This window comes from Erinaceus europaeus, chromosome 13, assembly GCF_950295315.1.
Source record: "Erinaceus europaeus chromosome 13, mEriEur2.1, whole genome shotgun sequence".
NCBI classification, from domain to species: domain Eukaryota; kingdom Metazoa; phylum Chordata; class Mammalia; order Eulipotyphla; family Erinaceidae; genus Erinaceus; species Erinaceus europaeus.
In genome coordinates, this window is record NC_080174.1 from 91,038,875 (window position 1) to 91,183,053 (window position 144,179).

General features: G+C 42.1%; 3 protein-coding genes and 1 pseudogene across 6 annotated transcripts in view; 1 reads left to right on the forward strand and 3 right to left on the reverse strand.

Annotated features, from left to right (window-relative positions):
• LOC107523550 (zinc finger protein 709-like) overlaps nucleotides 1-40,429 on the forward strand; it is a 596,771-nt gene extending 556,342 nt beyond the window's left edge. For 2 of the 4 annotated variants that reach the window (XM_060206430.1, XM_060206431.1), the window contains exons 2-3: nucleotides 34,464-34,521; nucleotides 36,018-40,429. In XM_060206430.1, the coding sequence (XP_060062413.1) occupies nucleotides 34,464-34,521; nucleotides 36,018-37,182 (1,223 nt within the window). In that variant the 3' untranslated portion in view covers nucleotides 37,183-40,429. Of the gene's footprint in view, nucleotides 1-4,107; nucleotides 4,167-24,688; nucleotides 24,821-33,136; nucleotides 33,264-34,463; nucleotides 34,522-36,017 lie in introns of all 4 variants that reach the window. The other 2 variants (XM_060206428.1, XM_060206429.1) reach the window with 2 other exon arrangements.
• Nucleotides 40,430-63,399: 22,970 nt separating this feature from the next.
• CFAP107 (cilia and flagella associated protein 107) lies at nucleotides 63,400-80,812 on the reverse strand. Its single transcript, XM_007538560.3, has 4 exons — nucleotides 80,492-80,812; nucleotides 69,670-69,783; nucleotides 65,572-65,749; nucleotides 63,400-63,814 (listed from the first exon to the last, which is right to left on the reverse strand). The coding sequence occupies exons 1-4, from the start codon at nucleotides 80,603-80,605 to the stop codon at nucleotides 63,633-63,635; spliced, it is 588 nt and encodes a 195-aa protein (XP_007538622.1). The 5' UTR covers nucleotides 80,606-80,812; the 3' UTR covers nucleotides 63,400-63,632.
• A 10,299-nt stretch (nucleotides 80,813-91,111) lies between these two features.
• On the reverse strand, nucleotides 91,112-112,372 carry AADACL3 (arylacetamide deacetylase like 3). Its single transcript, XM_007538562.2, has 4 exons — nucleotides 112,131-112,372; nucleotides 108,599-108,815; nucleotides 94,911-94,974; nucleotides 91,112-92,125 (listed from the first exon to the last, which is right to left on the reverse strand). The coding sequence occupies exons 1-4, from the start codon at nucleotides 112,302-112,304 to the stop codon at nucleotides 91,351-91,353; spliced, it is 1,230 nt and encodes a 409-aa protein (XP_007538624.2). The 5' UTR covers nucleotides 112,305-112,372; the 3' UTR covers nucleotides 91,112-91,350.
• A 31,051-nt stretch (nucleotides 112,373-143,423) lies between these two features.
• The window catches only part of LOC132542385 (PEST proteolytic signal-containing nuclear protein-like), a 9,703-nt pseudogene continuing 8,947 nt past the window's right edge, over nucleotides 143,424-144,179 (reverse strand).

Consider the following 144,179-nt stretch of genomic DNA (forward strand, 5'->3'; position numbering starts at 1 on the left):
GCTCTCACTATTTGCAGATGATATGATAGTATACATAGAATAACATAAAAAAATCCAGCAGAAAACTACTGGAAGTTATTAGGCAATATAGTAAGGTGTCAGGTTACAAAAACAATGTAAAAAAACCAGTGGCATTTCTTTATGCAAACAGTAAATCTGAAGAAGACATCCAGAAAGCACTCCCATTTACTGTTTCAGCAAAATCAATAAAATACCTAGGAATAAAGTTGACCAAAGAAGTGAAAAACTTGTATACTGAAAACTATGAGTCACTACGCAAGGAAATAGAAACTGATACCAAGAAATGAAAAGACATCCCATGCTCATGGATTGGAAGCATAAATCAAAATGAATATTCTCCCCAGAGCCATATATAAATTTAATGCAATACCCATCAAAGTTCCACTAAGCTTCTTTAAGAGAATAGAACAAACACTACAATCATTTATCTGGAACCTGAAAACACCTAGAATTGCCAAAACCATCTTGAGGAAAAGAAACAGAAATGGAGGCATCACACTCCCAGATCTCAAACTATATTATAAAGCCATCATCATCAAAACGGCATAGTACTGGAACAAAAATAGGCACACAGACCAGTGGAACAGAATTGAAAGCCTGAAAATAAATCCCCACACTTATGGAAATCTAATCTTTGATAAGGGGGCCCAAAGCATTAAATGGAAGAAGGAGGCTCTCTTCAATAAATGGTGCTGGGAAAACTGGGTTGAAACATGCAGAAGAATGAAATTGAACCACCTTATCTTGCCGGAAACAATAATCAACTCCAAATGCATCAAAGACCTGGATGTTAGACCAGAAATAATCAAATACTTAGAGGAAAACTTTGGTAAAACACTTTCCCACCTACACCTCAAGGACATCTTTGATGAAATAAACACAATTGCAAGAAAGACTAAAGCAGAAACAAACCAATGGGACTACATCAAATTGAAAAGCTTCTGTACAGCCAAAGAAACTATTAAACAGGGAAGCTGGGTGGTAGTGCAGTGGGTTAAGCACACATAGCGCAAAGTGCAAGGACCTGTGGAAGGATCCTGGTTCAAGCCCCCGGCTCCCCACCTGCAGGGGAGTTGCTTCACAGGTGGTGAAGCAGGTCTGCAGGTGTCTGTCTGTCTTTCTCTCCCCCTCTCTGTTCCCCTCCTCTCTCCATTTTTCTCTGTTCTATCCAACAATGATAATATCAACTACAACAATAAAAACAAGGGCAACAAAAGGGAATAAAGAAAGAAAGAAAGAAAGAAAGAAAGAAACTATTAAACAAAGAGACCCCTCACAATATGGGAGATCTTCACATGCCATACATCAGACAAGAAACTAATCACCAAATTATATATAACAAGCTCAGCAAACTTAGCACCAAAAAATCAAATGACCCCATCCAAAACTGAGCAGAGGATATGAACAAAACATTCACCTCAGAGGAGATCCAAAAGGCTAACAAACATGAAAAACTGCTCTAGGTAACTTTTTGTCAGAGAAATGCAAATTAAGACAACACTGAGATACCACCTCACTCCTGTAAGAATGGCATACATGAAAAAGGACAGCAGCAACAAATGCTGGAGAGGTTGTGGGGACAGAGGAACCCTTTTGTATTGCTGGTGGGAATGTAAATTGGTCCAGCCTCTGTGGAGAGCAGTCTAGAAAACTCTCACAATGCTAGACATGGACCTTCTATATGACCTAGTAATTCCTCTCCTGGGGTCATAACCCAAGGACTCCATAACCCCCAACCAAAAAGAGGTGTGCACTCCTATGTTCATAGCAGCACAATTCATAATAGCTAAAACCTGGAAGCAACCCAGGTGCTCAACAACAGATGAGTGGCTGAGAAAGCTGTGGTATATATACACAATGGAATACTATACAACTATCAAGAACAATGAACCCACCTTCTCTGACCCATCTTGGACAGAGCTAGAAGGAATTATGTTAAGTGAGCTAAGTCAGAAAGATAAAGATGAGTATGGAATGATCCCACTTATCAACAGAAGCTGAGAAAGAAGATCTGAAAGGGAAACAAAAAGCAGGATCTGACTAGATTGAAAGTAGGGCACCGAAGTAAAAACCCTGTGGTAAGGGGTAGACATGCGGCTTCCTGGGCTGGTGGCGGTGGGTGGGTGGGATGGGACACAGTCTTTTGGTGGTGGGAATGGTGTTTATGTACACTCCTAGTAAAGTGTAGTCATATAAATCACTAGTTAATTAATATGAGAGGGGGAAAATTAATTGTATGTCTCGAAGTTTTTAAAACACAGACTGAGTCTTTTTAATATATAGGCTGTGTGTTTGATATGCGGACTCTCTCAAAAACCTAGACCAAGTAGATCAGAAGCAACCATAGCACAGCTATATACAAGATACTGGGTACTGTACAGCAAACCCTAACAAAAGGACTTTTCAAAGTTAACCCAATTACCAAGTAATGTGATGATAACATTAACTATCCATTGTCTTTTTGAACCCTAAGACAGCAGGAACCTCAAATCTCCACTATAGAGCCCCTACTTCCCCCAGTCCTGGAACCCTTGGATAGGGCCCACTTTCCCGCATGCCTCTCCCAATCCATATCAAATAATATTGCATCTGCTGATCGCAACCTAATCAACGCAACATGCTTCAGCTCAGACTGTGTCCAGAGACTTCACATGTGGAATGACAACCCTTCAGCTTCATTACTTGGGTGAGACCTTTCCTTTCATAGTATTCTCTAATTCCATCCCAGGTGGTTCACTTTCTAATAAAGTCCCAAAACCTAGATATACACCAGGTTCTGTGAGAGAGAGCCTATGTTCACATGTATCCATAAACTACTGCAAAATATATACCTGAAAGCAGTACACTAGAGTTTGCAGTGAGTACCCCAACACTTCCTCTCCACTATTCCAACCTTTGGGTCCATGATTGCTCAACAATTTGTTTGGTTTTGTATGTTAACTCTCTTTTCAGCCACCAGGTTCCAGATGCTAACATGTGTTACAGAGCAAAAATCAAATCTCCATTTACTGCAAGGAAGCAAAAGATGTTTATTTACGAATTGCAATCCAGGCCGAGTGGTGACTGATGTTAGTCTACCAAGCTCGACCATGAACAAGGCTCAAACCACACAAGTTATAGGATTCTAGAGTACATCTTGAGTGGGGAATATGCAAAACCAGAATTCTATCACACACTCAATAGCATTTTACAGAAAACGTAGGATCTAATCATTTCAGACATTGTAATGCTCTAAGCAGCCTATAAGAATTGTCTAATTTCAAGCCTTTATGCAAAATAGGGTTACCACACTTTCTCGTTGTCAGCCAAGACCACCGGACTATCAGCTCCCTCGACCTTGAGCAATGGTTGGGTTTCAAGGACTTGGTTAGGCTAGCTATTCTCTTTAAGACAAACAACAGGTGGCTTACATCTTGGTGTGTGGGTTTTGTCTAGCCCCCCTTTTTACAGGAATTTTCCACTGCAGGCAGAAAAGCAACTATACTTACAACTCATGCTTAAAATTTTACTTAAAGCAATTCTAAAGTTACTGCTTCTAACAACATGATGCCGGCCAGGCTTCCCTGGACTGAAGACCCCACCAATGCATCCTGGAGCTCCGCTTCCCCAGAGACCCACCCTACTAGGGAAAGAGAGAGGCAGACTGGGAGTATGGACCGACCAGTCAACGCCCATGTTCAGCGGGGAAGCAATTACAGAAGCCAGACCTTTCACCTTCTGCAACCCACAGTGACCCTGGGTCCATGCTCCCAGAGGGATAGAGAATGGGAAAGCTATCAGGGGAGGGGGTGGGACATGGAGATTGGGTGGTGGGAACTGTGTGGAGTTCTACCCTATGGTTTTGTTAATTTATCCTTTCTTAAAAAAAAAAAAAAAAAAAAAAAACACAAGAAGCCGACCCTGAACCACCAGGCTAGAGAGGCAGCACTGGGCTCCAGGGCAGAGGCATCTGTTTCCGGACCGTCAGCTGAGGCCAGCCGCACGGGCTGCTGGGAATTGTAGTTTGCACGGCTCTTCTCCGTCTTCTTCTTCCGGTCAGGCCAAGCGGCGCCAGCGGGGTCCTGCACACGCGCAGCTGGGCGGCAGGTTTGTGTTGCTGTAGCTGGGAGTCTGGCTCTGCAGAGCCGGTTGCATGGCGGCGTCAGGTCAGTCGCATCCGCGGGTGTCGGGTGGCGGCGGGAGCCAGGCGAGGCCTTGGCGTGACCGGCTTTAAAGACCTGGGGCTCTGCGTGTGTCGGGGAGGTGCGCCAGCCTCGCCTCCGGTCATTCTGCGCCGCCTTCCTGCTGGTCTGGGTCCCGCTTCCCCTCACCCCGCTTTGGGGCCCGCGGAGCTGCGGGGAGGTGCGGGGCCCGCGGGGGCGCGGCGTGAGCCGCTGGGGCGGGCGCAGGGTATTTGGGGTAGGCTCTGGCAGGGTTCTGGCGGGCGGGCTGACCGGCGGGTCTGCGCAGGCGCGGGGTTGCGGTTCCCGAGTGCGTGCGCGGAGCCTGCGGGGCAGTGCAGCTGCAGGAAGCGTGTCTGCAGCTGCTGCCCGCTGCCCTGCCCGGGGCCTGGCGGGACTGGCCTGCTGGAGCTGGTCCCGCTGCAGAGTCTTGTGCAGCGACTCTGCGGCTGCCTCACGTGCTGCCATGCCTGTTAGACCCAGATTTTCAAATCCCGTTCCCGCAGAGAGGAGGCTAGAATCACATGTAAAAGCAAAGATCCTTTATTGAAACAGGCTTAAACCTGGACCACATGCACTTCCCAGTAGTGGCATTTGAGCCCTGAAGAGACGCAGATTATTATTATTATTATTATTTTTACAAGAGGGGAGGGGACTGGGGAGACAGCATAATGGCTATGTAAAAAAACTTTCATGCCTGAGGCACCAAAGGTCCCAGGTTCAATCCCCAGCACCACCATCAACCAGTGCTGAGCAGGGATCTAGTCTCTCTCTTTTTTTTTTTTTTTTGCCCACTTTTATTTTTATTTTTATTTTTTTTAATTTTTTTTTTATTTAAGAAAGGATTAATTAACAAAACCATAGGGTAGGAGGGGTACAACTCCACACAATTCCCACCGCCCAATCTCCATATCCCACCCCCTCCCCCCGATAGCTTTCCCATTCTCTATCCCTCTGGGAGCATGGACCCAGGGTCATTGTGGGTTGCAGAAGGTAGAAGGTCTGGCTTCTGTAATTGCTTCCCCGCTGAACATGGGCGTTGACTGGTCGGTCCATACTCCCAGTCGACGCAGATTATTTTTAAACACATCAGGAGGGGGAACTTGGGGGGACCACAGTCCCTAGCAGTTTTTGTCAGTTCTGCAGATTTTGGGTTTCGGGCTATCATGACCTCCGTTTACAGAACTGCTCATAAAACTGCTGATAGGTAGAAACTTTGAGACTGGTTTTTCAAGAGTAAAGTGCAGCTGTACTGCAGCAGTTGGATTATGAGGTATTTCTTGGCTGCCTTAGACAATATGGAGTAACAGTGGCCCTCACATCCCCCCTTTCTTTTGGGAGTCAATAGGCCCAATCATGGGTCTGTTTCTGTTTCTTGGTCTATGACTGGTTCTGCATAAGTTTTCTCAAACATAAGGTTTCTCAAAATAATGCAGGTGCATAAGTAAAGTACAGTTTCTCAAGATGTGAGCAAGATACAGTTGAGGCAAAAATTCATGTCACTTTTTCAGGTTTTTGTAATCATCTACCTGCTCGGACCTTCTGTATGAATAGCTAAATCTAACAGCTTTTTTTTTTTTTTTAACCCATCTTAACCCACCTAAAGAAATCCTGCTGCACAGCATGGGGAGTCCTCTCTGGCCAACTGCCACACATATGGAAATTCACCAACCCCCAGCCAAGGAATTTTCACTTACTCTTACCCACATAATCACTTACTCTTACCCACACAAGTTTACTTACTTTTGCCCACACATCTTATTTACACTAAACCTCATTTATCAGAGCCTATTTCTAATTTTACTTCAGTTTCTTTTTTACTTTCACAACTTTTCTGTAACATTCTTTTAGTTTTATCTATACACTCTCAAGTCAAATTATCTCTCTTAAAATTTAGTACAAGGAGGAAAGGGAATAACAGAAAATTTACCCTAAGCATCATTAAATCTTTTATATCTCATCATCAATTTTAAAATCTAAAAATCTTTTTGTTACTATTTACATTAGAGGGAGTTGATGAAGTCTTTTGCTGGATCAGCTGTTGTATCTGTAAGGTGAGCTGCTTTGTGACACGGGTGGAGGTCTCCTCAGGTCCTTTGACTGCAACTGCAAGAATTCTAAATGGGAGAATCTGCTTCTGTGGAAAAACAAGCATACCCTTGCCCCAGTGTTAGTAGAACATCTGCTCTCATGACAGGCATCAGAGGCAGTGGTCTGCCAAAAGCAATTTCAAAGGGAGACAGTTTGTTTACAAATGGCCAGCAGCACACTCTCAGAAGGGCCAGGGGCAGGAACGATACCCATCCCCCACCAGTTTCAAGGGTTAATTTAGTTAAAGTCTCTTTCAGGGTCTAATTTACCTCTCTACCTGCCCAGAGCTATGGGGCCCATTAACACAATGAAATTTCTAATTTGTTCCCATTTCTTGGGCCACTAACTGAGACATGGTAGCAGTGAATGCCAGCTCATTACTAGAAACAGTGGTGAGGGGGAACTCTCCACCTGGGCACTATTTTATCTAAAATTTTCTTGCTCACCATCCATTCCCCCTCAGACTTTATTGGATAAACTAATGTCTTTTCACCTTTTCTTAGTCCCTAGTCCTAATCTCCCGCCCATCTTATCTTTCTCCTTACTGTATCCAGGGTCCTTTGGAAGCAGGGGTCTGGTAGAATCAATGCCAAGGCTGGTCCTGCTTGCTGTGTAGTTGTGCAAGTGGCTTCATCTGCCCTCCAGTTTCTTTTCTGATGTCCAGGACAATGGATCATGCACGGCTTCTTTCAGGGTCCATGCAGCCTCCAGTAGGTTCAGTATCTGGTCCTTGTTCTGGATCTCCTTCCCAGTGGAGGTCAGGAATCCTCTTTCCCCGCATGTTCCATGCACATGCCATGTAGTGAAGGCATACCTCTTGGCAGTCATGCTTTTGTGGGGGAGCCTCAGGATCTGTCTCCGACATCATGGTGGCAGGGTTCAGGCTGGTGGCGGCACTGAACTTCACTCGTGGCTGGTCTAGGAACAGAGCTTGGTAGTGAATTAGGTGGGCATTTGACTTGCCCCAGTGTTAGCTTGTCTGCTTTCTTTGCTTTCTTTACCAGTAGTGCCACAGGTTGTCCTTAGGCATTTTGGCCATCCAGCAGCCACTGGGCCCAATATTTGACAAATAGGCAACAGGTCTGTGTCATGGCCCAGGTTTTTGGGTCACACTCCCCAGCTTATTCCTTTAAGTTCATCCACAAGCAGTCTAAAAGGCTTGTTGATAAAAACAGTCTTTCTTCTAGTGTCCTTTCTCTTTGCAGTAAAGTCACTGATCTTTCTCTATCCTTAGCCTAATCTTTCTGACTTTTCTCTTCCCTCTGGGCACTGCCCCAGCTTTTTTTCTTTCTTCTCAAGGTTAACTTTCTTCTAATATCTGGGGAGGATTTGAGCAACAAAAGGCCAAATTCAGTGCCATTCTATTCACCTTAGAGAGATTTGTGGGGCATTTTACTGACCCTTGGAGATCCCATAGGAGAAACTGGCAGTACTATTGAAGAGATGTCACAGCTGCAGTTATTCATTTATGACCAGCAAGACATACACAAAACCAAATTAGAAGTTACTAAAATTGATAATCCAATGACTAGAATTGGCTCATATATCTTTCTGTAATTTTAGAAGGCCTTTTTAACAAACAGGTGTAATAGTAGTATATAAAGTCAATATCCAATATGCTGGCATGACAAAATGATTACCATTTCTTTAGCATGATTTTAAAATAGTTTAAGCACAATATTTATTACAACTTAGTTTGCTGTTAGGATATTTACTCATTAGAAAGCTATCACACCCTTGGAGTGGCTATGAGTAAGGGTGGGTATAAAACTCTTGATAGATTTTACACTCTAAAACTCTGATATGACAACTTAAAAGGCTAAAATAAACCTCACAGCTAATGTTCAAAACAATCTTTTGCTTTTATATCACCGTAAAATAACAATTTTAGACTAAATAATTTTGTTAAATCAGGATTTGCTAAACATCCAATCTTTTAGCAGACCAGAAAAACCATGTACCAACTTAATTTCTCAAGAATAAATTACTGACAGTGTCTTAAAACAAACCAGATAATTTTTTAAAAGCAGAAAGATATAAAGAGGAAAACCAGAGCAAAAGCCTCAGGCAAGAAAATCGTTAATATAACCATTATGTTATTTTTCACTCACCCAGGCCAGTTCTACTTTTTTTGTTGAGAAGGTATTTGAAAACTTTTACATATCAGTAACTTTTCTGCCATTTGTCACCTGTGTGAAGTTAGAGACACAAGTTAGAGACACATCTTCGGTGTGTGATACCTAACTTGAGAAGCTCTGTTTGAATTTTTAAAGAAGATAAATTTAAAGGTTATCTTTTTAACCTCCTGTAGCAATTCCTGTAAGCCAGGATCTCCAAAACAAATTTAGTTTAACTAAATTTTACTTTAAGCTTTAAAAAAAACTCCAGTTACTTAGAGAGTTAACACACATTAGTGACAGTGCTTCTCAGGACATCTCCAGTGCCAGACAAATGCCAAATTTTCTGTGGACCAATTTCCACAAAACAGTTCACAGGGCATTTTGGGGGCCCTCCAAAATGTCCCAGACTTTTTCAGCTAAATACATAGATAATTTGCATTTCAACTTGGAGATGAAGAATTGTCACATTAAATATTTAGACTTTTACTTCAATTTTTCACTTACCTTAGCAAATTAATTTTACCTTTATATTAACACATAAGAACTGTGTTGGAAACTCCTTTTTTTTTTAAACTTTGTCTGATAAGAATGCAGCTTCAAAGCTACTTACACTTGTAAACGTAAAATTAATGTTTCTCAGGCCATAAAACCAAACTTAAAACACACATATAAACATGTAGTCTGTAGCACACAGGAGGAGAAAACTTTTATTACCAAGACATATAGTATCTCTTAGATGTCTGGAGCTGATTGCTTAGGGGAAAAGAACAGCTTTAAACCAGTACAGGCACACAACTTAGCAACATATCTGGTCGAACACAAATTCAGATCTGCACTGTCTTAGCTGAGCCATCTTCACTCACACAGTTTTTCAAGACAAAACATCTCACATTCATACACCAGGATTTCTTCCTCTGGTCTATGGCTTCCAGGACAGCCTTAACTAGCCCTAGGAAAAAAAAAAAAAGGAAGGAAAAAAAAAAGGAAGAAAAAAAAAAAGAGGAAGAAACAAATTCCTTCTGCTTCTCTTTACGAGAAGCCTAAGAGGACCAAGGACTGAAATAAAAGGAATTTATTTTTAATTTTGAGAGTGAAAATAAGGCTATTACTCAGACTTAACATAGAGACGACCTAAAAGACAAGACAAACCTCAGCTGAGTGATTTCAGGCCGGTACCAAGTCTGGCCCAGTCGCTCTGAGATGACCAAGCTTGAAATTCACCCTCCTTTAAAAGGGAAAGGTGTGTGTGGGGGTGATGCATGTAACACTTAAACTCAAATTATGTAACACTTAAACTCAAATTATTTAAATTCTTTGAAATAATCTAAGACCATGGTTAGTGGGATTGATGGTTTTTATCCCATGATCCTGGATTCCTGCAGGATAAAAAGTGAAACAAAAAGAGGCACACAAATAACAAACAAACTTAAAACCAAATGGCCTCGCTTCTTCCAGAGACCATCCAGATGGAACAACAGTGGCACACCATCACTAGATGGGGAGCGACCCACTGTCCCAATCCAAATTGATGAGGGGGACCCAGTCCCCTACAACAGGATCTGGGACATCTCCCAGCAATCCTGGCCCAGAGGTGTCACCCAGCATCCACCTTAACACGCGGGCCATTCATCTACAAAGTTAGTAATAGACAAGGACAAGACAATACAGCACAAAATTTACCTTGTTGGTCATGCTTCTAATTCTGCTTCTAAAACCCCTTCTGTTTCACTGGTTTAATCCCCCCTGCTTAACACTGTATTCTATTTACATAGCCACAGTTAACGAAGCACTGGCCTGCAGGCAGGGCATTGGTTTAATCCCCACTGGTTCACGATGTCTTTTTGCTCCGCCCCCTCTTGTAGTACACTCTGATTTGCACCAGTCACTTTTCGCTCCACCCTCTCTATGTCACATCCTGTTTCCACCCTACTTGACAAGTACATATATAAGGACAGGATTGTGATTGTAGTATAGTTTAGACGGATTAGATTGTGCTGCATTTCACATGAATAAAGAGATACTGTGTACAATTTAGCCATGAGTCTGTGGTCATCTGTCTCCTGCCTGCAAAGCTAGCCCGGCATTACCTCATAGTTATTGGACCGGTCTGTAGGCTCAGAAATTCAGGCGTTCTCTCTTCCAGGAGGAGGGATCCCGGGGGAGCCCCCAAATGTTATGCCCAGATTTTTAAATCCCGTTCCTGCAGAGAGGAGGCCAGAATCACATGTAAAAGCAAAGAGCCTTTATTGAAACAAACTTAAGCCTGGACCACATGCTCTTCCCAATAGTGGCATGTGAGCCCTGAAGAGACGCAGACAGATTATTTTTATCCACATCAGGAGGGGAAATTTGGGGGGGTGGGGAACTTAGGGGGTTACTGAAAGTACAGACCTGTTTGTCAGGGAATTTTTACCACAGTCCCTAGCAGTTTTTGTCAGTTCTGCAGATTTTGGGTTTCGGGGCTATCATGACCTCCGTTTACAGAACTACTCCTGATAGGTAGAATGTTGAGACTGGTTTTTCAAGGGTAAAGTGCAGCTGTACTGCAGCAGTTGGATTATGAGGTATTTCTTGGCTGCCTTAGACAATATGGAGTAACAGTGGCCCTCACCATGCTGCTGGTCTGGGCCAGGCCTTGGCATCAGAGAGGTTTGTTCATCTTCTTCTAAGCCTCTGGAATTGTGCTCGCAGAAATAAAATGATTAGTAGCTGATTCGACTTCCCCAAATGTTATATTTGTGGATAGAGATAGAAACGCAAAGGGAGTGTCCAGGAGGTGGCGCAGTGATGGGGCTTTGGACTCTCAAGCATGAGGTCCTGAGTTGGATCCCTGGCAGCACATGTGCCAGAGTGATGTCTGGTTCTTTCTCCTCCTCCTCCTGTCTTTCTCATTAATAAATAGGATTTTTTTTTTTTTTTTGCCTCCAGGGTTATCCATGCGGCTCAGTACCTTCACTATGAATCCACTGCTCCTGGAGGCCATTTTTTTCCCCACTTTGTTGCCCCTGCTGTCATTATTATTATTGTTGTCATTAATGTTGTTGTTGGATAGGATAGAGAGAAATGGAGAGAGGAGGAGAAGACAGAGAAGGGGGAGAAAGACAGACACTTGCAGACCTGCCTTACCGCCTATGAAGTGACTCCCCTGCTGGTGGGGAGTTGGGGGCTCAAACCGGGATCCTCATGCCGGTCCTTGTGCTTTGCGCCACCTGCGCTTAAGCCGCTGCACCCAATAAATAAAATATTAAAAACAAAAATCAAAGGGAAGGACGATCTACCCGGGGTGGGGGGAGAGCAGGAGAGAGACACTGCCGCCTTGTCTTTCCGCCTGTGAAGCTTCCTCTGCAGAAGGGGATACGGATAAAGAAGGACTGAGACCCAAGGCCCCAGCACTGTTCCATGTCACCTCTGTTTGGCGCGCCACTACCCGGCCTCACCAATAAAGGATAATATAGCTGTCAGTCCCTGCATGAGTCTAAAGTTTGCTAGTGCTCACAGGAAGGAACTAAAAAAAAAATTGCTTGAATGAATTTTAACTATTTTTTTAAGTATCTTTATTGGGGTACTATTGGTTTACAGTCGACAGTAAAATACAATAGTTTGTACATATGTAACATGCTCAGTTTTCCACATAGCAGTCCGACCCCCACTAAGTCCTCCTCTGCCTCATGTTCCAGGACCAGAGCCCTGCCCTCCACACCAAAGTCTTTTCCTTTGCTGCAAGACACCAATGAATTTTAACTATCGATTCAGCCCACTTCGTGCAAATACTTACCATCTCAACATGTCATTAATTTGAAACCATCGGCCGATTTTATAGCTTTAGACATTGAAAACAATACCTGGCATAATTGTCAAAGTCTGGCATTTGGTTGACACTTCAGGCAGAAGCATTTGAGCTGATGAGGTTCTGAGAACTCGGCAGCCACTGCAGTTAGTGACTGTTGTGTCAGACACACAGAGGTGCGAGCACACTGCTGGCGGCTTCATGTCACAGAGATGTGGTCATTGCCATGACCCATATCGCAGACTGCCGCATTCTTAGAAAAGTCAGCTGTGTGCTCTGTCCTCTCAACTTGCTCTCTAGTCCTTTCATAGCTTTGGACACTTTGAACTGTCTCTGGACAGTTTCTTCTGACTAATTTTTCCAGTATTACCCCCCACCAGCTATGATCATATTCCCTGACACTGTTCATACGAACATGGCCCTTTTCTGTGCTACTTTCTTTCTTTTTTTCTTTCTTCTTTCTTTTTTATTACTAGAGCACTGCTCATCCTTGGCTTATGGTAGTGTAGGGATTGAACCTGGGACTTCAGAACCTCAGGCATGAGAGTCTCTTTGCATAACCACTGTGCTATCTACCCCCACCCTTCTGTGCAACTTTCTATCAATTTTTACAAACTGCTTTGAAAACAGGCAGAAAGAATTAGAAATATTTCTAAGACATTTTACTCTTATGTAATACTAGTACTAAATGTGGGAGGTCTTCACAGCTTTAGAAATTGTTGTGAGCATAGATGGGAAAATGCCCTACTATTAATTAATTACTTAAATAGGGTAAAGAATTCTGCTGCAGTACTCATTTATTGACTCTAGATGGCGCTCTAACAACATGTTACACTCTAACATCACCCTCTTACATTAAAATAGGTTATTGAAATGCAGTTTAAAATTCTTAATATCCTGACGTCAAATTCTTATACAATTATGTATCCCAAATACCTCCTCAGTATAAGACAGGTAGGTGCACAGGTAAGGTCACAACAAATAATGTCCTCGAGTTGATGAAGCTGGTCCAGGCAGAGTTCTGGTCAAGATGGGTCCTGGGTCTGGTCCGGATGGGTCCTGGGTCTGGTCCAGATCTGTTCTGGTTCTGGTCCAATCTGGTCCGGTTCTGGTCCAAGTAGCTGGTTCCTTCCTGGGTCTGGGCCAGTAATCTGCAGATACCTCCATGACCTTCGCTGTGTTGATTGCCATGGGATATGCTGGATGGGACTTCTGAACTTACAGACTATCAGGCACTTCAAAAGTTGCCATCCATGTCCAAAAGTCTGGGGCTTTTGTCCCTGAGCTAGGCTGGGGTGGGGCTTAGGTCATTTCCAGCCAATGAGAATTGGGGTTTTCCTGACATGTAGGTCTAACTTTATCAGGCGATACAGATGTAGGCCTACCCTGCACAGGACTTTATCTTATGCTGGTGTAAGGGACATTTCAGAGAACTCAGGGGCCACATTGAGCTTGCCCTGCACAAGACTTTATCTTATGCCGGCCTGCAGGGGCATTTCAAAGAACTAAGGAGGCCGCATAAAGATTGCTCTGCACTGGACTTTATCTTACAATGGTGCAGGGCCATTTCAGGGTGTTTATCCTACATGGGACTTATCTATGCAGGCCTGCAGGATTTGGGGGCCAAGGTTCTAAATTTTATCTTTCACTTTACTTTGTCACTTAAAACTCAAGAGTATTTTAGCACTTTACTTTTAACAATGTTTCATCACTCAAGCATTTTAACATTTCAAACTCAAGATAATATTCTCACACTTGAATATTCACTTTAACTGTAACAAACACTCTAAACTGAAACAACTTATCCTAATATTTCCAGCCTATTTAAACATTACACACTCCAAGGAATACTTTCACACTTAATATTCTCACACTTCTTATATATGTCTTAAGTACACACTTATTATTTCATGGATGTTGGGTAGTATGCCAGCTCCCCCTGGCTTCTGCTTAACCAAGCACCGGTATGCCAATATAGGGATTGGTTTGATCCCATTCAAAGCGGTCTACTTACATAAATCACTTTTACATTTACATAAAGCACCACACTCCCTCCAGGGCATTGGTGGTTTAGTGGTAGAATTCTCACCTGCTCTGCCCCCTCTCCTTGTCACACCCTGATCTTCCACCAGTCACTTTTCGCTCCACCCTCTGCATGTCACATCCTGTTTCCACCCTACTTGGAGAGTATAAAAACAGCTGCTCTTCTGATTAAAGACACTTGGAAATTGTTTTCTGGCTCCGAGGGTTCCAGAGTGTATCTCCTGTGAAGTTAGTGCGGCACGAGTTCCTGATCCCTCTCCCACGCAGCAGCCTAGATCGGCTCCAGTTGAGTTCTCTCCAACCCAGAGAGCACTAGCTCGGGAAGAAGCACCCTCAGGCTATCCCGGCACATATTATTATTATATGTACACATAATAATAATATGTACATATTATTATTTCAAGTACATATTGTTTCAAGTACATTTTATTGTTTCCAGTACATATAATTGTTTCAAATACATATTATTGTTTCAAGTACACACTTTTTAGTATTATTCTAGGTTCACAGTCCTTATACATTAATATTATTCTAGTATAAATTTGGGCATAAGTCACAACACTAGGTTCACACTCCTTATACATTAATATTATTCTAGTCTAAGTTTGGGCATAAGTCACAACACTAGGTTTACACTCCTTATACATTAATATTATTCTGTTCTAAGTTTGGGCATAAGTCACAGCACTAGGTTCACACTCCTTATACATTAATATTATTCTATTCTAAGTTTGGGCATAAGTTATAACATATTTGTTCAGGAATCCGAGGTCTCAGCCCTTGTGTTGAAGGGGTCGTGTTTTCTTCATATGGTATATGTAAGGGACACTTAACTGAATGCTTGAATATTTTTGTTTGTGACATTCCATCCCCTTGTTTCCAAGGGCCTAGAAAGCCCGAAAGGTCCAAGGGTCTAGGGGGAGCATGAGAGAAAACTGGGCCGTCCCATATACCAGCTCGCTGTGCCTGCGCTTGCCTGAGGTGCAATGTTTTACATTCCCTCCAATAACTCTGAACTATGTATTGGTGAATACATTCCTCGATAAGAGGCTTTAAGATCATACGAGCTGTGTGTGATTCTAAGGTTGTGGACTGATAGGCCTTGTCTGGTGGGGGGTGTCTAGAGTTCCAGTCTCCTTCCAGGAATGTGAATGTGCCCTCTGGTTGCCTAATTAACATGTATAAAATAAGAAATACTGTGTATATGATCCTTTACCTGTGTAACAGGCTCACAATCCTGCTGCCCAGGTTGCTGTCTGTACTAGAGGGTCCCTGTGTACACATTTCTTAGGATTTAATGGGTCATGCCCTATCAGATGGTGTGCTAGAGTGACCAACTGGTCTTCATCTTCTGGCCCTGGCTTTGAGTAAGTTTTCCAAAACATAATATTGTATTTATATGTACAAAATTGGCAACGAATTTCATTAGGAAAAATGTTTCTACAGAGTCTAGATTGGACATTGGATATTCATATATGAAACAAAACAGTAAGCCTTCAAAATGCGTTTTGTAACAATTATAGAAAAACCAAAATTGATTACTCCATGTTCCCAGATCACACTTCCACCCGGAGTCCCACAGATTTTCTTTCCTGCCATATCTTTGAGACCTGATAGACATGGCCCCAGCAACAGTGGCACACTGGAATGCAAACTCTGACTGTCAGTGAAGAATAACAATTACACAGGTGATCCAAAACATCTCTTTCACCCAATATCACCAATCACAAATATGTATACACAGAAAATCAAGTTGCACAGCTCAGGCCAGAATATCCCCAAATGAGCATCTCTTAATAGCTTACTAGTGGATCTGTGTATAAAGGTGTTGGGTTGTAAAACTCCCACAGTTTCATGTGCATCATGGATCTTTGCCTTGAGCAGCTGTTCCTGTTTCTCTTTCCTTGTGGCAATACCCCATATTTCATTAGCAGTTTTAATAAAATGGTTGTAATTTTCCCATTCTAATTTAAAGTCAGATGGTTTGGTGGTATCAAAATAATGCTCTTCATAGTGTAGAGTGGTGATCAGGGTGGCATTAACGTGACTGCATCTGCACAATTTCCCAGCAGTTATGCGCTGTAGCTTCTGAATAATTGGTTGCTATATAACACCCCTTTGTCAAATTATAAATCATGCTTACTTCTTCCAAGGAGGTTTTATTTAAATAAGTGCACACTAGTTGAGTGGGCACATCTGTACGTATTAAAAAGGTGCAATCACCCAATTCCTTAAGCATTTTTGGCACTAGTGCCTTTGCTAAATTTGTGGTTGCCAATTTTACCTTGGGGAGGCCTTTATGTGTAAATAAGTTTGGTCTTCATTGCAGGTACTCCTCCACAGGTATATACATTGATGTGTTAGTAGTATTCAGATCTGTGCACAAGAAATGGTCCACAGGTATAACCCATTCATTACTCCAGGGTTGAGGAACAACCTGGGTGTGATCGGCTACATAAGTATTATCCAAGAATATTTACAGCAAACTTAGTCTACATATTCCATCTTCACACGAAGATTCACCCTCGGGATTCAGTCTAGTTTGAAATTCTCTAGTCCTTCTCCCAATTCCAGTGGTGAATAAAGTATTTAGTTGTCTTTCTAGCTCCTGGAGTGTAGAAGTGTACATCTGACACATCACTAGATTGTGATTCTCCCCTATCAATGACAGTGTCCTATTGTATTCTTGTTGGTAAGTCTCCTCCACTGCCTTCATCTCAGTCTGCATGGTATTGATAATTATATGCTTAGAATCCAATGCTGTAGATAATGCATGGATGCCTCTGACTGAGTCCTTATTCAGTCTCTCCAAATTAGCTATGTCTGCTCTAAGGGGCTGCATTAGGGTGGCTGCAATACCACCTCCCAATATGCCTCCAACTATTGTTCCAGCCATAAATGCTCCTGCTGCTAGGAACAGTAAAGGTTTCCTTCCCATCCGTTGCGGGGAGGAGTATTGTAAGCTACTCCTAGGAATATTTTTGCCATACTTCCCAGGAGGAGTAAAGGCTGTAAGAGGAAAGGAAATCTGTATTGTCCTGACACGTGGTGTTAGTATCATAGTTACAGGTAATTTCAGGTTGGGTACTGCCATGGGGGCTCTGGTTAAATCTAGGTTTCCTTTTGGTGGAATTAACCATCCTCTAGGGTAATGAGCAGTCTTGAAATAGATCTATTCCGTAGTATTTCCTTTCTTATGTGTAAGAGTTCCTCTATCCACTATGTATGCTCTATGGGTTAAGTTACAAGTCTGGAAATTCATTGGTGTATAGTACACTACATCCCATGGTTGAGTGAATAAATTGGTCATATCCTGTTTGGGTTTCTGTGCTGTCCAATCAGACATATGCCATATTTGAGGTCCAAACTCTGCCTCTTTAAGAGGTATTACATGTGATATGTGGTGTCCAAAGTCCGTCTTAATGGGAGGTAGTATATTGTTGGATAGTATGCCAGCTCCCCCTGGCTTCTGCTTAACCATATGCCTATATAGGGATAGATTTAATCCCATTCAAAGCTTTGGTCTATTTACATAAATCACTTTTACATTTACATAAAGCACTCCCTCCAGGGCATTGGTGATTCAGTGATAGGATTCTCGCCTGCTCTGCCCCCTCCTTGTCACACTCTGATTTTCACCAGTCACTTTTCTCTCCACCCTCTCTATATCACATCCTGTTTCCACCCTACTTGGAGAGTATAAAAACAGCTGCTCTTCTGACTAAAGACACTTGGAAATTGCTTTCCGGCTCCGAGAGTTCCAGAGTGTATCTCCTGCGAAGTTAGTGCGGCACGAGTTCCTGATCCCTCTCCCACGCAGCAGCCTAGATCGGCTCCAGTTGAGTTCTCTCCAACCCAGAGAGCACTAGCTCGGGAAGAAGCACCCTCAGGCTATCCCGGCAGTATATAATAAAAATAATATGGTAGTCCTGTATGTTGTATCTCATGGACTCCTTTCATGATAAGGTTCCATGATTTCCACCACTATAGTGGCTTATTATCTGCCTCCTTAATGTGCTACCTAGGTCTGACTGAGCTATGGTCCAGATCACATCCTGCTAGTGTGAATTTAGAAATGGGTAACACCAGTTTCTGATACTGTCTACTTTTATATCCTGTGAAATTAAATGCTTGCCTTATATGGATGGAGTTATCTGGGAGAGTGAGATGTCTTCCCTAAATTCTATGGTGCCTTCTGTGGCATTAATATCCCACAGTATTGGGATTTCTGAGCTGTCAGCATTAATTCCAAAATCACAACCCTCAATCATAGTATAGGAGGGTATACACCTTCTGGTAAAGGTATGGGTGTTACGAATCTGAAGACAATCTATAAAGGAAAATATCAAATTGTATGCTGTACTTTTGCTATCTTGAACAGGTCCTACCAGAAATTCCTTATATTTATGAATTGATTGTGTCGGCATCCAGGCAACATTACATTAATATAATATATTGGATGTTCAAAACTAATGGGATAGGTTTAGCTATCATAGGCCAGAGGTGTCAGATAGATAGTATAGGTATAGTGTGCTGGAGGTGTTATGTCGGTGTGCTAACTTGTTAGTTTTCTTAAAGTTACTTAATAGAGATCCTGTGGTGATATTCATATCTGTTGTTGTTGCCAGGTGTCGGGCTGCACCGCAGAGAAGAAAGAAAGAGGAGGTCTGGAGTAAGTGGGATACACGAATCTTTATTATAGGATGGGGGGGTGGCTCAGGCCACATGGAGTCAGCCGACAATGGCCGTCCCCACTACGTCACCATGCAGAGAGAGAGAGAGCGTGACCCGAAGGAGTCCAGAGAGAGAGAGAGAGAGGGAGCCGAGAGCCCAGAGAGAGCGAGGGGGGGTGAGGGAGCTTTTATTGGGCGACAACCAGGGGTGACGTGTGGGGGCAGGATTGGTTGAAGGGGGCACTGCTAGGATAACGCGGGGCGTGGTAAAACCTGGGGGCGGAGACTGCATCAGAATAATTCCTCAACATCACATATCTCCAGTTTGATTATAATAATTAATTGCCTTTCCCTTACGGTTATGCGGCCAGTAATTTAAGAGCCATAAGGGTTTCTCTCTCTTGCCTTTATGGTACCCTGGTACAACATAACAAGTGTGGGTAGCTCCCTGTGGTGAACAATACAACTTAGCTTTCTTTTTTTTATATAATTTTTAAAAAATATTTATTTATTCCCTTTTGTTGCCCTTGTTGTTTTATTGTTGTAGTTATTATTATTGTTTTCATTGTTGTTGGATAGGACAGAGAGAAATGGAGAGAGGAGGGGAAGACAGAGAGGAGGAGAGAAAGATAGACACCTGCAGACCTGCTTCACTGCCTGTGAAGCGACTCCCCTGCAGGTGGGGAGCTAGGGTTCGAACCGGGATCCTTATGCCTGTCCTTGTGCTTTGCGCCACCTGCGCTTAACCCGCTGCGCTACAACCCGACTCCCACAACTTACTTTTCTTAGGGGCATTGGATTGCCATGGTTGTGGCCCAGTATCTGTTAAGACTAATGGCATCTGATAAGGATGTACACCTAGAGTCATGATTTTCATCTGCTGTTCTCATGAGGGCCAGTTCTCCAGGGAAGTATTCACAGAAGGCGATACCTCATCATTATAATACCCTAAGTGTCCAGAAAATGGTAGGTTGGGAAATTCCACTACACACAGCCGTAGAGTACTACCACTTGAATTCCTTAAGAACTCACCCTCATTCTGTATGTTGTCCTTTAAAGTCTTGAGGCATATATTTCCCGATGGAATTGGTAGGGCTGGAACTCCTTTTTCCACCAGTTTAGGCTTTACATATTCCCTTTATTACATGCAGTCCAACTCATTGGATTGCATGGATCTACAGATTCAGTGGTGGTGACTGATTCACTAAATTCATAATCCTTCCCTTGCATTGCTTCTGGAGACTCATTATAAGTTATCCTGTTGTCATCATCCCAACTATTTTTAACAACCATGGAGAGGAATGCTCTTCATAGCATCATGTTCATAGACATATCACCATCAAAAGGATGTAAAGTAAAAACTGTTTGAAACACATCCCCTGTTAGTAGCTTAAATGCCATCTGATGTATGTAGCTAGGTGGCCTCTAGTGTGTGGAGTATATTACCAAGGTATCTGTCTTATTGGTCCAAACTTCTGAGAAATAACATTTCAATGGCTTTTTCTCAAACCTTTTAGTATTAACTGAGTCATTGGTTACCAGCATATATATCTTATTAGGATGATATGGGGCTACCCTAGCTCTGTACTGATCACATCCTGAATTCCAGGCATATGTAAGACTGTGAATATTTCTGACAAAATGATGTTAGAAACAACATTACTTTATAGGGTCTCATCAGTCCAGTAGAGAGGGAGATTCCTCTCAGGGTCCACTTCCTTTGGTGTCCATGCCTTCAGTAGCTCTGTAGTTGGCAGTTCTGGTATAGTAGGTTTGCGTTTTGCAGGAGTGCTGGTTGTACCGGAGACAGTACTGATAGTAGTGCCATCTGCCTGAGTGCTAGTGATGACTGCCAAGAATGTGAGGTAACTAACAATGCACAGAGTGTCATATTTGGGGTGTGTAACACTAAGTGTAGTAAGCTCAGGCATTGTGAGGGGTAGGGTGTCCGTGGGGGGTTTAATGTATCTCAGTAGCTCACTAGAGATAACTTTTCGTTTTCCCAACAGAAAGAGGACAGTCAATAATCCCTACATGAGTCCTTTCAGGCATTGTCTTTGCTCCTCGCAAAAGTGTGCCTCAGTCCAGCTGATGGTGTAATTAGCTAGCAGGACTCATAGTCTCCTGTTCCCTGTGATAACGCTTTGGTTGCAGCTATAAATACTCTGGCAAATAGTTGCTGTCTCATGCACAATAGGGCCTCCTAGGTAAATAACACACAGAATAACAACTAACACTAGGATATACCTTGTGCACATCCTTTTATGCTATTTGGTCCAGTTTGGCTAACCTTGAGTCACCCTTGTCCTTAGTAATCCAAGCGGTGTTCCATTGACCTTCTGTCACAATCTCAGCCTTTCCCAGTGATTACAGCCTGTCCATGTAGAGGCAAGTATCTGGTCTAATTAGTTGTTGGTTTGGGAGGTTCACATATTCTGCCTCTCAAATAGGGGAGTCCCTATAGAGTCTAGACCTGTTGTTTAACTCAGAAGATGCCTTTACTATTGCTTCTTGAAGATTTGTATATTCACTGTTCTTTAATTAAGCTTTAATGAGCCCATTCCATCTCTCTACATAACCTGCTGCTATTGGGTTGTAAGCCATATGGAATTCCCATATGATACCTAAGTTCTGTGCCCACTGTTAGATCATGTTTCCAGTAAAGTGGGTTCCTTGAAATCAAGGAGCTAACTGTATGACAATTGGAATACTATATGCTGATATCCAATTCCATAAAGTAAAAGTAGCCAGATTTTGGGAGGGGCTATTGCCACTTCTTGCTAATCCTACACCTGTTCATACATCCACTATTGTACAAGCATATCTGTCCCTGTACTGTTTTAGGGGTCCTATAAAATCTATTTGTAGGGTATGGCTAAAATGTAATTTTATTGCAGTATATCCTGGGTATCTATGAGAAAATCTACTTTGTTCATTTGGACAATTCTTACAGGACCTGACAGCTTCCTTTACTGTGTGCCAAGTGACTTTGGCATTCCTTGCTTTAAACCACTTGTGTGTTCCATGATTCTCAGGATGCCCTAAAAACTCATGCACTTCTAAGATTTCCTCTAGTGTGATGGGTCTAATCTGGGAGTCCCTTTTTAACTTTAATTTTGTTCCTGTGTTTTCTATCACTCTCCATCCCCTGTCTATTTTTCCTATAATGCTGCTAATTTATCAACCTCATTATTATATTTAGTCTGTAAAGATTCATCTTTCTTATGAGCATCTACGTGGTATACCTGAATCTTGATCTGTCTCCCAATCTGGTGTAGCTCCTTCCATGCTTCCTTACTCCAAATAGCCTTTCCATTGATTTTCCAATCTGTATGTTCCCATTTTCCTGACCATAAGGCTATCTCATTCACTACACACCATGAGTCAGAGAACAAATGTAAATCCTTTCTCTCCTTTAAGGACTGTCTGGCAGCTAAAAGAGCTTCTATAACTTCTGCATGCTGTGCAGAGTAGGAGGTGCCTTGATCACTCATGATCATATTATCGGATGGCCGCAACGCCTCGGCTTTCCATCTTACCACATTATTTTGGGTGGTAGAGGAACCATCTGTGAACCAGGCATTAGCCAGAGAGGGGGGGAGTATTGCCCTAGTCCCCATCGTCCAATTGGTACCTGTTTCCGGGGAGGGGAGGGGAGGTGTCGGGGGAGGAATACACCCGTCCCCCAGAGCTTGTTGTAACACCTGCTCCGACACCATGGGTACCATCCCCTTTTCTACCAGAGATACCCCACGAAGAAACTCTGAGAGATACCATTTCCATTGAAGTACCTTTCCTTCCATGAGTAGGCCAGCCCATGCCTCTGCTGGTGCCTTTAGCCAATCTAATATGGGCACGGTAGTTAGAAGTACTACTGGATTATTCCTCAAAATACAGTGGCACATTCTCAAAGCTTCATACACTGTGCATACATATTTTTTAAACAAGGAAAATTTATTCTCTGACCATGGGAATTTTTTACAATAAAATCCTACAGGAGTTAGCCTGCTCTGTTCCCTAACAAATATGTTCCAGTTTCCCCCGCTGGGTTTATAGAGTACATCAATGACTACTGTTTGACCTTCCTTAATATAAGTGAGCTCCTTATGTTCTATAATCCACTTCGTAACTATACCAAAGGCCTCTTCTTGTGGTTTTCCCCATTCAGAATCTTCAGCTTTCTTAGTTATGTCATATAAAGGTTTAAGCACCATTTGTAAGTATGGTATATGGTTTCTCCAATACATGAATGTACCTACTATTGGCTTGAGATTTATTCAGTGCTGTTGGTAGGGCCTTAATTATGTCTTTTGCAGCCTCGGGAATTTTAGGTTCCATGGTTGACCAATGTACTCCTAAGAACTTTACACTTTTGGTAGTCGAGCGGTAGTGCAGTGGGTTAAGCACACATGAAGCTCAAGGACTGATGTAAGTATCTGGGTTCAAGCTCCGGGCTCCCCACCTACAGGGGAGTTGCTTCACAAGCAGTGAAACAGGTCTGTAGGAGTCTATCTTTCTCTCCTCCTCTGTCTTCCCCTCCTCTCTACATTTCTCTCTGTCCTATCCAACAACAATGACAACAGCAATAATAACTACAATGATAAAGAACAACAAGGGCAACAAAAGGGGAAATAAGAGAGAGAGAAAGAAAGAAAGAAAGAAAGAAGAACTTTACACTTTCAGCAGGGCCTGACCTTATCCTGATTAATAGTCCATCCCTGTTGTCTCAGTTGTTTAACAGAGACAACCAGAGCCTGTGTCACAGTGTCATTCTTATCCTTATCTTGTCCTTATTCTTATTCTTATCTTGTCCTTATTCAGTGTCCTTATAATTAAAAGATCATCTACATAAGAAAAACTTTCACATCCTTTTGGTAGGTGTAATGTCTCTAAGCTCCATCTGAGGGTATTATGTGCAATGATAGAATATTTCTGTACCCTTGTGGGACTCAAGTAAACTGACACTGCTTTCCCTGCCATGACAAGGTTGTAATCTCTCTAGATTCTGGTGCTAAAGGTATGGCAAAGTACATGTCAGTTAAGTCTATGGTGGCTAGCCATTTAGGTGAAGCATTCCTAATTCTTAGAAATATATCTACTACATAAGGTAAATGTCCTGGCCTCTTTCCTGTTCTTTTATGAACTCTCCTATAGTCTCCTCTCATCCTCCATTTACCATTGGGCTTCTGAACTGGCCATATTGAGCTGTTATAGTTAAAGCTCTGAGTAGGTTCTGTAATTCCTTCCTTTAACATTATCTGAATTGTTTCACTAATCTCTTCCATTCCTCCCTTAATTGGGTACTGATTGGTGAAGCTAGGTCTGTGGGTGGTCACTTAGTATTAGGTATATTTACAGTGGTTAGGCCACATGGACTTGCTTTAGCAGTTCTCTTCATACATAAAAACTTAGGGAATATCTTACATATTTCTCTTATACCTAAAATATTTTCTAGTGTACTTCAACATGCAAATCTAACTCTAAATTACTTATCATAACTGTTAACTACTAAATATACTATGGGTGCTTTAATCTCTCCTTAGGCTGCTCTCAGCTTTGTGCCATGGGCACTTAACATGCTGCACTACTGCCCGACTCACGTTTTATTTGATTTTTGTGGATGCTTTTGCTGAAGAAAATTAAAGGGTTAGATAGAGATGTCAGTAGAGTTTGTGGGCTTTGTCATGGTCCTAATAGGCAGGATCATACATTAAATGTTTCCATAACCTCTTCTGTTCACATTGCACAGCTAGGGTATTGTACCTTTTATTCACTACAGTATCTTCCATCTAGGGGCCCATACTGTCCAGTGAAGCGACTATGCTGCTAGATTTAAACAGAGTTTGAAGCTATTGCTGTGATTGACCTTCCATTTTCTGGCCTGAAAGACATTTAGGGAAAGAGGAAGAGATGGCAGTTTCTTGGGTAAGTGACTTGCCCCACATCAGAATCTTTCTTATTTCTCTTGAATAATTTGTCCTTTAATTTATACATGTTTAATTTACTGTTTCTCTTTTGCCCATCATATTTCTGTACCTCTGTCTTTTTCTCTCTCTTTCTGCAAGGGTACTGCTCATCCCTGGCTCATCCCTGGCTTATATCCCTGGCTTATGGTCAGTGAATAGAACCTAGAACCTGAGAGCCTCAGGCAGAAACTTTATGTTATTGTCCCCTCTCTTGTATTTCTCTTTCCACTTACTCTGTTTTTCATCATTTAATTTTTTTAAAGTCTCTTTTGATTTTTTTAAATATTTATTTTCCCTTTTGTTGCCTTTGTTGTTTTTAATTGTTGTTGTTGTTGTCATCATTGTTAGATAGGACAGAGAGAAATGGAGAGAGGAGAGGAAGACAGAGGGGGAGAGAAAGACACCTGCAGACCTGCTTCACAGCCTGTGAAGCGACTCCCCTATAGGTAGGAACCCTTTAGCAGGTACTTGTGCTCAGTGCCACGTGCGCTTAACCGCTGCGCTACCACCTGACTCCCTATTATTTAATTATTATTTATATAATGGAAAGACAAAACCATAGGATAAGAGGGGTACAACTCCACACACTTCCCCAGAGCTCCACGTTCCATCTCTTACCCTTATAGCTCTCTTTTTCTTTATCCCTCTGGGACTGTCGACCCAGTGTCATTTATGGGGTCCAGAAGGTGGAAAGTCTGGCATCTGTAATTGCTTCCCCACTGAACATGGGCATTGACAGGTCAGTCCATACTCCCAACCTGCCTCTATCTTTCCCTAGTGGGGCAGAGCTTTGGGGAAGCAGGATTAGTTTATTTTACATTTTTTAAATTCATTTTATTATGATTTTTTAACTTGATTTTTTAATTTTTTAGTTGTCTTTATTTATTTATTTGGATAGAGATAGCTGGAAATCGAGAGGCATAGGTGGGATAGAGAGAAAGAGACACAGGCAGACACCTGCAGCACAGCTTCACCACTCGTGAAGCTTTCCCCCTGCAGATGGGGACCAGGGACTTGAACCTGGGTCCTTGAACACTGTAACATGTGCGCTCAGCCAGGTGCGCCACAACCCGGCACCTTTAAATTTGTTTTAATGAAGGAGTGAGAGGAAGAGAGACTGACCAGAGTACTGCTCAACTCTGGCTTATTGTGATGCTGGGGAATGAAAGCCTCAAGTATGGAAGTATTGTGCATGATCACTATGCTCTCTGCCCAGCCACTTACTCGTAAAACTCTTACTTTTCAATTAGTATTGTTACTGGAACTCTGTGTCAACATTCTTGAATGTCATGTTATATGTAGATACAGATATAAATAGATACAAGAAATGGGGGCAGGGGTGAAGCGCATACAATTGTGAGACTTCCCTCTACAGCTGTTGGAGAGATGGGTCTTGAACCCATCTGGGATCTCTCAGGTGAGCGTTTGTGCTCTCTACTTGATAGGACCCCAGAGAGACCCTGCAAAATAATTTTTGAATACCGATACATAACTAGTGATGTAAATGCAACTCTGTCATACACAGATATTGAGTTTCAAGTCCTGACAACACAGATAGACATGAAAGGGAGGGGAAACTTCATGAGTCTTCCACTGGTGTCTTTCCTCTTTTCTCTCTAATCTTCTATCTAGAGAAAATAAATAAAATCATTTCACCAGGAATAGTGGAATCATACACAAATGAGGTCCATTAGAATACATACTTCCTTATATCCAGAGTCTTCATTTTCTCTCTTTTTTAAAGTAGATTTTGAAAATATTTGTTTATTTATTTAATAAAGGATTGAGACAGAGAGAAATGCATGGGGCAGGGGAAATAGGAAGGGAGAGAGATAGAAACCTGCAGCCCTGCTTCACATTTCATGAAGCTTTCCTCCTGTAGGTGGGGACAGGGGTCTTGAACTGGGTCTTTGCACACTAAAAGGGGACACTTAACCAAGTGTGCCACCACTTGACCCCCTAGCTTTCTTTTTTATCTCTATGCAGAATTCTATATGGGATGAATAATTATGTTGATTAGCGGTGTAGAACTGTTGAAAATATTTTAATTTAAAATTAATTACATTAATCCAATATTCCTACTGAGAAAGATATCTGTCCTGGGATATTCGAGACCTAACACAATTCTGCTTAGTTTCTATGTGTCCTTTCCATAACCTTTGTCTCAGGTATTATAAAAATCAGTAAATGAACAAAAGGGTAATAAACCAGAATTACTCATTTAAAAAAAATAAAATTTATTGTTATCATATACTTGTATCTGACATTCAGGGATGGTGAATGATTTTTTTTTTTTTTCTTTTTCCTCCTTCAGGGTTATTGCTGGGCTCGGTGCCTGCACCATGAATCCACCGCTCCCGGAGGCCATTTTTTCCCCCTTTTGTTGCCCTTGCTGTAGCTTCCTTGTGGTTATTATTATTGCCCTTGTTGATGCAATTCATTGTTGGATAGGACAGAGAGAAATCGAGAGAGGAGGGGAAGACAGAGAAGGGGAGAGAAAGATAGACACCTGCAGACAAGCTTCACCGCCTGTGAAGCGACTCCCCTGCAGGTGGGGAGCCGGGGGCTTGAACCGGGATCCGAACGCCGGTCCCTGCGCTTTGCGCCACATGCGCTTAACCCACTGTGCCACCGCCCGACCCCCGTGAATGATTTTTTAAAAATATTTATTCCCCTTTGTTGCCATTGTTGCTGTTGTTATTGATATTGTCATTGTTGAATAGGACAGAGAGAAATGGAGAGAGGAGGGGAAGACAGAGAGGGGGAGAGAAAGGCAGACACCTTCAGACCGGCTTCACTGCCTGTGAAGTGACTCTCCTGCAGGTGGGGAACTGGGGGCTCAAACCCGGATCCTTATGCCAGCCAGTCCTTGCACTTTGTGCCACCTGTGCTTAACCGCTAAGCTACTGCCTTACTCCCTGATCGATTTTTAATTGTCCTGTAACTAAACACTTCTTGCTTAAAGAGACTATAAATTTCTTTCTGCACATTTACTGTGGTTATTTATGTTACCCTACTGAGTTGTGTGAGAACATATATTGCTGATTAGCCCTTTGATGTATACCATGTAAATATGTTTTCTTATTTTTTTTACTGCATCTCTTTGTCTTGGTGATAGGTCTTGTCATTATACCAAATATTTTCAGTTTGTTGTAGTGTCAGTGGTTCACTTGTCCATTTATTTATTTATCTTTGATGTTGATCTCAGGTCTCTGAAGACATTTCTAAATCAAGTATTAGGTACTGTACTGAGGATGACTTCTATAGATTTTTTGGATACTAGTCTAACATCCAGGTGCTTATGTATTTTGAGTTTAACCATGGTGTCATGTGATGGTGTTTGGTTTTTATATGCATGCGGTGACTGACTCATTTTCTGCAACATCGTTTTTTACAGAGACTTCACCTATTTACTTTCAGCCTCATTTTCTTGCTTTAAACATGTTCTTAGGGATTTTGATGGAGACTGCATAGCATGTATATGCCACTTTTAAAATGGTCATTTAGTTTAGAAAATCATTAGTAATTCACCAGTAATCAACATTTTTGTTTGCCTTATGTCTTTATTTTCATAGCAATTTATAGTTTTTGAAGATTATGTATGGGAGTCAGGCAGTAGCACTGTGGGTTAAGTGCATGTAGTGCAAAACAGTTTTCTTTTGCCCTCTTATTTTTTTCTGCCACCATGATATTTCTTGAGCTCAGTCAGAGCATGAATCCAATACTCAAGGAAGCCATTTTTTCTTTCCATTTTATTTGATAGGGTAGCAAGAAATGGAGAGTGGAACAGAGGTCAAGAAAGAGCCATGTGCAGGCCTGTTCACTGCTTATGAAGTATCCCCCACTCAGGAGGGAAGAAAGCCTCGAACCTCCATTTGTGTCTGTACTATCCAATAATGACAAGATCGATAACAACAGCAACAATAAAAACAACAAGGGCAACAAAAGGGAAAATAAATATAATAACAATTTGTTTTTTAAAAATTATATTTTACTTCCTATTATAGAGGGAAATTGAGAGGGATGTAGATTACTGGATAACAGTTGTTTTCTCTGCCACCAGGGTTATTTCTTGAGCTCAGTGTCAGACCTTTTGCTCAAGAAATGTATTTTTTCTTTCCATTATATTTGACAGGACAGAAAGAAATGGAGAGTGGAACAGGGGTAGAGAGAGAGATACACCTCCAGGCCTGTATCACTGCTCATGAAGTGTCCCTCTCTCAGGTGGGAAGCAGTTCTCAATCCTAGGTCCTGGGTCATGGTAATATGTACACTTAACTAGGTGCAACAGTGCCCTGCACCTGATAATTCTTATTTATTTTATTTATTCCCTTTTGTTGCCCTTGTTGTTTTTTAATTGTTGTAGTTATTATTGTTGTTGTCGTTGCTGGATAGGACAGAGAGAAATGGAGAGAGGAGGGGAAGACAGAGAGGAGGAGAGAAAGATAGACACCTGCAGACCTGCTTCACCGCCTGTGAAGCGACTCCCCTGCAGGTGGGGAGCCGGGGTTCGAACCGGGATCCTTATACCAGTCCTTGTGCTTTGCGCCACCTGCGCTTAACCCGCTGTGCTACAGCCCGACTCCCTTGTTTAACATTCTTGGCGGTTTTTTACTTTTTTTTTTTTTTTTTTGAAAAATGACACTACAGAGAACCATAATGTGGTATGATCACTCTAAATAGTATACTTGCCATGCTTCCATAATGACACTACTTTTATAAAGAGCCATGCATGGCTAGAAATGTTTCATTTCCAACAAATTTATCATAATCATCATGTGTTCTTTTTTATCCCGTTTTTTTTAATCACTGTGGATTCATTATAAATTCATTACACCCATGGTCCCGGAGGTGGCACAGTGATAAAACTTTGGATTCTTAAGCATAAGGCCCCGAATTCAATCCCCAGCAGCACATGTGCCAGAGTGATGTCTGGTTCTTTCTCTCTCCTATCTTTTTCATAAATAAAATATTTAAAAAAATTTTCATTACACCCAGTGGCCATTTTTTTTCTTATTTATATTTTGTGTTTTATATAGGTGAAGAGAATTTAATAATGAAATTGAAGTAGAGCTATCTCTATCTCTCTGTGTGTGTCAGTTGAAATTATTATTTATGTGTGATAAATGAAATTAATGTTTATTTTCTTTTAATGAGGAACTGAAGGTACTAAGAAGACACACCAGACTTTGAGCTCTACGTCCCCAGGGTCTATAGGTTCAATTCCAGTTACTTTCTACTTCACTCTCCCTATCAAATTGTTTTTTATGTATATAAACTTTACATTATAAATAAGGAAGACAGTATCCACAACTGCTCAGCACTTGTGAAGAGTGCCTCACTGTTGGTATGCTTCTAATTCTGCTTCTAAAACCCCTTCTGTTTCATTGCTTTAATCCCCCTGCTTAACACTTCAAAGCAGCTTCGCAAGCTATTCCTCGTGGGAGACGTGCTAACTATACGCCTTGTCTTGATGCTGAATGCAAGCAACTACTAAAGCAGTATGATGAGTCGGGCGACCCAGATGTGGCCGACCATCTCATTGCCTCCCTGGATGCAGCACGCCAAGCCCGCTGGCAACAACTCACGGAAAGTCTGAACTTCACCCACTCAAGTAGGAAGGCCTGGAAGCTTCTTCACAGACTGGGTGCCGGTAGCCAACCCCCTCCCGTCTCCCATCCTCCCGTATCTCCAAACTCAGTGGCCAGTCACCTAACTCAAGTTGGACGTGCTAAGATCGACCCAGTCTGGAAAAGAGAAATTCCCCATGAGTGGTCATCCCACTTCCGGTCATCTCGTCCATCTCCAAAACTCTCTCCCTTTACACTGTCTGAACTGGAAGACGCTTTGAAGAGGGTTAAACTGGGAACGGCTGCTGGCTATGATAACGTCACCCCAGAACTCATTCTTAACTTGGGCCCCACGGCAAAGAAGTGGCTCACTACATTCCTGTCCCACATCTTGGAATCCGAATCTATGCCCAAAATTTGGCGTCGTGCGAAGATAATAGCAGTTTTGAAACCAAAGAAAGACCCAACACTGGCCGCCAGCTATAGACCAATTTCTCTCCTCTCCGTGTGTTACAAACTCCTTGAGAGGCTGCTTCTGTCACGAATTTCTCCTCTTACAGAGAAATTCCTATCACCCGCCCAAGCTGGTTTCCGCCCAGGAAGATCTACCTGCGAACAAGTCCTGGCCCTCTCAACTTACATTGAAAATAGATTCCAGAAGAATTTAAAGACGGGTGCTGTCTTTGTTGATCTCACAGCAGCCTATGATATGGTCTGGCACCGTGGTCTCCTAGTCAAGATCTCAAGATGCCTGCCTCCATGGGTGGCCAACACTATATCATTTCTTCTCCAAAACAGAAGATTCCGGGTGCATCTGGGGGACAAGTCTAGCAGATGGAGACTTGTCTCAAGTGGCCTCCCCCAGGGCTCTGTTCTGGCTCCTACGCTATTTAATATTTACATCAATGACCTTCCAGAAACTTCTTCAAGGAAGTTCATCTACGCCGATGACATCTGCTGTGCAACTCAGGCATCCAAGTTTGACATCCTTGAGGAAACACTCACGAAAGACATGTCTCTGATATCAGATTACTGTAAAAAATGGTGACTAATCCCTAGCACTGCAAAAACGGTATCATCTGTTTTCCATCTACACCATGCCTCGGCCTCACGTGAGCTTAATGTGCAGCTTGACGATATGAGAATCTGGCATGAAGCCCAGCCAGTCTATCTTGGCGTTACTCTCGATCGCACCCTGTCATTTCACGATCATCTCATAAAAACTGCAGCAAAGGTGGGTGTAAGGAGTAACATCATTGCAAGACTGGCCAGCTCCTCATGGGGCGCGAGCGCTTCCACACTACGATCATCATCTCTGGCATTATGCTATTCCACTGCAGAATACTGTGCCCCAGTATGGTTCTGTAGCCCCCATGTCCACTTGGTCGATTCAAAATTATACTCCTCCATGAGGTTAATTTCTGGACCCATCCGTTCCACCCTGGTTCCATGGCTGCCAGTTCTTAGCAACATCACCCCACCAGATATTCGTCGGGATGCGGCATCATCTAAGTTCATTTCCCACATCTACGCTCGACCGGACCTGCCAATATGCTCGGTTATCTTCGCCCACCCTGTCCAACGCTTGACGTCTCGTCATCCAATCTGGTCCCCTACGCCTACACTGAACTTCTCTGTTCCAGTCTCTTGGAAACAGAGTTGGCAGTCAGCTGAGGTAAAGAACAAACACCTCATCACAGACCCCTGCAAGCGTCAACCCAGCTTTGACCTAGCACGTTATGATTGGGCCCTCCTCAATCGCTATCGAACAGGCCATAGCCGGTGTGCCGCTATGTTCCATCGCTGGGGAGCCAGAGATGACCCGAACTGCCCCTGCGGCTACAGACAGACTATGACCCACATAGTCAACAACTGCCACCTCTCTAGATTCAAAGGAGGTCTCGAAACTTTACATCAGGCTCAACCTGACGCTGTTGACTGGCTACGGAAGAAGGGCAAACGCTAGAAGAAGAACACTGTATTCTGTTTACATAACCACTGTTACCTAAGCACTGCCCTGTAGGGCATTGGTTTAATCCCCACTGTTTCACAATGTCTTTTTTTCTCTGCCCCCTCTCCTAGTACACCCTGATTTCCACCAGACTTTTTTCGTTCCACCCTCTCTACGTCACATCCTGTTTCCACCCTACTTGACAAGTATATATATAAGGACAGAATTGTGATTAGAGAGGGTGGAGCAAAAAAGATATAATGAACCAGTGGGGATTAAACCAGTGCCCTGCAGGCAGGGTAATTCCTAGGTAACTGGTTATGTAAATAGAATACAGTGTTGGGGGGTTGTGAAACAGAAGGGGTTTTAGAAGCAGAATTAGAAGCATACCAACACCTCACCTCTGTGCATGTGAGAACTAGGATATTGAATCTAGGTCCATTATATGGCAATGTAAGCACCCTATGAATTATATTCCCACACAGTTTTTAATTATTTACTAATTACAAAACTATAGAGGGGGAAAAGTGAGAATAGGGTTATCTTTCTGTACTCAGGGTCTCGTGAAAGAGAGTCCAGTTTTCTAATCAATGTACCAACTTCTAGAGCATGATTAAGAGGTATTTGATTTTCAAGTCATCAAAGACATGTTTGCAGATGAGACAATCATTCACAGGCTTCCTAAATTAGAAACTGAATGGCTAATCTGCTGTCACTTGCATTTTCTCACATGATCACATTGCACATATTTTAGGGCTCAGTGACCTATGAAGATGTAACTGTGATATTCACTCAAGAGGAGTGGGCACTATTAAATCCTTCAGAGAAGAAACTCTACAGAGATGTGATGTATGAAAACTTGAGGAACTTTCTTTCAATAGGTAATATAATTGCCTTAATTTTTTTTTAATTTCTTTATTGGGGAATTAATGTTGTACATTCAACAGTAAATACAATAGTTTGTACATGTATAACATTCCCCAGTTTCCCATATAACGATACAACCTCCACTAGGTCCTCTGTCATCCTTCATGGACCTGTATTCTCCCCACCCACCCACCACAGTGTCTTTTACTTTGGTGTGATACGCCAATTCCAGTTCAGGTTTTACTTGTGTTTTCGTTCCTGATCTTGTTCTTCAACTTCTGCCTGAGAGTGAGATCATCCCATATTCATCCTTCTGTTTCTGACTTATTTCATTTAACATGAATTTTTCAAGGTCCATCCAAGATCGGCTGAAAACGGTGAACCATTTTTTACAGCTGAGTAGTATTCCATTGTGTATATAGACCACAACTTGCTCAGCCACTCATCTGTTGTTGGACACCTCGGTTGCTTCCAGGTTTTGGCTATTACAAATTGTGCTGCCAAGAACATATGTGTACACAGATCTTTTTGGATAGATGTGTTGGGTTCCTTAGGATATATCCCCAGGAGAGGAATTGCAGGGTCATAAGGGTAGGTCCATTTCTAGCCTTCTGAGAGTTGTCCAGACTGTGTTTCTCAGCCTTTTGGATCTCTTCTGTGGTGAATATTCAGTCCAAGTCCTCCCCCCATTTTTGGATGGGGTTGTTGTCTTGTTGTTGAGTTTGGCAAGCTCTTTATATATGTTGGTTATTAAACTCTTGTCTGATGTATGGTATGTAAAGATCTCCCATTCTGTGAGGGGTCTCTTGATTTGGGTAGTGGTTTCTTTTGCTGTGCAGAAGCTTTTTAATTTGATGTAGTCCCATAGGTTTACATTTGCCTTAGTCTTCTTTGTAATTGGATTTGTTTCATTGAAGATGTCTTTAAAATTTATGCGGAAAAGAGTTCTGCCAATATTTTCCTTTAAGTATTGGATAGTTTTGTGGTCTAACCTACAAGTCCTTGATCCACTTGAATTTACTTTTGTATTTGGTGAAATACATTGGTTCAGTTTCATGCCTTAATTTTTCAACTAGAAGACAAATCACTTTTTGTTCACCAGTGTAGAAACAGAGATACTGTTCAGTGAGCAAGGTTTGATTGTGTCTCATGATGGATCAAGAATTCAATCTATTTGTAAAATCTCTAATACTTTTTATATTTTGTAATTTTAGAAAAGATACAAGAACATTCCACAAAAGGGCAGCATAACCTACATGGGGGTAAACAAAGGTGAGAGTTACATTTACAATAAATCATTATTTGTCACCTAAAAAGCCACTGTGTTTTCAAAAATGTTGTCTTTGTAATTTACTGAGATCAGGTGCCTGCATGTTTTCCCAGTATAAGTAGACTCATGGGTTCATAATTGTGTGCTCTCTACTGACTTAACAATTGCATAGGACCCCTTTGAATACGGTTCATTCAGAAAATGAAATTTATAGTCACTGCCACAAATAGAACAATTTTTTAAATAAGCAAATCAAAAATATTTCATGACTAGGTTATAGAATAGTAGGACAAGTGACTCCAATGTGATATATGTGATGTACATGACTGAAGTTCCCATCTGAGTACCATAATGATGCTCTACATTATCTGTGTTTTCTCCACTTTATAGGAAAGTCTTTCTCACATGTAACAAGTAAATGGAATTTTTTAAATGGGGGCAAAGATGCTAAGTATTTATAAAATAGTACACTTGGATTTTGTCGTTGTTAGATAGGACATAGAGGAATGGAGAGAAGAGGGGAAGACAGAGGGGGAGAGAAAGATAGACACATGCAGACCTACTTCACCACCTGTGAAGCAACCCCCCTGAAGGTGGGGAGCCAAGGGCTCAAACCACGATCCTTGCAAATATCTATATTTTTATGATACTTAGAGGTAGCCCTTCTAGAAAAGATCAATATTTTCAGTGAAAATTTTCAACAGAAAGCCAAAACTTGCTATTAACAAATAGAAGTTCAGTTAATGCATGCAAAATACCTGTAATGATATCATTATATTTGGCATGATATATTTTTATGAAAGTATTTAGGTATTATGAGTTTTTATTTTTATTTATTTATTTATGTATTGGATAGAGACACCCAGAAATCAATAGGAATGGGGAGGTAAGAGAGGAGAGACAAAGACTCCTGCATTCCTACTTCACCACTTGCAAAGCTTTCCTCCTGCAGGTAGGGTCAGGGCCTTGAACCCTGTTCTTTGCTCGTTGTAGCATGTGCACTCAGCCAGGTACACCACTGCCCAGCTCTTTTTACCATTTTTTAAATTTTACTTTTAACTTGAGGCCTTTTTATTATTTTTCAATATTTGTGATTTTTCACTATATGTTTTTTAAAAACAATTATTATCCCTTTTGTTTTCCTTGTTTTTTATTGTTGTTATTGATGTTGTCATTGTTAGATAGGACAGAGAGAAATGGAGAGTGGAGGGAAAGACAGAGGGGGCGAGAAAGAAACCTTCAGACCTGTTTCACCGCCTGTTAAGCGACTCCCCTGCATGTGGGGAGCTGTGGGGTCAAACGAGGATCCTTATGCTTTGCAATACTTGCTCTTAACCTACTGTGCTACCGCACGACTCCCTCAGTATATGTTTTAGTTAAATCTATTTCTAATGTCTGATTTTGTGTCTTATTAAGTAAAATAATTTCCTGCATTTTGACAATCAATTACAGTGTTATTCATTAAAATGTCATTAATTAATTGCTCATTATTTTACAGTAATGCAACAGTAAAAATCTCTGAGGGCAAAGATAGTCAGAATGCTAGAATATCTCAAGAATGTGAAGTATACAACAAATTATTCACTTATCCTGTTAATCTTCAAAAACATGAAAATATTCACAGTGGATGGAAACTTTATGAATATAAACAATATAATAGAACATTCAGGAGATCCAGTAATCTTTGGAAACATGATAAAACTCACAGTGGAGATAAACCTTATGAGTGTAAACTGTGTTGTAAAACATTTAGTTGTTCCAGTAGTCTTCGGACACATGAAAGAATTCACAGTGGAGAGAAGCCCTATGAATGTAAACTATGTAGTAAAAGATTCAGGCAATCCAGTAATCTTCGGACACATGAAAGAATTCACAGTGGAGAGAAACCCTATGAATGTAAACTGTGTAGTAAAACATTCCGGCATTCTGGCGGTCTTCAGCAACATGAAAGAATTCACAATGGAGAGAAACCTTATAAATGTAAACAATGTAGTAAAACATTTAGTTGTTCCATTCATCTTCAGACACATGAAAGAATTCACAGTGGAGAGAAACCCTATGAATGTAAAGAATGTAGTAAAACATTCAGTTTTTCCAGTAGTCTTCAGAGACATGAAAGAATTCACAGTGGAGAGAAACCCTATGAATGTAAACAATGTACTAAAACATTCAGTTGTTCCAGTTATCTTCGGACACATGAAAGAATTCACAGTGGAGAGAGACCCTATGAGTGTAAACAGTGTAGTAAAACATTCAGTTGTTCCAGTCATCTTCGGACACATGAAAGAATTCACAGTGGAGAGAAACCCTATGAATGTAAATATTGTAGTAAAACATTCAGTTTTACTAGTGTTCTTCGGACCCATGAAAGAATTCACAGTGGACAGAAACCCTATGAATGTAAACTATGTAGTAAAACATTCATTTGTTCCAGTAGTCTTCGGAAACATGAAAGAATTCACAGTCGTGAGAAACCCTATGAATGTGAACTATGTAGTAAAACATTCACTTATTCCAGTAGTCTTCGGACACATGAAAGAATTCACAGTGGAGAGAAACCCTATGAATGTAAACACTGTAGTAAAACATTCATTTCTTCCTGTCATCTTCGGAGACATGAAAGAATTCACATTGGAGAGAAACTCTATGAATGTAAACTGTAGTAAAACATTCAATTGTTTCAGTCATCTTCAGTCACATGAAAGAATTCATAGTGGAGAGAAACCCTTTGAATGTAAACTATGTAGTAAAACATTCACTTGGTCCAGTAGTCTTTGGAAACAAAGGAATTTACAGTGGTGAGAAACCCTATGAATGTGAACTATGTAGTAAAACATTCAGAGATTCCATTAGTTATCAGAAAAACATGAAAGTATTCACAGTGGAAGGGTGGCTGGTAGATAGCATTACAGTTATGCAAACAGACTCTCATGCCTAAGGCTCCAAAGTTCCAGGTTTAATCCCCTGCACCACCATAAGCCAGAGCTGAGCAGTGCTCTAGTAAAAAAAAAAAAAAAAAAAGTACAGTGGAGAGAAATACTATGAATGTAAATTATGTAGTAAAACATTCAGTTCTTCCAATAGTCTTCGAACACATGAAATAATTCACAGTGGAGAGAAACCCTATGAATATAAACAATGAGATAAAGCATTCACAGTTTCTAAGTCTCTTCAGTTACATGAAAGAACTTACAGTGGAGAGAAAGAAACCTCATAAATGTAACCATGTAGTCTAAGATTCACTTAAGCCAGTTTTCTTAAGAGATTTGAAAGATCTCACAGTGGAAAGAAACCCAGTGAATGTAAACAGCAAAACATTGATTCAAGCCTGTCATCTTTGTCAACATGAAATAACTCACAACGGAGAAAAATTATTCTGGTCCTCTTTGTAGTCATGAAAGAATTCACAGTGAAGCAAAACCCTATGAATGTAATAAAGCTTTAGATGTTCCACTAAATTCAAATACATGAAAATATTCACAATGTAAATCAGTCTTTTAAGCATAAACTACTAAGATTAGAAAGAGGGATGCAACCTGAGACATGATGCAGAGGCTAGTGGTTAAATATAATAGTTCTCAGGCGTGAGCTTCTGCACTCCATGGGTAGTTATGTTTTTTTATTGTCTTAACTCTCCATTTTAATATATAACGATAATATATATAAGTATATCTTAATATAAGTAAATATAGCTAAATAATTGTAGGGACCACAGTTCCATGATACAAGTGAATGCATACCTCTGAATATTCTATAAATGTAAGGAATATGTGTAAGTACTTTGATTCTTTGTCTTAAATTCTAATATATGAAAAAAATCCACTTGGTACTGAGAACTTACAGATGTCAACAATGCTTAAATGTATTCTAATTGATAATGGTTTTTGCACATATATAATCACTGGAATTAGAAAAACAATTCTTGCCCCGGAGGTCGGGTGGTAGCGCAGCAGGTTACACATTGGGATACATTGGTGAGCTTGTCTGCCCAGGGAAGTCAGGATGGCGTTATGGTAGCATCTGCATAGCACCTTGGTGACTGAAAGGAGGTAAGGTATAAAGCAGCACAAATTGTTTAATAAACAGCATCCAAAGGTAGAAATAGAGCAGATGAAATTAGGGGTCTTTATGTGGGAAGAAGCTAGTAAGTCTATTTTAGGTATGTTCTGAGGAGCCTATGACTTTAGTAATTTTTACCTGACCCAGACTGCTAACATGCAGGTGGACTAAAAACATAGTCTGGGAACATGGTGTCAGAGTTGAGAATAGGACTAGAAAGCTGGATTAGAGCAGAGAGTGGCAAAGTACATAAAAAAAAATTGGGATAGGAGGAGGAGATAGAGAGGAAGAGATACCTGAAGCCCAGATTCACAATTCACCCTGCTGGTGGGGAGGAGTGTCTTGAACCCGGATCCTAAAGCACAGTGGTTAGTGCCTTCACTGAGTGGGCAGAAGACTGTGTAGACCAGTGGTTAGTGCCTTCACTGAGTGGGAGCAGCACTTTGTATACCAGTGGTTAGTGCCTAAAGCACTATAATTTGAGTGCTTAACCAAGTGTGCCACTGCCTGGCCCCACATCCTGTTTTTGATGAGAACTTAAAAGTCGTTTGCATTGCTCAGGACATGTTTGACCACACTGTTTTGTATCCTAGCACATGACCTTTAAAGAGAGAGAGAGAAGTTATTGATCCCAGCTTCTGCACCCCCAAAAGAATTTTGGTCCATTCTCCCAGAGGTCCATGATAGAGGGAAGATAACCAGAGGGCTGGACTCCAACTCCATCAGGACCCAGAGAGAGAAAAGGAAAAAAGGAAGAGCATTTGGATATAGTCATAGGTGTAGTTGTGGCGTGGAGAGGAAGAGAAGAGCTGGGGAGACAGCATAATGGTTATGGAAAAGACCTTCATGCCTGAGGTACCAGAGGTCCCAGGTTCAATCCCCGACCCAATGATAAGCCACAGCTAAGCATTCCCCTGGAAGGAAAAAACAAAGAAAAAGGAGTGGTCCATGAGGTGATATAGAGGATAAAGCATTGGACTCTCAAGTGTGAGGTCCTGAGTTCAATCCTGGGCAGCACATGTACCAGAGTTATGTCTGATTCTTTCTCTTCCTATCTTCTTCATGAATAAAGAAAAAAAAAAGAAAAAAATTTTTTTCTATGGAATGGAAAAGAAGATTGGACCGTGAGGAAAAAAATAAAAAGATAAATATAGACAGTTTTAGAAATAATAATTAACCCATATCTGCAACCTTGTGAGAATTGCTGTTGATTCCAGTTGAGAGATTGGGGACACAGGACTCAGGGAACAATGTGGAATGATGCCCTTGTATCTTATAATTTTGTAAATCAATATTAAGTCACTAATAAAATTGAAAAATATTTCAGGAGGAAATATTTGACCTGAGGAGTTCGTCTGTCCTGTCAGTCTCTCTACCGAGAGGTTAAGCAAGGAGGGACAGAAGTAACTCCAAAGGTGTGCCTCATCTTATCAGACTCCCTGCCTCACAAAGCACCCAGCATTCATGATACTATGGCCATTAGATAAAAAGGGGGAGAGGTCAGTGAAATTGTGAGAGGCCTCACAAAGCATTAAGCCAGCTCCCCCTGTGTGACCCTGCATTCCTGATACTATAGCATATCTACATAATCATTGTTTTGCCTGAGAGACCCTCACCCATTCCATTCCTTTGATCTATCTTCTTTCTACCCTCCCTGCCTGCAGGGTATCATTAATCCTACCAGTTAAAATTAAAACCCTAGCAACAGTTACTAAGGAAGTTCCTACCTTTCCAGCCTGATTTAGCCTTTCTCCACCCCCTACCTAGCCATTTCCATTTCTTACTTGCCCCTTCCGGGTGTACCATTTAAAAGCGTTCACTCTCTGATCAATAAAGTCATTGCACTGTGGTGCCATGAGTTCATGAGTCATCTCTCTCGCATTGCTGAGTGAGTAGCCGCCCAGGCTGGCTCCAGTTGAGTTGTCTCCAACCCAGAGAGTATGTGCCCGGGTAGAAGCACTCCCACGCTAGCGCGACATCTAACACACCAATGTGGGACCTACCCCACAGGCTCCACACAAGCCGCAGACGTACGAAGGCACCCCAAGTAAGTTCATGACTGCTTGGCTCTCGGCAGCCTTGCATTTATGAAGGCACTGCGGTTCCTTCCCCCCCCCCCCCTTCTGCATGCATCCTTTGCTTGCAGAAGACTTTTATGCTGAGGCTCTACGGTCCTAAATTCAATCCCTACCACCACCATAAACTAGAGTTGAGCATTATCCTGTATACCCCATATCTACACCTCATTAATAAGAAAAAACTACTACTATAACATGGTCCTGGAGCTGGGTGGTGGTACAGTGGGCTAAGCCCACGAGGCACAAAGCACAAGGATTGGCCTAAGGATCCTAGTTAGAGCCCTCAGCTACCCACCTTCAGGGCATTTGTTTCACAGGTGGTGAAGCAGGTCTGCAGGTATCTGCCTTTCCCCCCTCTGTCTTCCCCTACTCTCGATATCTCTCTCCAACTCAATAACAACTACAATAATAACAATGATGATGATAAACAGCAAGGACAAGAAAAAGGGAAAAAAACATAAATAAAATGGTCCACAAACAGCAAAATAGCTCACTCAGTCTGAACTCTTAGCACTATAGTGTACAGTCTTCATTTAAGACAGAGCCCCACCACATGACAAGCAGTATCAATGTTGGGGTATCTTTCTTATTCTTCCTGAAAAATACAACATAAAGGAATAAAGTCCCAGTGATGAAAGCATAGAAAGAAAAAATAAATTAATTTATTCACTGGTGGATCTCCCAGAACCAAATTTGCTCTGCTTGATCCTGTTTATCCAGATTCCCAAGTGGAATTAACTCCCTCCCCCTCTTAAGGGACATAAGACCCTGTCGTTGTCACAGACTTTCCACAATGGTTCCCTCCTCCCCATAGCATCTTTTTGTATTTATAAATTATATTTTACTGGAGGTTGGGTGGTAGTGCAGCAGGTTAAGCACATGTGGAGCAAAACACAAGAACCTGCGTAAGAATCCCGGTTTGGGTCCCTGGCTCCCCACCAGCAGGGGAGTCGCTTCACAGACAGTGAAGCAGGTCTGCAGGTGTCTGTCTTTCCCCTTCTCTGTCTTCTCCCCTCTCTCCATATCTCCCTGTCCTATCCAACAATAATGACAGCAATAATAACTACAATTATCAAACAACAAGGGCAACAAAAGGGAATAAATATTTTTTAAAATTCTATTTTACTTCCTATTATAGAGAGAAATTAGGAGGATGTAGGTAACTGGATAACAGTTCTTCTTGTCCTCCTTTCTTCTGCCACCAGGGTTATTTCTTTAGCTTAGTGTGAGAAGTTTGAATCCACTCCTGAAAAAGTTTGAATCTGCTCCTGAAAGCCATTTTTTCTTTCTATCCCTCTATCCACCCTCACCCTCCACTCAGAGATTTTTACTTTGGTGCCATACTCCAAACTCAGTCAGAGTCTGCTTTAAGCTTCTCTTTCTGTTCTTCTTTCTTAACTTCTGCTTATGAGTGGGATCATCCCATATTTGTCTTTGTCTTTCTGACTTATCTCAACATGATTCTCACATTTAATATAACAAAATTATGTTCAGTGAGGTAAAAATATTTAAGAGAAAAAGTGCTGGTCTCAACATGAAGTCCTGAGTTCAGTCCCTGAAGCTGCATCTGCTAGAGTGATGCTGTGGTTTTCCCTCTTTCCCATAAATAAATAATAAAATTATTTATAATAGGTCAAGAGAAATAACTTGCTGGTTATGCCAAAGACTTTCATGCCTGAGGCTCAGAGCTACCAAGTTCAATTCCTGATACTACCATGAACCACAGCTGAATACTGCTCTGGTTTGAAACAAAATAAACAAAAAATGAAGAAATAGAAAGGATGAACTCTTCTGTTACAAATTGGATGGAAGTGGAGGGAACCATGCTAAGTGAAATCAGTCAGAAGGAGGAGTAGGAGGAGGATGTCAGACACAGAGCCATCTCAGTCACAGGTGGGCATAAGAAACATGGAGCAGGAGGGCAATGGTAGATAACAGTGGTTATGCAAAGAGATGCTAATGTGTGAGGCCCCAAAGCCAGGTTGAATTTCTCACACCACCATATAGAAATAGTGAGGTGCTGGGTAGGGGTGCAAACAAAAAGTGCACAAGTTACCTAGTGAGAGGTCACAGGTTCAAGCCTCCAGCCCCCACCTGCATAGGGAAACTTCAGGAGTGGTGGAGCAGGCTGCAGGTATGTCTCTTTCTCCTATTTTATGTCTCTCTATCATAATAGAGAAATTTTTAAAAGGGGATTGGTCAGCAGACATGGTAGGAAGTGCTAGGACTGGCCCAAGGATCATGGTTCGGACTACGTGTACTCACCTGCAGGGGGGTTGCTTTACAGGTGGTGAAGCAGGTCTGCAGGTGTCTATCCTTTCTCTTCCTCCTCTCCATTTCTCTGTGTCCTATCCAACAATGAGAGCAATGGCAACAATGGTAATAATGACAAGAACAACAACAAAAGGGGTGGGAATAAAATTGAAAAAAGAAAAAGGAACAATTAAGGAAACACATGAGGTGAGATTTTAATTAGCTGTGGTCTATCATAGGTGATCCAGGGACTCAAAGGAGCAAGTAGGAGGGGTCAGAAAGCTGTGAGGACTCAGCGTGGCTGGAGGCTGAGGGGTGCTGACACCAACCTTGGACTCTGGAGCCACAGAAATGAGAATCTCTGCAGAACCATTATGCTGTCTACTCTCTGCACACAACAGTTTTGTACATCAACACTCCCTTGATTAAATGATTTTTTTGTTTTGACATTCACTTATTCACTCATTTTTTTTTTATTAGTGTTTTAATCATGATCGGTTGTTGATTCCCACCACCAGAATTCCCTCCACTGGAAGCTTCGATAGTCTATTCCTTTAGGAGTGTATTTATAAAGCCTAATTTTTAAAATATTTTTCATATTTATATATTTACTTATTCTCTTTCTTTGCCCTTGTTTTATTGTTATTATTGATGCCGTTGTTGGATAGGACAGTGAGAAATGGAGAAGGGAGAGAAAGATAAGACACCTGCTGACCTGCTTCACCGTTTGTGAAGTGACACCCTTGTAGGTGAGGAAGCAGGGGCTCAAACCAGGATCCTTAAACTACTCCTTGCACTTTTTGCCACCGGGTGTTTGCATTTTTAATGCCACCAGGTTATCATTGGGGCTTAGTGCCAGCACTGTGAATCCACTGCTCCTGCTGGCTGTTTTTTTCTATTTCATTTGATAGGACATAGAGAAATTGAGAGAGGAGAAGGGGAGAGAGTGACCAGGTGGTGGCATGCCTAATTAAACATACACATTACAGTGTACAAGGATCTAGGTTCAAGCCCCTACAGGGGGAAAGCTTCATAAATGGTAAAGCAGGGCTGCAGATGTCTCTGTCTCTCTCCCTCTTTATCTCCTCTACCTTCAGTTTCTCCCTGTCTCTGTCCACTAATAAATATTAAAAAAGGGTATTTTTTAAAATGAGAGTGGCGCAAAGCACAAGGACCGGCATAAGGGTCCTGGTTGGAGCCTATGGCTTCCCACCTGCAAGGGAGTTGCTTCACAGGCAGTGAAGTCTGTTGTTAAAATTCGGAGGCTCTTGCTGGCCGGGCTTGCTTCACGGGCGGGTAACAGAGACGCGGAGACAATGGCTGGGCAGGGAAGCTGTATTTCTTTATTCAGGAACAACAATTCATAAACTAAACCAAACTAATCGCCAAACAGAACTCTGCTGTCTCTTTGCTGCGGCGCAAGCACTATCTCTTACTCTCGAACTCAGGAACCCTCTCGGGGTTCCTTCGGGGCGGGGCCAAGCAGGCCTGCAAAACTAACTGGACTGATCCAATTCTCTTGGCGGGAGAGATCTAGAATAACCCAATGTAAAGCATACAACAGAAGTCTATCTGCAGTTGTCATTCTTTCTTTTCCCCTCTCTGTCTTCCCTTCCTCTCTCCATTTCTCTAGTCTTATCCAACAACAACGACATCAATAACAATAATAAAAACCACAATGTTAAACAACAAAGGTAAAAAAAAGGAAAAATAAATAAATTTAAAAAGATGGGAGTCAGGCGGCAACCCAGTGGGTTAAGTGCACATGGCTCAAAGTGGCAAGGACTGAAGTAAGGATCCCGTTCGAGCCCTCAGCTCCCCACCTGCAGGGGAGTCACTGCACAAGTGGTGAATCAGGTCTGCAGGTGTCTTTCCTCCTCAGTCTGCCCCTCCTCTCTCCATTTCTCTCTGTCCTATCCAAAAATGAAGACAGACAACAATAATAACTACAACAATAAAACCACAAGGGCAACAAAAAGGGAATAAATAAATATTTTTTTAAATTTAAAAAATGAAAGAGGGAGTCGGGTGGTAGCGTAGCATATTAAGCTGAGGTTCTACTTGTGTTTTTTCTTCTGATCTTGTTTTCCCACTTCTGCCTGAGAGTCAGATCATCCCATCGTCATCCTTCTGTTTCTGACTTATTTCACTTAACATGAGTTTTTCAAGGGCCATCCAAGATGGGCTGAAAATGGTGAAGTCACCTTTTTTATAGCTGTGTAGTATTCCATTGTGTATAGAGACCACAACTTGTTCAACCACTCATCTGTTGTTGGACACCTGGGTTTCTTCTAGGTTTTGGCTATTACAAATTCTGCTGCCAAGAACATATGTTTACACAAATATTTTTGGATGGGTGTGTTGGGTTCCTTAGGATATATCCCTAGGAGAGGAATTGCAGTGTCATAGGGTAGGTCCATTTCTAGCCTTCTGAGAGTTCTCCAGACTGTTCTCCACAGAGGTTGGACCAATTGACATTCCCACCAGCAGTGTAGGAGGGTTCCTTTGACACCACAACCTCTCCAGCATTTGCTATTAATACCTTTTCTGATGTATGACATTCTCACAGGAGTGAAGTGATATCCCATTGTTTTCTTTATTTGCATTTCTGTGACAATAAAAGACTTGGAGAATTTTATCATGTGTTTCTTAGTCTTTTGGATCTCTTCCTTGGTGAATATTCTGTCCATGTCCTCTCCCCATTTTTGGATGGGGTTATTTGTTTTCTTTTTGTTGATTTTGGCAAGCTCTTAATTTTGGTTATTAACCTTTTGTCTCATGTATGGCATGTAAAGATATTCTCCCATTCTATGAGGGATCTCTTGGTTTGGGTAGTGTTTTTTTTTTACTGTGCAGAATCTTTTAGGTTTGATTTAGTCTCATAAGTTTATGCTTGCCTTAGTCTTCTTTGTAATTTGGTTCATTTCACTGAATGAATATCTTTAAAATTTATGCGGAAAAAAGTGATACCAATATTTTCTCCTTTTTTTTCTTTATTGGGGAATTAATGTTTTACATTCAACAGTAAATACAATAGTTTGTACATGCATAACATTCCCCAGTTTCCCATATAACAATACAACCCTCACTAGGTCCTCTGTCATCCTTCTTGGACCTGTATTCTCCCCACTCACCCACCCCAGAGTCTTTTACTTTGGTGTGATATGCCAATTCGATTTCAGGTTCTACTTGTGTCCTCTCCTTCCTTCAGCTGTCCCCTTGTTGGTGGAGCAGATTGGAGGTGGTGTATCAACTGATAAACTGCTGGACTGTGAGCAGTCACTTAATCTCTCCCTACGCTCCTCTCTGTCACCAGCCACACATGTTTGTACTCACCGGTGATTTAGTGGGTTCCTGTGGTCATTCTAGTCTTGTTGTTTCAGTCCAGGGCGGTCTCTTTTGGTATTCCTAGTTGATCCAGGAGAGGAGAGGAGAGAAAGAGATCTGCTGCTGCTCATAGCTCTGCCTCCCTATTTTCTTCTAAGTATCTGATAGTTTGTGGTCTAACATCCAAGTCCTTGATCCACTTGGAATTTACTTTTGTATTTGGAGAAATATAGTGGTTCAGTTTCATTCTTCTGCATGTTTCAACCCATTTTTTTGCAGCACCATTTGTTGAAGAGACTCATCTTTCCCTATTTAATGGTCTGGGAACCTTTGTCAAAGATTAGATGTCCATAGGTGTGGGGGCTTACTTCCAGGTTCTCAATTCTATTCCACTGGTCAGTGTGTCTGTTCATATTCCAGTACCAAGCAGTTTTTTAAAAAAGAATTTATTTATTTATTTATTCATGAGAAAGATAGGAGGTGAGAAAGAACCAGACATCACTCTGGCACATGTGTTGCTGATGATTGAACTCAAGACCTCATGGTTGAGAATCCAGTGCCACCTCCCAGACCACTACCAAGCAGTTTTGATGACAACGGCCCTATAAAATTTGAAATCTGGGAGTGTGATGCCTCCAGTTCTGTTCTTTCTTCTCAAGATTGTTTTGGCAATTCTAGTTTTTTTCTCTTTCCAGATAAATATTTGCACCATTTGCTCTCTTCTAAAAAATTTCGTTGGGATCTTGATGGGGATACCATTAAATCTGCATATGACTCTGGGTATATTTATTTGATTATATTAATTCTTCCAACCCATGAGTATGGAATATCTTTCCATTTCTTTGGGTCTTTTTCAGTTTCCTTGAGTAGTGACTCATAATTTTCAGTATACATGTCTTTCACTTCTTTTTTTAAAATAGTATAACTTTTATTTAATTGTTTTTATATTTATTCACTTTTGTTACCCTTGTTTTATTGTTGTAGTTATTATTATTGTTACTAATATCATCATTGTTGGATAGGACAGAGAGAAATGGAGAGATGCTGGAGCTTACGCGGGGTGACTCTCAGCAAGGAAGGTAAACCGCTGGTTCTCCTTCACTAGCTCAAGGACTCAGAGATATAGGCAAGAAACACTGGGGAGAATTGGAACACTCTCCTTTATTGGAAGGTGGGCTTGGGTTTAAACAGGGATGCAGACAAAGAACATTTTTCAAATACGTCAGAAATTACAGGTTTCTTAAAGGTCAGCTTGCCCCATGGTAGGGAGCTGGTATGACAAGAATTGATACGATACATAAAGGTCAAGACAATTATTCTCCATGATGCAAACAGGATAATTATCTAAAGGCATTTGAGAGAAACATAGGGGTTAAACCAGCAGAAGATAAACAAGGCATGATGTAAATCATATCAAAGGATGTAAGTAAATAGTGTTCTTGGGGCTTCACTGACTGATGTCAATGAGGTGTTTGATGGAGTATGTTCTCTTTATTGATCAAAAGTGAGGTGGTTGTAAGAACTCTGAGTGACTATGTGAACTTTGAGTGAACCTTAAAGCAGGCAGCCATGTGGCCTGCAATTAGCAGGGAGAAACAGTGAGATCTCTGTGGGCTTGAGAGTCTGATAAGGGGAAACTGAGTCTCAGAGACATTTTCCCCCTTTGCTCATCTCTGTGAGAGAGGCTCACAAGGGGGTGTCATTCCCAGACCTCCATTCAGGGATGGGGGAGATTTCCCTAAGCTCTACCAAGCTTACACATAGTCCCACAGAGACAGGAGGGGAAGACTGAGAGGGAGAGAGAAAGATAGACACCTACAGACCTGCTTCACTGTCTGTGAAGTGACTCCCCTGCAGGTGGGGTGTTGGGGGCTCGAACTGGGATCTTTACTCCTGTCCTTGAGATTTGCACCACCTGCACTTAACCCTTGTGCTACTGCCTGACTCTCAAGTCTTTCATTTCTTTGGTTAGGTTTTCTCCCAGATATTTTATTGTTTTTGTTGCTATAGTAAAAGGAATTGATTTCTGGATCCCAACTGCTTCTAACTTAGTGTTTGAATAGAGGAATGCTAATCTGTATCCCTTTAATTCCTTGCTCCTGCCTGATTGCTATGGCAAGAACTTACAACACTATGTTGAATAGTAATGGTCATAGTGGGAAGCCCTGTCTAGTACCTCTGCGATCTTATACTTTTGTAAATTAATATTAAGTCACTAATAAAATTGAAGAATATTTCAAGAGAATAAAGGAATGAAATTACTGATACATATCTTGGGAGTGGGAGGAGGGGGAATGTGGAAATAAATATTTGTGGGGCCAGGTGATGGTGCACATGTTACAGTGCCCAAGGACCCAAGTTTGAGCCCCTGGTCTCCATCTGCAGGGGTAAAACTTTGTGATCAGTGAAGCAGATCTGCAGGTATCTCTCTGTTCTTTCCCTGTCTGTCTCTGAAAAAAAAAGTATATATATATATTGAGAGACAGAGGTGGGGAGAGAGGGAGTAAGGGAGAGATTATAGTAAACCCAAATCTGAATATATACCAGAAATCCCTGAGCCTGGGTTATATCCTCGGAGCTCAGTCAATTGATGGTTTAGGTCTGCACCCTAGTGGTGATTTCATAAATTTGCAGGAGGCCTTTGGTTTTGCTGCTTTTTCATCTTTTTGTTTTTTGTTTTCTTTAACCAGAGCACTGTTGAGCTCTGCTTATGATAGTCATTATGGTGGTGTGGGGGGTTGAACCTGGGACTTTGGAGCCTCAGGCATGAGAGTCCTTTTGCATAACCATTATGCTGTCTACCCTCCACTCTTCTGTCCATTTTTTAAGTGTGTGATTAGTAGTGGTTCAGGAGGCTGTAAGACTAGGGGACAGGTGGTGACACACTAGGTTAAGCACACGTCCTTATGTGCATGGAATCATGCTAAGGGAAGCAAGCCAGATGGAGAAGAATTAATCCTACAGAGTTATCTCACTCACAGGTAGGCACGGAGAAACAATGAAGGGCTGGGTGGGGTGAACCATATAGTGCACCTGTTTCCATATGAGAGAACCCAGGTTCAAGCCCCCACTCGCCACCTGCAAGAGAGGGCTTCACAAGGTCTGTAGGTAGCTATTTCTCTCCCCTCCCCTCTCCATTTCTCTCTGTCGTATCCAGTAAAATGGGGGGGGGGGGAATGCTGAGATTGGGAGTCTGGCGGTAGCACAGTGGGTTAAACACACATGGCACAAAGTGCAAGGACTATTGTAAGGACCTGGGCTGGAACCTGGCTCCCCACCTGCAAGGGGTGGCTTCACAAGTGATGAAGCAGGTCAGCAGGTGTCTATGTTAGTTTCATATTAGCCTGAAGGCCTGTTGATGACTGTGTTTACCCTGATGTAGTCAAAACATCTCCTTAAAGCTGCATACAGCACAACAGAGAAGAAAAAGAATTTTACATGTTTGATATAATGCATAGCTGTTAGTAATTAAAAAAAAAGTTCACTGTGGTACGGGATCTGGCATAGTGGATAAAGCGCTGGATTCTCAACCATGAGGTCCTGAGTTTGATCCCTGGCAGCACATGTAGCAGAGTGATGTCTGGTTCTTTCTATCTTCCTATCTCTCTCATGAATGAATAAATAAATAAATAAATTTTAATCACAACAAAGTAAAAGACTCTGGGGTGGGTGGGTGGGGAGAATACAGGTCCAAGAAGGATGACAGAGGACCTAGTGGGGGTTGTATTGTTATATGGGAAACGGGAATAGTATGCATGTACAAACTATTGTATTTAATGTTGATTGTAAAACATTAACTCCCCAAAAAAGAAATTAAACAAATAATTTTCCAATAACAGAAAACAAAAACAATACAAATAAATTTTAAAAATACTTCACCAGGGAAATAATAAGCATTGCAATTAGAAATTATCCAACAATCATGTGATCTTGTAAGCCATGATTCAACCACTAACAAAAATTATTTTATTTTTTATCCTGTATTTATTGGATAAAGACAGTCAGAAATTGAGAGGGACGGAGGTGATAAGGTAGGGACAGAGACACCTGCAACACTACTTCACCATTTGCGAAGGTTTCTCTTGCAGGTGGGGGCTGGGGGCTTGAGCCTGTGTCCTTGCACATTGTAACATGTACATTCAACCAGGTGTGCAACCACCCAGTCCCCAAAATTTATTTTATACAGAATTTACAACTGGGTGAGGATAGATAGTATAATGGTTATACAAACAGACTCTCATACCTGAAGTCTGAAGTCCCAGGTTCAGTCCCCCAGCACCACCATAAGGCAGAGCTAAGTGTGCTGTGTTTTAAAACAAAACAAACAAAAAAAAACCCCATACAACCTGGTTTCAATTCTCAGTTTATAAAAATGTGAGGGAAGAAAGAAATTCAGGGGACAATTCAGCTAAAAAATAACAAGATTCAAAGATTTCGATTCGACTTCTGGAGGCGGAGCTATGAGCAGCAGATGGCTTTCTCTCTTCTCCTCTCCTCTCCCGGATTAACTAGGAATACCAAAGGAGACCACCTGGACCGAAACAAGACAGGACTAGAATGACCACAGGAATCCAGTAAATCACCCGTGAGTACAAACACGTGTGGCTGGTGACAGGAGAGAGGGGCCTAAGGAGAGATTAAGTGACTGCTAACAGTTCAGCAGTTTATCAGTGGAGACACCACCTCCATTCTGCTCCACAACGAGGGGACAGCTGAAGGGAGGAGAGGACTCCCCAGAGACTCACCAAGTGCAACTCTGAGTCTCCATTGCTACTACCCTCAGAATCTGGAGCAGCAACAGGGAGGGACACCAGGGCACAGAGATCTAACCAGAAAACTCAGGAGAAGACCTATACCTCAGTGGCAGTAGCTGAGGGGCTATGAAAGTCTCTTTGCATAACCAATGGATTATCTCTGCCACACCCTGCTTTATCTCTAGGTCAGGAGTCAGTGATTAAGCTAAGAAGCCTATTGATAGTTTAAAAGCCCTCAGGCTCCCATAGACTACAGGGAAGAAAAAAAAAAAAGAGACTTTTACACCACTGAGCTCCAACTCAGGGATTGAAAAAACCGTTAACTTCCACCACTGTGAACCCTTTAATTAATTTACTTAGACACAAGTCAATCCAGGCAATAGTAATCAATAATTTGAAAAGTACTGATAAAGGGAACTCATAACATAATATATAAAATGGTTAAAACAACAAGAAAAAATATTGCAGACTCGAACCAGGACAAGAGTCCAGCTAAAAGTCCTCCAGAGGGTGAAGCACAAAACAACGAGTTCAATATCCAAACATTAGCTAAGGAAATAATAACAGGAGTAAAGAATTTGAAAAAATTGTAATCAGAAATGCAGGAACAACAAATGAGAATATGGAAGAAAATTCTAATTATCTCATGGTTATTAGAGAGCTGAAAGCTGAAATCACTGGGCTAAGAATACAACTAGCTGAACAAGCTAAAACAGTATCAGAGCAGGGCAACAAAATAGATGAACTCCAGAAAGCAGTAGAGGGCAGAAAGAATACAATCTATGAGGCTGAAGACAGAATTAGCAAGATTGAGGATGAATTAGAGACAACTAAAAAAGAAGTAAGAGATCTCAAAAAGAGATTAAGACATGCTGAAAACAACAACAGAGTCCTATGGGATGACTTCAAAAGAAACAATATACGCATTATTGACTTACCAGAGGAAGAAAGAGAAGGAGAGGAAGAAAGCATTCTCCAGGCCATAATAGCTGAAAATTTCTCTAGTCTAGACAACACCAAAGACATAAAGATTCAAGAAGCCCAGAGGGTCCCAAACAGAATTAACCCAGACCTAAAGACACCAAGACATGTCATACTTAGAATGGAAAGGAATAAGGATAAAGAAAGGATCCTCAAGGCTGCAAGAGAAAAACAAAGAGTCACCTACAAAGGAAAACCCATAAGATTAGCAGCAGACTTCTCCATACAAACACTACAGGCCAGAAGAGAATGGCAAGATACCTATCGAGTGCTCAATGAGAAAGGCTTTCAGCCAAGAATACTATATCCTGCTAGACTATCATTCAGATTAGATGGAAGCATCAAAACCTTCTCAGACAAGCAACAGTTGAAGGAAGCAACCATCACCAAGCCTGCCCTGAAAGAAGTTCTGAAAGGTCTCCTATAAACAACCAGACCACCACAAATAGGACATATATCAAAACACTCTAAAACTCTACAAGAATGGCGTTAAAATATCTTCAATCTTTAATATCAATAAATGTCAATGGCCTGAATTCACCTATTAAAACACACAGAGTAGGAAGATGGATCAGAAAACACAACCCAACAATATGTTGTCTACAGGAACCTCACCTAACTCAACAAGACAAACACAGACTTAAAGTGAAAGGATGGAAAACTATCATACAAGCCAATGGTCCACAAAAAAGGGCAGGAACAGCTATTCTCATATCTGATATGATAGACTTTAAAATAGATAAGATTTAAAAAGATGGGAATGGACACTACTTAATGTTCAGAGGATCAGTCAGTCAAGAGGACTTAACAATTATTAACATCTATGCACCCAATGAGAAGCCATCTAAATACATCAAACGTCTACTGAAAGAGCTACAGCAATATATTAACAGTAACAGAATCATAGTAGGGGACTTCAACACCCCACTCTCTAAACTTGACAGATCATCCAGGAAGAAAATCAGTAAAGACATAAGGGAGCTAAATAAAGGGATAGATAAACTAGAACTATTGGACATTTTCAGAGTCATTCATCCCAAGAAACTGGAATACACATTTTACTCAAATCCACATGGATCATTCTCAAGGATAGACCATATGTTAGGCCACAAAGACAGCATCGGCCAATTCAAGAGCACTGAAATCATCCCAAGCTTCTTCTCAGACCACAGTGGAATGAAACTAACACTTAACAATCAACAAAAGATTATTAACAGTCCCAAAATGTGGAAGCTCAACAGTACACTTCTTAACAACTTCTGGGTCAAAGAAGAAATAAAGGAAGAAATCAAAATGTTCTGAGAGTTCAATGAAAATGAAGGCACAAGCTATCAAAATATTTGGGACACAGCTAAAGCAGTCCCAAGAGGGAAGTTCATAGCTATACAAGCACACATTAGGAAACAAGAAAAAGCACAAATAAACAGCCTGATTGCACATCTTAAAGACCTAGAAGAAGAACAACAAAGGAATCCTAAAGCAACCAGAAGGACAGAAATCACTAAAGTTAGGGCAGAAATAAATAACATTGAGAATAGGAAAACCATACAAAAGATCAATGAAAATAAATGTTGGTTCTTCAAAAGAGTAAACAAAATTGACAAACCTTTAGCCAGACTCACAAAACAAAAAAGAGAGAAGACCCAAATAAATCGGATAGTAAATGAAAGAGGAGATATCACAACAGACACCGCAGAAATTCAACATATCATGTGAGGCTTCTATGAACAACGATATGCTACCAAGCTAGAGAACCTGGAAGAAATGATTTCCTAGATACCTACCAACTTCCAAAACTAAGTAAAGAGGAAGTGGATAACATGAACAGGCCCATCACAGCTAATGAAATTGAAACAGATATCAAAAATCTTCCCAAAAATAAAAGTCCTGGACCAGATGATTTTACAAATGAATTCTACAAAACCTTCAAAGAAGAACTAATACCTCTACTTTTAAAAGTCTTCCAGAAGATTGAAGACACTGGAATACTCCCTGCCAGCTTCTATGAAGCCAACATCACCCTGATACCAAAAGCAGACAGGGACACAACCAAAAAAGAAAACTACAGACCAATATCTCTGATGAACATAGATGCTAAAATATTGAACAAAATTCTAGCCAACCGGATACAGCAGTATATCAAAAAGATTGTTCATCATGACCAAGTGGGGTTTATCCCAGGCATGCAAGGTTGGTTTAATGTACGTAAATCAATCAATGTGATCCACCACATCAACAAAAGCAAGACCAAAAACCACATGGTCATATCAATAGATGCAGAGAAAGCCTTTGACAAAATACAACATCCTTTTATGATCAAAACACTACAAAAATGGGAATAGATGGAAAATTCCTGAAGATAGTGGAGTCTATATATAGCAAACCTACAGCCAACATCATACTCAATGGTGAAAAACTGGAAGCATTTCCACTCAGATCAGGTACTAGACAAGGCTGTCCACTATCACCATTACTATTCAACATAGTGTTGGAAGTTCTTGCCATAGCAATCAGGGAGGAGCAAGGAATTAAAGGAATACAGATTGGAAGAGAAGAAGTCAAACTCTCCTTATTTGCAGATGACATGATAGTATACATGGAAAAACCTAAGGAATCCAGCAAGAAGCTTTTGGAAATCATCAGGCAATACAGTAAGGTGTCAGGCTATAAAATTAACATTCAAAAGTCAGTGGCATTCCTCTATGCAAACACTAAGTTAGACGAAATTGAAATCCAGAAATCAGTTCCTTTATCTATAGCAACAAAAACAATAAAATATCTAGGAGTAAACCTAACCAAAGAAGTGAACGACTTGTATACTGAAAATTATGAGTCACTACTCAAAGAAATTGAAAAAGACACAAAGAAGTGGAAAGATATTCCATGTTCATGGGTTAGAAGAATTAACATCATCAAAATGAATATATTACCCAGAGCCATCTACAGATTTAATGCTATCCCCATCAAGATCCCAAGCACATTTTTTAGGAGAATAGAAAAAATGCTACAAATGTTTATCTGGAACCAGAAAAGACCTAGAATTGCCAAAACAATCTTGAGAAAAAAGAACAAAACCGGAGGCATCACACTCCCAGATCTCAAACTGTATTATAGGGCCATTGTCATCAAAACTGCTTGGTACTGGAACATGAACAGACACACTGACCAGTGGAATAGAATTGAGAGCCCAGAAATGAGGCCCCAGACGTATGGACATCTAATCTTTGACAAAGGGGCCCAGACTATTACATGGGGAAAGCAGAGTCTCTTCAACAAATGGTGTTGGAAACAATGGGTTGAAACATGCAGAAGAATGAAACTGAATCACTGTATTTCACCGAATACAAAAGTAAATTCCAAGTGGATCAAGGACTTGGATGTTAGACCACAAACTATCAGATACTTAGAGGAAAATATTGGCAGAACTTTTTTCCGCATAAATTTTAAAGACATTTTCAATGAAACGAATCCAATTACAAGGAAGACTAAGGCTAGTATAAACCTATGGGACTACATCAAATTAAAAAGCTTCTTCACAGCAAAAGAAACCACTACCCAAACCAAGAGACCCCTCACAGAATGGGAGAAGATCTTTACATGCCATACATCAGATAAGAGTTTAATAACCAATATATATAAAGAGCTTGCCAGACTCAACAACAAGACAACAAATAACCCCATCCAAAAATGGGGGGAGGACATGGACAGAATAGTCACCACAGAAGAGATCCAAAAGGCCGAGAGACACATGAAAAAATGCTCCAAGTCTCTGATTGTCAGAGAAATGCAATTCAAGACAACAATGAGATATCACTTCACTCCTGTGAGAATGTCATACATCAGAAAAGGTAACAGCAGCAAATGATGGAAAGGGTGTGGGGTCAAAGGAACCCTCCTGCACTGCTGGTGGGAATGTAAATTGGTTCAACCTCTGTGGAGAACAGTCTGGAGAACTCTCAGAAGGCTAGAAATGGACCTACCCTTATGACCCTGCAATTCCCCTCCTGGGGATATATCCTAAGGAACCCAACACATCCATCCAAAAAGATCTGTGTACACATATGTTCTTGGCGGCACAATTTGTAATAGCCAAAACCTGGAAGCAACCCAGGTGTCCAACAACAGATGAGTGGCTGAGCAAGTTGTGGTCTATATACACAATGGAATACTACTCAGCTGTAAAAAATGGTGACTTCACCGTTTTCAGCCCATCTTGGATGGACCTTGAAAAAATCATGTTGAGTGAAATAAGTCAGAAACAGAAGGATGAATATGGGATGATCTCACTCTCAGGCCGAACATGAAAAACAAGACCAGAAAAGAAAACACAAGTTGAACCTGAAATGGAATTGGAGTATTACACCAAAGTAAAAGACTCTGGGGTGGGTGGGTGGGTGGGGAGAATACAGGTCCATGAAAAATGATGAATGAAATAGTGGGGGTTGTATTGTTAAATGGAATCTGGGGAATGTTATGCATGTTCAAACTATTGTATTTACTGTTGAATGTAAAGCATTAATTCCCCAATAAATAAATTATTTAAAAAAAATAATAATAAGTAAAAGATTCTTTTTTTTTTCTTCCAGGGTCACTGCTGGACTCAGTGCCTGCACCTTGAATCCACCGCTCCTGGAGGCCATTTTTCCCCCTTTTTGTTGCCCTAGTTGTTGCTGCCTCGTTGCGGTTATTATTGCCATTGTTGACGTTGCTTTGTTGTTGGATAGGAGAGAGAGAAATGGAGAGAGGAGGGGAAGACAGAGAGAGAGGGGAGAGAAAGATAGACACCTGCAGACCTGCTTCACCGCCTGTGAAGCGACTCCCCTGCAGGTGGGGAGCCGGAGGCTGGAACCAGGATCCTTATACCGGTCCCTGCGCTTTGCGCCACCTGTGCTTAGCCCGCTGCACTACAGCCCGACTCCCTGATTTCAACTTTTGAGTATGCTTCTCAATACTGTGGCAGACTCTTGGAGAGAAACGTGTGACAAGAAGAACAACAGAGTGGCTAGCTCCATAGGTTTTAGCACCAAGTGTTACAAATATGAGACAATAAGTGGTGCAAACAAAGTCAGGAATGTAGACACAGGAAAGTTTAGTAGTAGCCAGGGGAGAGCTTGAGAAGCCCAGATAAAGTAGCCAGGAGAGCTTAGGAGGCCCACCCAGGATTGAAGAAGACCCATCCTGAGGAGTGGGAGCTGAGAAGCCCAAGGTGACAGGGCCTTATATAGTGTACTTGCAGGGCCAGGTGGTGGCGCTCCTGGTTAACTATACACACTACACTGCACACGACACAGGTTCAAGCCCCTTGTCCCCACATGCAGGGAGAAAGCTTCACTAATGGTGAAGCAGTGCTGCAGGTGTCTTTCTGCCTCTCTCCCTCTCTAGCTTCCCCTCCTCTCACTTTCTCTGTCTCTATCCAATAATAAACTCAAATATATATAGTATGTTGGCTATTTCTGGCATGAGAACAGGATTTATGACCCATTTAGAGACGTCTTTGATTGGATTTGTTCAGTGCCGACAAGAGTAAACCTTCTTGTGAGGGTGAGGGGTCTGCTTATTCTCAGAATGTCCCCTTCAGTCTGTTTCAGCAAGATAAGTTATTTCTGTGAAAGTAGGTGGTCAGGCCTCAGCATATTTCCTTCCAGGAGGACAGAGCTTTTGTGATGGGTACAGTGCACAGATCCTAAATGGTGTCTCCACTGCACTTTAAATATTTTTCCTTTATTGGAGGATTAATGTTTTACACTCAACAGTAAATACAATAGTTTGTACATGATCACATTTCTCAGTTTTCCACATAACAATACAACCCCTACTAGGTCCTCTGTCAACCTTTTCCAGGACCTGTATTCTACCCCCCACCCACCCCACAGTCTTTCACTCTGGTGCAAACTGCAGACTTTTTCATTTAATTTATTTATTTTGCTAGGACAGGGAGGATATATATATGGAGAGAGAGAGAGAGAGAGAGGGAGAGAGAGAGGAAGGAAAGAATATCATTTGCATAGTTTCACTGCTTAGGAAGCTCTCCCCCTGCAGGAAGAGAGCCTGGCTTGAATGTTGAGTCCTTGTTGCATGTTAATGTGCTAAGAAATGTTTACCACTGCACATTTTCTAAGTGTGGAACTTTGATGTGTGCTACTTTTTGTAGTTTGGATGAGCTCATGACTGCCCAAATGTTTGTTACTCTTTAGCTGAATTGCCCCCTAAATTTCATTCTTCCCTCACATTTTTGTAAACTGCAAGTAGGAAACAGCTTGTATATTTGTTTGTTTGTAACCAGAACAGTGCTCAGCTCTGGCTTATAGTGTTGTTGGGGGGTTGAACCTGGGACTTCAGACCTAAGGCATGAGAGTCTGTTTTCATGACCATTATATTATCTATCCTCATACAGTTGTACATTCTTTATAAAATAAATTTTTGGGACTGGGTGGTGGCACACTTGGTTGAGTGTACATGTTACAATGTGCAAGGACATAGGTTCAAGCCCCTAGACCCCACCTGCAGGGGAAAAGCTTCACAAATGATGAAATAGTGTTGCAGGTGTCTCTGTCTCTACTCTCTCTATTACCTTCTTCCCTCTCAATTTCTGACTGTCTCTATCCAATAAATAAATAAATAATAAAAAAATAAAATGAAATTTGCATTAGTGGTTTAATAATGGCTTACAAGATCACACAATTGTTGGAGAATCCCTAATTATAATGCTTGTTATTTCTCTGGTGAACTATTTTTTTAAATAACTAACAGCTATGCATTATACCAAACATGTCAAATTCTTTTTATTCTCTGTTGTGTTGTATGCAGCTTCAAGGAGATGTTTTGACAACATCAGGGTAAACACAGATAGTCATCAACAGGCCTTCAGGCTAACGTGAAGCTAACATAGACACCTGCAGACCTGTTTCATCACTTGTGAAGTGACCCCATGCAGGTGGGCAGCTGGAGCTCGATCTGGGATCCTCATGCTGGTCCTTGTGCTTTGTACCACATGAGCTTCACCCGCAGTGCTACTGCTTGACTCCCAATCTTAGCATCTCCCCCCCCCCATTTCCATTTTACTGGATAGAACAGAGAGAAATGGAGAGGGGAGGGAGAGAAAGAGCTACTTGCAGAGCTTGTGAAGCTCCCCCTCCCTTGCAGGTGGGGAGCAGGGGGTTGAACCTGGGCCGTCTCATATGGTAACAGGTCCACATTATGGTTCTGCCCCCACCCAGCCCTTCATTGTTTCTCCGTGCCTACCTGTGAGTGAGATCACTCGGTAGAATCAATTCTTCTCCGTCTGGCTTGCTTCCCTTAGTGTGATTCCGTGCACATGAGGACGTCTGTGCTTAACCGAGTGTGTCACCACCTGGCCCCTAGTCTTACAGCCTCCTGAACCACTACTAATCACACACTGAAAAAATGGACGAAAGGGTGGAGGGTAGATAGCATAATGGCTATGCAAAGGGACTCTCACTGAGGCTCCAAAGTCCCAGGTTCAACCCCCCCACACCACCGTAAGCACAACCATTAGCCAGAGCTGAACAGTGCTCAGCTAAAAAAGAAAAAAAAAAGAACAAAAAAAAGAACAAAAAAGCAGCAAAACCAAAAGCCTCCTGCAAATTGATGAAATCACCACTAGAGGGCAGGCTGGAACCATCAATGGACTGAACTCCAAGGATGTAATCCAGGTCCTGAGGTTTCTGATATTATTTCCCGTTTTGTTTTAGTCTCTCTCCTGAAATGTTTTTCAATTTTATTAGTGACTTAATATTAATTTACAAAATAATAAGATAACAGGGGTATAACTCCACATTGTTCCCTGAGTTCTGTGTCCTCCCTCCCTCCATTGCAACTGACAGCAGTTCTCACAAGCTTGCATATATGGATTATTTCTACAACTGTCTATATTTGTCCATTTTTTTTTCTCATGGTCACATCTTCTCTTCCATTCTACAGGAAATCTTATTTTTTCTTTCTTTCATTTTTTTCCCCTCCAGAGCACTGGTCAGGTCTGCCTTATGGTGGGACTGGGAATTGAATTTGGGACCTCTGGTGCCTCAGGCATGAAGGTCTTTTCCATAACCATTATGCTGTCTCCCCAGCCCTTCTCTTCCTCTCCAAGCCACATCTACACCTATTACTATATCCAAATGCTTTTCTTCCTTGCCGGGCTAGCTTCGAGGGTGGGAGAGAGATGACCAGGGACTCATGGCTGAGCTGGGAACGCAGTTCAATCTTTATTGATGAGTGGGATGCAGTGCAATCAATCAATCTCCATTCATTAGAAGATCTTGTCCTTTATATCTCCTGAGGCGGAAGTGTCAGGAAGAGGAAATACATAGGATAGAGGGTGGAGAGAAGGAAAAAAAGCACTAGTGGGGATTAAACCAATAGGGATTAAACCAGTGCGGGTCTCAAACAAAGCAATGATTATGTAAATAGACCACAGCATTAAGCAATGCAAGCGAACCTAACATGATGATCAAAACAGAAGGGGTCTTAGAAGCAGAATTAGAAGCAGACCTGTTGGTATGCTTCTAATTCTGCTTCTAAAACCCCTTCTGTTTCATTGGTTTAATCCCCCCTGCTGTATTCTATTTACATAAACCACTGTTAACTAAGCATCACCCTACCTCCAGGGCATTGGTTTAATCCCCACTGGTCCATGATGTCTTTTTGCTCTGCCCCCTCTCCTAGTACACCCTGATTTCCACCAGTGTTTTTTCACCCACCCTCTCTACGTCACATCCTGTTTCCACCCTACTTGGTGAGTATATATAAGGACAGGATTGTGATTAGGGAGAGTTTTAGATTGTGCTGCGTTCCACATGAATAAAGACTGATCTGCATTCCCAGCTCAGCCATGAGTCCCTGGTCATCTGTCTCCTGCCCGCGAAGCCAGCCTGGCACAGACCAACACTTCCTTTTCTCTCTCTGGGTCCTGATGGAGTCCAGAGCCCTCTGGTCATCTTCCCTCTATCATGGATCTCTGGGAGAATGGACCAAAATTCGAAGGTGGGATCAATAACGTCTCTCTCTCTCACTTTTAAAAGCCAGGCTCTAGGATACAAAACAGGCCAAACATGTCCTGAGCCGTGCAAGACTGTTAAATTTCATCGAAAACAGGATGTGGGGCCAGGTGGTGGCACACCTGATTAAGCACTCACATTATAGTGCTCAAGGATCCGTATTGTTCAAGACCCTGCTCCCCACCTGCAGGGGGAAACCTTCATGAATGTTGAATCAGGGCGTCAGGTGTCTCTTTGTCTAACTCCCTCTCTATCTTCTTCTCCCATCCCAATTTCTCTATCAAAAAACAAATAAGTAAAAATATTAAAAAAACAAAATGCTAATATGAGCCCTAGTCAGGTGGATGGGGTTTACATTGAATGGTATTTATATACTTTTCCTATACTTGAGAGTTACTCTCTACCTTGATCCAGCTTTCTAGTCCAGTTCTCAACTCTGACACCATCTTCCCAGACTGTTTTCAGTCCACCAGCATGTTAGCTGTCAGGCTCAGATAAAAATTACTAAAGTCATGGGCCCCTCACAACATACCTAAAATAGACTTCCTAGCTTCTTCCCACATGGAGACCCCTAATTTCATCTGCTCTATTTCTACTTTTGAATCCTGTTTATTAAACAAATTGTCCTGCTTTATATCTTACACCTTTAAGTCACCAAGTTGCAGATGCTACCATGATGCCATCCTGACTTCCCTGGGCAGATGACCTCACCAATGTGTCCTGGAACCTCTCCTCCCCAGAGCTCTCCCCCACTAGGGAAAGATGAAAAAAGGTTGGGGGTGTGGATCCACCTGCCAACATCCGTGTGCAGTGGAGAACCAATTACAGGAGGCAAACTTTCCATGTACCCCATAATGATCTTGGGTTCATACTCCCAGAGGCATAAATAATAGGGAAGCTTCCAATGGACAACTCTGGTGGTGGGAACTGTATGTGCACATAACAGTGCACAGAGACCTGAGTTCAGGCCCTGCTTCCCACCTACAGGGGGAAAGCTTCAGGAATGGTGAAGCAGGAGTGCAGGTATCTCTCTGTCCCTTTCCCTCTTTCTTTTTCTCTCCCATTTCTCAGTTTTCCACAGAACAATTCAACCTCTTCTACTTTCTCCTCTTCCACCATATTCCAGGGCCTGAACACTCCCACCACCCCTAGATTCTTTTACTTTGGTGCAATATATCCAGACTGCAAATAATTAATCCTCCCAATAAATTAAGAACAAAAAAACTGTTGCTATCAACTTCTGGCAGAGAGATGGAAGAGAGAAACGTCCTTCTTGACCAGAGGTGGGATCCTCTCCAGATAGTTGAGGTTCCTCCGGGGAAGAGGGCTTCAGTCCTGTGCAAGGACAGAGCCAAGTTCCTGCCCCAGATAGTGTCCTGGTCGTCTGCCTGGGATCCCCTCTCATTCCACAGCCACTCACCAGAAGAGCTCCCATCCACAAGTTCCTCCAAAGATTTATTAGTCATAGGTGGAGAGGTCTGTGTATCCTTCCTTGACACAGACACACACACACACACACACACACACACACACACACACACACACACACACACACTGTATCCTAGAGCTTCAAGGTTGGTCTTATGGAGGGACATGTTCACCTCATTGGACAAGATAATCCTGAAGCATGTGGGGGCTGGGTGGTGGAGCACCTGCTTGAATGCACACACTACAGTGCACAAGGACCAGGGTTTGAACCCCCAATGCCCACCTGCAGGAGGGAAGCTTCATGAGTGGTGAAGCTGTGCTGCAGGTCTCTCTCTCTCTCTCTCTCTTCGTCTCTCTTTTCCCACCCTCTCAATTTCTGGTTGCCTCTATCCAATAAATAAAGATGATTGTACATAAAAAAATAATCCTGAGGTGTGTGGACCAATTTAGGAGAACTTGAAGAAGTCCCAAGCCCTTTCTGGGCTTCAACTGTCCTTGTGTGGAAGTAGGTAGTGGACCTGAATATCTCCCAGATTCTGATGGCATATTCCTGGGCCATCTACTGCACACACAATGCTCCAAGTGTCAAAGAGGTGGGAACAGCTCAAGGTGTGGATACTGGACTTTGGGACAGAATCCCCATTGGGCTGACATCAGACTGGGCGTATAGTAAGACTCACGCAAACCCACAAGGGTGTGTGTGTGGGAAGTGACTTAGTGTGTGTCTGCTGGAAACACTCTCTCTATTCCTGCAAACTCAGCTGCACTAGCTGCTTCTGTGAGCTCTCCTTCTCCCTGATGGCCATGCTACTTCTTCTGGGACCTGAACACATGTAACTGAAGGCTGGGAACTCATCCTATGGACTCATGGCCCCTGACATCATGACTAGCTGACCTTTGCCCCTTTGCCCATTTTGCTGTCCCTAAATAATCAAGATGTCATAAACCTTCCCATTCCATTAAACCACAGCCAACTCATGCCAGTCTTTGTATTACTGTATCAAAGAGCTTCAGTTGTGGGACAGACAGGAAAGGTACCTGGGGCTGTGAAAGGGAAGGGTGATCCTTCAGATTCATGTTATGATTCTGTGTCTGTGGGGTTTGGTCAGTAGACAAACTGGCTATTTATTTTTTGGACCTGCCTGTTGGCTGGTAGGTCACATAGAACCAACTAGTGGTCCCGGTTGACTGGGTCTGCATTGCCTGTGGGTGACAGTCCTCAGAAGTGGGGGGCAGGGTGCAGGCGACGGGGAGGGACCGGGATGGCATGCTCCCGCCGCGACATGGCACATGGCGGAGGTCTGAGGTAGGACGAGGTGTAGATGCTCTCCCTTGGGGCAGCTTGAAGTGCCAGCCATCTGCCCTTCAGCTTCTCCCAGAGTCCATAGTTCGTCGGGGGAGCTGTAATGCAGAGCAGGGCCTGTGATTAGAGGAATAGGCCAGGAGGGTGGCAGGAGCCCCAAAGGTTTCACAGCCTCTCAGGTCAGGGGCCTAGGCTAGCAGAGCTGCATGGAAGAGACTAAGCCAGCCTGGACAGCTTCTGGGCACAGCCCGCTCCTGCAGACCTGCCAGGAACTGCTAGATGGAGCTCATCCCTGGGGCCTGGATGAGAAGATGCCATTTATCCTTGGGGAGCTGCCTATCCTGCAATGCAGCAGAGGACAGTCTATAAAATGCATCCGCAGAAGAGAGTCTTATCCAGTTACTGCAGAGTGAGAGGAACACCAATCCCACCACCTGTGACTTTTTTTTTCACATAGGGGAGGACTGGAAGAGAGGGTTCAGGGAAGGGGGCAGCAGAATACACAAGACCACTGAGCTCATGGGCAGACTTCCAGCTCTTACTGTAAGATTTCAGTCTGAATTCAAGCCATGGGGTTTGTTACTGGGTGGTAGTTGTGTTTGAAGAGCAGGACTCAAGTTTACCAATTGGCCATCAGCCACTGCAAGTTACCTTCTGAGTTGGGGGAGCAGACCAGACAGGTCTGCAAATCCCCTGCTACTGTGGCATGACCCCTCCACCAGTTCCACAGACTCTCACCCTGAGGCCTTTGTCACTGCTAAGCTAGACTAAGGTGTGACACCTGAGAAAGAATCAGACACTGTATGTGACGTGAATGAGGTCCCCTTGCACAGTGCACAGCATGGGTGTGCTCAGATCTTGGGGTCATGGGAGATGAGCTTTTTGGGGCATGGGGGCCAGGCTGCATGGCCAAGGTCACCCTAGTGTCATGGGGGAGAGAGCAGGTGGCAGCCCTGGGCAGAAGTAGGGCCTTCCCTGTCAGCTCCTTCTGATATTCTCTGGAATCAGAATCCCTCACCTGAGCCTGCTGCATCTATCTCAGCCCCTGACTGCAGCCCCACACAGGGGAAGCCCTGAAGAATAAACATCCAGAGGGCTGGTGGGCAGCGATGCACTCAGCAGAGTACATTCAGAAGGACCAGGGTTCAAGCTCCCAGTCCCCATCTGCAAGGGGAAAGCTTCATAGAGCAATGGAGTCGTGCTACAGATTTCTCTCTTTCTCTCTTCCTCTTCTCTCCCTTTGGTCTCTCTCTCTCTTTTATTTTATCTTAATTTTTATTTATTTATTAACTTATTTCTTTTAAAAAAATATTTATTTATTTATTCCCTTTTGTTGCCCTTTTTGTTGTGATTATTATTGTTATCGTTGTTGTTGGATAGGACAGAGAGAAATGGAGAGAGGAGGGGAAGATTGAGAGGGGGAGAGAAAGATAGACACCTGCAGACCTGCTTCACCGCCTCTGAAGCGACTCCCCTGCAGGTGGAGAGCCGGGGGCTCGAACTGGCATCCTTATGTCGGTCCTTGTGCTTTGCATCACCTGCACGTAACCCACTGCACTACCGCCCAACTCCCCTTATTAACTTATCTCTTACCAGAGCACTGCTCAGCTCTGGCTTATGTTGGCATGGGGGATTGAACCTGGGACTTTGGAGCCTCAAGCATGAGAGTCTCTTTGCATAACCGTTATGCTATCTACCCCTTCACTCCCCTTAGTTTCTCTCTGTTCTATGAAATAAAAAAGAAAAGAAAGAAAACGAGAAAGAAAGCAAAGAAAAAATAGTGGCTGGGAGCAGTGGGTTCATTGTGCAGGGACAGAGCCCCAGTGATATCCCGATAATAAAATAATAAAAATACCCAGCAGGGGAAAGTCAGACTTCTCTGGAAGCCACTCCGACTTCTGTCTGCTCCAGGAACGGCGCGCAGGCAGCCCGGGGTTATAGCCATGCCGACTGTAATGGTCGTCGTAGGAGCTGATCAGGTAGCGGTGGGAGGGCTCCTGGTGGTGGGTGATCAGGTGCTGGTACGGGAGTCCCTGCAGGGACAGGCAAGTGGGCACATTAGCAGGGGACAAGGGCATTCATGGCTCCACGTTGGAGCCAGAAGCTGCCTGTGATGGAGGTCTGGGGGAGGGAAGGATAGGCTGGCCTCCCCGCATTATTGGTGACCCATATGACTACCAGTCTTAAGAGTCACCAGGTAGAGACAATTCTGTCCCACCCAGTCACGGTTCTCTCTCTCTCTCTCTCGTTTTTACAGAAATGGTAGCTTTTGCTCACAAGCTGTCTACCTATGTTTCCGTTTAGTTCGTCTCATTCTTTTTGACAGGATCGCTTTTTTCCTGTGTTTTGTTAATTTTCTTTTTTATGATTAAAGATTATTCTTTATCAGATGTGTGCTATGTGAGTAGTTTCTCTCAGTTGGATAAGGTTTTATTGTATAGTTGTTTTGATTTTGTCATTAGTATTATTGCTGAGAATTAGTTCTTGCTCTAGTTTGAATTCACTGCTTCTGGAAGACTTTTTAGTTTATTTTTTTTACATTTTTGGATAGAGACACAGAGAAATTGAGAAGAATGGAGAGGAGAGAGAGAGAGAGAGAGGAAGTCACTTGGAGCACAGCTTCACTGCTCATCAAACTTCCTACATGTTGGGAACTGGGAACTGGAACCTGGGTAACATGCACACTCTACCCAGCTCATCACTGCGTGGTCCTCTTAAAGGCATGCCTTTTTAACTCATGATCACCACTTCCACTGTATGGAATATGTTTTAGATTGATATAATGTCATTTGTTTATTTTTGCTTTTCTTTCTCTGACTGCAGGAGTCTCTAAATACATCTCTGAATCTGTTACCATGGAGTGATTTGCCTATGTTGCTTTCAATAGAGCTTACAGTGTTTTAGTTTAAACATTCCTGTCTGTGATCCATTTTCAGGAAGTTCATTTTACATGAGGGAGAATCCCTGCAGTACAAGTGGCATCTAAGATTAGAGACTCAAACACGTAAATCCTCTACTCTACCAGATGAGCTATTTTCTTGAATGCATCTGATTTTATTCTTTGGCATGTGACTTCTGTTTTTCCACAACATTTATTCATTTATTTTTAAAACCTTCAGATTTATTTGATTTTTCTTAATAATTTTATTTAATTTATTTTTGAGAGATATGCAGAGAGAGAGAGAGAGAGATCTACGCACACAGAGAAACACCAGAGCACCACTCATCTCTGGCTTATGGTGGTGTAGGGGGTTGAACCTGGGATTTTGGAGCCTCGGGCATGACAGTCTGTTTGCATAACCAGTCTGCTATCTCCCTCACCCTCAGTAGCACTTATTATAGGACTTTAATTTCTCCATTTGATGCTTTTAACTCTGTTAGCATAGATGAACTGTCCCTATCTGTGAGCACATAGCTCTGGGCTCTCAGTTCTATTCCATAGCCCAGCTTTCTCTCCAGGACATCTGCCAGCCTAGTTGCAGTTGGCTCCTGGAATGAGCAGCCTCCACATGGGGCCAAGTGAGTTTACCTCCAGACTGAGTGATGGGGACACGTACAGGCAACCATCAGGGCACTCAGCTGACTGGGAAGCAGCAGGGCCCCCAGGCCAGCTTGAAGTCACACCCTCTGGCTTCCCACCCATCTGGGTGGCGACTGATTTCCATGGCAAGTGAGACACTGAGTCTGAGTCTGTCCTGTAGCCAGGCCAATTTCTATGGGGAGAGGCAGATTGATGTCATTGTTGTTGGATAGGACAGAGACAAATGGAGAGAGGAAAGGAAGACAGAGAGTGGGAGAGAAAGTCAGACACCTGCAGACCTGCTTCACTGCCTGTGAAGTGACCCCTCTGCAAGTGGGGAGCTGGAGGCTTGATCCGGAATCCTTACCCCGGTCCTTTGGCTTCGAGCCATGTACACTTAACCCATTGTACTACCGCCTGAACCCTTAATTTTTTTTTTTTTTATAAAAGAATTAGATCTTCTGGGGCCAGGTGGTAGCACACCTGGATTAGTGCTGACATTACAGTTCTCAAGGACCCCGGATCCAGCCCCTGGTCCCCACATGCAGACGGAAAGCTTCACAAGTGGTGAAGCAGGTCTGCAGGTACCTCTCTGTCTCTCACTGATGAGTTTGGCAAGCTCTTTATGATCTGTGAGAGGTCTCTTTGTTTGGGTAGTGGTTTCTTTTGCTGTGCAGAAGCTTTTTAATTTGATGTAGTCCCATAGGCTTATACTTGCCTTAGTCTTCTTTGTAGTTGGATTCGTTTCACTGAAGATGTCATTAAAATGTATGCAGAAAAGAGTTCTGCCAATATTTTCCTCTAAGTATCTGATAGTTTGTGGTCTAACATCCAAGTCCTTAATCCACTTGGAATTTACTTTTGTTTTTGGTGAAATATAGTGGTTCAATGTCATTCTTCTGCATGTTTCAACCCATTTTTTCTAACACCATTTGTTGAAGAGACTCATCTTTCCCTATTTAATAGTCTGGGCACCTCTGTCAAAGATTAGATGCCCATAGGTGTGGGGGCTTTATTCTGGGTTCTCATTACTCTATCTCTTTACCTACCCCTCCCTTCTCAATTTCTCTTTGTCTCTATCAAATAACAAAAATATAATTTAAAATAATGAAAGCTTTTTAATTTCCTTTTATTATATATAACATTACTATATGATATTAGTTTATTTTTCAGTGAAATGGATATTTATGTTTCTCTTAGGAAAAGTTGTCCTGAAGCAGTGAAGTCCCACAGCAAGCAGAAAAATGAAAGAAGAGGTTGTAAGTCTCAGCCCCCAAGGTGGTGGCTCGAAGGAGGACGTCATAGCACACATGCCAGAGGGGAGGAGGAAAGACAGTGTGACTCTCACTGTGCCTTCCAAGGAAAGGACCGAAAAGAACCAGGTGGCCCTTCTGAGAGCTTGAAAAGAGCAAATGTTTGTGTCAGCAGGACCTGAGGTCGGCTGGGGTCTTTGGTGAGCACTACCTGGCCCTGACGTGGTTGGGGACAGAGGATCAAGGCCTGGTGAGTGTGTGCTGGGTGAAAGAGGTGGTGGTGGTCCCTGGCTTCAAACTGGTTGGCTTGTGGGGAGATATGGAGATTAAGAATTAGATCTTCTTTTTAAAATAATCATTTTATTATTGTTATTTTATAAAATAGAAATTCAGTGGAGAGGGGGATAGAGAGGGAGAAAGAGAGACAGAGACACACCTGGAGCCCTGCTTCACTACCGATGAAAGTTATGCTCCAGGGATGGGGGCCAGGAACTTGACCCAGTACCTTGCACTTGATGGCATGTGTGTTTAACCAGGTGCACCACCACCTGGCCCTTTCCCTGTATTTCCATACAGAAGAACAAAAAGCCTGGGCTTAGATGATGCAAAATATCATTCATCCTAATAACACCATTTATTTTTGGTCTACCTGGCATGGTGCCTCAATGAATCACTATTTAGTCTGTATCAACTGAGAAGTTGGGAAGGAAGAGAGTAGAGGGGGAGCCGGGAAACCACTGGAATGTGAAATGTTATAAAGTGACCAGTTTGGGGATGGCTGGTGGCATACCTGGTTGAGCACACATGTTAAAATTCGCAAGGACCCAGGTTCAAGTCCCTGGTCCCCACCTGTAGGAAGAAAGCTCTGTGGGTGGTGAAACCTGGCTATAGGTGACTCTCTGGCTCTCTCCCTTCCCTCTCAATTTCTGGCTGCCTCTATCCAATAAATAAATAGAGATAATTAAAAAAAATTAAAAACAAAGTGAACAATCTGAGATTAGAAAGATTGTACTTGCTTGAAGGGAAATGAAGGTGATGCTGTCTACAGTCCCTGGGAGCTCACCAGGAAGCTTCTAAGGATAAGGACCCAGACCTCAGGAGGGGTCTAAGCCCTAAGGGAGATTCCGGAGCTTTGGAGAGGGCTCAAATCCCTGGTGTGGGAGGCTGTGCCTCCTCTTACCTCCACTCTCCTCTTCCCGTACCACCTGGAGATCTGGTCAGGTCTGTGGCCTGGGAAGGGCACATAGTCTTTTCTGTAAGTGCACTGTGGTATTTCATCAGTGATTTTGGTGAACTGGGGGAAAAAACAAACAAACAACCAAACAAAAAAGCAAATGACCCAGCTGTTCACTGAAAAACAGACAAGCTAAGAATTTAGGTGAGTTTATTAGAGAATCAGACACAGGGGTTGGGCGGTAGTGCAGTGGGTTAAGCGCGTGTGGCAAGGTGCTAAGACCAGCATAAGGATCCTAGTTTTAGACTCTGGCTCTCCACCTGCAGGGGAGTCTCTCCACAGGCAGTGAAGCAGGTCTGCAGGTGTCTGTCTTTCTTTCTCCCTCTCTGTCTTCCCCTCCTATCTCCATTTCTCTCTATCCTATCCAACAACAACAATAATAATAGTAACAACAACACCAATAAACAACAAGGAAGAGCAACAAAAGGGAAAAAATGGTCTCCAGGAGCAGTGGATTTGTAATGCAGGCACCGAGGCCCAGCAATAACCCTGGAGGCAATAAAATAAAATAAAATAAAATAAAATAAAATAAAGAATCAGACACAACACTCAAGCCTAGAAGGAACTTGAACTGAGGAACATCCCTTAGATGAAACTTGGGGGTCTTTGGGTGGGAAGACGCTAGAAGTCTATTTCAGGTTCCTAGAGGCCCATGACTTTAGTAATTTTTGCACGAGCCCAGTAGCTAATATGCAGGTGGACTTAAAATACTATCTGGGAAAATGGTGTCAAAGTTGAGAATAGGAATAGAAAGTTGGATTAGGGCAAAAAGTAGCTCCCAAATATGAGGAAAATATATAGATACCATTAACCGTAAATCCCATTGATCGACCCATGTCTATTCATATTTAGCACAGGAGCCAGTGTGACCTCTGTGTCCTAATTTCATCTGCTCTACTCCTACCTTTGGGTTCTTGTTTATTAATCCTTTTGTCCTGCTTTATATCTTATCACCTTTAGCACCAAGTTACAGGTGCTACCATGACGCCATCCTGACTTCCCTGGGCAGACAACCTCATCAATGTGTCATGAAACCCCACCTCCCCAGAGCCCTGTCCCACTAGGGAAAGTTAGAAACAGGCTGGGGGTGTGGATCCACCTGCCAACACCCATGTCTAGCAGAGAAGCAATTACAGAAGCCAGAACTCCTACCTTCTGCAACACATAAAGTATTTGGTCCAGGGACCAGGTGGTAGCACACCTTGTAAGCACACACATTACTGTCCAAAAGGACCCAGGTTCAAGCCCCTGGTCCCCACCTGAAGAGGGAAAGCTCCACAGGTGGTGAATCAGGCCCCTCCCCTCTCAATTTCTCTCTGTCTCTGTCCAATAAAAAAATGAAAAGAAAAAAAACAATAATTTATTCTATACTACCTGAGGGATAAAAAAAATAGGAAAGCTTCCAATGGAGGGTAGGGTACAGTGAACTCTGGTGGTGGGAACTCTATGGAATTGTACCCCTGTGATTTTACAACCTTGTTCATTATTATTTAATCACTAGAAACTAGCAAACAAACAACAGCCCTCAGAATGCTCTCAGAGAGAACTACTTGAAGCCTGGGTCCTGGTGGAGAGATTTTATACACTGTCTGTGGGAGCAGAAGCTACAGTAAATATTTTAAACAGTCTACAAAGTGAAGTAAGTCAGACAACAAAACATGCCTCCTGTCTAGGTGTTATCTACACATTTGGAAACCCAACATTTCTCTCTCTTTTTTTCATCCTTTCTTCCTTCTCCTTCTTCCTTTTTTCTTTCCTTCCTTCCTTCCTTTCTCCTTCCCCCTTTCTTTCTCTTTTTTGTCCTTTCTTCCTCTGTCCTCCTCCTTCCTTATCTTTCTCCCTTCCTTCCTTTTCTTCTTTCTTTATTTTTCCTTTCTTCTTTTCCTTCATCCTTTAATCCTTCCATCCTTCCTTATTCCCTCCCTCCATGCCTCCCTTCCTTTCCACCAGAGTCATTTCTGAGGCTTGGTACCTACATGATTAATCCCTACTCCTGGTAGCCATTTTTTTCATTTTCCTTTTTTCCCCTGCCTGTATTTTTATTTGATAAGACAAATAAGTTGAGAGGGGAGAAGAAAATAGCATGAGAGGGGCTGGGTGGTGGTGAACCTGGTTGAGAGCACATATTATAGTGCGCAAGGACCTGGGTTCAAGACTTTAGTCCCCACCTGCAGGGAGAAAGCTTTGTGAGTGTTGAAGCAGGGCTGCAGGTGTCTCTCTCCCTCTCTGTCTCCCCCTCCCCTGTTGTGCCTCACTCCCCTGGGCTTCAAATGAGGGAACTGCAATCTGGGTCACTGCTTCCCAGCGGCATCATGCTTTGTTGGGGAGGGAATGGGGAAAGGACAAGAGAAAAGCACAATGTACTTTAGTACCAGTTGGAATCTGACTTTTTCTAAAAATGGGTATTCAATGGACTCTTGTGAACTGCTTTACACAGTATCTGTAAAGCTATTTTGCCTCAACTATGATTGTTTTCTTAAATTTCTATGGAAAAAACGAAGAACTGGAGCTCCTTGATTCTACTATCTTTTACTTTCTGTCTTCCCTTTCTTCCTATGTTCTTCTTTTTTTTATTGGTGGTCTGCTCAGCTCTAGCATATGGTGGTGCTAGGAATTTAACCTGGGACTTCAGGGTCTCAAGAATAAGAATCTAGTTCACAAATCATTATGGCATCTTCCTAAACCCTACTGCCATCTTTCTAACATGACTTCAACTACAGCTGTTTTAATGCAATCTCTTATGGGTGAGAGAACACACAATAATATCCCTGCATGACTCCTCACCACAGCAGCCTGAATGCTTTGCCCCATCAGGATTTTCTCTTAGAATCTCCTGTACACACACCTCTTCCCAAACAAGGTCAAGTGGAATCAGAGTTCATAGTGATCTGCTCAGAGTTTTCATGTGATCACATTCTCTATAAAACCAGCCTTTTCAGGGGCTGGGTGTTGGCACACCTGGTTGAAATCACAGGTTACAGTGCACAAGGACCCAGGTTCCAGCCCCCAGCTCGCACCTGCAGTGAGAAAGCTTCACAGGTGGTGAAGCAGTGCTGCAGGTGTCTCTCTCCCTCTCTATGGTCCCCTTCCCTCTCGATTTTTCTGTCTCAAATAAATAAGTAAATAAAATATATTTTTCAGCATAAGGATCCTGGTTTGAGCCCCTGGATCCCCATCTACAGGGGAGTCGACTCACAGGCTGTGAGCAGGTCTGCAGGTGTCTATCTTTCTCTCCTCTTCTCTGTCTCCCCCTCCTCTCTCCATTTCTCTGTCCTATCTAACAATGATGACATCAATAACAACAATAACAATAACTACAACAACAATGAAAAACAACAAGGGCAACAAACAGGAAAATAAATATAAAATAAAATTAAAAAAAATAAATAGGCAAATCGCTTTCTCTCCTCTCCTCTCCTCTCCCGGATCAACTAGGAATACCAAAGGAGACCACCCGGACCTAAACAAGAAAGGACTAGAATGACCACAGAAACCCAGTAAATCACCCGTGAGTACAAACACGCGTGGCTGGTGACAGAGAGGAGAGAGGGGCCTAAGGAGAGATTAAGTGACTGCTAACAGTTCGACAGTTTGTCAGTGGAGACACCACCTCCAGTCTGCTCCACCAACAAGGGGACAGCTGAAGGGAGGAAAGGACTCCCCAGAGACTCACCAAGTGCAACTCTGAGTCTCCATTGCTACTACCCTCAGAATCTGGAGCAGCAACAGGGAGGGACACCAGGGCACAGAGATCTAACCAGAAACTCAGGAGAAGACCTATACCTCGGTGGCATAGCTGAAGGGCTGTGAAAGTCTCTTTGCATAACCACTGGATTATCTCTGCCACACCCTGCTTTATCTCTTGGTCAGGAGTCATTGATTAAGCCAAGAAGCCTATTGATAGTTTAAAAGCCCTCAGGCTACCATAGCCTACAGGGGAAAAAAAAAAGGCTTTTACACCACTGAACTCCAACTCAGGGATTGAAAAAACTGTTAACTTATATAAAATGGTTAAAACAACAAGAAAAAATAATGGAGACTCGAACCAGGACAAGAGTCCAGCTAAAAGTCCTCCAGAGGGCGAAGCACGAAACAACGAGTTCAACATCCAAACATTAGCTAAGGAAATAATAACAGGAGTGAGTAAAGAATTTGAAAAAATTGTAATCAGAACTGCAGGAACAACAAATGAGAATATGGAAGAAAATTCTAATAATCTCATGGTTATTAGAGAGCTGAAAGCTGAAATTGCTGAGCTAAGAAGGCAACTAGCTGAACAAGCTAAAACAGTATCAGAGCAGGGCAACAAAATAGATGAACTCCAGAAAGCAGTAGAGGGCAGAGAGAATAGAATCAATGAGGCTGAAGACAGAATTAGCAAGACTGAGGATGAATTAGAGACAACTAAAAAAGAAGTAAGAGATCTCAAAAAGAGATTAAGAGATGCTGAAAACAACAACAGAGTCCTATGGGATGACTTCAAAAGAAACAATATACGCATTATTGGCTTACCAGAGGAAGAAAGAGAAGGGGAGGAAGAAAGCGTTCTCCAGGCCATAATAGCTGAAAATTTCTCTAGTCTAGACAACACCAAAGACATAAAGATTCAAGAAGCCCAGAGGGTCCCAAACAGAATTAACCCAGACCTAAAGACACCAAGACATGTCATACTTAGATTGGAAAGGAATAAGGATAAAGAAAGGATCCTCAAGGCTGCAAGAGAAAAACAAAGAGTCACCTACAAAGGAAAACCCATAAGATTAGCAGCAGACTTCTCCATACAAACACTACAGGCCAGAAGAGAATGGCAAGATATCTATCGAGTGCTCAATGAGAAAGGCTTTCAGCCAAGAATACTATATCCTGCTAGATTGTCATTCAGACTAGATGGAAGCATCAAAACCTTCTCAGACAAGCAACAGTTTAAGGAATCAACCATCACCAAGCCTGCCTTGAAAGAAGTTCTGAAAGGTTTCCTATAAACAACCAGACCACCACAAATAGAACATATATCAAAACACTCTAAAACTCTACAAGAATGGCGTTAAAATATCTTCAATCTTTGATATCAATAAATGTGAATGGCCTGAATTCACCTATTAAAAGACACAGAGTAGGAAGATGGATCAGAAAACACAACCTAACAATATGTTGTCTACAGGAAACTCACCTAACTCAACAAGACAAACACAGACTTAAAGTGAAAGGATGGAAAACTATCATTCAAGCCAATGGCCCACAAAAAAGGGCAGGAACAGATATTCTCATATCTAACATGATAGACTTGAAAATAGATAAGATTAAAAAAGATAGGAATGGACACTACTTAATGCTCAGAGGATCAGTCAATCAAGAGGACTTAACAATTATTAATATCTATGCACCCAATGAGAAGCCATATAAATACATCAAACTTCTACTGAAAGAGCTACAGCAATATATTAACAGTAACACAATCATAGTAGGGGACTTCAACACCCCACTATCTCAACTTGACAGATCATCCAGGAAGAAAATCAGTAACGACATAAGGGAGCTAAATGAAGAGATACATAAACTAGAACTATTGGACATTTTCAGAGTCATTCATCCCAAGAAACTGGAATACACATTTTACTCAAATCCACATGGATCATTCTCAAGGATAGACCATATGTTAGGCCACAAAGACAGCATCAGCCTATTCAAGAGCACTGAAATCATCCCAAACATCTTCTCAGACCACAGTGGAATTAAACTAACACTTAACAATCAACAAAAGATTAGTAACAGTGCCAAAATGTGGAAGCTCAACAGTACACTTGTTAACAACTTCTGGGTCAAAGAGGAAATCAAGGAAGAAATCAAAATGTTTTGAAAGTTCAATGAAAATGAAGACACAAGCTATCAAAATATTTGGGACACAGCTAAAGCAGTCCTAAGAGGGAAGTTCATAGCTATACAAGCACACATTAGGAAACAAGAAAAGGCACAAATAAACAGCCTGATTGCACATCTTAAAGACCTAGAAGAAGAACAACAAAGGAAGCCTAAAGCAACCAGAAGGACAGAAATTACTAAAGTTAGGGCAGAAATAAATAACATTGAGAATAGGAAAACCATACAAAAGATCAATGAAAGTAAATGTTGGTTCTTCGAAAGAGTAAACAAAATCGACAAACCTTTAGCCAGACTCACAAAACAAAAAAGGGAGAAGACCCAAATAAATCACATAGTAAATGAAAGAGGAGATATCACAACAGACACTGCAGAAATTCAACATATCATGCGAGGCTTCTATGAACAACTATATGCCACCAAGTTAGAGAACCTGGAAGAAATGAATGATTTCCTAGATACCTACCAACTTCCAAAACTAAGTAAAGAGGAAGTGGATAACATGAACAGGCCCATCACAGCTAATGAAATTGAAACAGTTATCAAAAATCTTCCCAAAAATAAAAGTCCTGGACCAGATGGTTTTACAAATGAATTCTACAAAACTTTCAAAGAAGAACTAATACCTCTACTTTTAAAAGTCTTCCAGAAGATTGAAGACACTGGAATACTCCCTGCCAGCTTCTATGAAGCCAACATCACCCTGATACCAAAAGCAGACAGGGACACAACCAAAAAAGAAAATTACAGACCAATATCTCTGATGAACATAGATGCGAAAATATTGAACAAAATTCTAGCCAACCGGATACAGCAGTATATCAAAAAGATTGTTCATCATGACCAAGTGGGGTTTATCCCAGGCATGCAAGGTTGGTTTAATATACGTAAATCAATCAATGTGATCCACCACATCAACAAAAGCAAGACCAAAAACCACATGGTCATATCAATAGATGCAGAGAAAGCCTTTGACAAAATACAACATCCCTTTATGATCAAAACACTACAAAAAATAGGAATAGATGGAAAATTCCTGAAGATAGTGGAGTCTATATATAGCAAACCTACAGCCAACATCATACTCAATGGTGAAAAACTGGAAGCATTTCCCCTCAGATCAGGTACTAGACAGGGCTGCCCACTATCACCATTACTATTCAACATAGTGTTGGAAGTTCTTGCCATAGCAATCAGGCAGGAGCAAGGAATTAAAGGAATACAGATTGGAAGAGAAGAAGTCAAGCTCTCCTTATTTGCAGATGACATGATAGTATACATGGAAAAACCTAAGGAATCTAGCAAGAAGCTTTTGGAAATCATCAGGCAATACAGTAATGTGTCAGGCTATAAAATTAACATTCAAAAGTCAGTGGCATTCCTCTATGCAAACACTAAGTTAGAAGAAATTGAAATCCAGAAATCAGTTCCTTTTTCTATAGCAACAAAAACAATAAAATATCTAGGAATAAACCTAACCAAAGAAGTGAAAGACTTGTATACTGAAAATTATGAGTCACTACTCAAAGAAATTGAAAAAGACACAAAGAAGTGGAAAGATATTCCATGCTCATGGGTTGGAAGAATTAACATCATCAAAATGAATATATTACCCAGAGCCATCTACAAATTTAATGCTATCCCCATCAAGATCCCAAGCACATTTTTTAGGAGAATAGAACAAATGCTACAAATGTTTATCTGGAACCAGAAAAGACCTAGAATTGCCAAAACAATCTTGAGAAAAAAGAACAGAACCGGAGGCATCACACTGCCAGATCTCAAACTATATTATAGGGCCATTGTCATCAAAACTGCTTGGTACTGGAACATGAACAGACACACTGATCAGTGGAATAGAATTGAGAGCCCAGAAATGAGGCCCCACACCTATGGACATCTAATCTTTGACAAAGGGGCCCAGACTATTACATGGGGAAAGCAGAGTCTCTTCAACAAATGGTGTTGGAAACAATGGGTTGAAACATGCAGAAGAATGAAGCTGAATCACTGTATTTCACCAAATACAAAAGTAAATTCCAAGTGGATCAAGGACTTGGATGTTAGACCAGAAACTATCAGATACTTAGAGGAAAATATTGGAAGAACTCTTTTCCGCATAAATTTTAAAGACATTTTCAATGAAACGAATCCAATTACAAGGAAGACTAAGGCAAGTATAAACCTATGGGACTACATCAAATTAAAAAGCTTCTTCACAGCAAAAGAAACCACTACCCAAATCAAGAGACCCCTCACAGAATGGGAGAAGATCTTTACATGCCATACATCAGATAAGAGTTTAATAACCAACATATATAAAGAGCTTACCAGACTCAACAACAAGACAACAAATAACCCCATCCAAAAATGGGGGGAGGAATTGGACAGAATATTCACCACAGAAGAGATCCAAAAGGCCGAGAAACACATGAAAAAATGCTCCAAGTCTCTGATTGTCAGAGAAATGCAAATCAAGACAACAATGAGATATCACTTCACTCCTTTGAGAATGTCACACATCAGAAAAGGTAACAGCAGCAAATGCTGGAGAGGGTGTGGGGTCAAAGGAACCCTCCTGCACTGCTGGTGGGAATGTCAATGGGTCCAACCTCTGTGGAGAACAGTCTGGAGAACTCTCAGAAGGCTAGAAATGGACCTACCCTATGACCCTGCAATTCCCCTCCTGGGGATATATCCTAAGGAACCCAACACATCCATCCAAAAAGATCTGTGTACACATATGTTCTTGGCAGCACAATTTGTAATAGCCAAAACCTGGAAGCAACCCAGGTGTCCAACAACAGATGAGTGGCTGAGCAAGTTGTGGTCTATATACACAATGGAATACTACTCAGCTGTAAAAAATGGTGACTTCACCGTTTTCAGCTGATCTTGGATGGACCTTGAAAAATTCATGTTGAGTGAAATAAGTCAGGAACATAAGGATGGATATGGGATGATCTCACTCTCAGGCCGAAGTTGAAAAACAAGATTAGAAAAGAAAACACAAGTCGAACCTGAAATGGAATTGGAGTATTACACCAAAGTAAAAAACTCTGGGGTGGGTGGGGAGAATACAGGTCCATGAAAAATGATGAATGAAATAGTGGGGGTTGTATTGCTAAATGGGAATCTGGGGAATGTTATGCATGTAAAAAAAAAAAGAAGTAGAAACGCAAAGCAGAAATTGACTGAGTTTGGAGTATGGCACCAAAGTAAGAAAGCAGAAGTATACTAGAGTTTGCAGTGAGTACCTCCCTAATACTTCCTCTCCACTTTTCCAAGCTTTGGGTCCATGATTGCTCAACAATTTGTTTGGCTTTGTATGTTAACTCTCTTTTCAGTCACCAGGTTCCAGGTGTCATCAGGATGCCGGCCAGACTTCCCTGGATTGAAGACACCACCAATGTGTCCTGGAGCTCAGCTTCCCCAGAGACCCATCCTACCAGGGAAAGAGAGAGGCAGACTGGGAGTATGGACTGACCAGTCAACGCCCATGTTCAGCGAGGAAGCAATTACAGAAGCCAGACCTTCTACCTTCTGCAACCCTCAATGACCCTGGGTCCATGCTCCCAGAGGGATAGAGAATGGGAAAGCTATCGGGGGAGGGGGTGGGAATTGTGTGGCGTTGTACCCCTCCTACCCTATGGTTTTGTTAATTAATCCTTTCTTAAATAAAAAAAAAAATTAAAAAAATTAAAAAAAAATATGTAGCAAAAAAAGTAAGGTACTTCTCATGTGAATGAAACACTTTAGAGGAAGTGCTTTTTTGTTTATATGTAAAATAGTGAATAATGTTTAAGCCATTTAATGGAAAACTTCAAGACTAATTGCCTAGGTATCAAACTATAATATGGTACACCTGAAACATATATTATAAACTTATGTTAACTCAGTAAAAATGTTAATTAAGAAGCAACTACATGTGTCTGAGGAAATGGCTTAACCGGTAAAACATGGCATTACCTGAGGCTCTTGTTTCAAACCCCAGTTCCACATGCATCAGCAAAAAAAAATAAAATAAATAAATAAATAAATAAAATATATTTTTAAAAAATAGCTTTTTATGGTTCTCAGGAGTTACCACCAAGGTCCTGACACTTAAAGCAAAGCTGCCAACTCTATCTTGCTCTCTTTTCCTTGTCCATTTCCTCAGAAGACATGAGAACCACAGCACGTGTCTGCCAATGTCCAAGTGGGTCAGTTTTGCCTGACACAACTGAAGATGCTCAGTTTCAAGCTGGTTCATTCACATGAGGACTTTCCTGATGGCATTTAACACACAGGGGCTGGGGAGGGTACCAAGAGTCCAGACTGGTGATCAGGCCTAGCTCAGCACCTCAGCAAATTTCACATGCTGAGAAGAACCAGGCCAGGGTGAGCAGACCTTTCAAAAAAATTTCTTTTTGTTTTTTATCATTTATTGGATTCAGAGAGCAATTGAGTGGGATTGGAGAGACAGAGAGACACCTGCAACATTGCTGCAACACTTGTGAAGCTTCCCCCCTTGCAAGTACAAGCCGGGGGCTGGAACCTGGGTCCTTGTGCACTGTAACCTGTGCTGTGAACCAGGTGTGCCACCCCCTGCTCCCTGTCATGCTTCAAATCAAGGTGCAGGGGAATTGGACACAGGCCACCAGATGCTTAGAAACCTCCCATGGAGAATAACCCAGCAAGGTGCAAGTGTACAGGCAACACTGGAATTGTTTCCAAGTCACAGTGGAGACCTTGATCTCTGCTTAGATTTCAACTCTCTGAAGAGCACTGGTGCCATAGCTTAAGATGCTCCATGTGGGACCCTTCACTTGAAAGCTGTGACACCCTCACCTCTGCCTCTCCCTGCCAGTTCTCTGGGTGAGCCCACTGTCCCCCTCCTCCACTTCCTCACCTTCCTCCTCTCTTCAACCCAGTTTCCAGTAAGCACTCTGGTAGAATATTTGGTCTCAGTCTTCCAGCTTGGTGTGGAAATGGGCTGTGGCTCCACAGCCGTCAGAAACTGCATGGTGAGAGTTTACTCCAAGTTTCTTTGACTTGACACAGCAGTTATAAAGTTACTGAGTTTGGGATGTCTTTTTTTCTTTTCTTTTTTTTTCCTTCCCAGTTACCCTCCTAGGTGGGTACTAGATAACATCCTGCCCGAGTCACAGAATAAAAAGGCTGCCAGAGTCCACTCAGCCTCCAGCAAGAGGTGATAAGATCTCAGATTCCCTACTGTTGACTGTCTCCATGGTGATGGAGTCCAGGTATAGTATTCTCAAGGGAGCAGCTGATTCTTCACAAGCAAAATCCACCATGCAAAAGAACCAGTCAAACAGTTACCACAAAATCAGTGCTACCATTAGTTCCATTTCTTCTGTCCCTACTTTGGGTTCCTGTTTATCAAACAGTTTGTCCTGCTTTATATCTTTTATTTATTTATTTTCCCTTTTTGTTGCCCTTGTTTTTTATTGTTGTTGTAGTTATTATTGTTGTTGTTATTGATGTTGTTGTCATTGGATAGGACAGAAAGAAATGGAGAGAGAAGGGGAAGACGGGGGGGGGGAGACCTGCTTTACTACCTGTGAAGTGACCCCCCCCCCCACAGGTGGGGAGCCGTGGGCTCGAACTGGGATCCTTACATTGGTCCTTGCACTTTGCGCTACTTGTCTTAACCCACTGCGCTACCACCCAATTCCCCCTGCTTTATATCTTACTGCTTTTTCAGCCACCAAGTTGCAGATGCTTCCATGACACTATCTGCCTTCCCTGGGCAGACAACCTCACCAACATGCCCTGTGAGCTCCCCTCCCCAGACCCCTGTCCCACTAGGGAAAAACAGAAACAGTCTGGGAGTGTGGATCCACCTGCCAACACCCATGCCCCATGGAGAAGCAATTACAGAAGCCAGAACTCCCACCTTCTACTCCCCATAAAGAATTTGGGTCCATACTCCCAGAGGCATGAAGAATAGGGAAACTTCCAATGGAGGGGATGGGACACAGAACTCTGATGAAGGGAATTATATAAAATTGTACCCCTCTTATCCTACAATCTTGTTAATCATTATTAAATCACTAATAAAATCAGGGACTGAAAGGATTCTAGATTTGTGTTATCACCCCAGGGGAAGGCATCATTCCTGTTTCATGTCTACAGATGAGGTGAATAATGTGATCATTCACTGTTACCACAGAACACTCCTGAGCTAGCCCAGGCTGAAGCATTTAGTCTGTGAACATTCTACAGATGGGCGCTTTGAAGCAAAAAAAGAGACCAACTGGCACCACATATGTGGGATGGCTGTGATTTGAACTTTCCCTGATTCAGGCCTGCAACTCTGGGTTCTACTCAGTTCAGGCTCCCTGTATGCTGCAGTGGCTTCTGGACACAGTCCTATTTTGTCTTTGAGGTGATGCAATCTGGCTCATCTGGTCAGTCTCCATTCATTTATTCTACAAGTGTTTTATGAGCACTTGCTACATCTCCCCTCCCCTGCTTTGTTACCAGGCTTATTGCTGGGGCTTGGTGCCAGCCCTACAAACCCACCACTCCCAACAGTCTTTTTTTTTTTTTTTCTTTCTCCTTTCTTTCTGTTTTTATTAGATAGAACAAAAAAAAAGTTAAGTGAGGAGGGATATATAGACCTGAGTTACTGCTTGTGAAGCTTCTCTGCAGATAGAGAGTGGGGGCTTGAGCTCAGGTCTTTGTGCTTGGTAAAGTGTGCACAGAACCTGGTGTTCCACTGCCCACCCCTCCACAGAATTTCTTCCTTCTTTCTTTCTTTCTTTCTTTCTTTCTTTCTTTCTTTCTTTCTTTCTTTCTTTCTTTCCTTCCTTCCTTCCTTCCTTCCTTCCTTCCTTTCTCAATCTGTCTCTAAATTTTAATTTTTTTGGATGGACACTTTCAACCAGTGTCCCTGGTTGCACATTACTATGTGCAAAGACCCAGGTTTAAGCACCTAATCCCTGCCTCCAAATTGGTCAGTAGGGTCTGGTCTCAAGGTAAGGAGGAAATACACCTCAGATTTTAGTGGGGTCTAGTCAGGGTTCAAGCCCCCAGTCTCCACCTCCAAGGGGGATGCTTCAGAAGCAGTGAAGCAGGTCTACAAGTGCCTATCAATTTCTCTCTGTCCTATCAAGTAAAATAGAGAGAAAAATAAAATGAAAAAATGGTCACTGGGAGCAGTAAATTCATAATGCAGGCACCAAGCCCCAGCAATTACCCTAATGACAATTATAAAAAATTAAATTGTGGCCTGAAGAAGGCACTATAAATTGTGTACTCAAATATTTATTACTTAGACCTATATGCCTTCCTCTCCTACCCCATTTCACTTCCTTCAAACACTCTAACTACTCAACTAACTGCACAAAAGAAAGTAAGGGGTATCTCCTAATGTCTTTTGACAATATAAGCATCACTGTTACTCCTTGATAATATTTTGTTTTGTTTTGTTTTGAAGATTTATTTATTCATGTAGAAGATAAGAGGAGAAAGAGAAAGAACCAATATCACTCTGTGTGCTGCCAGGGACTGAACTCAGGACCTCATGCTTGAGAGTTCAATGCTTTATCCACTATACCACCTCCCGGACCACTCATTGATAATCTTTAAAAGAAACTTTGTATACAATGGCCAAAAGATGTACTGACTGGATATATATATATATCAACTAAAGGACTAATAATAGACTCACCAAACAAGTAAAACTCAAGGATAACTTAGACACCACTAACATCCAAGGTCTATTTCCTCCTCAACTTAAGACCAGATCCTATCGGCCAATTTGGATGCAACAAATACACTCAGTGCTTTAAGCTGGGAGAAAAATCCAAGTTGTCAGACAAAGAAGGGACTATAAAAGCTGGAAAAGGGCAAAAGACTGGCTCTTAATGAAGGTCAATTTCCCTCTGTTCCATCAAATAAAATGAATGTTTCTTAAAAATGATGTTGAAACTGTCTTGTCATTTAGTGATGATGGAGGCAAGGAAGTGGCTTCTTAGACAGAAACAGAACTGGAGGCATCACACACCCAGATCTCAAATTGTATTATAGGGCCATTGCCATCAAAACTGCTTGATACTGGAACATGAATAGACACACTGACCAGTGAAATAGAACTAAGAGCCCAGAAATAAGCCCCCACACCTATGAACATCTAATCTTTGACAAAGGTACCCAGACTATTAAATGAGGAAAAGAGAGTTTCTTCAACAAATGGTGTTGGGGAAATTGGGTTGAAATGTGCAGAAGAATGAAGTTGAGCCACTCTATTTCACAAAAGTAAATTCCAAGTGTATCAAGGACTTGGATGTTAGACCAGAAACTATCAGATACTTAGAGGAAAATAGTAGCAGAACTCCTTTCCATCTAAATTTTAAAGGCATCTTCAATGATACTAATCCAATTACAAGGAAGATTGAATAAAAAAAAACCCTGGGACTGCATCAAATTAAAAAGCTTCTGCACAAAACACAAGTAGAACCTGAAATGGAATTGGCGTATTGCACCAAAGTAAAAGACTCTGGGATGGGTGGGTGGGTGGGGAGAATACAGGTCCATGAACGATGATGAATGACATAGTAGGGGTTGTATTGTTAAATGGGAATCTGGGGAATGTTATGCATGTACAAACTATTGTATTTACTGTTGAATGTAAAACATTAATTCCCCAATAAAGAAATAAATTATATATATATAAAAAGCTTCTGCACATTAAAAGAAACCAACACCCAAACAAAGAGACCTCCCACAGAACAGGAGAAGATGTGGTGATGCAGTATACAGGCGACCATGGATGAAGTCCCGATGTCAGTCTTGGTGACAGAGTGTGCAGTGATCTGCGCAGGTGAATGGTGGACTGTGGGTGGATCCAGACTGTGCTGGTATACAAAGCATTGTGGGCAGACTAAATAGACTTAAAAAGACGGGCAGCTGGAAGTCTGGGCTCTTTGGCGGCTGCTTCTTCTCCTGGTTAGAGGCATCTTGGCAGAGGCATCTTGGCGGGTGTCCGCCATGGCTGCTTCTCCTAGGAACTGAACACGTGTGACTCAGCTAGCCAGTAAACTCTTCAGACTCCGCTACAGCCATGAGTAACCTCTACCTTGGCTGATAATTGTTCATCTCATGAGAATGAACTTCTGATAACTATTCATAGATTTTTATGGAACTAACATATTCTTAACCCCTGATGATAATGGCTTATTTTGCATATCTAAAATATATATCCCACACCTTTGTACTGACCTAATAAACCTTGTATTGTTTAAACCTGTTCACAGCGCCCTGCATAAAATCCTTTATGCATTAACAGCCCAAACCCCCTTTTAAGTTTTTTTTTAAATTTTTTAAAAATATTTTTATTTTATTTATTTATTCCCTTTTATTGCCCTTTTTTATTGTTGTAGTTATTATTGTTGTTGTCATTGTTGGATAGGACAGAGAGAAATGGAGAGAGGAGGGGAAGACAGAGAGGAGGAGAGAAAGATAGACACCTGCAGACCTGCTTCACCGCCTGTGAAGCGACTCCCCTGCAGGTGGGGAGCTGGGGTTCGAACCGGGATCCTTATGCCGGTCCTTGTGCTTTGTGCCACCTGCACTTAACCCGCTGCGCTACAGCCCGACTCCCCTTTTAAGTTTTAAGTTACAAGAAGATCTTCACATGCCACACATCAGACAAGAGGCTAATAGCCAAAATATATAAAGAGCTCACCAAACTCAGCAACAAAAAAACAAATGACCCCATCCAAAAATGGGGAGAGGATATGAACAGAATATTCACCACAGAAGAGATCCAAAAGGCCAACAAACATATGAAAAAAAAAATGCTCCAAGTCACTGATTGTCAGATAATGCAAATGAAGACAACAGTGAGATACCACTTCACTCCTGTGAGAATGTCAGACATCAGAAAAGGTAACAGTAGCAAATGCTGGAGAGGGTGTGGGGTCAAAGGAACCCTTCTACACTGCTGGTGGGAATGTCAATTGGTCCAACTTCTGTGGAGAACAGTCTGGAGAACTCTCAGAAGGCTAGAAATGGACCTACCCTGTGACCCTGCAATTCCTCTCCTGGGGATATATCCTAAGGAACGCAACACATCCATCCAAAAAGATCTGTGTACACATATGTTCTTGGCAGCACAATTTGTAATAGCCAAAACCTGGAAGCAACCCAGGTGTCCAACAACAGATGAGTGGCTGAGCAAGTTGTGGTCTATATACACAATGGAATACTACTCAGCTATAAAAAATGGTGACTTCACTGTTTTCAGCCGATCTTGGATGGACCTTGAAAAATTCGTGTTATGTGAAATAAGTCAGAAACAGAAGGATGAATATGGGATGATCTCACTCTCAGTCCAAAGTTGAAAAACAAGATCAGAAACGAAAACACAAGTAGAACCTGAAATGGAATTGGCATATCGCACCAAAATAAAAGACTCTGGGGTGGGCGGGTTGGGAGAATACAGGTCCATGAAGGATGATAAATGACATAGTGGGGGTTGTATTGTTAAATGGGAAACTGAGGAATGTTATGCATGTACAAACTATTGTATTTACTGTTGAATGTAAAACATTAATTCCCCAATAAAGAAATTAAAAAAAGAAAAGAAAAGGTAGCATCAACAAATGCTGGAGAGGTTGTGGGGACAAAGGACCCTCATGCACTGCTGGTGGGAATGTAAGTGGGTCCAACCCCTATGGAAGGCAGTCCAGAGAACTCTCAGATGGCTAGAAGTAGACCTCCCCTATGACCCTGCAATTACTTTTCTGGGAATATATTCTAAGGAACCAATCACATCCATCCAGAAAGATTTGTGTACATCTATATTCATAGCAGCACAACTTGTAATAGTCAAAAACCTGGAAGCAACCCAGGTGTCCAATAACAGATGAGTGGCTGAGCAAGTTGATATATATACACAATGGAATACTCACAGCTATTAAAAATAGTGATTTCCTTTTTTCATCCCTTCTTGGATAGAGCTTGAAGGAATCATGTTAAGTGAGATAAGCCAGAAAGAGAAGTATAAGTATGAGATGATCTCACTCATGAACAGAGTTGAAAAATGCTACTATGATGCAAACCTGACTTTCTTGGGCAGACGACCTCACCAATGTGACCTGGAACCCCACCTCCCCAGAGCCCTGCCCCACTAGGGAAAGATAGAAAAGGCTGGGGGTGTGGACCAACCTGTCAACACTCATGTCCAGCAGAGAAGCAATGACAGAAGCCAGACCTCTGGCCTTCTGTGGCCCTTAGAGATCTTTGGTCCATGCACCCAGAGGGATAAAGAATATGGAAGCTTCCAATGGAGGGGATAGAACACAGAACTCTGGTGGAGGGAATTGCATGAACTGTACCCCTCTTAACCCACAATCTTGTTGATCATTATTAAATCACCAATAGTAATTAAAAAAAGAAGTTGAAAAATAAGAAAACACAAAACAGAATGTGGGCTGGGTTTGGTGTACTACACCAAAGTAAAGGACTTTGGGGTGGGGGGAGGGTTCAGGTCCTGGAACACAATGTCAGAGGACCTAGAGGGGTTTGCATTGTTATATGGGTAATGGAGAAATGTTATATATGTACAAATTACTATATTTTATTTTTTGTTACTGTATTTTATTATTGACTATAAATCATTAATCTCCCTCAATGAAAAAACAAAAGAAGTTACTATAGAGGCCTGAAGGTCTTTTCTATGATGAGAAATGCTTAATCACTGAGCCCCAGGTACAGTCTTAGCTGAGAGTCAACCTTGTACAGCAATTTGTAAGACAGACAGCTGCATTGTAGGAAGGAGACGTTCTCTGACCTAGGAACAGAGCCAGTCTTGGCAACCCTTCAGAAGAAGTCAGTTTGCTGATTCTGGCATTTGTTTTGTTTGTGTTATTATGTGTAGGCAGAGTTATTAAACATCCCAGTAATACTGCAACCTGCCCTAACTCTTCAGTTGTCCATTTGAAAAAAAGGGACTTTTCCCTTTAGAAATAGAGCCATACTGACTACCCAGTCCCACCCCACCAAGTGTTAAACCAACAGATTTTCTACTTTTTGCCCTTGGTATTGGTAGTTACAGTTTGACTATGTACTGAGGAAGTCTGACTATGTACTTAGGAAGTGAGTGGCCCTGGAGGTGGTGCAGTGGATACAATGCTAGCTCCTCAGGCGTAAGGTCCTGAGTCCAACTCCTGGCATTTTCTATGCCAGAGTGATATTTTGGTCCTCTCCCCTCTCATAAACAGATGAATTATTCTTATTCTCATAAGAATAATGTGAAGATAAAGGGGACAATGAATGGGCATTTTGGCACCACCCACCCACATTTCTTCTTGAAGGATCACACATGCAGAAAGAGGATGTACAAGAATCTTCCTACAGGTGTATTTGTTAGTGTGGAAATGGCAAAAGATGGGATGTGTCCACCAGAAGAAAATAATTAAAAAAATATGCTATTGCCATAGAATACAGTGCAATAGCTAAAAAGAAAAAAGGTCAGCCCATAATTTACTAGCCCAGATTTATTTTTAAATTATTTTTATTAGTTATTTAATAATGATTAACAAGATTATAAGATCACAGGGAGTACAGTTCCACAGAGTTCCCACCACCAGAGTTCCATGTCCCATCCCCTCCATTGGAAGCTTCCCTATTCTTTTTTTTCATTCAGTCTATTTTTTTTTTATTTTATTTATTTATTCCCTTTGTTGCCCTTGTTTTATTGTTGTAGTTATTATTGTTGTTGTCACTGTTGGATAGGACAGAGAGAAATGGAGAGAGGAGGGGAAGACAGAGAGGAGGAGAGAAAGATAGACACCTGCAGACCTGCTTCACCGCCTGTGAAGTGACTCCCCTGCAGGTGGGGAGCCGGGGCTCGAACCGGGATCCTTATGCCGGTCCTTGTGCTTTGCGCCACCTGCGCTTAACCCGCTGTGCTACAGCCTGACTCCCCTTCCCTATTCTTTTTTAAAAATGTCTTTATTGGGGGATTAATGTTTTACAGTTGACAATAAATGTAATAGTTTGTACATGCATAACATTTCTCAATTTTCCACTGAAGCTTCCCTATTCTTTACCCCTCTGGGAGAATGGATCAAAATTCTTTATGAGGTGAAGAAGGTGGGAGTCCTGGCTTCTGTAATTGCTTCTTCACTGGACATGGATGTTGGCAGGTCAATCCATACCCCTAGAATACACTAGATTTCTAAGATATTGTCTGGAGTGAAAAAAATAACTCAAGTGCCATGGTAACATGTATGAATAATATGTCTTATGTAACCATTCATGGAAAAGTCATCCCACAACATAGTACTCTATACTTTATTCTGCAAAAATTACTTTATAGAGAAAATGTTGATTCACAGGGAAGCTGCCACAAGGGCACAGTTCCACATCTCCCTAAGATACTGTCAGCATACTTCATCCGACATCAAACCTCCAGACTCCTCCATCAAAGGGTTCTATATTCCTGATCACCCCTCAAACCACCTCCACCCATCTGCATCTCTGAATGTGCTGTGACACACCACAGCCCACTGAAATTTCCTTCTGTATCATCCTTTACATGTTTTCTTTTCTATGTTTCTTTTTTACCATTATTTATTGGCTAGAGACAGCCAGAAATCAAGAGGGATGAGGGAGATAGGGAGAGGGACAGAGAGGCACCTGCAGCACTGCTTCACCTCTCACAAAGCTTTCCCCCATAGGTGGGGACCAGGGACTTGAACCCAGGTCCTTGAGCATTGTAATGTGTGTGCTCAACCAGGTGCACCGCCACCTGGCCCCCATGCACTCTGTTTTCTATGGGTACATGTCTGTGCATGTAATGGCACAGAAACGAGCTTGAAGGACATGTGAAGTGACAGTGGAGAAATCTAGATGACATGGAATTGAGGAAGGATGACCAAGGGGGGTTTCTGCCTTAGCTATACTGTCTCAATGGCTTATTTAAACAGGGAAATATTTTTGTATTACTTCTGTAATTTAATCTTTTAGATTCATTTATTGTATGCAAGAGGAAGAGAGAGAGAGACAAAAAGAGGCCAGTGCTTGGGATCGAACACAAGATCCTCCCCCCCCCAAGACACATACAACAAATGCCTCCTACTTGCTAAGCCAAACCCCCAGCCCCATTCCCATAGTTAAAATTACTTTTAGGGTAGAGTTTCAAAGAAATGGTTGAGAGTGTAGTGAACTGTAATTTTATCCTGAAATTGGTGCCGTCCCTTTCTGGGGAGGATTAGGCTTCTTTCCCTTCCCCTTCAGTGTCAAACTAGTCCCTGTGACTCTCTGACCAAAGAAAAGTGAGCAGGAAATGGTGAGTAGAAGCCAGTGTGTGATTCCTTGTATCCCTCAACCCTCAGAGAAACTGGAGACAGCTCAAATAACAGCAGGTTCATTGGTCCAAAAGCACAAGGTGTCAAGCATGGAGCAGTGACCCATTGTGGGTAGTGTCATGTGTAAAGTGAGAAAGAAATGAACGTTTGCTGTCATAAGCGACTGGATCTGTGGGACAGATTGCTACTGCAGCAGAACCTGACCGAATGAGCCTACACTAAGAGGATAAGAGAAGAAAGCAATGGAGCAAGAGTTCCGGATCATAGCATATCTGAGAAGCAAGAGGGTTTGAAGTCAGAAAGGCAGGTAGGTCCAGGATGAGGGTGGAAGGATCCCCCCCACTCACACGAAGTAGAGTGAAGACTGTGGGAGATAGGGGATGGAAAGCAACAAAGATGAGTGTGGCCAATTTTTCCACTTTGCCCTCCAAAAAACTGCTTATTGACCGGAGAAAGCAAGTTGGGAGGCAACTCTGTCCTTTACCAGATAGTGCTCACACCAGCATACCTAGCCCATTCCCCTAGGGAAGAAGTCCCAGGAAGTTACTGAGAAGATGGGGCATAAAGGAGAGAAGAGAGTGACCACCTCCCCTGGGCAGTACAGGGTTGGGGGCAGGTTGGGCAACTTGATTGTGCATCCTGAAAGGGGTCTACCCTTTACCAATTCCAAAGTCAAGATCAAGAAACCAGATGATAAAAATACTGGGCTCTGATCAAACAGCCACTGGCATCTATCTGGAAGGGAGATGGCTCAGGTAAGATCACATGACTCAGTCCTGCCTTTCTTTTTTTTTTAATATCTATTTATTCCCTTTTGTTGCCCTTGTTTTATTGTTGTTACTGATGTCATTATTGTTGGATAGAACAGAGAGAAACTGAGAGAGGAAGGGAGACAGAGGGGGGAGAGAAAGATAGACACCTGCAGACCTGCTTCACTGCCTGTGAAGCGACTCCCCTGCAGGTGGGGAGCTGGGGGTTCGAAATGGGATCCTTATGTTAGTCCTTGCGCTTTGTGCCATGTGCGCTTAACCTGCTGTGCTACTGCCCGACTCCCCTGCCTTTGTTTTAAATCCCAAATGCTGAGAAAGGTGAGAGCTACGATTCTAGGCTAATGGGACACAGAGTATATGAGAAAAAGGGTCATTGTCTGAGATAAAGTTTGCAACAGACAGCACCAGTCCAACCACTTGGGCTTAGAGAAACCATTTAATCAGCTGTGCTTGAGTTGGACCAGAAAGAGACAAAAAGTGTGCATTGCTATTAATCTCTCTGAGCCTCCATTTCCTCCTCTGTCAAAGAGGACCTAGAACAAGAAGCTGGAGACCTTGAACCCCATTCACTATCCTCTAGATCAGCAACAGAGCACCCCATAGAGTGATGGTGGTGGCATCCACAGTCTGGTAGCCGCAGAGGGAAGGAAGGAGGGTCAGAGTCCCTTTATAAAATGTACAACAGTGTTCAAGATTCTCCTGGAGCAAGGGAAGTGCAAGTACTTCATTTCAATGGTGCTAAGCACTCCGTGGAAACCATCCTCCATGTGGTACCAAGTCACTGGGACTCCCAGATCTTGTAACCGCTTCTTGTATAGCAGCGAGTGGTCTAGGAGAAGATCGTACTCACAGCTCACGATGCAAGCTTCTGGGAGTCGAGATACCACAGCATCGTCTGCAAGCAGGGGAGAGATAGTACCATGCAGGCTGAGGCAAGCCTCCTGATAAGTATCCTCATTAAGGGGCTCCTTGGGTATCAGCCGATACCCTCGCTTCTTAAACTTCTCTGGGATGTTCTCTGGGCCCAGCCACTTTCTATACTTTTCCCAGACTTTAGGGGGTATATGAGCACCTCCCAAGATGGCATTTTTCCAGACAGGGCTCACGTTCAGGTAAGTACTCCAACAATAGAAGGCAAAATCCAGAGTGAGAAGAGGGATACGTCTGTTCTGCTGATAGGAGGGAGATTGGAAGTCAAGGCCTTGCAGGGCAGCATAGATGACAATGTGGGCACGGATCTTGGGGAGGTCTGAACAGTGCATAAGTTTTTGACAGACTACCACTGAAACTCCACCTCCAACACTGTCACCACAGACCACAACTCGGTTTGGATCAACCCCGTAAGTATCCAGAGACCTCAGGAAGTGGATGGTGGCTGAGATACAGTCTACTGTTCCGACTGGAAACTTAAAGTTGGGTGTCTGCCGGTATCTAAAAAGGAATCAATGAGCACGGTTTATACTGGTCATTCTAGCATAGCAGAGACCAAAAACACTCGGATCTGGTGTCCTTTGACCCAAATTACCTTCTTTATCTTCCCTTGAACTTCAGGTGAGACTAAGGTAACAGGTAGCATTGCCTCAGTGGCTGGAACATAGACTCAATAAATGGAGGTTTCTATTCCTATTGTCACTGTGCCTTGTCTGGAGACAGGCTGTAGTCACGGAACCCTGCTCTCCAACTCTTCTTTCAGCCACCAGGTTCCAGATGCCAGCATGATGCCAACCAGACTTCCCTGGACGACCCCACCTATGTGTCCTGGAGCCCCATTTCCCCCTGCCCCACCCTACTAGGGAAAGAGAGAGGCAGGCTGGGAATATGGATCGACCTGTCAATGTCCATGTTCAGTGGGGAAGCAATTACAGAAGCCAGACCTTCCACCTTCTGCACCCCATAATGACCCTGGGTCCATACTCCCAGAGGGATAAAGAATAAGAAAGCTATCAGGAAAGGGGATGGGATACGGAGTTCTGATGGTGGGAACTGTGTGGAGTTGGACCCTTCTAGTCCTATGGTTTAGTCAATGTTTACTTTTTATAAATAAAATTTATATTAAAAGTGAAAATAATTAAAAAAACCAAAAAAACAATTAGTTATCAACAGTGCAAGCCTCTGCTTTTTTGAAGTTCCCTGGCTGCTTCCCTAACTTATACGTCTCCCCTGTTTTTATAATTCTTCAGTGAACAGTGTCTAACTTTGCCTGGGTTTTGATTTTCATTACTTCAGCCATGCTCACAGGGTTTGCAGAAAGATCATGTAGACTTAAATGCCACCAGAAGCCAGCAGATACCACGCCAACCTCCTCCAGAGGGGACCGAGCATGCAAGAACTCCGAGCCGGTGTCTGGTGCCTCTGCTTTCAGCTGTCACTAGCAGCCACACAAGCGAGGCATCACTAGACTTAACCATCATTAAGGGGATTCCAGAAATCTTGGTTTGGGGAGAAATATCACCATTTTAAATGCTGCTCATAAAATAATTTTATTATTTTTATTTTTTAATGTTTATTTTATTTTGTTTTATTTTGATGAGAAACAGACACACACAGAGAGAGACTGGAGCACTGTTCAGCTTTGGCTTATGGTGGTGCAGAGGATTGAACCTGGAACTTTGGAGCTTCAGGCATAAAAGTCTTTTGTATAACCACTATGCTGTCTTCCCATCCCATAACATATTTTTTAAATATTTATTTTCCCTTCTGTTGCCCTTTTTTTTTTATTGTTGTTGTAGTTACTATTGTTGTCATTGTTGAATAGGACAGAGAGAAATGGAGAGAGGAGTCCTTGGACTTCGCACCACATGCACTTAACCTGCTGCACTACTGCCTGATCCTCCCATAACATATATTTAAAAAGAAGCATTTTATGAGATTAACAAGACAAGGGTGGGGGTACAGAGCATAATGGTTATGCAAAGAGTCTATCTTGCCTGAAGCTCCAAAGTCCCAAGTTCAAGCCCCCCAACTGCCATCAGCCAGAGTTGAGCAGTGCTATGATATAATAATAATAATAATATATTAGTTAATTAAAAAACCTTCTGCCAGTCATTTCCATTCTAGTCTGAACTGCACTGCCTTGGGTTCCTGTTGAGATATCAGTGTTTTCTATTCCCACACCTTCATGCTTTGGATTCACTAAACAGCTTTTCTGGCAGAGATCTGCATGTGGGTTCTATTAATGGCCTTTAGATGAAGCACAGCCAGAGTGGCAGACCAACAACTGGACTGTGACTTCCAGTTATAAAACGAGGCACTCCCCCACCAGTTCTCTCCTTTGCCTAGAAGACTGACCTGTATATTATTTAATCTTTACTTTTTGATTTATTTATTATTGGATAGAGACAGAGAGAAATTGAGAGGGGAGGGGGAGATAGAGAGGGAGGGAGAGATAGACACCTGTAGCCCTGCTTCACCACTCATGAAGCTTCCCCCCTGTAGGTGGGGAGCAGGGGCTTGAACCTGCATCCTTGTGCTCTGTAATGTGAGTGCTTAACCAGGTATGCCACATCCCGGCCTCTGTATTCTTCACACTGCTCAAGTAGCTGTGCCACAAGGAACCCACCCTGACTATGTGTCCCCACTGAGATGTTGGTGATGGTTAGTTTCTTACAACTTTTAAACAAAACTGAAGGGAAAGCTCATCCAAAAACCCAGCCCAGCCCCGTGAGGTGCTGCTTAGGTAGTCAGGCAGACGCTGTGGTAACTACTGCTTCTGTGCCTTTAGTTTGCCTGGCATGAAGGCCTGGGAAGAGGCCCAGCAGTATCTCTCCAATCTCATTGCCACCAAGCCCTCTCAGAGGTTCCCAGTTGGGGAGAGGTGACTTTACTGATGAGTTAGGAGACCTGTGGCCTTCCTTCTTTTCCCTTCACTTCCTTCACTGCCTCTCACCACTGGGGAGCACCTACAGAAGAGGTGGTGATGTCCATCTTGTCTTGTTTATGGAGGAAAGTGCTGAGATTCCAAATATGGAAGGCTGTCTACAAAACGCTCTCAGCCACTTTTTAATGGACATGTGCTTCAGGGTGACCTGCAGTCAGGAGTGTTCCACTCTGCTTCTCTTTGTCTTCCATCCATATTGACTTCTTACTACACACCTCCCTCTTGGTGCTCCCTCCACCACCCCCCAAATGTGCTCTTGCTATCAGTACCCTCTGTTGGCCACCAGTTCCTACTTCCTACCCCATTACCTGGATCACAGCCTGGTTCTGCTTTACTCACCCGACTGACACCACCACTGAATCACTCTCCTTGGACAACAGACGGCAGATGCCATGGTGGGTTCCTGGAATACAAAAAGACTTTCCCAGTCATCAGGATGACTAGAGGGCTGCCCCACTAGCTGAACACTGGGCTGAAGTTTGAGGAGGTCTCCTTTCTAGCCCCTCTCACCCGCCACTCCATTTCTCTTCCATGACATTGTCTGGACAGCCCTGTCTGAGAGGTGTCCCATCCATTTGACAGTTTGTGTAAAGTATCTGAGCAGGCTGGAGAGAGATTTCACCAGGTAGAGCACATACTCTGCCATGAGGGGTGAGGTTCAAGACTTAGTAAGCCTGAGAGGGAGTCAGAGAAAGTTCAGCTGATATAGTGTCTCTCCTTCCTTTTCTGTCTTTCTGTCTCTGCCTGTCTCTATTTGAGTGAGTGAAAAATTTAATCCAGGAGTGGCCTCTAACTCCACAAAAGAAAAGAGGAAAGAAAGAAAGAAAGGAGGAGGAGAAAAGGGAGGAGGAGGAGGGAATGAAGAAAGAGGAGAAAGAGGAAGAAGTTGAGAGAGAGCAAGGAAAGGAGGAGGAAGAGGAGGAAGAGAAAGAAGGAGGAGCAGAAGAAGATGATGATGGAAGAGAAGGAGGAGCAGAAGAAAAGGAAGAAGATGAAAGAGGAGAAGGAAGATAAAGGAAGGAAGGAAGGAAGGAAAGAAGGAAGGAGGAAATCCAAGTTTGTCTGTCTGTGGAGCACTATGGTGGAGAGTGTAAGCTCTGAGTTTGCACCTGAATTCAAATGACAACTTTACTTTCATTTAGCCAGAGTGGAAGTGGTGCTTGACTTCAGTTAAGTGGGGTCGTGATAGTAACGGTGCTGTTTGGGATTAAATGATTTAACACATCTGAATGGCTTCCATGGTGTCTAACACTTGGATATTAATATTAAATCTTCTTCTTCTTCTAGCGTTTGTCCTTCTTCCGTAGCCAGTCAATGGCTTTGAAAGTGACTGGGACCCATGTGGATTCAGTCGTCTAGGAATTAATTAATTATTAATTGATTAATATTAAATAATCAATGCCAGCTATTGCCATCACTTTTTATGCAGACAAACCAGCCTCACTATGGAACTAAAATTCTCATTTGAAAGTCTGTAGCCATGGGGTTCTGGTTCGACACAGATTAGAGAGCACTGCTAACACCCCAACTCTATGGTACTGCCTCAGCTGACCTCAGCTCAGTCAAAGCACCCAGTGCCACCAGGCCATGTCATGCTGCCACTGCCTCTTCACTTCTGATTCCATTCAGAGATGCCAAGCCTGGGATGTCAAACTTTCAACTCCAATAATATACCAAGACCTTTCCTAACACACGGGACCACCCAGTTCCATTTTAGATGGCATACTCTCTAACAAAAGTACAGACCCTAGATAGACACCAGGACCCAGGGCCTGGGATAATGTATACATGTATCCATAAGTTGGAAGCAACTATATACTTCAAAGTCAAAGTGCTTAACATCCTCCTTGATTAGGCTTGGACCTAATAATCTCAGAGAACAAGTAGAAAGGCCTACAGAAGGCACCATAAATAGTTAATCAAATATTTATTACTTAGGTCTAGGTACTATCATATCCCCTACTTCACCTCCCTCAGTCACTCTAGTTATTCAACTACACAAAAGAAAGTAAGATATATCTTCTTCTTTTCTTGAGGCATGGTTTCTGAAACATCTCTTTTTTAATCTTTATTTATTTATTGGATAGAGACAGCCAGAAATGGAGAGGGAAGGGGATGATAGAGAGGGAGAGAGACAGAGACACCTATAGCCCTGATTCACCACTCATGAAGCTTCCCCCCTTCAGGTGGGGAGAAAGGCTTGAAACCGGGTCCTTGCGCTTTGTAACATGTGCTCAACCAGATGCACCACCATTCAGCCCCATAGAATATAGCTTCTAATCTCTCCTGACAGCATAAACATTACTGTCATCCCTTGATAATCTTTAGAAGAAACTTTGTATACAATTGGCTAAAATATATACTGGCAATATGTATATATATCAACTAAAGGACAATCATTTTCCAATGAAAACTTTTATTAGAATCATCAAACAAGTAAATGTAATTAAACTTAAGATTAATTTAGACCCCACTAAAATCCTAGGACTATTTCCTTCCTAACTTGAGGCTAGATGCCATCAACCTAATACCAGTTTGGATACAACAAATGACACTTAAGGCTTTAACAACTGGAAGAAAGTCTAAGCTTGTTAGATAAAGAAAGGACTACAAAAGCTGAATAAGGTCAAGAGACAGGCTCACTCTAATGATGGCCTTTTTGGTTAATATCAGACCACCCAACATCTGGGGCTCTAATCAAGGAATCCTTGGTTTTCCACACAGATACTATGGGCCTAGACCTCTAATAGATCCCTCTCTCTACCACAACTGGTCATTTCCACCAGGAACAACATCATAGGACCTCTTGTGGGCCTCTCCAGGACATTTCCCTCACTCTGTCGCAGCAATGGTAGGGGCAGCCCCACTCTCTGAAGGGAGGCTGGATCAGCCAGCTCTGCCCTTCAAGGAAGACGGGTCCTGAAATGAGAGCAGCCTAAAATGTTCCCAGCTGTGACCATGGACTGTGAGCTCAGTCTGACAGGGACTCAGAGGTGGTATAGGCTCCTGTGCTAAATGTGAATATATATAAGCCCTAGGTCAGATAGATGAAGTAGACAGTTAATTGTATTTATATACTTTCTGCAAGTTTGGGAACTACTCTCTGCCCTAATCCAGCTTTCTAGTTCTAGTCTCATATCTGACACCATCTTCCCAGACAATATTTTTAGTTCACCCTGCATGTTAGCTATCAAGCTTAGGCAAAAATTACTAAAGTCATAGACCCCTTGGAACTTACCTCAAATAGACATTCTAGCTTCTCTCTACCCCAGGATCCCTAATTTCACTTGCTCTATTCCTACTTTTTGGTTCCTGTTCATTAAACACTTTGACCTGCCTTATATCTTACCGCCTTGCAGTTATAAAGTTGCAGATGCTACTATGATTCCATTCCGAACTCCCTGGGCAGACGGCTTTACCAATGTGTCCTGCAACCCCTCCACTCCAGAGCCCTGCCCCACTAGGGAAAGATAGAAACAGGCTGGGCACTCCAGAGCCCTGCCCCACTAGGGAAAGATAGAAACAGGCTGGGGGTATGAATCAGCCTGTCAAAGCCCACGATTAGCACAGAAACAATTACAGAAGCCAGACCTTTCACGTTCTGCACCCCATAAAGAATTTGGTCCATATTCCCAGAGGGGGAGAAGTGTTAGCAGAAGATGATCGGAGGGCTTAGAGATTCTGAGAAGAGAGAGAAGAGGAAAAAGTAAAATGACATTCAAAAGTGGTAATAGGGGAATCCAGCAGTAGTGCAGCGGGTTAAGCACACGTGGTGCAAAGCGCAAGGACCAGCATAAAGATCCAGGTTCGAGCCCCCAGCTCCCCACCTGCAGGAGAGTTGCTTCACGAACAGTGAAGCAGGTCTGCAGGTGTCTGTCATTCTCTCTCCCCATCTCTGTCTTCTCTCCCTCTCTCCATTTCTCTCTGTTCTATCCAACAAGAACAACATCAATAACTACAACAATAAAACAATAAGGGCGACGAAAGAGAATAAATTAATTCATTAAAAAAATGTAGTAATAGATATAGTTGTGACTTAGGAAGGAATAGAAGGCAGGACATAGAATAAATAGGCAACTAAGTAAATATAGACAGATAGTTATAGAAATAATATTCAGGGAGTCAGGAGGTAGAGCAGCCGGTTAAGCACACATGGTGCAAAGTGCAAGGACCAGCGTAAGGATCCCGGTTTGAGCCCACAGCTCTCCACCTGCAGGGGAGTCGATTCACAAGTGGGGTGACACTACCAGGTTTGCTGGTGTCTATATTTGTCTCCCCCTCTCTGTCTTCCCCTCCTCTCTCAATTTCTCTCTGTCCTATCTAACGACAACATCAATAACAACAACACTAATAACTACAACAATAAAACAACAAGGGCAACCAAAAGAAATAAATAAATAAATATTACAAAATCTTTAAAAAGAAATAATAGTCAACCCACATCTATGACCTTGGGAGAACCACTGCAGTTTCCAGTGGAGGGAATGGGGACACAAAACTCTGGGGGTGGGAAAGGTATAGAATTATATCCCTGTTATTCTATAATTTTGTAAATCAATATTAAATCACTAATAAAGGTAAAATTAAGAAAGTACTTTCTCCTGAATTAGTGGAGATGAAACTGTGACCATAAAACTCCACAGTTTTAAGGTGTTTTTTTTTAATCTCAGCAATTTGCCTCAAATATTTGACTTTCATTTCTTTCTGAGAATTTGTCTCAGGCAATACATCATGAAATGAAAGGGTGAGTTCTAGTTATTTTGTTTCCGTATTTATTCACTTTCTTTTTCTGTGATAGAGGGTGAGAGACCAAGAGAAGAAGAGAGAAAGACAGACATACCACTACAGCACTGCTTCACCACTTGTGAAGCTTCCCTCTAAGGGATGGGGGGGAGCTTGAAGGAGCTTAGAGCATGATAGCTTGTGTGCTGTACTGAGTGAGCCACCACGCAGCTCCATTTTAATTTTTCTTTAATTCTTAATCTTCAATGGGAGGTGTTTATTACACAGCACAGTGAATCGTCTAGAAGCCACTGAGCAGTGGACTGACCATGACTAATCTTATGTGAATTCCACATGTACACAGAGGAAGGTGCACATCTATACACACAGACATATAGTCATGAGCACGTACAGTGCACACACTCATATAAACCCTTGTATCCTCTACATGAGCATGTGCACCCTTGTATTCTACATACACATATATTCTGTGTCTGCATTTATGCTACATGCATGCACATATTTCATGTGAGATAGATGATACACCCCTGTGAGAATGTCATACATCAGAAAAGGTAACAGCAACAAATGCTGGAGAGGTTGTGGGGACAAAGGAACCCTCCTGCACTGCTGGTAGAAATGCCAGTGGATCCAGTCTTTGTGGAGGTCAGTCTGGAGAACTCTCAGAAGGCTAGAAGTGGACCTGGACCTACCCTAAGACCCTGCAATTCCTCTCCTGTAGAATAGATTTTGAGGAACAAAATAACCCATCCAAAAAGATCTGTGTACACCTGTGTTTATAGCAGCACAATCTGTAATAGCCAAAACCTGGAAGCAACCCAGGTTTACATCAACAGATGAGTGGCTGAGAAAGTTGTGGTCTACATATACAATGGAATACTACTCAGCTATAAAAATGGTGAATTCACCTTCTTTACCTCATCTTGGATGAAGCTTGAAGGAATCATGTGATGTGAGATAAGTCAGAAAGAGAAGGATGAAGATGGGGTGATCTCACTCATAGACAGAAGTTAAAAAATAACATCAGAAGGGAAAACACTAAGCAGAACTTGGACAGGAATTGGTGTGTTGCACCAAAGTAAAAGACTCTGGGGTGGGAGAGAGGGTTCAGGTCCAGAAACATGGTGGTGTGTTGCTGAGGACTTATTCTGATGCAGTCTCCGCCCCCAGGTTTTTCTATGCCCCGCTAAATCCTAGAGTGCCCCCTTTCAACCAATCCTGGCTCCGCCCCCAGGTTTTCCTATGCCTCGCTAAATCCTAGAGTGCCCCCTTTCAACCAATCCTGGCCCTACACGTCACCCCTGGTTGTCGCCCAATAAAAAGCCCCCTCACCCCTCCCCTCGCTCTCTCTGGGCTCTCGGCTCTCCCTCTCTGAGGTCTCGCTCCCTGCTCTCCCCCGTGGTCGGCCATTGCTGGCTGGCTCCACGTGGTCTGAACCAAACCTCCCCCCCCATCCTATAATAAAGATCTGTGTACCCCTTTGCTCTGGACGTCCGCTCTCTTCTCCGCGGTGCAGCCCGACACCAGACCACCTCAACAACATCTGGCGCCCATCGTGTTCCGTACCCACACCACGCCCGGCCTGAGGTCTCCGAAACCGCCCAGACACAGGTAAGTGGCATCCGCCCACTTCTGTGGCCCCGCGTTTCCCTCCACTATGGGAAATTTCTCGTTTTATGAGGAGGTGTCCCAGTCATTATTTCTTGACCTGGGACAGATTCCCGCTGTCATAAAAGGTTTAATTTTCGCTACCACTTGGATTTTTTTAACTGTGGTCGCCACTTTCAAGATATGTAAAACGTGGTATGCCATAAGGATAAGTGACCTTGAGGCTGAGGTACGAGAGTTAAATCACATGTGCTTAAGACTTAGACATCCTACAAGAATTCCGTTCCCACAGACACGCACACGTGTTCGGACGCTCCTCCTCTGACCCCACCCCCTTCCGCCGTTCAGGTTTCAGCTCCGCCTGCGTTCCTGAACCCTGCCCCTTTCGTCCCGGTTTCAGCTTCCGTTTCAGCTCCGCCTGAGGCGCCTGCGTTCCTGAACCCCGCCCCTTCCATCCCGGTTTCAGCTCCACCTGCGTTCCTGAACCCTGCCCCTTCCGTCCCGGTTTCAGCTTCCGTTTCAGCTCCGCCTGAGGCGCCTGCGTTCCTGAACCCCGCCCCTTCCATCCCGGTTTCAGCTCCGCCTGCGTTCCTGAACCCTGCCCCTTCCGAACCGGTTTCAGCTTCGCCCACGGCCCCTGCCTCCGCGGTTTCAACTCTGCCTGCAGCTTCTGCGTTCCTGAACCCCACCCCTGCCCCTGCTGTCCCAGTTTCAGCTCCGCCTGCAGCTTCCATTTTCCTGACCCCGCCCCCGGCCCCTGCTGCCGCGGTTTCAGCTCCGCCTGAGGCTTCCTCGTCCCTGACCCCGCCCCCTGCTGATACATCACCATTAAGAGATCTAGTGGCTGAGATACGAGAGCTAAAGGATATTTTTTCAGCATTTAAGGATTTTAAACCATGTGCAGTCCACCCCGGGAGCTCCGTCCCCGTAGATATGCGTTTAGTCTCCCCTGCAGCCACTACAGCAGTTTCTACTGAACTTTCCACTTCTGTAGCTCCCTCTCCCGCGCCACCGGACCATATCCACACATTCCCGGTAAACTTGGCCCCTTCTAAACAAAACCCTCAGCCGTGGCAGCCATATTCCTCGAAAGAACTTGGAACGCTCAGGCAAGCAGTCAGGGAGGACGGTATGCACTATCCATGGACCAAGTCCGTTTTGAGAAGCTTTTACCAGCATTTAAATACACCACAAGACTGGAAAGAACTGGCTCGTGCTGCACTCCCAGACCCTCTCTATCTTCAGTGGCAGGCATGTTTCCGCGATGAGTGCTCTAGGCAATCGCAGGAAAATAGTAACAAACAGATAGAATGGAATTCTGATGCTTTGTTTGGAGCAGCAGCTTATGAATCTGGAGCTCAGCAGGCAGAAGCCAGGTTTCCAACTGGTTATTTTGAACAGGTACGCATCTGTGCAACACAAGCATGGGAAAGGGTGACCACACCTGATGTAGATCCATCAGCTCCCATTAACTCTTTTCACCAAGGCTCTGATGAGTCATTGGCGAGCTTCATCTCAAGGGTGAAGAGAAGCTTAGAGAGAAAGGTTTATAATCCTGACGTCCGCACACTACTCCTGCGCTCTATTGTCTGGGAAGGCATGACACCACAATTCCGTCAGGTATGCCTTAATCTTAAACACCTACACCCAGATAATTGGATTCTAGCGACACAGGAGCTTACATCAGGCAATTATGGGACACCCGCTACGACGCAGGTCTATGCAGTTGCCCCACGTAAGCAAAACGGGGCCTGCTTTCAGTGCGGTCGCCAAGGACATTGGCGTAACCAATGTCCTGATAAGTTGCGACCACGCCTCCAGTCAGGGAAACCACGCCTCCAGCCAGAGCAAGCCCGCTTTCAGTCAGGGAGCCAGAGACCACGTACTGTTTGTCCAAAATGTCGTAAGGGGTTTCATTGGAAGAGAGATTGTTGGTCCCAATTTCATAAAGATGGTTCGCCCCTGAATGGTACAAATTCGGGGCCTGAGATTTTGTGGACCACTCCTGTTTTAGAACAAGGTCACCCTTCTATGACAGTAAAGATTGGCAATATTCCTTTTAAATTTTTGATTGACACGGGGGCAGCAAAGACGATTTTAAGGCAAGAAGAGGTTCCCCAAGATTGGGAACTCATCCCTGGACCCAGTTTACATGGAATAGGAGGGATGACAAGAGCATTTTGCACACGAGACTCGCTTATGTGGGAAGACCCAGAAGGTTCTACTGGACACTTCCGCCCTTTGGTAGCTAATATTAGCACCAACTTACTGGGCAGGGATCTTCTGGAATGTCTTAATGTTAGGATATCCACAGACGCCTCTGCAGAGCGTAAAACTCATTCCCGCGATACCAGGTCTATTCAGCACCCCCAATACTAAATGCCACTGTTCGTAGCCAAACACCCCGCTTAAGCTGGCTTTCTAATGAGCCTGTCTGGGTGGAACAGTGGCCTTTACCTAGGGATAAGCTAAAAATTTTAAAAGAGCTCGTCCGAGAGCAGTTGTCCTTGGGACACATTCGTCATTCTCGAAGCCCATGGAATACTCCTGTCTTTGTGATTAAAAAGCGCTCGGGAAAATGGTGCCTCCTTCAAGATCTCCGTGCAGTAAATAAAACCATGCAGGTCTGGGGCTCCCCCCAAAGGGGTTTGCCTCTTGCTTCTGCAATTCCCACGGGAATTCCAATCATAGCTATTGATATACAAGATTGTTTTTTCTCTATCCCCTTGCATCCACGAGATTGTAAACGTTTTGCCTTCTCTGTTCCGTCTATTAATAATGCCAGCCCCGCTGACAGATTTGAATGGGTGGTGCTGCCCCAGGGTATGGCCAATAGTCCTACAATTTGTCAGGAGGCTGTTAAATCTGCCGTTGTCCCATATATTCATAAGGGCCTTAATATTTTTCATTATACAGATGATATTTTAATATGGGGAAAATCAGATACAGATCTCTATGCCTTACGTGATTTTCTCATTCCTGCATTAAAGAAAAGCGGCCTTAATGTAGCCCCTGAGAAGATACAGCTAATCCCTCCAATATCCTTCCTAGGTTCAGAGATTTCTCTAACGCAAATTCGTCCCTTAAAACCTAATGTTACCTTCCCTTCTAACCTTACTCTTGCTTCTTTACAAAGTTTTCTAGGAAATTTAAATTGGCTTAGGCAGTATCTCTACCTGCCCACAAGCTGCCTCCAACCACTGTTTGACCTGTTGAAAGGAAACAAACAGCCCTCTTCAAAACGTAAGTTAACTCCCGAGGCCTCCTTGGCACTGGAAAGGGTTAACCAGGCCCTCCAGGACATGCACCTTGTTCGATTCTCCCCCTCCTCTCCAGTAAACCTTCTAATCTTCAACTCCACCCCCACAGTAGTAGGGGCACTGTGGCAAGACCATGGGGTTCTCGAATGGCTTCACACGCCAGTAGGAGGAGCTCCAAGACTCCTCACTGAGATAGATGCGTTAGCATTCATGGTTCGCCAAGGGAGAAATAGGTCTGTGCAGGTCTTAGGGAAAGAACCGGATTTAATCATTCTGCCCTTTTCTCTCACAGATACAGAGTGGCTTATACGCCATCATTCCCGCTTTGCCATAAGCTTCGTGGGGTTTCCAGGACAAATAGATAACCATTTTCCTTCTAATAAATTGATAGCTTCTTTACCTCTTCTGCCTCTACTAGCACCTAAACTTTTCTCTCGGGATCCCATTCCCTCTGCTCCTACAATCTTTACTGATGGCGGAAAAAGGGGAGCTGCTGCCCTTATATATTACCCAGACAAACAATCTCCTAAACCTCTCTTTACTGAGCTTCCTGATAATTCCCCTCAGTACAAAGAACTTTATGCTGTTTTTCTTGCACTAAAAGCTGTACCAGAATCCTTCAACCTTTTTTCTGACAGTGTGTATACTGTTAACTTACTTCCATGGCTTGCTCGTTCGTATGTGAAAATTGATGACAACCCACTTTCCCCTCTCTTGATTCAAATCGCCTCTATGCTCTGTTCTCGAACCCAACCACTGTATATTCAACACCTTCGTTCCCACAGCCCTCTTCCTGGTTCCCTATCCAAAGGGAATGCCGCAGTTGACCGCCTTGCCTCCACAGGAACTTTCCCAGTCTCTGTCTCTGATCCTGCTAATTTTCACTCTCTAACCCATGTTAATCTTAAAGGCCTTCAAGCTCGATTTCCTGATGTTCCTGCACCACAGTTAAAACATATCCTTGCTACATGCTCTTCTTGTGCAAATCTCATAAAGACACCTGCTATCCAGACCCTTGGGGTTAACCCCCGAGGTTTAAAAGCTAATGCTATTTGGCAAATTGATGTCACCCACATACCAAACTTTGGCAAACAAAAATATGTGTTTGTCTCAATTGATACCTTTTCTAAATTTATGTGGGCTACAGCTCAGACAGGAGAAAGTGCTAAAAAGCTTGTAAGCCATATGCTCTCTTGTTTTGCCGTTATGGGGGTCCCATTACTTTTGAAAACAGACAATGCACCTATGTTTTCAAGCAAACAATTTAAAGATTTTTGTTCCCTCTGGAATATTACTCATACCACGGGCATTCCCTACAATCCACAGGGACAAGGCATTGTCGAAAGGGCCCATCAAACACTGAAGGCTCAACTAAATAAAGATAAAGGAGGAACATATCCCCCCAATATCCAGCTAGCAAAAGCCTTAACTACGTTAAATCTCTTTAATATTTACAATAACTCAGCCTTACCCCCTATTATTCTTCACTGGCAAACACCATCTACCCTCCCATCTATTAAGGTGAAATGGAGAGACCCACTCGATAAAGTTTGGAAAGGGCCTGACCCATTATTGACCATGGGAAGGGGTTTCGCATGCATTTTCCCTCAAAATTTCTCTAAACCTGTCTGGGTTCCTGCCCGCCATGTCCGACAATACCCGCAGGATGGCGCTGTTATTCCTGAAGAACAAGAAATACTACAAGAGGACCAGATGCAGGATACATCCCAGGACCCGTAATACGACATGGCAGAACCTGCAAATCTGGCTCACAGAGACCTCTCTCCTACCCTTTCCCTGTATGTCTTATGTTATAACTGGCCAGTTGTTTTTGTGAATGAGTGTGTTAAATGACAAAATTTTTTTTTCTTTTTTTTTGCATGACCCATCTGCTTGGAGTACTCTAAAAGGTTATTGGCCTTATATAAAAATGCTGGACGCAGCCAAAGTTTCTGGAGACGTCCAGAAACATTCCAAAAAATTTTTTTTCTTTCTCCCTCTTTTGAATTTTATATATAGTATTGGTATATATGTAAGTGTTTAGTCTTAAACTGTGTGACTAATGACAGATTTAAAATTGTTTTTAAATAATGTGTTTTTATAACAAAAGTTCTTTTTCCTCCAGTTTGTTATAACTAAATGTTTATGGGTATGTCTCAAGTTTGGTAACACTAACTTAACGGTCAGAAGTGTAACCCTACAGCTACACTTTTACCAGACAAGGTAAATATTAATAGTTAAGGTAACTTACTATTTAGGTAAAAGTCTAAATGTTCAACGTGACTATTCATTCCCAAAACTAAACTATATAAATTTTATATACAGGACACCTTTGAAGGGCCCCCAAAGGTGCCCTGTAAACTATCTTGTGGAAATTAATCCACAACAGATCTGGCATCAATCTGGCACTGTAAACGTTAAAATCATTGTCACGAATATGCGTTAACTCTCTAAGCAATTTGAGTCTGTTTAAAATACATATTTTAGCTAAAATTGGTCTCAAGATCCTGCGGTAGAGGCTGCTACAGGAGGTCACATTAGATGACCTTTTAATAAATCATAAAGAGATTCTAAACCAATTATAATCATCGAGGTATCAACTATAACAAACCTATAACTTGTTACCAGTTCAAATTAACCACGAGAAGCAGATTGTTTGTGTTTCTTTCACAGGAATCCCAGAAAAACCATCTGAACCCCTGAACACCCTGACGTCACTCACTAGATGGCACGACTACTGTGGCACACCCCCCGAAACCCTAGATGTCACTCAACGTGATCTGAAGAACCTGATACACGAATTCCAAGGACAGAACTTTCTTCATGCCTGGTTACCGTTCCTGCTTCTGACCTGCTTGTTACGTGTTGGCAGTTCCAGCTAGCTATCTACAAAAGAGCAACATTCCAGCGGCTGACCTCCCTCATGCAGCGTTGCATCCCCTGCCAATTCCTCCCCTAGCCATCTACTTCAGACTGAGACTTGTATCGGACTTTCTGACATACCCTATATACATTTTACACAATTTTGAAGCAGCTTATTTCCCTTCACGCTGCTGGTTTTTCATAGACTAATCCTGAGTAATTCATAGACTTTACAGACTGTTGCCTTGAGGACTATACAATGCCAAATAGCCCCTCTGTTTGGTGGGTCATGCCTCCTGCCGCCCCCTCATTATGTACCCTTGCCCTTTTCCCCACTCAAGCAGGGAATGTTCCTTTACACACCAATCCTTCCCTTCACACCCCACTGACTTTTACTTCTCCCCTTCGTGTCCCTTCCTATTTTGTTATGTCATTTAGGCTTATGTCCAAAAGGTTTCTGCCCCATGATAGTCTTTTATAGACTTTGTACATCTTATGCAATTACTAGATAGAAAGATAGAAAAGATGTAGAGATACTGTGAAGAGATGGTTGAGCAGGCTGCGCTTAAACCTATGAGATGAGTCTCTCCAGGTAAGTCTCTCTCTCTGAAGAGGGGTTGAGCACAGGAAGACATTTAAATCTCACAAGGTTGGCAGCCATTTAAGCCTTCCCTCCTCCACAGAAAGTCCTACATCTTCCCACCTGAGCATGGCATTCCTCTAAAACATTTAAGCATGCTCCATTTTTCTTTACTGTGTCCATTTAGATATAAAGGGATAGGAGGAGATGTTGCTGAGGACTTATTCTGATGCAGTCTCCGCCCCCAGGTTTTTCTATGCCCCGCTAAATCCTAGAGTGCCCCCTTTCAACCAATCCTGGCTCCGCCCCCAGGTTTTCCTATGCCTCGCTAAATCCTAGAGTGCCCCCTTTCAACCAATCCTGGCCCTACACGTCACCCCTGGTTGTCGCCCAATAAAAAGCCCCCTCACCCCTCCCCTCGCTCTCTCTGGGCTCTCGGCTCTCCCTCTCTGAGGTCTCGCTCCCTGCTCTCCCCCGTGGTCGGCCATTGCTGGCTGGCTCCACGTGGTCTGAACCAAACCTCCCCCCCCATCCTATAATAAAGATCTGTGTACCCCTTTGCTCTGGACGTCCGCTCTCTTCTCCGCGGTGCAGCCCGACACCAGACCACCTCAACAACAGTGGTGGATGAGGGCCTAGAAGTTGGAGTAGATTGTTGTGTGAAAAACTGAGAAAGATACACATATACAAACTACTGTATTTAACTATCGATTGTAAACTATGAATCCCCCCGAATCAAGAGGAAAAAAAAGATAGTAGATAGACAGACAGAGACACATGATAGAGAGTAGCTTTACTTCCAGAAAGAGATCAAAACATTCCACATCTTTGTCACCCAAACATCTGGGACTCCCTAATTATCCTGGTGTTCCTTGGTCAGAAGAGACACTTTGAGACCCAGGAGGGTGAAGGGACACCCTTGCTAGCGTCTCTGCTGAGCTGGCAGAGACGAGGAGGGGCAGGCACTCACGTACTTGTGCTCCCTAGGACACCCCCGCCGCCATGGTAGTACACAATGCCCGTCTTGAGGGTGCTGGAGGACGCCTTGGGCTGGTACAGCTTCACTGGGATGGTCCCAAAGCACAGGTCCGTCACCACCACTGCCGGGTCCGTCTTCAAGGGTATGAGGTCGTGTACAAAACGGATGAACTGAGGCATGGAACAGATTCGCAGTTTCTCAAGAATCGTTCCCTGTTATTGAGAGAGGAGGGAGTGGAGAGGAAGTGTGCAGAGTGGCTGGAGGCCACCTGAACCTCCAGGTCCCCATTGTACCTGCCCCTGCCTGGACCATGGTCATGTCCGATCCTCTTTCAGACCATTTTCCCCAGACACCTAACACCTTGGTCTTACAACCTAGACTTCTAATGTTGTTTTTAATTTCTAATTTTTTTTATTGGCGATTGATTTCCAAGATTATAAGATAATCAAGGTTATAAGATAATTCATATCACTCCCACTACCAAAGTCCTGGGCCCCTAGCGTCCCCCAAAGATAGCCACCATAGTTTTCCTAATGTCTTAAATTTTATTTTAATTTTTAAAAATATTTATTTACTCCCTTTTGTTGCCCTTGTTGTTTTTTTATTGTTGTAGTTATTATTGTTGTTGCTATTGATGTCATTGCTGTTGGATAGGACAGAGATAGGAGAGACGAGGGAAAGATGGGGAGAGAAAGATAGACACCTGCAGACCTGCTTCACTGTTTGTGATGTGACTCCCCTGCAGCTAGGGATCTGGGGACTCGAACCGGGATCCTTATGCTGGTCCTTGCGCTTTGCACCACGTGTGCTTAACCCACTGAACTACCACCAGACTCCTGGGTTGACTACTTAAAAAAAATTATTTTTGTATTTTTGAAATACAAAAATGGCCTTCCTTGGCACACGACCTCACCAATATGTCCTGGAACCTCCCCTCCCCAGATCCCTGCCCTACTAGGGAAAAACAGAAACAGGCTGAGGGTGTGGATCCACCTGCCAACACCCATGTCCAGCAGAGAAGCAATTACAGAAGCCAGAACTCCCACCTTCTGCTCCCCATAAAGAATTTGAGTCCATTCTCCCAGAGGGGTAAGGAATAGGGAAGCTTCCAATGGAGGGGGTGGGACACGGAACTCTGGTGGTGGGTACTGTGTAGAACTGTACCCCTGTGATTTTACAATTTTATTAATCTTTGTGAAATCACTAATAAAAAAATAGATAAAAGGGGCCTGCAAAATTGTTCAGCTAGGTAGTGCATCCGCTTTGCTATGCATAAGCCCAGCTCCCACCACATTGGAGGAGACTTTGGTGGCACCTGAAGAAGTCAGCATGGAGTGATGGAGTCCTGGTCAGAACATCCACCGCCACCACTACCGAAACAGCAAGCCATTTATGAAATAAAGTATGATCCCAAATTAGAAAACAAAGTATACATAAAAAATGTTGGAAAGAACCCAGGTGTCCAACAACAGATGAGTGGCTGAACAAGTTGTGGTCTATATACACAAGGAATACTACTCAGCTGTAAAAAATGGTGACTTCACCGCTTTCAGCTGATCTTGGATGGACCTTGAAAAAATCATGTTGAGTGAAATAAGTCAGAAACAGAAGGATAAATATGGGATGATCTCATTCTCAGGCCGAAGTTGAAAATCAAGATCAGAAAAGAAAACACAAGTAGAACTTGAAACGGAATTGGCATATTGCACCAAAGTAAAAAACTCTGGGGTGGGTGGGTGTGGAGAATACAGGTCCAGGAAGGATTCAGAGGACCTAGTGGGGGTTGTATTGTTATATGGAAAACTGGGGAATGTTATGCATGTACAAACTATTGTACTTACTGTTGAATGTAAAACATTAATTCCCCAATAAAAAAGTGGGGAAAAAAATAAACCAAACTATCAGAGGTAGATGTCTTTGAATTAATAAAAATGTATGTTTTTTTCATGCAAAAAAAAAAAAGTCAGGGGGCTAGCACAGCAGGTGGAGAACAGGACTTAATAGTATGAGGTTCCTGCTTCAATCCATGGCACTACATGTGCCAGAGAGGAACTCTGGTCTGTCTCCCTCACTCTCTTACAACAATAAGGCAATCTATGGGGCCCGGAGTGGTGTGTCTGCTTGAGTGCACATGATACTAAACACAAAGATTGCAGTTTGAGCCCCCAGTTCCCCACCTGCAAGGGGATGCTTTATGAGTGGTGAAGCAGGTCTATCTTTCTCTCTCCCCCACTCTATCTACCCCTCCCTCTCAATTTCTCTCTGTCCTATTGAATGAAAACAAAAAAGGGGGTGGGTGGGAAATAGCTGCCAGGAACAGTGGATTCATAGTGCTGGCATCGAGCCTATTGATAAGCCTGGAGGCAAAACAAAAAAGGAAGGAAGGAGAACCCTATTCTGGGGGCTGGGTGGTGGCACACCTGGTTGAGCACACATGTTACAATGCCAAGGACCAGGGTTCAATCTCCCAGCCTCCACCTGAAGGAGGGAAGCTTTGTGAATGGTGAAGCAGGGTCTCTCTGCAGGTGTCTCTCTGTCTCCCCCTTCCCTCTGGTTTTTGACTATCTCTAATATTAAGTAAAGATAATTTTTAAAAGAAGGAAAGCTCTATTCTGTAATTTCATTCTCCAGTCCTGATTTGTTAATAGGCTTTGTGTCTATATTGTAGTCAACTTGTCTAACTAGCTTCCAGTGGGAAAGAGGCCCAAAGACTCAGAAAGAATTATTCATTCTGCTCTTTCCAGCTTTGTTGCTAACAGCAGGTATGGAGAACTTTTTGTTTTGTTTTGTTTTTTTGTTTTTGTTTCTGCCAAGGGCCATTTGACTATTGTAACATCATTCACAAGTCATAGAAAATTATCAACTTAAAAACTAGCACTTAGCATTGCTATGAAAAAGCTCCATAGATTTATTGAATACTTATTTATTTATGGTTATTACCTTTATTTATTAGATAGAGACATCCAGAAATTGAGAGGAGAGGAGGAAATAGAGAGGGAGAGATAATGGGAGACCTGCAGCCCTCACAAAGCTTTCCTCCCTGTAGGTAGGGTGGGGACTAGGGGCTCAAACCCAGGTCCTTGTGCCTTGTAACATGTGCGCTCAACCAGGTGTCCCACCACCCGGCTCCAATTTATTGAATTTTGAGTCCCATCTACTGTTTCCTTGGCAGAGCCAGACCAAGTGACTTCTCAGGTTGTATATGGCCTGTGGGTCAGACATTCTCACCATGACCTACATTTTGATGAGTCCGTGAAGAAAGTAAGGCCAGGAGCAATGGAGCAATCCTTCCAGCTCCTTATTAACTGGCTAAACAAATCATCCTTTGAACTGTGTAGCTCTTAGCTCAGTCTAGCTTGAAAAAAACCAGGTACCTCACATGGATCACGGCAGGTCTGAGCCTCTCCCATGGTCCCCACTGCCAGCCACATGATACGAGCATTCACTCACCCAGAAGTTTTTTGTGCCACTTCTCCTGACCCCCTTCAGGGCTCAAGAGGAGGAGATAAACAAAATTCCAGACTCACCCATGTCAGAGTCAGCTGGAAGGCACAATGAAGGATTCGCAGCTTTACAGTCTGCTTGATGTCTGCTGGGATGTCAACAGTGAAGAAATGACTGAAAACTACCCACAGTGGGACTCCCACAAAGAACACGCAGGCTGACAGGAGGAGAAGGAGCAGGAGCAGGGCTGCCACCATGTTGTCTCCACTGTCAAGGAAGTCAGGAAGAGGCTGATAGGATTCAGGACCAATTGACTTCCATTTATACTTTGCCAGCCACCCACAAGCATTGGCCCACTTCAGGTGAGTCACAGACACAGATGAGGACACGGTTTCAGGCCAGGGGAGAAAGTGAGTGGTGTAGCCCAGCTCAGCTACGAATGAGAGCTTGGAAGTCCTAGTAATCGGCTGTGGGTGAATCACCATGGACATCACAAACACTGCTCCCTCCACCTGCCTCTGATACCATCACTCGTTCCCTAGTTACATGCAGGCCACACTTGACCCTTCCTCAGCCTGCCAAAGGAACTGCAGGGCTTTTTCTGAGCCACATTCTTTCCCCAGACTGAGTCAGCCTCAGCCCTCTCTCAATGCCCAGCTCTGAACGTGGGCATTGACAGGTCAATCCATACTCCCAGCCTGCCTCTCTCTTTCCCTAGTGGGGCAGGGATCTGGGGAGGCAGGGCTCCAGGACACATGGTGGGGTCATCTGCCCAAGGAAGTTGGGTTGGCATCATGGTATCATCTGGAACCTGGTGGCCTCACCCGAGATTCCCAGGTTGAAAGCAGCTTCCGATGCTTTTTTTTTTTCCCCCTTTTCAGTTCTTTTATTTTGAATGATGTCAGTATTTCATCTAACAAAGAAAACTCTTCACATCCTAGACCTTGTTCTTCAGCCAACCAGCCCTCATGAAGATCTGACCAAAGACAATAAACTAGCTGAAACTCACAAGTCATTATAGAATAAGGACCCAGGTCACAAATCTGTTAAGATTCATTGATCACAATGAAAAATAATAGTCTATCAACTACAAAAGTTTATCGACTTTTTAAACATCCTTGTTTTTTAAAAAAATAATAAGTATCCAAGAGTCAAGCAGTAGCACAGCAGGTTAAGCGCATGTGCGCAAAGTTTAAGGACTGGTGTAAGGATCCCAGTTCGAGCCCCCGGCTCCCCACCTGCAGGGGAGTCGCTGCACAGGCAGTGAAGCAGGTCTGCAGGTGTCTGTGTTTCTCTCTCCCTCTCTGTCTTCCCCTCCTCTCTCCATTTCTCTCTGTCCTATCCAACAATGACAAGAATAACTACAACAATAAAACAAGGGCAACAAAAGGGAATAAATAAATATTAAAATAATAATGATAATGATAACTATCCAAGCAATCCACACTTATTTTGGTCTACTTACAACCTCACTTTATTTTCCCACCTCCAATGCTAATGAGGCCGCACCTTCAGGGTCCCTTACCCTGCTGAGCACATAAGAAATCATTTCTGAATTGCAGACTGTCTGTAGCATTTCAGTTTTCTTAATATGTAGTTTGTATGACTGTTTTTCTCATTCTAGGTATATAAACACTTTTGAACTTAAATCAAGGTATTGACAAGTTTATATTTATCTTTTAAATTCTTTTTAATTAGTTTTTATTATCTTTATTTATTGGAGAGAGAGACTGCCAGAAATCAAGAGGAAAGGGGGAGATAGAGGGAGAGAGATAGAGAGATACTTACAGCCCTGGTTCACCAAAGCTTTCCCCCTGCAGGTAGGGACTAGAGGCTCAAACCCAGGACCCTGAGCATTGTAACATGTGCACTTAACTAGGTGTGCCACTACACAGCAGCAAACTTTATATTTCTTGTCTAAAATCATGTGTGTGTGTTCAGTTAGAGAATATAAGGCAATATCTTTATAACCTGCTCTTCCAGGTTAATAAGTTTAATTCTGATAGCACTTTTCTTAGACCATAATTTCTTATTATTCTATAATTTGAATATGTTATTCTTTCATAAATAAGTTCCTGGGTCTGGATGTTGGCATACCCAGTTGAGTACATACATTACCGTACACAAGGACCCAGGTTCAAGCCCCAGTCCACAACTGCAGGGGGGCACTTCATGAATGGTGAAGCAGGGTTTCAGGTGTCTGTCTCTTTCCCGCTCTACCTCCCCATCCTCTTTCAATTTCTCTCTGTCCTATCAAATAAAATATAAAGGGAAAAAAACCAGAAAAATAAATAAATAGACAAATCAGTTCCTTATTGCTAACCATCTACGTTATCTCTGGCTTTAGCAAGAAATAAATAAGTAAAAAAAACCAAGTAGATATGTTTGATGAATTTCTGCCAAGCAGCTTGTCCTCCATCTGGGAGGAGAACATTTAATAAAGAGAAAGGGAAGTTTGGGAAGCTATTGGTAGGGTCAAGAGGGCAAATCTCTGGGCTTTCAATACACAGGGAACTGCTGTGCTTGTTTTGGTGGTGCTACAAAGGACACTCGGAGCTACAGGCAAAACTTTCTGTCTTCTGTTTGATGAGACATGTCCCTGCTCAGCTGCTAGTGCAGAAGAATGGTATCTATTTCTAGTCTGATTCGCAGATGTTGCAAGAGGGTTTTTTTTTTTTCCTGTTACTTGAAATAGAGCCTGTGAGATGTCATTCCCATGAGTCTCTCTGCTGCACCAAGAAGGGGCTTAAAGGGGGAAGGGTGCTGATTTCGTGAGCTGAGGATGCCAGCTTACGAAATCAGTAGTAGTTCAATCATGACATTCACAGTCTCTACAAGTCCAGAGTTTCTGACCAAGTGTCCCTTGGAGTGTTACTTCTTGTGTTCATGAAGGAATTCCTAGCAGTCTTGTCCTTTTTTATACTTCTTCTTTTTAAAAATTATCTTTTTTTTATTGGATAGAGTCCATTAGAAATTGAGAGGGAAGGGGGAGATAAATAGGGAGAGAGACAGAAAAACACCTGCAACCCTGCTTCACCACTCGTAACACTTTGTACTTCTTCTTTTTTATTCTTTATTTTCTTTATTTTTAAATTTTTTTATTATTTATTTATTCCCTTTTGTTGCCCTTGTTGTTTGATTGTTGTAGTCATCATTGATGTTGTTGCTGTTGTTGTTGGATAGGACAGAGAGAAATGGAGAGAGGAGGTGAAGACAGAGAGGGGGAGAGAAAGACAGGCACCTGCAGATCTGCTTCACTGCTTGTGAAGCAACGTCCCTGCAGGTGAGGAGCTGGGGGCTTGAACCAGGATCCTTACACCAGTCCTTGCGCTTTGTGCCACCTGCGATTAACCTGCTGCACTACAGCCAGATTCCCAACACTTTGTACTTCTTTTATAAAGACAATTGGCAACTTCCAGGAGGTGTAGCCATGGAATAACAGGGTTCAAATCATCTCTCTTCTGAAAACATCAAATAAATATAATAAGGGACCCAACTGAACTCATAATCTACAGTTGAAAGTTCTGCAGCCTCAGGTGGGTGCTTGTGTGCAATTGAGGGAAAAGGGACATAGCTGAAGAACAGCAAAGTCAGATCAGAGCTCCAGGCAGCACAGAGCTGAGCTGTGCCATTTTGGCAATTTCACTTTATGCCCAGCAAGCAATGCAGGTTGTTTCTAGTGCCAAGAGAAAAGAGAAAGGGGCTTAAAACTTCTCAATCTTTGACTCAGGGGCTATTTAGCCTTCTGAATTTAATACAAGGACACAACATAACAGAGCATTTGTAACCACAAGAAAGCCCAAGACAACCACCACCACCCCCATCCCACCCACCAGCCAATCATACAAACAAGAGAAACCTAGAGATCACAATAGCACCACCTGCTGGCCATTAATAACCAGCACAGAATACCAGCAGCTGTGTCTCCCTACTCTCAGACACAAGTCAATCCAGGGAAGTGTGATTAGTAAATTGAATGGTACTGAGAAAGGGACCTCATAACACACCATATACAATGGTTAAACCAAGAAGAACCATTGGAGAAATAAACCAGGATAAAAGCCCAGATAAAAGCCCCCAAATGGTTTTGAGGACAAGATCCAAACACTAATTGAACTATTAGTCACAGGAGTGAAGAAATAATTTGAAAATAATATCATCAGAAATGGGGACACAGCAAATGAGACTCTGAAAGAAAACACTAACTATTTAGACGTAATTGGAGAGCTGAAAACTGAAATAGCTAAGAGCACAACTAGCTGAGCAAGCTAATACATTATTGCAAAAAGGTAACAAAATAGCTGAACTAAAAAAAAAACAAAGGAGAGAGAACAGAATAAGTGAGGCAGAAAACAGAATTAGCAAGATTGAAGATGACTTAGAGAAAACTAAGAAGTAAGAGGTCTCAAAAAGAGACTAAGATATACTGAAAAAAAAGAGACATATGGGATGACTTTAAAAGAAGTAACATAGGCATTATTGGCTTGCCAGAGGAAGAAAGAGAGGGAGGGGAAGAAAGCATTACAGGACATAATAGCTGAGAACTTCTCTAGTCTAGACAACATAAAAGACATAAAGGTTCAAGAAGCTCAAAGGGACCCAAAAAGAATTAACTCAGAATTAATGATACCAAGACACATCTTATTTAAAATGGAAAGGAATAAGGATAAAGAAAGGATCCTGAAGAATGCAAGAGAAAAACAGAGTCACCTACAGAGGAAAACCCATAAGATTAGCAGAAGACTTCTCCACACAAACACTATAGGCCAGAAGAGAATGGAAAGATATCTATCTAGTGCTCAATGAGAAAGGCTTTCAACCAAGACTACTGTATCCTGCTAGACTGTCACTCAGACTAGACGGAGGCATAAAAACCTTCTCAGACAAGCAACAATTAAAGGAATCAACTATCACCAAGCCTGCCCTACAAGGAGTTCTGAATGGTTTCCTATAAACAATCAGATCACCATAAACATGCCATACCTCAGAACACTCTAAAAACTACAATAATGACATTAAAATATCTTCAATCTATACTATCAATAAATGTCAGTATCCTGAATTTACCTATTAAAAGGAACACAGTATGAAGATGGATCAGAAAACACAACCCAACCCTATGTTGTCTGCAGGAATCCCACCTAACTTGACAAGACAAACACAGACTCAAAGTGAAAGGACAGAAAACTATCATACAAGCCGATGGACCACAAAAAAAGAGCAGGAACAGCTATGCTCATATATGATGTGATAGGCCTTAAAATAAATAAAATTTAAAAAGATAGGGATGGACATTACTTAGTGCTCAGAGGATCAATCAATCAAGAGGACTTAATGATTATCAGCATCTATGCAACCAAGGAGAGGCCATCTAAATACATCAAACATCTACTGAAAGAGCTACAACAATAAATTAACAGCAACACAGTAACAGTAGGGAACTTCAACACCCCACTCTCTTAACTTGACAGATCATCCAGGTAGAAAAATCAGTGAAGAAACGAAGGAGCTAAATGAAGAGATAGATAAACTAGACCTATTGGGCATTTTCAGAGTAAAAATGGTGATTTCACCATTTTCAGCCCATCCTGAATGGAGCTTGAAGAAAGCATGGTAAGTGAAATAAGTCAGAAATAGAAGGATGAATATGGGATGATCTCATTAACAGGCAGAAGTTGAAAAACAAGATCAGAAGCAAAACTTCTACTGGAGTTGGTGTATTGCACCAAAGTAAAAGACTTTGTGGTGTGTGATGGGGGTGGGGTTGGGGGTAGAGTTCAGGTCCTGAAAGTGGTTGGCAGAGGACCCAGTGGGGGTTGTATTGTTGTGTGGAAAAATTTAAAATGTTATGTCTGTACAAACTATTGTATTTATCATCTACTGTAAAACATTAATCCCCCAATAAAGAAATTTTGAAGAAGGAATCAACTATCACCAAGCCTGCCCTACAAGTTCTGAAAGCTCTCTTATAAACAATCACATCACCATAAACATACCATATATCAGAACACTCTAAAAGTTAGAGAATAGAATAATGATGTTAAAATATCTTCTTTCTATAATATAAATAAATGCCAGTATCGTGAATTCACCTATTAAAAGGTATAGAGTAGGAACATAGATCAGACAACACAACACAACCATATGTTGTCTGCAGGAATCCCACCTACCTCAACAAGACAAACACAGACTCAAAGTGAAAGGATGGAAAACTACCATACAAGCCAATGGACCACAAAACAGGGCAGGATAACCCAAAAAATAAGTAAAAGTTTAAATCCAGAGCAATCTACAAATTTAATGCTATCCCCATCAAGATCCCAAGCACATGTTTTAGGAGAATAGAACAAATGCTACAAATGTTTTTCTGGAACCAGAAAAGGCCTAGAATTGCCAAAGCAATCTTGAGAAAAAAGAACAGAACTGTAGGCATCACACTCCCAGATCTCAAATGGTATTATAGGGCCATTGTCATCAAAACTGCTTGGTACTGGAACATGAATAGACATACTGACCAGTGGAATAGAATTGAGAGCCCAGAAGTGAGCCCCCACACCTATGGACATCTAATCTTTGACAAAGGTGCCCAGACTATTCAATGGGGAAAGCAGAGTCTCTTCAGCAAATGGTGTTGGAAAAAATGGGTTGAAACATGCAGAAGAATGAAACTGAACCACTGTATTTCACGAGATACAAAAGTAAATTCCAAGTGGATCAAGGACTTGGATGTTAGACCACAAACTATCAGATACTTAGAGGAAAATATTGGCAAAACTCTTTTCTGCATAAATTTTGCATAAATTTTAAAGACATTTTCAATGAAACTAATCCAATTACAAAGAAAACTAAGACAAGCATAAACCTATGGGACTACATAAAATTAAAAAGCTTCTTCACAGCAAAAGAAACCACTACCCAAAACAAGAGACCCCTCACAGAATGGGAGAAGATCTTTACATGCCATACATCAGACAAGAAGCTAATAACCAGAATATATAAAGAACTTGCAAATCTCAACAAGAAGACAACAAATAACCCCATCCAAAAATGGGGGGGAGGACATGGACAGAATATTCACCACAGAAAAGATCCAATAAGCTGAGAAACACATGAAAAAATGCTCCAAGTCTCTGATTGTCAGAGAAATGCAAATAAAGACAACAATGAGATACCACTTCACTCCTGTGAGAATGTCAGACATCAGAAAAGATAAGAGTAGCAAATGCTGGAGAGGTTGTGGGATCAAAGGAAACCTCCTACACTGCTGGTGGGAATGTCAATTGGTCCAACATCTGTGGAGAACAGTCTGGAGAACTCTCAGAGGGCTAGAAATGGACCTACCCTATGAGCCTGTAATTCCTCTCCTGGGGATATATCCTAAGGAACCCAACACACCCATCCAAAAAGATCTGTGTACACATATGTTCTTGGCATCAGAATTTGTAATAGCCAAAACCTGGAAGCAACCCAGGTGTCCAACAACAGATGAGTGGCTGAGCAAGTTGTGGTATATATACACAGTAGAATACTACTCAGCTATAAAAAATGGTGACCACTGTTTTCAGCTGATCTTGGATGGACCTTGAAAAATTCGTGTTATGTGAAATAAGTCAGAAACAGAAGGATGAATATGAGATGATCTCACTCTCAGGCAGAAGTTGAAAAACAAGATCAGAAATGAAAACACAAGTAGAACCTGAAATGTAATTGGCATATTGCACCAAAGTAAGACTCTTGGGGTCGGTTGGTGGGGAGAATACAGATCCAAGAAGGATGACAAAGGACCTAGTGGGGGTTGTATTGTTATATAGAAAACTGGGAAATGTTATGCATGTACAAACTATTGTATTTACTGTTGAATGTAAAACATTAATTCCCCAATAAAGAAATTTTTTTTAAAGTTTGAGAGATAGTGATGGGCATTGCTTAATTCTCAGAGGATCAGTCAATCAAGAGGCCTTAAAATCATTAACATCTATGCACCCAATGAGAGGCCATCTAAATACATCAAACATCTACTGAAAGGTCTACAGCAATAAATTAACAGAAACACAGTAATAGTAGGGGATTTCAACATCTCTTGGATGTTAGATCAGAAACTATCAAATACTTAGAGAAAAATATCGGCAGAACTGTTTCCCATCTAAATTTTAAAGGCACCTGCAGTGAAACAAATTCAACTTTAAAAAAGTTGAAGAATAAACACAAGCAGAACTTGGACTGGGTCTGGTGTATTGTACCAAAGTAAAAGACTCTGGGGTGATGGGGAGGGTTCATGTCCTGCAACATGATGGCAGAGGAGGATCTAGAGGGTCATTGAATTGTTATGTGGAATTCTGAGAGATGTGAACAGGAAAAGATGGCATGATGGTCATGCAAAGAGACTCTTATTTCTGAGGCTCCAAAGTCTCAGGTTCATGGTGAATTCATCTTCTTTACCCCATCTTGGGAGGAGCACAAAGATATCATGTTAATTGAGATGAATGAAGGATGAACAGAAGAATGAATATGGGATGATCTCACTCATAGGTAGAAGTTAAAAAACAAGATTAGAAGAGAAAACTCTAAGCAGAACTTGGATTGGAGTTGGTGTATTGCACCAAAGTAAAAGACTCTGGGGGTAGGGGGGAGGGCTCAGGTCCTGAAACATGATGGCAGAGGAGGACCTAGTGGGGGCTGTATTGTTACGTGGAAATGTTATGCATGTACTGTATTTTATTGCAAACCACTTAACTCCCAATAAAGAAATTTTAAAAAAAGAATAAATAAAGTCAGTTGGCACAGGGTTGTATGTTGACTGTGAAAATTGCCTGTGTCGGTATCATTGGCTGGGTGTCTTAATCAAAAGATATGTATCGTGTAATTATCCCAGAGGCAGGAAATTCAAAATCAAGTTGTAGGCTGAGTTGCTTCCTCCTGAGAAACAAGTATTCCAGGGGCTTTCCCCCTAGTTTGTCGATGTTTGTTATCTACCTGTCTCTTCAAGTCTGAAGAGACTATCTTTCCTCTAAACATGATTCTGTCCTAATTTTCCCATTTATAAATAGCAGGACATCAATCATATTGAAACTCCAATGACCTCATTCTGACTTGGCTTAGTCTGTAAAGATCTTTCCAAACAAGGTCACCCTCCTCAACACTGGGGATTAGTTTCAACATAGGATATAATGATGGTGCAAACCATAAGAACACCCTTATCGGAGGATGGGTGGTGGCGCACCTGGTTAAGTGCATGTATTACAATGCACAAGGACCCTGGCTCGAGCTCCTGGTCCCCACCTGCAGGGGGAAGGCTTTACGAGTGGTAAAGCAGGGCTGCAGGTGTCTCTCTCCCTAACACCCCCTTCCCTCTTGATTTCTGGCTGTCTCTATCCAATAAATAAAGATAATAAAAAAATTTTTTTTAAAAAGAACACCCTTATCAACAGAAAATGGTGTTCTTTGATGATAAAGTATCTTGTCTTGAATTCTACTGCCAAACACAGAAGTTAGGGACTATTGGGGAGTGCTTAGCCCTGAGTAATGGGTATCTAGAAAAATATTTCATGCTTCTTCTTCTTTCACTGCTATTCGTCCAATAGGAGAAATGATTTTTCTGAATAGAAATAACCCCTCCTCCTTCTCTCCCTTCTTCTCCTCATTCTCTTCCTTCTCCGTTTTTCTTCTTCATGATTCAATACTGGTTTAAAAAATAATAAGATGTCAGTCAGGGATATAGTTTTGCACCACAACCATCATTAAAAAATCTATTCCCTCCTGCCTCTATAAATGCCATTGTTTTCTCAAAATATGAGCTACAGTTAACTTACTCTTTTTTATTTTTACAAGTTTGTATGCTTTCATTATCTATATAGCACATGTGAGTAAAACTAATCCAGTAGTTGTATTTTGCTGCTTTACTGTTTTTCATTAAGTACAGTCATTTCTAGTTCTGTTCACTTTGTTCTGAATGATAAAATATCTTTTGGGCAAGGGTAGATAGCATAATGGTTGAGATTCTCATGCCTGAGGCTCCAAAGTTCCAGGTTCAATCCTTGCACCACCATAAGCCAGAGCTGAGCAGTGCTCTGGTTAAAAAATAAATATAGTCTTTAAAAAATTTTATTAGTTATATAATAGTGTCTTAGAAGATTGTAAAATTATTGAGTGTAGTTCCATACAGCACTCACAAAGTGCTATGCCATCTACCATCCCAATGCTAACCACCATGGTTCTCACAAACTCTTAGAGACCATTTGGTGGCTTCTTTTCTCTGTGTGTCCCTCTCTGTCTCTTTCTCATGCATTTCAATTCTCTAGATTTCACATATGAGTGAAACAATCCAATAGTTGTCTTTTACCTCTCTACCTACTTCACTAAGCACAGTCACCTCCCTTTCCAACCCTTTTGTCCCAAAGAACACAATATCATCATCATCTTTTTTTTTTTTTTTTTTAAATTTCAGAGTAGCATTCCATTAAATAAAATTCCATAACTTCTTTATCCAGTTATGGGGTCAGTAGACAGGCTGCTTCATACTGTCTATTGTGAATAATGCATCTATATTAACATAGGAGTGCATATATCCCTTTGAATTAGGATTTTTACATTAGTTAGTTATGTACGTAAGAGTGGCATTGGGAGTTGGGCAGTAGCACAGTGGGTTAAGCACAGGTGTTGCGAAATGCAAGGACCAGTGTAATGATCCCGGTTCGAGCCCCCGGCTTCCCTCCTGCAGGCGAGTCACTCACAGGCGGTGAAGCAGGTCTGCAGGTGTCTGTCTTTCTCTCCCCCTCTCTGTCTCCCCGACTCTCTCCATTTCTGTCTGTCCTATGCAACAACAACAACATCAACAACAATAACTACAACAATAATGAAAAACAACAAGGGCAACAAAAGGGAAAATAAATAAATATAAAAACAAATTTTAAAAAGAGTGGCTTTGCTGGGTCATAAACTGTTGTCAATTTTATTTAAGGACTCTCCACAGTCTTTTCTATGTTGGGGTTGAACTAGTTTGCATTCTTACCAACTGTGTAACAGAATTTCTTTTTCTCTATGTCCCCACTAACATTTGTCACTTCTTGTTTTGTTGATGGACAGTCTCACAGGTGTGAAGTGGAATCTCAACGTTATTTTAGTTTCTATTCTCTGATAATAAGTGATGTGGAACTTTTTTTTCCATACTTCTGTGGGTCATCTATATGTCTTCTTTAGAAAAATGTTTATTCAGATCCTCTGCCCATTTTATGGGAAATGATTGCTTCTGAGCTTTATGATTTTTTTTATATTTTTAAATTTCAGTTTATTATGCCCAAGTATCTTTACCCAATAACTGAGTTGTCTTTTTATCCTTGTGGAACTTTCACTTGATATGTAGAAGTTTCTAATTTATTGTAGCCTCGTTCTTTATTGTTGTTTTAGATTCCATTGCTTATGGAGTTGAATCTCCAAATATTTCTGTAATACTAAGGTCCTGAAGTACTTAATGCATGTTTTCTTTTATGTATTTTATAGTTCCAAGTCTAATATCCAGGTCTCTTAATCCACTCTGAGTTTATTTTCGTGTTAAGTGCTGGTCTAACGTCATTATCCTATTTGTGGTTGTCTGTCCAGTTTTCCAAACACCATTTGTTGAAAAGGCTCTCTTTTCCTTAATGAATGACTTTGGCTTCACTTCCACATGTTAGATGTCATATACATGGAAGTTTGTTTCTGGGCTCTATTCTGTTCCATTGATCTCAGTACCTATTTGTGTTCCAATACTAGACTATATTTAAAAAATTCCTGTCTTGGGGGATTTGACTTCTGGAAGCAGAGCTACGAGCAGCAGATTGCTTTCTCTACTCTACTCTACTCTACTCTACTCTACTCTACTCTACTCTACTCTCCTCTCCTCTCCCAGATCAACTAGGAATACCAAAGGAGATCACCCTGGACCAAAACAAGACAGGACAAGAATGACCACAGGAACACAGTAAATCACCCATGAGTACAAACACTGGTGACATAGAGGAAAGAGGGGCCTAAGGAGAGATTAAGTGACTGCTAACAGTTCAGCAGTTTATCAGTTGAGACACCACCTCCAGTCTGCTCCACCAACAAGGGGACAGCTTAAGGGAGGAGAGGACTCCCCAGAGACTCACCAAGTGCAACTCTGAGTCTCCATTGCTACTACTCTCAGAATCTGGAGCAGTGACAGGAAGGGACACCAGGGTACAGAGATCTAACCAGGAAACTCAGAAGACCTATACCTCAGTGGCATAGCTGAGGGACTGTGAAAGTCTCTTTGCATAACCACTGGATTATCTCTGCCACACCCTGCTTTATCTCTTGGTCAGGAGTCAGTGATTAAGCTAAGAAGCCTATTGATAGTTTAAAAGCCCTCAGGCTCCCATAGCCTACAGGGAAGGAAAAAAAAAAGAAAGAGGCTTTTAAACCACTGAGCTCCAACTCAGAGATTTAAATACTATTGAAACAACTGTTAACTTCCACCACTGTGAACCCTTTAAATAACTTACTTAGACACAAGTCAATCTAGGCAATAGTGATCAATAATTTGAAAAGTACTGATAAAGGGAACTCATAACATAATATATAAAATGGTTAAAACAACAAGAAGAAATATTGGAGACTCGAACCAGGACAAGAGCCCAGCTAAAAGTCCTCCAGAGGGTGAAGCACAAAATAACGAGTTCAACATCCAAACATTAGCTAAGGAAATAATAACAGGAGTGAGTAAAGAATTTGAAAAAATTATAATCAGAAATACAGCAACAACAAATGAGAATATGGAAGAAAATACTAATTATCTCATGGTTATTAGAGAGCTGAAATCTGAAATCGCTGAGCTAAGAATACAACTAGCAGAACAAGCTAAAACAGTATCAGAGCAGGGCAACAAAATAGATGAACTCCAGAAAACAGTAGAGGGCAGAGAGAATAGAATCTATGAGGCTGAAGACAGAATTAGCAAGACTGAGGATGAATTAGAGACAACTAAAAAAGAAGTAAGAGATCTCAAAAAGAGATTAAGAGATGCTGAAAACAACAACAGAGTCCTATGGGATGACTTCAAAAGAAACAATATGCGTATTATTGGCATACCAGCGGAAGAAAGAGAAGGAGAGGAAGAAAGCATTTTCCAGGCCATAATAGCTGAAAATTTCTCTAGTCTAGACAACACCAAAGACATAAAGATTCAAGAAGCCCAGAGGGTCCCAAACAGAATTAACCCAGACCTAAAGACACCAAGACATATCATACTTAGAATGGAAAGGAATAAGGATAAAGAAAGGATCCTGAAGGCTGCAAGAGAAAAACAAAGAGTCACCTACAAAGGAAAACCCATAAGATTAGCAGCAGACTTCTCCATACAAACACTACAGGCCAGAAGAGAATGGCAAAATATCTATCGAGTGACATATATCAAAACACTCTAAAACTCTCTAAAATATCTTCAATCTTTGATATCAATAAATGTCAATGGCCTGAATTCACCTATTAAAACACACAGAGTAGAAAGATGGATCAGAAAACACAACCCAACAATATGCTGTCTACAGGAACCCACCTAACTCAACAAGACAAACACAGACTTAAAGTGAAAGGATGGAAAGCTATCATACAAGCCAATGGCCCACAAAAAAGGGCAGGAGCAGCTAGTCTCATATCTGACATGATAGACTTTAAACTAGATAAGATTTAAAAAGATAGTAATGGACACTACTTAATGCTCAGAAGATCAGTCAATCAAGAGGACTTAACAATTATTAACATCTATGCACCCAATGAGAAGCCATCTAAATACATCAAACTTCTACTGAAAGAGCTACAGCAATATATTAACAGTAACACAATCATAGTATGGGACTTCAACACCCCACTCTTTCAACTTGACAGATCATCCAGGCAGAAAATCAATAAAGACATAAGGAAGCTAAATGAAGAGATAGGTAAACTAGAACTATTGGACATTTTCAGAGTCATTCATCCCCAGAAACTGGAATACACATTTTACTCAAATCCACATGGGTCATTCTCAAGGATAGACCATATGTTAGTCCACAAAGACAGCATCAGCCAATTCAAGAGCATTGAAATCATCCCAAGCATCTTCTCAGACCACAGTGGAATTAAACTAACACTTAACAATCAACAAAAGATTAGTAACAGTCCCAAAATGTGGAAGCTCAACAGTACACTTCTTAAGAACTTCTGGGTCAAAGAGGAAATCAAGGAAGAAATCAAAATGTTTCGAGAGTTCAATGAAAATGAAGACATAAGCTATCAAAATATTTGGGACACAGCTAAAGCAGTCCTAAGAGGCAAGTTCATAGCTATACAAACACACATTAGGAAACAAGAAAAAGCACAAATAAACAGCCTGATTGCACATCTTTTGTTTAATTTTTTTTCTTTTCTTAGCTTTATTTATTTATTCCCCTTTGTTGCCCTTATTGTTTTGCAGTTGTAGTTATTTTTGTTGTCATTGTTGTTGTCATGGTTGTTGGATAGGACTGAGAGAAATGGAGAGAGGAGGGGAAGACAGAGAGGGCAGAGAAAGACAGACACCTGCAGACCTGCTTCACCACCTGTGAAGCAACTCCCCTGCAAGTGGGGAGCCAGGGGCTCGAACCAGGATCCTTATGCTGGTCCTTGTGCTTTGCGCCACATGCGCTAAGCCTGCTGTGCCACCGCACGACTCCCCTGATTGCACATCTTGAGGACCTAGAAGAAGAACAACAAAGGAACCCTAAAGCAACCAGAAGGACAGAAATCACTAAAGTTAGGGCAGAAATAAATAACATTGAGAGTAGGAAAACAATACAAAAGATCAATGAAAGTAAATGTTGGTTCTTTGAAAGAGTAAACAAAATCGACAAACCTTTAGCCAGACTCACAAAACAAAAAAGGGAGAAGACCCAAATAAATCACATAGTAAATGAAAGAGGAGATATCACAACAGACACCGCAGAAATTCAACATATCATGCGAGGCTTCTATGAACAACTATATGCCACCAAGCTAGAGAACCTGGAAGAAATGGACGATTTCCTAGATACCTACCAACTTCCAAAACTAAGTAAAGAGGAAGTGGATAACATGAACAGGCCCATCACAGCTAATGAAATTGAAACAGTTACCAAAAATCTCCCCAAAAATAAAAGTCCTGGACCAGATGGTTTTACAAATGAATTCTACAAAACCTTCAAAGAAAAACTAATACCTCTACTTTTAAAAGTCTTCCAGAAGATTGAAGACACTGGAATACTCACTGCCAGCTTCTATGAAGCCAACATCACCCTGATACCAAAAGCAGACAGGGACACAACCAAAAAAGAAAACTACAGACCAATATCTCTGATGAACATAGATGCTAAAATACTGAACAAAATTCTAGCCAACCGGATACAGCAGTATATCAAAAATATTGTTCATCATGACCAAGTGGGGTTTATCCCAGGCATGCAAGGTTGGTTTAATATATGTAAATCAATCAATGTGATCCACCACATCAACAAAAGCAAGACCAAAAACCACATGGTCATATTAATAGATGCAGAGAAAGCCTTTGACAAAATACAACATCCCTTTATGAATAAAACACTACAAAAAATGGGAATAGATGGAAAATTCCTGAAGATAGTGGAGTCTATATATAGCAAACCTACAGCCAACATCACACTCAATGGTGAAAGACTGAAAGCATTTCCACTCAGATCAGGTACTAGACAGGGCTGCCCACTATCACCATTACTATTCAACATAGTGTTGGAAGTTCTTGCCATAGCAATCAGGCAGGAGTAAGGAATTCAAGGGATACAGATTGGAAGAGAAGAAGTCAAACTCTCCTTATTTGCAGATGACATGATAGTATACATGGAAAAACCTAAGGAATCCAGCAAGACGCTTTTGGAAATCATCAGGCAATACAGTAAGGTGTCAGGCTACAAAATTAACATTCAAAAATCAGTGGCATTCCTCTATGCAAACACTAAGTTAGAAGAAATTGAAATCCAGAAGTCAATTCCTTTTACTTTAGCAACAAAAACAATAAAATATCTAGGAGTAAACCTAACCAAAGAAGTGAAAGAATTGTATACTGAAAATTATGAGTCACTACTCAAAGAAATTGAAAAAGACACAAGGAAGTGGAAAGATATTCCATGTTCATGGGTTGGAAGAATTAACATCATCAAAATGAATATATTACCCAGAGCCATCTACAAATTTAATGCTATTCCCATCAAGATCCCAAGCACATGTTTTAGGAGAATAGAACAAATGCTACAAATGTTTATCTGGAACCAGAAAACACCTAGAATTACCAAAATAATCTTGAGAAAAAAGAACAGAACTGGAGGCATCACACTCCCAGACCTCAAACTGTATTATAGGGCCATTGTCATCAAAACTGCTTGGTACTGGAACATGAATAGACACACTGACCAGTGAAATAGAATTGAGAGCCCTGAAATGAGGCCCCACATGTATGGACACCTAATCTTTGACAAAGGGGCCCAGATTATTCAATGGGGAAAGCAGAGTCTCTTCAACAGATGGTGTTGGAAACAATGGGTTGAAACATGCAGAAGAATGAAACTGAATCACTATATTTCACCAGATACAAAAGTAAATTCCAAGTGGATCAAGGACTTGGATGTTAGACCACAAACTATCAGATACTTAGAGAAAAATATTGGCATAACTCTTTTCTGCATAAATTTTAAAGACATTTTCAATGAAACGAATCCAATTACAAGGAAGACTAAGGCAAGTATAAACCTATGGGACTACATCAAATTAAAAAGCTTCTTCACAGCAAAAGAAACCACTACCCAAAACAAGAGACCCCTCACAGAATGGGAGAAGATCTTTACATGTCATACATCAGATACATCAGATAAGAGTTTAATAACCAACATATATAAAGAGCTTGCCAGACTCAACAACAAGACAACAAATAACCCCATCCAAAAATGGGGGGAGGACATGGACAGAATATTCACCACAGAAGAGATCCAAAAGGCCGAGAAACACATGACAAAATGTTCCAAGTCTCTGATTGTCAGAGAAATGCAAATAAAGACAACAATGAGATATCACTTCACTCTTGTGAGAATGTCATACATCAGACAAACGCGGGAGAGGGTGTGGGGTCAAAGGAACCCTCCTGCACTGCTGGTGGGAATGTAACTTGGTCCACCCTCTGTGGAGAACAGTCTGGAGAACTCTCAGAAGGCTAGAAATGGACCTACCCTATGAACCTGCAATTCCTCTCCTGGGGATATATCCTAAGGAACTCAACACATCCATTCAAAAAGATCTGTGTGCACATATGTTCTTGGCATCAGAATTTGTAATAGCCAAAACCTGGAAGCAACCCAGGTATCCAACAACAGATGAGTGGCTGAGCAAGTTGTGGTATATATACACAATGGAATACTACTCAGCTGTAAAAAATGGTGACTTCACCGTTTTCAGCTGATCTTGGATGGACCTTGAAAAAATCATGTTGAGTGAAATAAGTCAGAAACAGAAGGATGAATATGGGATGATCTCACTCTCAGGCCAAAGTTGAAAAACAAGATCAGAAAAGAAAACACAAGTAGAACCTGAAATGGAATTGGCATATTGCACCCAAGTAAAAGACTCTGGGATGGGTGGGTGTGGAGAATACAGGTCCATGAAGGATGATAAATGACATAGTGGGGGTTGTATTGTTAAATGGGAAACTGGGGAATGTTATGCATGTACAAACTATTGTATTTACTGTTGAACGGAAAACATTAATTCCCCAATAAAGAAATAAAATTAAAAAAAATTCCTGTCTTAGTGATTTAACAGTGGTTTACAAAATTATAAGATTGGGACCAGGTGGTGGAACACTTGGTTAAGTGGACACATTTACAGTGCACAAAGACCCTGGTTCAAGCCCCTGGTCCCCACCTGCAGGGGGAAAGCTTTACAAGTGGTGAAGCAGGGCTGCAGGTATCCCTGCGTCTCTCTCTCTCTCTAATTCTCCCTTCTCTCTCAATGTTTTTCTGTCTCTCTCTGATAAATAAATAGATAAAAATATTTTCACAACTACATATGTGTGTGTGTGAGTCAGCACACCTGCCACCAGTGTCCTATGCCTCCCCTTTCCCTCTGATAATCATTATTTCTATCAAGCCTAAGAGATAATTTAGTTACTATTTATTTTAATAGTCCTCTGTTTTAGTAGTCCAGACTCCACATATGAGCAAAACTATTCAGTACTTCTCATCACCTCTTTTATTTCTCTTAGTTAAATTACCTCTAAGTCTATCAATTTTGTTTCAATTGCTATAATGTCATCTTTTTTTTTTTTTATTGTTGTTGTCGTTGTTGGATAGGACAGAGAGAAATGGAGAGAGGAGGGGAAGACAGAGAGGAGGAGAGAAAGATAGACACCTGCAGACCTGCTTCACCGCCTGTGAAGCAACTCCCCTGCAGGTGGGGAGCCGGGGTTCGAACCGGGATCCTTATGCCGGTCCTTGTGCTTTGCGCCACCTGCGCTTAACCCGCTGCGCTACAGCCCGACTCCCAAAATGTCATCTTTTTAAATTAGTTAGTATTCCATTGAATATAAATGTCTATCTCCCATATCTTCTTTATCATATCATTTGTCTTGAAAATGTAAGTCAATTCCGAATGTTGGCTATTGTGAATAGTGCATCTATGACCACAGAGCTACATATATCCCTTTGAATTGGTGTTTTGAAGCCCTTCGCAATACTGTACTGTTCAAATGACTGTTGCTTTGTAGTTAAACCCACACAGGTGATGAATTTATTTTTCCCCAGAGATTCTTTGGTTCCACACAAATTTTTGGATTGTTCAATTTTTTTGAAAAATGTCATGGGAATTTTGATAGGTATTGTATTGAGTCTATAGATTATTTTTGGTACCATGACTATTTTGATGATATTTATTCTTCTGATCCACATCTTTGTGTCTCCCTGTATTCCTATTAACATTCCCTATAGTTTTCATTGTAAAGGTTGTCACTTCTTTTGTCATAATCACCACATGGCATTTTTAGTCTTTCTGATTCTATCGTGAATGGGATTCCCTCCTTCATTTCACTTTCCTCTGACTCCTAATTTGAGTATAGAAATGACACAGACTTATGGGTACTGCTCCATTACTGGATTTAGTCATCCTTTCTGGTAGTTTCCTAGGGGAGCTTTTAGGGTTTTCATTTTATTCTAGATAAAGACAGAGAGGGAAGGAGAGAGAGAGAGAGAGAGACAGAGAGAGAGAGAGGTGGGGAACCAAAGCTTCCTTTGATTCAGTGATGGCCAGGCTCAAATCTGGGTTATACACATGACAAAATACTGTACTATCTGAGTGAGCTATTTCGTCAACACCCATAATTTTCTTAGTATATTATTATGTCATCTGCAAACAGTGATAACTTCTTCCTTTCCAGTTTGGATTTCTTTAATGTCCCTGGATTGCACAGTCAAGAATTCCAGGACTATCTAGAAAAGTAATGATGAAAGTAGACATCCTTTGTCTAGTTGCTGGTAATTGGGGAAAAGTTTTCAGTTTTTGGTTTCTTCTTTCTTTCTTTCTTTCTTTTTTTTTTTTGGCATGGTATACAATTGACTATTTGTATATACTGACGTGCACTTGCATTCCTCGGGTGAATTCTACTTGGCCTTGGTAAATCACCCTCTTTATATGCTGCTATATTTTATGTGTCTAGATGTCATTGAGGATTTGTGCATCAATGAGTTTTTTGTTTGCTTATTTTGGTTAATCTTTTTATTTACCTTTTGTTGGATAGAGACAGAAAGAAATTGAGAGAGGAGGAGGAGATTGAGGTAGAGAGACAGAGAGACACCTGCAGCCCTGCGTCACCACTCGTGAAGATTTTTCCCCTGTAGGTGGTGGGTGACCAGGGGCTGGAACCCGGGTCCTTGTGCACTGTAATGTGTGCGTTTAACCAGGTGTGCCACCACCTGCCCCCCCTTGTTTGCTTATTTTGTACTAGAGCACTGCTCAGCTGTGGTTGATGGTGGTGCTAGGTCTTAAATCTGGAACCTCTGAGCCTCCGGCAAGAGAATCTTTTGCATCACCATCATGGTGTCACCCCTGCCCTGTGTCAATGTTATGAATGGCAATGATGAGAGGAGAGGCCTGGCATGCCCAGCATGTTCTGGGCTCTGTCTGACTACAAATATTAGAAAACATTCCGATCTCTGGGGACAGCTGCTCATAGGAGCAGATGTGTGTGTTTAGGAAGGCTGGGGACAGGGAACCTACTAGAGGACAAGCATACCTTTCCACCCACCTTGACTACATGTTGATGATCTTTTTTTTTTTTTCTGAAAATATGTTAATGTATCTCTTATCGTTTTCTTTCTTCCTTCCTCTCTCCCTTCCTTTCTTCCTTCCTTCCTTTCTTTCTTTTTTTTTGCCTCCAGGGTTATTGCTGGAGCTCAGTGCCTGCACTACGAATCCCCTTCTCCTGGAGGCTATTTATTCCCTTTTGTTGCCCTTGTTGTTTATCATTGTTGTTGTTATTATTGTTATTGCTGTCATTTTGGATAGGACAGAGAGAAATCAAAAGAGGAGGGGAAGACAGAGAGTGGGAGAGAAAAACAGACACCTACAGACCTGCTTCACCGCTTGTGAAGTGACTCCCCTCCAGGTGGGGACCCAGGGGCTCAAACCTGGATCCTTATGCTGGTCATTGTGCTTTGTGCCATGTGCACTTGACCCATTGCGCTACCACCCTGTCCCGTCTTTTATCATTTCTTATGAATACAATTTATTAAATATTTGGAATCCCATAGCATATAAGATTTTGTGACTTAACTTTTTTTTTACTGTTGTAGTTATTATTGTTGTTGTTGTTGATGTTGTTGGATAGGACAAAGAGAAATGGAGTAAGGAGGGGAAGACAGAGAGGAAGAGAGACAGACACCTGCAGACCTGTTTTACTGTTTGTGAAGAAACTCCATGCAGGTGCTGGGGGCTCGAACTGGGATCCTTATGTCGGTCCTTGTGCTTTGTGCCACCTGCACTTAACCCACTGTGCTACCACCCGACTCCCAACATAAGGTTTTTTTTAATTTCTTTATTGGGGGATTAATGGTTTACAGTGATAGTAAAATACAATAGTTTGTACATGAATAACATTACCACATAACAATACAACTCCCACTAGGTCCTTCTCTGCCATCCTGTTCCAGGTTCTGAACCCTCCCCCCACCCCCCGCCGCCTTCCCAGAGTCTTTTACTTTGGTGCAATACACCAACTCCAGTCCAGGTTCTATTTAGTATTTTCCCTTCTGATCTTGTTTTTTAATGTCTGTCTGGGTGAGATCATCCCATACTCATCCTTTTGTTTCTGACTTATCTCACTTAACATGATTTCCTCAACCTCCATCAAAGATGGGGTGAGGAAGGCTAATTCACCATTTTTAATAGCTGAGTAGTATTCGATTGTATATATAGACCACAACTTACTCAGCCACTCATGTGTTGTTGGACACCTGGGTTACTTCCAGGTTTTAGCTATTACAAATTGTACTGCTGTCAACATAGGTAAACACAAATCTTTTTGGATTAGATTTCTATGGTGTCTGTTGTTATATCTCCTCTTTTATTTACAATCCTATTTGAGTCTTCTCCCTTTTTTGTTATGTGTGTCTGGCTAAGGGTTTGTCAATTTTGTTTACCCTTGTGATGAACTGACACTTAGCTTCATTGATCTTTTGTATGGTTCTCTTATTTTCAGTGTTATTTATTTCTGCCTTAATTTTAGTTATTTCAGTCCTTCTGGTTATTTTAGGGTTCCTTTGTTCTTCTTCTAAGTCTTTAAAGTGTGCAGTCAGGTTGTTCATTTGAGCTTTTTCTTGTTTCCTAGAGTGTGCTTGTATGACAATAAATTTCCTTCTCAGTACTGCCTTACCTGTGTCTCAAATATTTTGATAGTTCATGTCTTCATTTTCATTGAATTCTTAAAACATTTTGACTTCTTCCTTAATATCATCTTTGACCCAGTAGTTATTTAGTGTACTGTTGAGTTTCCATATTGGGACTTTTACTAATTTTTTGTTTGTTGTCATATATAAGCATAGCTGTGCCTGCTCTTTTTTTGTGGTCCATTGACTTGTATGATAGTTTTCTGTCCTTTCACTTTGAGTCTGTGTTTGTCTTGTCAAGTTAGGTGGGATTCCTGCAGACAACATAGGGTTGTGTTGTGTTTTCTGATCCATCTTCATACTGTGTTCCTTTTAATAGGTAAATTCAGGATACTGACATTTATTGATAGTATAGATTGAAGATATTTTAATGTCATTATTGTAGTTTTTAGAGTGTTCTGAGGTATGGCATGTTTATGGTGATCTGATTGTTTATAGGAAACCATTCAGAACTCCTTGTAGGGCAGGCTTGGTGATAGTTGATTCCTTTAATTGTTGCTTGTCTGAGAAGGTTTTTATGCCTCCATCTAGTCTGAATGACAGTCTAGCAGGATACAGTAGTCTTGGTTGAAAGCCTTTCTCATTGAGCACTAGATAGATATCTTTCCATTCTCTTCTGGCCTATAGTGTTTGTGTGGAGAAGTCTTCTGCTAATCTTATGGGTTTTCCTCTGTAGGTGACTCTGTTTTTCTCTTGCATTCTTCAGGATCCTTTCTTTATCTTAATTCCTTTCCATTTTAAATATGATGTGTCTTGGTGTCATTAATTCTGAGTTAATTCTTTTTGGGTCCCTCTGAGCTTCTTGAACCTTTATGTCTTTTTTTTATTTATTTAAGAAAGGAGACATTGAGAGTCGGGTTGTAGCGCAGTGGGTTAAGCGCAGGTGGCGCTAAGCACAAGGACCCGCATAAGGATCCTGGTTCAAGCCCTGGCTCCCCACCTGCAGGGGAGTCTCTTCACAAGTGGTGAAACAGGTCTGCAGGTGTCTGTCTTTCTCTCCTTCTCTCTGTCTTCCCCTCCTCTCTCCATTTCTCTCTGTCCTATCCAACAACAATGACAACAATAATAACTACAACAATAAAACAACAAAAGGGAATAAATAAATAAAATATTTTTAAAAATTTAAAAAAAAAAGAAAGGAGACATTAACAAAACCTTAGAATAAGAGGGGTACAATTCCTCACAATTCCCATAACTCAATCTCCATATCCCATCCCCACTCCTGATAGCCTTTCCATTCTCTATCTCTCTGGGAGTATGGATCCAGGGTCATTGTGGGTTTCAGAGGGTGGAAGGTCTGGCTTCTGTAATTGCTTCCCCGCTGAACCTTTATGTCTTTTATGTTGTCTAGACTAGAGAAGTTCTCAGCTATTATGTCCTGTAATGCTTTCTTCCCCTCCCTCTCTTTCTTCCTCTGGCAAGCCAATAATGCCTATATTGCTTCTTTAGAAGTCATTCCATATGTCTCTGTTTTTTTTTAATTTATTTATTTTTATTTAAGAAAGGATTAATTAACAAAACCATAAGGTAGGAGGGGTACAACTCCACACAATTCCCACCATCCAATCTCCATAACCCACCCCCTCCCCTGATAGCTTTCCCATTCTCTATCCCTCTGGGAGCATGGACCCAGGGTCATTGAGGGTTGCAGAAGTTAGAAGGTCTGGCTTCTGTAATTGCTTCCCCGCTGAACATGGGCGTTGACTGGTCGGTCCATACTCTGGTCTGCCTCTCTCTTTCCCTAGTAGGGTGTGTCTCTGGGGAAGCTGAGCTCCAGGACACATTGGTTGGGTCTTCAATCCGGGGAAGCCTGGCCAGCATCCTGGTGGCATCTGGAACCTGGTGATTGAAAAGAGAGTTAACATATGAAGCCAAACAAATTGTCGAGCAATCATGGACCCAAAGCTTGGAATAGTGGAGAGGAAGTGTTAGGGGGGGTACTCACTGCAAACTCTAGTGTACTTCTGATTTCAGGTATATATTTTACAGTAGTTTATGGATACGTGTGAACATAAGCTCTCTCTCACAGAAACTGGTGTATATCTAGGTTATGGGACTTTGTTAGAAAGTGAACTACCTGAGATGAAATTAGAGTGTACTATAAAAGGAAAGGTCTCACCCGAGTAATGAAGCTGAAGGGTTGTCATTCCACTCGTGAAGTCTCTGGACACAGTCTGAGGTGAAGCATGTTGAGGTGACAATTGTTGCATTGGTTAGGTTGTGATCAGCGGATGCAGTATTATTTGGTATGGATTGGGAGAGGCATGCGGGAAAGTGGGCCCTATCCAAGGGTTCCAGGACTGGGGGAAGTAGGGGCTCTATAGTGGAGATGTGAGGTTCCTGCTGTCTTAGGGTTCAAAAAGACAATCGATAGTTAATGTTATCATCACATTATTTGGTAATTGGGTTAACTTTGAAAAGTCCTTTTGTTATGGTTTGCTGTACAGTATCCAGTATCTTGTATATAGCTGTGCTATTGGATGCTTCTAATCTACTTGGTCTAGGCTTTTGAGAGAGTCCGCATATCAAATACACAGCCTATATATTAAAAAGATTCAGTTTGTGTTTTGAAAAACTTTGAGACATACAATTGATTTTCCCCCCTCTCATATTAATCAACTACTGATTTATATGTCTACATTTTGCTAGGAGTGTACATAAACACCATTCCCACCACCAAAAGACTGTGACCCATCCCTCCCACCCACTCCCACCCCCCACTGGCCCAGGAAGCTGCATGTCTACCCCTCACCACAGGGTTTTTACTTTGGTGCCCTACTTACGATTTGATCAGGTCCTGCTTTTAGTTTCCCTTTCAGATCTTCTTCCTCAACTTCTGTTGACGAGTGGGATCATCCCATACTCATCTTTATCTTTCTGACTTAGTTCACTTAACATAATTCCTTCTAGCTCTGTCCAAGATGGGTCAGAGAAGGTGGGTTCATTGTTCTTGATAGCTGCATGGTATTCCATTGTGTATATATACCACAGCTTTCTCAGCCACTCATCTGTTGTTGGGCACCTGGGTTGCTTCCAGGTTTTAGCTGTTATGAATTGTGCTGCTATGAACATAGGAGTACATACCTCTTTTTGGTTGGGTGTTATGGAGTCCTTGGAGTATAACCCCAGGAGAGGAATTACTGGATCATATGGAAGGTCCATGTCTAGCCTTCTGAGAGTTTTCCAGACTGCTCTCCACAGAGGCTGTACCAATTTACATTCCCACCAGCAATGTAAAAGGGTTCCTCTGTCCCCACATCCTCTCCAGCATTTGTTGCTGCTGTCCTTTTTGATGTATGCCATTCTTAGAGGAGTGAGGGTCTCTGTTTTTTTTCAGTATCTATTAGACTCTTTTTGAGACCTCTTACTTCTTAGTTTCCTCTAAGTAATCCTCAATCTTGCTAATTCTGTTTTCTGCCTCACTTATTCTGTTCTCTCTCCTCTGTTGTTTTTTTTTAGTTCAGCTATTTTGTTACCCTGTTGTGATACTGTATTAGTTCGTTCAGTTCGTTGTGCTCTTAGCTCAGCTATTAGAGCTTTCAGCTCTCTGATTACCTCCAGATAGTGTTTTCCTTCAGAGTGTCATTTGTTGTTTCCTCATTTCTTTTTTTTTTTTTAATAAAGTTTTATTTTTGAGAGAGATGCAGAGAGAGAGACACACAGAGAAACAAACACCAGAACACTTCTCAGCTCTGGCTTATGGTGGTGTGGGGGATTGAACCTGGGACTTAGGAGCCTCAGGCATGAGAGTCTGTTTGCATAACCATTATGCTGTCACCCCCACCCTGTTTCCTCATTTCTGATGATATTACTTTCAAAAGCTTTCTTCACTGCTGTGACTAATACTTCAGTTAGTGTTTGCATATTGTCCTCCTTTTTATATGTTCCTACCTTTTCGGGGCTTTTATCTGGGCTTTTAAGGTTTATTTCTCCAATGTTTCTTCTTGTTTTAACTATTGTATTTGGTATGTTATGAGGTCCCTCTCTCAGTACCATTCAATTCACTAATCACATGTGCCTGGACTGACTTATGTCTAATTAAGGTAGTTAGAAGTTCATAGTTCTGGAAATTAACAGTTGTTTCAGTGTTTTCTCAATCCCTGAGGTGAAGCACAGTGGCTGTTAAACCCTTTTATTTTCTTTGTCTTCCCTGCAACCTATGGGAACCTGAGGGCTTTTAACTATAAGTAGATTTTCTATCTTAATCACTCACTCTTGACCAAGAGATAAAATAGGGAGGGGGGTAGATAGTACAGTGGTTATGCAAAGAGACTTCTATGTCCTGAGGGTCCAAAGTCCCAGGCTGATCTCTGCTCCACCTATAACTAGAGCTGAGCCAAGCAGAGCTCTGTAGCCCTGTGCTTCTGAATAAGTCTTGATCAGAGGGAATTATTCACCCTTTCTCTTAATTTATCAGAAGAATGATGTGAAAAGGCTTCTAGTTTATAGCCACACCTCCTGGCCACCAGGAGTGTAGAATTTCTCCTGAGTCACCTGGCCAGCTCTCTGGCCCCTGATGTCAGTACAGTGCTTCTTTGCTGCTGTTCCAGCCCCTGAGGGGCAACATCAGTGGAAATCCACAGTTGTAAATTGGTGAGGTGTAGGTGATTTCCTTCTCCCTTCAGCAGTCTTTTTGTTGATAAAACTCAGGCTGAAAGTAGTGTTTCAACTCGTAAACTGGCAAACTGGTACCAGCAGATTCCAAGTAGGTACAGGGTTTTAACCCCAGGAATCTCTCCTTAAACCCCTCTCTTTCCATGAACCACACATGTTTTCACTCACCCCTAGATTGACGGGTTTCTGGAGTGATCCTAGCTTTAACTTGTTGTGTTCTCAGCTGATCTTCTTTGTTCCTGAGGATCAATTTTATCAGAAAGAAATGTGATGTATCAGTCAGGTCTCAGCAAGAAACAGGTGGGATTTTCATACCATGGACAGAAAGTGTGTGAGCTACTCTCTTCACCCCCTCATCCAAACTCATACAATGAAGTCTAATCACTATTGTGCTGACATACAGAGGCAGAACTTTGAGAAGATTCTTTTGTTTTGAGGGTAGAATCCACCTGAATTGGTTTGGTACTTTTATAATGTGAACTCCATAGAGTTCCTTTGTCCCATTTCTTCTAAGGACACAGCAAAAGGATGACCACAAGGCACAGAACCTGATAGCCTCTTTCTTTTCTTTCTTTTTTTTTTTTTAAAGATTTTTATTTATTGATTCATGAGAAATGATAGGAGAGAGAGAAAGAACCAGACATCACCCTGGTACATGTGCTGCTGGGGATTGAACTTAGGTCCTCGTGCCTGAGAGTCCAATGCTTTATCCACTGTTCCACCTCCTACACCATGTTTCTTTTCTTTTTTATGTTTACTCTTTTTAATTTATAAAAAGGAGACATTAACAAAACCATAGGATAAGAGGGGTATAACTTCACACAATTCCCACCACCAGAACTCTGTATCCCATCCCCTCTCCTGATAGCTTTCCTATTCTTAAACCCTCTAGGAATATGAACCCAAGGTCATTGTGGGATGTAGAAGGTGGAAGGTCTGGCTTCTGGAATTGCTTCCCCACTGAACATGGGCATTGAATGGTCGATACATACTCTCAGGCTGTCTTTCTCTTTCCCTAGTGGGGAAGGGCTTTGGGGAAGCAGAGCTCCAGGACACATTGGTGGGGTAGTCTATCCAGGGAAGTCTGGTCGGCATTTTACTTGCACCTGGAACCTAGTGGTTGAAAATAGACTTAACATACAAAGCCAAACAAATTGTTGACCAATCATGGACCTAAAGGCTGGAATAGTGAAGATGAAGAGCTGGGGGGCCCTCCATTTTGTAGATAACTAGTAGGCAATTTTTAGTTATATTCCAAAGGGTCTGTGGCTATACTAGTTTTTTTTTTTTTGCCTGAGCCTGAAATATGATATGCAGGTAGGTCCTAATTATTGTCTAGGGAGGTGATGCCATGGCTGGCAGAAGGACCAGAAAGATGGATCAGGGAAGAGAGTAGCTCCCAAATATGGTAACGGTGTATAAATATTGTTGACTGTAAACCCCATTAATCTGATGTGATCTGGGGCCCATATTCAGCTTTGGAGCCTATGTGACCTCTGCATCCTTGTAGATCTGAGCTCACATTCTGTGGTCATAAGTAGGAACATTCCAAGCTGCCCCAATATCAGGACCCATCTTCCTCAGGTGTAGCACAGAGTATATTGTCCAGCCTCCCTTTGGAGGGTGAAACATTCTCTACCATTGTTGATCCAAATTGAGGGAAAGGTCCTATGGGGGAGCTTCTTTATTTTCTTTAAAAATACTTATTTTTTAAAAAATTTTATTAGTAATTTAATAATGACTAGCAAGATTATAACGTAGCAGGGGCACAATTCCATACAGTTTCCACCACCAGAATTCCATGCCCCATCTTCTCCATTGGAAACTTCCCTATTATTTATCCCTTTGGGAGTATGGGCCAAAATTTCTTTCTTTTTATTTAATGGAAAGTATTTATTTATTTAATTATTTATTGAATACAGACACAGAGAAAGGAGAGACACCTGCAGCCCTGCTTTATAAGTGGAGCTTTCCCCCCCGTAGGTGGGGACCAAGGACTTGAACCTGGGTCCTCATTCATCATAATATGTGTGCTTAACCAGGTGTGCCACCACCTGCCCCCATCCCTGACCAAAATTCTTTATAGAATGCAGAAGGTGGAAGGTCTGGCTTCTGTAATTCCTTCTTTTCTGGACATGGGTGTTGTTAAAATTCGGAAGGCTCTTGCTGGCCGGGCTAGCTTCACGGGCGGGTAACAGAGATGACCAGAGACATACGGCTGGGCAGGGAAGCTGTATTTCTTTATTCAGGAACAACGATTCATAAACTAAACCAAACTAATCACCGAACAGAACTCTGCTGTCTCTTTGCGTTGGCGCAAGCACTCTCTAACTCAAACTCAGGAACCCTTCAACTCTGGCGGGGTTCCTTCGGGGCGGGGCCAAGCAGGCCTGCGAAACTAACTGGACTGATCCAATTCTCTTGGCGGGGGAGAACTACCCAATGTAAAGCATACAACACATGGGCCTTCTGCAAACCTCTCGATCTCAGACTTTCTAGCCCTTACAACTGTGAGAATTCCATTTCTATTGTATGTAGCCACCTAATATGCAGTACTGTTGTTACAGCAGCCTGAACAAAAACAGCTCATAGTAGGACATCTTACAGAGAACGGAATGAGGAACTGTTTGAAGATAGAAAATAGCACAGCTGGTGTTGACTTCTCCTTCATGTGACTCCAGTGCAGAGCAGGTTTGGGGAACAGCATCTCTATGGATATGTCATGTGCTTGTGTCTCTATAGGTATGAAAAGTCTATGTGTGCATTTCCCCACTGACAGCATCTGAAGATGCCTTTAGTCATTTGTTCAGTCATTACTTGTTCATTTATTCACTCTTCACAGTGTTCTTACTCTCTAAACAACTGTATGGCAGATGTGCTGTTACATTTCCTGAGGAACTTCTGGGGGAGAGGAGAGGACTATGAAGTGTGTCATGATTCCCTCCTCCCTATACAAAGGACAGGTAAACAAGCTCTGGGTGGCTAAAGGCTCAAGTCTCTTTCCCAAACAGGACCAGCCCTAGTTCACACTTCACAAACTATTTCTAAAATAATTTGGTTGTTGTCACAGGAGTACAGTTTCACAACTTCCCAAGCTGGGGAATCATCACACATCACCTTCCACCTAACCATAGTCTTCCTTCCTCCACCATAGGACAACTGGCTTTGTGATCCCCTTGAACGCAACCTTGCCATCCCAAGTAATAGTCCCCAAATCTGCTGAGCTTGACCATCCATAATCCATCTGCCATTATCCCGTGAGATTTATTTCTCAGGTCCCAACTATGAGGAAAATTATCCAGTACTCATCCTCCTTTTAGTTTATTTTGCTCTATATGAATTTCTCCAGTTACATCCACATTGCAGAAAAAAAAAAGTTACAATTGAGTAGTATTCTACTATGCATATACAATCACAAATTCTTTAACTATTTACCTGTTGTCAGGCACTTGGATTGTTTCCAAATTTTTGTTATTGAAAATAGTGCTAGCACAAACACTGGTATACTCTTTGGATGTTTTTTTTTTTTTTTTTTCAGATTGTACACTGTTTATTCAAAAGAAGGGAGGGATGCATGGGGGGAAGATTACTGTAGATCTAGGATTTAGAAACTAGATGCATATAAGAATTTTTGAACTTTGAAAGAAAACAAACAAATACCACACTAAATACTTATGGGAGGAATAGCTGGATTATAATATGTATCCCATTGTTATGTTCTGAGGAATCCTCAGATTATTTTCCACAGGGGTTGGTTGGACCAGGTTACATTCCCACCAACAATGTAAAGACATCCACTTTTCTCCACATTCCCAGCATTTTGTTTCTGTTCTGTGTGCTGTGTGACATTCTGATGGTGGAGAGGTTGTATCTTTTTATCCTCTGGATTTGCATTCCTCTGAAATACATGACTTTGTGCATGGTTTTGTCTGTTGGATACCTGCATCTCTTCTTTGGTACAGTCTGTTCAGATCCTTTCCTCATTTTAAAATTTAATTTTATCTATTTTACTTTCTTTTTTTCCCTTTCTTTTTTTCCCAGAGCACTGCTCAGCTCTAGCTTATGGTGGTGCATGGAATTGAACCTGGGACTTTGGAGCCTCAGGCATGAGAGTCTCTTTGTATAGCCATTATACTGTCTACCCCCACCCTCTACTTTACTTTTAATCAATAATCATTAACATTTTTCTTCCCAATACAATATTCCTACCTCTATAAGGCTGTTCCTAGGAGCCAGTTTAGATAATAAGGGAGTTAAGATAATAATTGCTTGCAGTATCAACAGATAATAACTTGTTGCTTCCCTATTAATTTTTTAATAGTTGTGTCTTAAAATATATACAGTTCTTAAAAAGGCAACATTTCTCATTTTTTTCTCCTATCTGTAACCTTTGGGAACTTAGTCATATGAAACTACAAAATGAGCAAATGTCTTGAAATTTATATACAAAAGTTACCTCTAATTTCAAACTCTCATTTATTAGTGTGCCACTCAAAAGAAAAAAAAAGTGACTCCAAAGATAGTCTGTGTTCTTTAAAAAAAGAGGGGCTAGGCAGTGGTGCACCTGATTGAGCACACACATTACAGTTTGCAAAAACCCAGGTTCAAGACCCTGTTCCTCACCTGCAAAGGGAAAGCTTCACAAGTGGTGAAACAGGGATGCAGGTGTCTTTCTGCCTCTTTCCCCTCTGCCTATCCCCTTCCCCCTCTCTTTTCCCCTCTCTCCTTAATTTCTCTCTGTCTCCATCCAATAAAAAAATGGAAACTGTTTCTTTTATCTCCACACCCATCTCCAACCCCAATTTCCAAGCACATCATTTAATCATCACGGATATTTACAAGATGAAATTTTATATTTCATTCCCATAGCTTCTGGTTATCAAAAAATCCATGCTTTCCTATATTGAAGGAGTTTGGTCCAGCTGATGCTGGTGTGTCCCTCACAATATTCTTCATCTTCGTCTTTGCTTCTGAAGCATTTCCTCTAGTTCACTGTCTTCGTCTCCCTTGAAAGTGGCTGCTACTGAAAGGGCTTTTGGAGCAAGAGTTGGAACTGTTTCTTTAGGTTTACTTGATTCAAGTTTGATGGACATCACTGAGGCTTTCTCTGCCTTCTGACTATCTATGGGAAAATCCAAACCTGGAGATATTTGTAGGCTTTGCTGGGAGGGCTGCAGCTTCTTAGCATAGCAACTGGAACTTTCCCTTCTGTTACTGGAAGAAGAAACTACTTTAGTTTTCACAGGTTTTTCTGCATCTTTTTTTAAATTAAAAAAAATCTTTATCAATTTAACAGAGATAGTCAGAAATCAAGGGGAGAGGGGATGATAGAGAGGAAGAGAGATGGAAACACACCTGAAGTCCTGCTTTACCACATGTGAAGCTGCCCCCTGCAGGGGAGACTGGGGGTCTGAACCTGGGTCCTTGTGCATTGTAGCATGTGCTCTTAACCAGGTGCACCACCACCTGGCCCTTCTTTTTCTGCTTCTTCTTCAGGTCTTCCAGTGGCTGCAGCTTGCTGTGGCTTCTTAGGCTTCCCTCCTCCCTTCTGTTGTTTGTTGTTGCTGTTAAGTG

Coding starts and splice junctions, on each gene's coding strand:
- CFAP107 (XM_007538560.3), bottom strand. CDS start 80,605: ATGCAGTTTCTGACGGCTGTGGAGCCACAGCCCATTTCCACACCAAGC. Junction 65,750..69,669: donor ACGGGAAGAGGAGAGTGGAG/GTAAGAGGAGGC, acceptor CTGTCCCTGCAG/GGACTCCCGTACCAGCACCT. Junction 63,815..65,571: donor GTCTGACTTTCCCCTGCTGG/GTATTTTTATTA, acceptor TCTGCATTACAG/CTCCCCCGACGAACTATGGA.
- AADACL3 (XM_007538562.2), bottom strand. CDS start 112,304: ATGGTGGCAGCCCTGCTCCTGCTCCTTCTCCTCCTGTCAGCCTGCGTG. Junction 94,975..108,598: donor GGGTGTCCTAGGGAGCACAA/GTACGTGAGTGC, acceptor TTTGTATTCCAG/GAACCCACCATGGCATCTGC. Junction 92,126..94,910: donor TCAGTGGTGGTGTCAGTCGG/GTGAGTAAAGCA, acceptor ATTCCTTTTTAG/ATACCGGCAGACACCCAACT.